The sequence below is a fragment of the Enhydra lutris genome, unplaced genomic scaffold (assembly GCF_002288905.1).
Source record: "Enhydra lutris kenyoni isolate GAN:26980312 unplaced genomic scaffold, ASM228890v2 scaffoldscaffold6, whole genome shotgun sequence".
Classification (NCBI taxonomy): Eukaryota; Metazoa; Chordata; class Mammalia; order Carnivora; family Mustelidae; genus Enhydra; species Enhydra lutris.
Window position 1 is genome coordinate 15,111,070 of NW_019154090.1, and position 121,224 is coordinate 15,232,293.

The 121,224-nt window shown below is 44.2% G+C and overlaps 2 protein-coding genes and 1 long non-coding RNA gene across 3 annotated transcripts; 1 reads left to right on the plus strand and 2 right to left on the minus strand.

Annotated features, from left to right (window-relative positions):
• Nucleotides 1–6,216: 6,216 nt before the first annotated feature.
• Nucleotides 6,217–10,669, plus strand: LOC111141471 (potassium voltage-gated channel modifier subfamily S member 1). Its single transcript, XM_022494049.1, has 3 exons — nt 6,217–6,265; nt 6,689–7,722; nt 10,199–10,669. The coding sequence occupies exons 1-3, from the start codon at nt 6,235–6,237 to the stop codon at nt 10,667–10,669; spliced, it is 1,536 nt and encodes a 511-aa protein (XP_022349757.1). The 5' UTR covers nt 6,217–6,234.
• A 10,885-nt stretch (nt 10,670–21,554) lies between these two features.
• Nucleotides 21,555–115,954, minus strand: LOC111141470 (serine/threonine kinase 4). The gene is made up of 11 exons (XM_022494048.1): nt 115,905–115,954; nt 110,039–110,119; nt 103,438–103,566; nt 100,323–100,437; nt 95,161–95,325; nt 91,226–91,393; nt 89,451–89,588; nt 86,872–87,000; nt 85,509–85,695; nt 64,544–64,701; nt 21,555–25,642 (listed from the first exon to the last, which is right to left on the minus strand). The coding sequence occupies exons 1-11, from the start codon at nt 115,937–115,939 to the stop codon at nt 25,484–25,486; spliced, it is 1,464 nt and encodes a 487-aa protein (XP_022349756.1). The 5' UTR covers nt 115,940–115,954; the 3' UTR covers nt 21,555–25,483.
• LOC111141472 lies at nt 107,546–109,117 on the minus strand. Its single transcript, XR_002640206.1, has 2 exons — nt 108,794–109,117; nt 107,546–108,096 (listed from the first exon to the last, which is right to left on the minus strand). It is a non-coding gene; the product is annotated as an uncharacterized LOC111141472 (long non-coding RNA).
• Nucleotides 115,955–121,224: the final 5,270 nt, after the last annotated feature.

The window sequence follows — 121,224 nt, forward strand, 5'->3', positions numbered from 1 at the left end:
AAAAATTAAGTTAAAAAAAAAAAAGTGTTTCCCTTGCAGCTAGAGATGACCATGAGACCCAGGACTGGCCAGTCAGAAGTTTGGGGAAGTACTGGGAGGGGCTTCCTAGGAAGCCCTTGGTCTTACCAGATGAGACAGATCTGTCTCTTGCCCATCATCCATTTGTACTTTGTCCAGAATTCTGGAACATGGATGCTGCAGCTGGAACAGCTATCTGGTGATCTTAAGGATTGTCTTAGGTGGGGTCCCTGAAAGCAGATCTTTAGATGAAGATTCATAAGATAGTGATGGTTTGGAAATGTTCCGGGAAGAATGGGTCTGGGAGTAGAGAGGTATCCCAGAGGGTGGTAGGGGGAGGGGAGGCTAGCAGGGGTGTGACAACAAGCAGGAAGGGGAGAAGGGAGGGGTTCTAGAGACAAGAGCAGGTGACTCTTTAGAGCTGTCCCGTGGAGCAAAAGAGTTGGAGCATTAATGTCTCTGTACCCATCAGTCATCAGGTAACAACTCTGGGCAGGAGGACGTTGATTCCCAGGCACTTCAGGCTCTCCCTGTGGCAGGCAGAGCGAGCTGCTGCAGGCTCCAGGACCCTTTGACAAAGAAATACGGATACCAGCTATCAGGAGGGAAAGCGTGCCAGGAGCCAGTGTGCACAAAGGTGGCAAAGGGATCCGAGGCTATATGGACAAAACACGGGCCTCCCCTGTTACAGGGATGAGAGCCACACAAGAAGAACAGGGGAGGAAAAGTCAAGGAGCCTGGGTCTTCAGAGCCGTTTCTGGGCGGCTGTACCTGGACTGTGGGAAAAATCACCTCCTCTCCAGAGAGGCCACCGTGGGTCACTTTGTGCTCTTGGAACTACAGTGACTCATAACTGAGATGCTGGGTAAAGGAAGGGGGAAGAGTTTGTTCCTGGAGAGGAAACGGCATGTGCTCCTGCTCAGCACACTCCTGAAAGGTGGTCGTTGTTCCCATTTTACAGATGAGGAAGGTAAGAATCCAAGGGGAGACATCACTTGGCTCGTGATCCCATAGGCATTCAGCGGTAAAGGCAGGCTGCAAACCCAATGTATTCATCATCTTTTCCCGGGTACCGAATTACCACTTCTGCAGCGGCTTAGAACAGCACACATTTGTTATTTCGTAGTTTCTGGCACCACTTAGCTGGGTCCTCAGCTTCAGGGGCTCACAAAGCTGAAATAAAGGTGTGCAGCCAGGGGCTGGAGTTTTAACGGAGTCTTGAAGGATCCACTTTCAAGTTCATATGGTTGCTGGCAGAACTCCAGTTCCATGAGAGCTACAGGATTGGTTTCCTCAGTTTCTAGTTCGTCATTGGCCAGAAGTTGCCCTCTGGTCATTGCCAGAATGGCACCCTGCTCCATTGAAAACAGCAGGAAGTCAACCTTATGTTACCTAATCCTGGAAGCAACATTCCCTCACCTTTGCCATATTCTGCTCATTAGAGGCAAATCAGGAAATCCTGCCCAGGCTCCAGGGGAAGGGATTACACAATGGCGTGAATATCAGGAGGGAGACATCACTGGGACACATTTTAGAAGCTGCTTCTCACAGCTAGTCTACTTAATTACAAAAATTTCTGTACTTTTTGCAACATCAAGCTTACTGTTTAGGGTAAAACCTCATGGATTCAGATGGGCGTTTCCAGCCAGGGACTGAAGGAGAATTTTGGGCATAGCCCATTCATGGCACATAATGGGTATGGCTACCCACTTTAGCCTCAGAGGTCCATAATGTCCCTCTTCCCATTCCTATCACTCATGAATTAATCTAACACTGCATGTACTTCTCACATGATCTGGGGAGGAAACCAGATCCTAGTTGTGATCAGGGGATGAAACCAGATCCCAGTTTCCATGTCTTCTGCCCTTGGGAAAGAGGTCTGTCTTTTCTCTTTTTGGAAACTACTGCTCAACTCCAGGACGGAGGTACCCCCTAAGTTTTGGGGGGCAGTGAAGGCTACTAGTACTGGACCAGGAAATGGGAGATCTGCTTCTCCACAGATCTGCTTCATTTTCTTTGTTGAAAAAACGAGGTAATTAGGCAAGATGATTGCAAACATCCTGCTCTAACTTCTTACTTGGAGGGAGGGACTGAAGTGGAAGAGCCTAGAGGTACATGGTCCAATATGGCGGCCACTAGCCACATGAGGGCAATAAGCATGTGAGATGTGATTAATCCAAATGAGATTCACTGTACGTGGATATAGGAGCCAGAATTCTAAGATGATTCCCAGGGACCCTCTCCTCTCCTTCTCCCCCCCTATATCATCTCCTCCTCTTGAGTGTAAGTGGAATATGTAAAATGTGTTCTCTGAGGAAAGGGAGACTGTCCTGGGTGGGCCTGTCCTAAGCAGGTGAGTCCTTTAAGAGCAGAGCACTTTCTCTGGCTGGTTGAAGAAGAGGAAGTCAACACTCCAGGTTGCCTGAAAGAAAGCAAACATCCATGTTGTGAACTGCCCATGGGCCACGTGGCAAGGAATTGCAGGCAGCCTGTAGAAGCTGCGAGTGATCCCCAGCAGAGAGCCAGCAGGAAAAGGTGACCTCAGTCTTGCAGCAGCAAGGAAATGAATCCCACCAACAATCTGTGAGCTCAGAAGTGAAACTTTGGATGAGAACCACAGCCCTGGCTGACACCTTGACTTTAACGTGTTGAGACTCTGGGTAGAGAATTCAGTCATGGTGTGCTCAGATTTGTGACCTGTAGGAACTGTGAGGTAATAAATCTGTATTGTTTTAAGTTGCTAAGTTTGTGGTAATTTGAATATCCTGGATTTCCCAGACTTAGTACAAAATGAAAAATATTAAATACCTCCTTGGTAATGTCTTTATTTTTTTTTAAGATTTTATTTAGTTATTTGACAGACAGAGATCACAAGTAGGCAGAGAGGCAGGCAGAGAGAGAGAGGAAGGGAAGCAGGCACCCCGCTGAGCAGAGAGCCCGATGTGGGGCTCGATCCCAGGACCCTGAGACCATGACCTGAGCCGAAGGCAGAGGCTTAACCCACTGAGCCACCCAGGCGCCCCGGTAATGTCTTTATTGATCCCATGTCGAAACGGTATGATTTTAAATATACCGGGTTAAATAAAATATATTACCAAAAAATGAATTTCATCTGTTTCTTTTTATTTATTTTATGTTTTAATGTTATCCGGAAATTTAAAATCATATATGTGGCTCAAACTCTATCTAGGGGACAGTTCTGTTCTAGAGGTCTCAAAAGTCAGCTGTATGACCTTGGGCGAGTCACCTCACCCTGGAAGCCTTGCATTTCTTGTCTTTGAGATTGGAATAATAGCACCTATCCACAGAATACTGGCAGCATAAATGAGATGAGGCTTGTGGGATACTAGCCCCAAGGCAAGGTCTCAATAAATGTCGGTTATTGTTATTATTAATAGTAATATCTGTGAAGTGGGAATCCCTGCTTATATCCAGGTCCTAGTCTCCAGCACCTCTCTCCAGCCTGACACAGAGGAGACACTCAATAAATGCTTGTGGATTATATAACCTTTTTTTTTAAATTTTATTTTTAAGTAATCTCTATACCCAACATGGGGCTGGAACTCACAACCCGGAGATTACACGCTCCACCCACTGAGCTAGCCAGGCTCCAGGGATTATGTAACCTTGTCAAAGCTCTTTGGCACAGTTCTCCTTCACCATCCCAACCCACTTGGAAGGCAGAAATGGGGCGGGGGGGGGGCATGGCCGGGCGGGGAGACAGAACTTTGAGGGGAGCAAAATATCTGCTCCAAGCTTCACAGCCCTGGGGACTCTGGGGGAATGTGGCCACCTCCTCCAACTCCCGGATGCAGATTTCCGCCTGCAGTCCTGGGAGACACGAGTTCCAATCCCAAATCCACAAAGCCAAACTAAGTGACCTGCACAGGTGACTGAGCCTCATCTGTCCCTGTCAAGTTTGTGTCAGGAATAACTAGGATAAGTGACCTGAAGCAGAGTACCTGGCACATTGTGAGGACGCAGTTTTACGGAAGGTATTATTACTGCCGTTGTTGTTTTTTTTTTTTCTTTGTCAGCGATGCTCCGCGACTCTCCGGACTGAACTCCCTCCCTCGCGGGATCCCTTTCCTCTAAATGACCCCACCTCCCCTGGTCCCTGACTGGGGAGGATGTCCTGGCTCTTCGGCCCAGTCTCCAGACACCACCCCCACCCAATCGAGTCAGGAATAGAAATCACCGCCTCCGGCAGCCCGCGGTCTCCCTCCCTCTCTCCCCCGGCAGCGATCGATGTGGCCTCCGCTGCGGGGGACAGAGGAAGACAGGGAAGGACGGGGCGGCGGGGCCTCCGGCAGCAGCGACGCTCCGCGGGGCAGCAGGGGCAGAGACGAGCCCGGCCGGCCAGCGGCTCCCCGGCCTCAGCGGCTTTGCTTTCCGGGACAGAAGCGCCCGGCGGGTGCGCCCCGAGGGGCCTCGCAGGTAAGGAACCTCCCTCGGGAGGGGCGTGGCCCGGGAAGGGGCGGGGGCTGCAGAGTGGGCGGAGGGGGCCGCCGGGGTTCCGGTCCCGCGCCCCCTTGGGGAGACCACCCCTACCACACCCAGGGGGACCCCTGTGGGGCGGCCAAACTCTGGGGTCTGTCCTGTTGGTTCATCCGTTAAATGGGATTAGAAAACCTCCCTGGCAGGGTTGGTCTAGGCATTAACCCTAGTAAAGTGTGTATGGAGCCCCGCGAGTGGACCAGCACATAGTAGGTGCTCCAAGGACGTGTGTGGAGAGAGCCTTGAATGGGAAAGCCTAGTTTCCAACCTAAACTGTGCCCTGGACTAGGTGGGTGAGGCTGAGCAGCTCATTTAATCTTTCTTACTGATATTCAGATTCTTATTGGGGAAGGTTTATTGAATTAATTACCCCAATAGAGCAGGAGGGTGAGATCCAGAAAGAGAAAGGGATTTGTCCACAGTCATGCCGCTAATGGGTGATGCAACTGGGTCGGAAGTTTCATCTTTTGACACCAGGTGCAGTGGAGGAGGTGGGAGCGGAGCTACATCCTGTCTGTGTCCCAGGTACTCACTGTGCACGGATTCTGTACCAGGGGCCACTGTCCTGCCCATAAACATCCTACCCTAGTTAATCCTCATGCCCTCTCAAGGAAAGTGTGATGTCCCCCATTTTACAGATGGGGAAACTGAAGCTCAGAATGGATCCCCTCGAGGGTCAACAGTAAGTTGCAGACTCAGAATTTGAACCCAGGTCTGACCAGAAGAAAGTGCAAAGGACTGACATTTATTGAGCACCTACTGTGTTCTAGGGGCTTCACACACACACTCACAGTAACCCAAGTGCTATTCTCCCTGTTCTATAGATAGAAGAGCCAAAGCTCAGAGTGGGAGGAGCCTGGCCGGAGGACACAGAAGTGACAGAGCTGAGGACACTACCCTTATCCTGACCAGCTTAACTCCAAGCCTAGGGTAAGTGAAGGGTACCTCACCTGACTCGCTGTCAGGCACGGGGCCAGCTGCTTGATGTACATCCAATCCCCTGTCCATCCTGGGAAGCAGGCATCACTGACGGGATGGTGCAGATGGGATTACCCAGGATCAGGAAGTGAGTCACTAGCCCTCAGCTCCGCCAGAGCTTGGAGACGTGGGCAGTGGAAGGATCTAACATTTTCTGGTATCAGAAAGGCGGAGCACTTTCCACAAGCTACTTTAGTCCTCCAGCCTGCCTTGGGGGTAGGTGCTTTTGTCTGCAGTGTGCACTGTGTAGGAAACCAAGACCTGGAGAAAAACACCTTTCCTTGAGGCCCTAGGTGCATCAGCGGGTGGAGACAAATCCCGGGTTTGACTGACTCAGGGCAACAGTGAAACAGATGGATAATTTACTGAACCCCTTCAGGCCTCATAAACACAATAGTTCGTTTAATCTTTTAACCACACTTGAAGGTGGCTATATTTATCTCGACTTGACAGAAGATCAGGGAAGTGACATGACTTGCCTTTGGTCACAGAAGAAAGTCAGTGTTACATCTGATTGACTCCACGGATGCCTTAAATGGTCTAAGCCCATGGCTCTCAAATTTGACCATGCATCAGAGTCACCCTCCACACTTGTTAAAACACAGACTGCGGAAATCCATCCTGAGTTTCGGATTCACTAAGTCTAGAGCCAGCTGATAATTTGCAGCTTTGACAAATTCCCAGGTGGCATGATGCTGCCAGTGGAGGGGACACACTTTTAAGAATAACGGGTCTCTACTGATGCTCCCAACCCCCCTTGGGTGGTCCGCATTACTACCCTCATTTTGCAGAGGAGAAAACTGAGGATCAGAGTGCTGGTGTGTCCAAGAGCCCACAGTAAACCCCTGGCATATGACAATCCAAATTTGGGAAAGGGAGAGAATCCTATATGAGCACCGGCCCCGAGGGGGGTGCCGGGATACCCTACCATTCAGTCATTTTCATAATCCCCTCCCCCAAGATAGATCTCAGCATTTTTTCTGTGCATATGAAATGGGGGTGGGAAGACTCCATGATTTGGCCAAAGACCCTCGGTCGGGCAGTACGGGGCAGTCAAACCCAAGCCTGAATTTTGAGAGCAGAGGGTACTTGACACCTCCTGTGCGCCTGCCGCACACCAGAGCGGTGGAGGGGACAGGGGGTTTAGCCCCGGATCCCCGGGGGCCCCCCCCCGCAGCACTCCTGTCCCTGTGTCCTCAGGCCATGGTGAGCGAGTCCCCGGGACCCGGCGCCCGCGTGCCCTGGCGGCGGAGCGACGAGGCGCTGCGCGTGAACGTGGGCGGCGTGCGGCGGCGGCTGAGCGCACGCGCACTGGCGCGCTTCCCGGGCACGCGGCTGGGCCGCCTGCAGGCGGCGGCGTCGGAGGAGCAGGCGCGGCGCCTGTGCGACGACTACGACGCGGCGGCGCGCGAGTTCTACTTCGACCGGCACCCGGGCTTCTTCCTGGGCCTGCTGCACTTCTACCGCACCGGCCGCCTGCACGTGCTCGACGAGCTGTGCGTCTTCGCCTTCGGTCAGGAGGCCGACTACTGGGGCCTGGGCGAGAGCGCGCTGGCCGCCTGCTGTCGCGCGCGCTACCTGGAGCGGCGCGTGGCGCGGCCGCGCGACTGGGACGAGGACAGCGACACGCCGAGCAGCGTGGACCCGTGCCCCGACGAGATCTCCGACGTGCAGCGCGAGCTGGCGCGCTACGGGGCCGCGCGGTGCGGCCGCCTGCGCCGGCGCCTGTGGCTCACCATGGAGAACCCCGGCTACTCCCTGCCCAGCAAGCTCTTCAGCTGCGTCTCCATCGGCGTGGTGCTGGCCTCCATCGCCGCCATGTGCATCCACAGCCTGCCTGAGTACCAGGCCCGCGAGGCGGCGGCCGCGGTGGCCGCGGTGGCCGCGGGTCGCGGCCCGGACGGCGTGCGCGACGACCCAGTGCTGCGGCACCTCGAGTACTTCTGCATCGCCTGGTTCAGCTTCGAGGTGTCGTCGCGGCTGCTGCTGGCGCCCAGCACGCGCAACTTCTTCTGCCACCCGCTCAACCTCATTGACATCGTGTCGGTGCTGCCCTTCTATCTCACGCTGCTGGCCGGCGTGGCACTCGGCAACCGGCGCGGCGCGAGCGGCGAGGACCTCGGTGACCTGGGCAAGGTGGTGCAGGTGTTCCGCCTCATGCGCATCTTCCGCGTGCTCAAGCTGGCGCGCCACTCCACCGGGCTGCGCTCGCTGGGCGCCACGCTCAAGGTAGGGCTCCTGGAGCTGGAGAGCGGGGCGAGGCGGGGCTGCGGGGCAGGGGGATCCGCGGGTGACCAAAGGGCAAGTTAGCCGGTGAACTTCGAGGTGCGCGGTGTCCAGGCACACAGTGAACCCAGGCAACACCCTCTGTGCCAGGCACAGGGCTGGACGCTGGGTGTACATTTCCCATCCCCTCTGCTCTTCCCAACAGCTCTTTCCTGGGGTGAAAACTGAAAGCCAAGGCAGAGCTTTGCTTTTCTTTTTTTAAAAAGAAAAAAAAAAAACCACTAGACAGAGGTCACTTTTGGTCTGTCAAACATCAGATAATACATAGTGCAGAAATTTGCAAAGCAGGATGCTAACTGGCTTCTCTGCTGAGCCTTTCTTCTGGCCTTATCCGGGGGCACAGATATGGTAGGTCACCCTTGACAGGCCAAGTCCAGCAGCAGCCCCAGAACAAACACTGAGTGCTAATTCCGTGCCAGTTTTACATCCACTGTTGGTGTCATTCTCAGGACAACTTCCTCAGGAAGATGTGGTTATTTATTTCCTTCCAGGAGCTGAAGAACCTGAGGTCGGAAAGTTGGCTTTCTAAAACCTGGTTGCAATTTACTGAGCACCCTTCTGGTGCCAGGCCCTGCCCTGGGGGGTGCGTCACTGCTCTGGCCAGCTTAACCTTGAAGGGGTGAACTCAGCCTGGTGTGGGGACAGAGGAAATTTGAACAGTTTGGGCAGAGGCCTGGAGAGCGAAAGGATGATCACCGGGAGGGGACACGGGAGGAGGGGTGTCCATTGATGAGGTTGAAGAGGTGCGTGGGACGGGGTACTGAGGGACCGTGGACTCTTGGTGCAGGATTTTGAACTTTGTCCCAGGGTAATAGGAGGGGTTCCAGCTGGGGCCAGGAGTATTGTCACCACATAGCAGATGTGGAAACTGAGGCTCTGGGAGGTGACAGGACTTGTCAGAGATCCCTCAGTAAGTTGCAGAGCCCAGAGAAGAATCCAGCTGTGCCTGACTCCAGTGCCTCCTGCTCCTTCTCCTACAGCTCTAGGCAGCCCCCCTAAGGATCTCGAGGAAAGCCCCCTCCCCCCTGACTTTGTAAATCCTTTTCCATGCCCTCATGGCAAGGCAGCCAGGATGCTGGTACAGGCAGGCTGATGTGAGGAGAATTTGGGGGGGCAGTGGGCAGGTACAAGGACTTCCATTAGCCACATCCCTGAACTCAGTATCTCTCCGGGGAAGATCCCTTCGCCCCAGAGCTCTGCCTTGCCTCCAGCCATGCAGGGAGCCAGGGCCCGGTGCCACCAGCTTTTTCTGCAAAGAGGGAGAAGAGCATTGATTGAGGCTACCAGGGTCCAGGACTCAGGTGTCAGACTCCTGGCTACTCAAAATGAGGCCCCTGACCAGCAGCAGCTTTCTCAGTACCTGGAAGCTGCTAGAAGTGCAGAATTTCTGACTCTACCCTCAACCCACTCAACTGAGTTCTGCCTTTTAAACAAGATCCCAGCATGATTCCTCCACACGTTACAGTTTGGGACTAGGAGACTACAATTCTAGACCAGGGGTCTCAGCCCCAGCACAACTGACATTTGGGGAGAGAGACTTCTTGGCTGTGTGTCCGGAGGTGGGGGAGACTGTCCTGTGCATTGTAGGATGTTTGGCAGAATCACTGGCCTCCTCCCAGTGGACGCTGGCAGCCCAGCTGTCCCAGTTGTGACATTGCCATATGCTGAGGTGCCTGGGTGGCTCAGTTGGTTGAACATCTGCCTTTGGCTCACGTCATGATCCTGGGGTCCCGGGATCGAGTCCCACTTTAGGCTCCTTTCTCCCTCTGCCCCTCCCCTGCACTTGTACTCTCTTTCCCTCAAATAAATAAATAAAATCTTAAAAAAAAAAAAAAAGGTATTGCCATATGTACCCTGGAGGGCGGATTGCCCTGTTTGAGGATCGCTGCGTGACCTCAGGGGCAGAGCACACGTCTGTGGATATACCCACAGGCAGATGCGTGCAGTGGGTGGTCTGGGGAACATATATCCTGTCAGCTTTCTTGAGAGGCAGAGTGTATTTTTGTACTTGTCAGAAAGGAGGTAGACCAGCCAAAAGCACATGAAACCAACCCTTTGCATCTGCAGAATACAGACTGTGGTTCTCCGTTGGTTCTGTTATGGTGTAGAAATCACAAGCTTGTTATTAACTGGCTGGTGCCACCGTCCCCCCCTTCAGTAGAAGAAACCACTGTGGCTTAGCCAGCATCCTGGACAACAGACATTAGTTCCATGCTCACTCCCAGGGAGCCGGCCGCCTCTTGTGGTTGAAAGAGCTTAGCTTGGAGTCAAGGGACCTGGGTCTTGGCACCAGCTCTACTTTGCTCTTTGATTTTGGACCTGCCCCTTCTCCTCTCTGGGCCTCAGTTTCCCCCATATGCTCCATACCAGGTCTGTGGGCCCACCCACTTCTGACTTGGCTTCCTATACTCTCTTCCAGCACAGCTACCGCGAGGTGGGCATCTTACTGCTGTATCTGGCCGTGGGGGTGTCCGTGTTCTCCGGTGTGGCCTACACAGCTGAGAAGGAGGAGGACGTAGGTTTTGACACCATCCCCGCCTGCTGGTGGTGGGGCACGGTGAGCATGACCACCGTGGGCTACGGGGACGTGGTTCCTGTGACGGTGGCTGGCAAGCTGGCGGCCTCAGGCTGCATCCTGGGGGGCATCTTGGTGGTGGCGCTCCCCATCACCATCATCTTCAACAAGTTCTCTCACTTCTACCGCCGCCAGAGGGCTCTGGAGGCCGCCGTGCGCAACAGCGACCCCCGGGAGTTTGAGGACTTGCAGAGCAGTGTTGACGGGGTGTCCGAGGTGTCTCTGGAGACGTCCCGTGAGACCTCCCAGGAGGGAAGGTCTACAGACCTGGAGGCCCAGGCCCCCCGTGGGCCCCCAGACTCTCAGGTTTGCTAAAGCCAAGGCTTTGTGTCCCCCTTCCCACACCCTACAGTCAGCTGAACCAGCAGTGATCCCTCCCTGCTTACGGCATCCGTGGCGGCCTGATGGCTCAGGGCTGCTCACCCACCGTGAGGAATGAGTCCCAGAAGCCAGCTCCGTTCCTCCCAAAGTCCCGGGCCAGGATAGTGTTGCCCTGTGTTCTTGAGCCTGGAGAACAGCCCAAAGAGCCCCATGCCTGGACCTCCCAGCTCCCCGTGAAGCAGGCATGCGCCAAAGAGAAAGCTGGAAGGCTGCTGACGGTTCCTGAGCATCTACCGCCCGTCGGCCCTAGCCTACTTGGCCCCGTATCAGAGAATGACGAAACTGACGCCCAGCCAGGTGTCAGGACTTGCCCAAGTGTCACCGAACTAGTGGTGGTGGAGCCAGGTTTGGACTCCAGGCTCACTGCTCTGCCAAGACCGATGTTCCTCGCACACCATCTTTCTTCTGCCCTCACGGAGTTCGCATTTCCTTCTCCGGGGTTCACGGATCTCCAGAGTTGATTCGCTGGGCTCAAACCCTCTGTCCAGTCTAGGGGAAGGACCAGACGGGATTCTGGTGGAGGAGTGCTGCCCCTCAGCTGTGGTTCCCTTCCAGGAACTTCCAACGAGAGTCAGTTCTCAAAGATGAGGGCTGGGAGGAAGGGAGAGGAGCGGTCTCCTTAGCTGGTGGGTAAGGTTTGTCCTGCAGGAGTCCTGCAGCTTCCTGCCAGGGCGGGCTTGAGGTGCAGACTCTGAGGGGGTCCTGGCCTGTCCCATCCTAGGACGTGATGTGTGAAGAGGACACCCCCCTGCCCCATCTCCAGACCTTGGCCCATCTGACAGGTGGTCACAGTCTGTGCCCCAGAGGGAAGTGAAAGGCAGTGGGCAGGGAGTCCCTGACTTAAAGCCAGCTCAACTCTGAAGTGTTGGCGGCAAGGGGCTGCTATGCAGGGACACCTGCGACCCCTGGGCACCCCCAGACTGACTTCGGCATCTCTCTTCTTCCTACCGCGCAGGCTGCAGCCCTGCCTTGACTTACCACCCAGGCAGACGCTTGAGACCTCCGCCCCTTTCAGCCAGCTCCAGCCCCCTCATCCCTGCCGGGGGCATCGTATGCTCACCCGCTGAATCCTCGCTACTTGCTGAGAAATTTGGGAGGGAAGGGTTCCCCTAGCCCCGTTCACATCCTGTTCCTAAAACACCTATTTCCGTCCCATCATCGCCTGGCTACGCTTGTCTGTCCCGCCGTGCAGAGCTTCAACATGGAAGACAGTATCTGGTTGAACCCAGGCTCGTGAGGGGAAGGTATTCCCTGAAACGCTACTCACAGATCAGCTGGTTTGTACAGCACACTGTGTGCCGGGCCCTGGGGAGGAAGGGGAAATGGCCAGACAGAGGTCTTGCCCTTGAGAAGGTGTAGACAAGACCGAACAGAATACTCTTCCGGTTCTTTCAACCCCTCTGTCCTTATTTCATTCATCCAGCAAATACCTTTTGGATGATTCACAAGCTGGGGCTTCCCCGTGGCCTACAGACGTGTTTTATTTAGCTGAACAATGTGTCTCTCTATATTTTTTTGTTTGTTTTTTTAAGATTTTATTTTTAAATAATGTCTACACCCAATGTGGGGCTTGAACTCACAACCCTGAGATCAAGAGTCACATGCTCTAATGACAGAGCCAGCCAGGGGCCCCTTAGTATGTATTTTTATTTCAAATGCCTTTGGGTGAGGCACATTCTCTCTATTCCCCATAGTGTGCTCCTGAGATACACACACACACACACACACACACACACACACACACACCACCACCACCACCACCACCACCACCACCACCACCACCACCACCACCACCACCACCATTCTCAGATAGTCTTGACACACACACCTGCCTCTGATTCACAGCTCGCTAAGTTCACAAGATATAGTGGGGAACAAAATACAGACTTCTGTATCCGTGAGGCTTACAGACGAGGAAGGGAGGTGGATTTAAATCCAGTGATCCCATGAATACATAATAGTGAGCTGTACTAGGTACAGGGAGCCAGAAGCACGTCACGTAGCAGGGACCATGAACGGGGGTCAGAGAAGACTTCCTCGAGGGCGGGGCACAGAAGTCTCGGAGACTCTCTCGGAGACTTTCTCGATTTCAGTGGCCGTTACACGGATGAATAGTTAATTAGGCAATAGGGGCTCCAGGAATTGTTTTCAGGCAGAGGGCACGGCATGTGCAGGCCCCATGTGCAGAGGAATCCGGGTCTCCCCAGACTGAGCAGAGGCTGGAGCCAAGGGGCCGCTTGGGACTCCCCGTGTACACACTGGCCCTCCCGCATGCTCCCTGTGTAACGTCCAGGCCCCGCTCTGCCCAGGTCGGGGCACAGAGTGGGGACGGCTGCCCCCCCTACCACCCTTGCTGAACGGCTGAACATATCAAGGAGCCAGATAGCTTCCAGACTTTCTGACCCCACAGACAAGGCCCTGAAGCTAGTGGAGGGCAAGCTCAGGTGAGATTCACCTGGCCTGCATCCCTTACCAGGTCGTGGGCTGTCCTGGCAGAAAAGCGACCACTCGCTCCCACTCCCAGGTGTGGGAGAAAACCGTTATGCAGCTAAAGAGGCCGGGCCCAGGGTCCTGTTTCTGGCTGTACCAGGGCTGGCTGCCGGGCGGGCTTTCCGGGTGAACGGGGAGAGTGAGGGATACGTAGAGTGACTCCGAATCCGCATTCTCTTGGTCCAGCGGTGGGTTTGGCACAGGTTGGGAGGGAGAGGAATCCAGCTGGAACTAACCGGGTCAAAAGGAGTAATTCATTAGATGACTGAAGTGATGAGCAACTGCTACCATGAGGGTCTTCAGTTACAAGCAAGAGAAAAGGACTCTGGGACCCCTGGGGGGCACAGCTATTGGACGTCCTACTCTTGGTTTCAGCTCAGGTCGTGATGTCAGGGTCGTGAGATCAAGCCCTGTGTTGGACTCTGGGCTCAGTGAAGAGTCTCCTGAGGTTTCCATCTCCCTGTCCCTCTCCCCCTTCCCCTGCTTGTGCTCTCACTCTGTCTCTCTAAAGTGAATAAATAAATCTTTTAAAAAAAAATTCTTTTAAAAAAAGAAACTGTCTTATGGAAAAAGAAAGAATTTCCTGGAAGGTGTATGTGTTTCCCGCGGCTGCCATAAGGCAGTGCCATAAGCCTGATGGCTTGGAACAGTAGAAATTTCTTCTCTGACTGTTCTGGAGGCCAGAAATCCAAAATCAAAGCGTCAGGAGGGCCACACTCCCTCCGGAGGTTCCAGGGGTGAATCATCTTGCCTCTTCCAGCTTCCGGTGGCTGCCAGTGTTCTTGGCTTATGGCCATGTCTCTCCATTCTCTGCCTCGGTCATGATGTCCCCTTGTCCTCTGTGTGCACCAGTCTCCCAGGGCTTTTCTCTCAGAAGGACCCGAGTGATGACATGGAGGGCCCACCCAGTGGATCCAAGCTGATCTCATCTCCAGACTCTTAAAGTAATCACATCTGCAACAAAGACCCTTTTTCCAAATAAGGTAACATTTACAGGTCCCAGAGATTAGGGTGTGGACATACCTTTGGGACCACCATTGAGCCCACCACAGAAGCGTATCAGTGGAGTTCACCCGGTCGAAGAAAAAGCTGACTGAGCCGGCCACAGGACATGTAGGAAGGAGAGGAGCTCTGGTGACCTCTGTGTAGGACTCATGAATCCTTTGTTGGGGATACTGCCAGCTAAATGCTCAGCCTTCCGTCACCTTCCTCCCCTGTGTCATTCTGCTCACTGTTCCCAATCCCAGCGGAGAGCTTGATTTGCGTAGCTTGGGGCACGTGCCTCTTCCTCGGTGGAGACAGAGGGCAGGGCCCCTGGATTGACACCTGCAGCAGACCACATGGGAGGGAAGACCGGTAGTGACCCAAAGAGGTCATGTGACATCACCAAAATAAAAGGGAGGGTTGTTAGGCAAACTAGCAGATGTCCCCTGCATTCCCACCCTTGGCCGCCCAGCACACTTCACACTCGCTCCTTCCCAGACACACGGTTGAGAGAAATGTTTCTAACATCAGGAACCTATCATGTACATGACCCAAAGCATCCTTGGTGCGCTCCAGGACCCGTTAATGTGATTGGATCAGTGTAGTGGATCAGGCTTGTGGAAAAGCACCATCGAAGTCTTGACGGGGCAGGTCTGGCAGGCTAAGGTGTTTCTGAGTTGACTAGTAGAGGAAAACTGTTATCCCTTCCAACGAATAGCAAAATGCTTCCAGCGGTTTCTGCTTCTTGGAATGGAACATGAAGCCAACAGATGCCTCTGAACTCCAGGGACTGTACTGAGGGGCGCGTGTCTGTCCCAGCCGCTGAAGTTGGAATTGCCGTTTGATTACAGCAGCCCACTGCCATCCTCCAGGACCAGCCAATTTTGCTCCAGCCAAATGGGGGAAGCAAATGGTGTTTTGATGGGAGTCCTCGCCCTCCAGGGTCTTTGGTTGTCTCTGCAGGCTCCCCAAAGCTGTGGTATTGCTTTGAATTTTCTGTTTCGGAACAGTCGTTCAGTTGGATCTATTGGTCTTTTATGTTATGCCTCCGTGGGTCAGGGAGCCAATGTGGGGATCTTTTCCAACTATCACTCAGAGATGGGAGATCTAGCTCTCTGTGATAGGGACAAAGGCCAAAATACTGTTTTTCACAGGGTTGGTGGACGTAGGGTGGGACTCTCAGACCCAAGAAATTGGTATTAGCTCAAAGTTCTTTATCCAGAGCTCCCTGAAAAGTCTGGATGTTTCTCTCTCTTCAGTACCCAGTTAGCATGGTAAATGGCCACGGGGCCTTTTGGAGAAGGCAAGAAAAATGTTTACATTACACTCGGGGAGTAGCATAGCAGAAACCTTCCCCAAGGGCAAGTCGTGTATCCTTCATTGGAGGGACTTTAGATCAACAAATGAATTCAAGCCTAGGTGTTAGGTGATGATCGATTTTTTTTTGTTTTGCTTTGCTTTGTTTTGCTTTGTTTCTTATGTTTTACTGGTTATACAGTTAAGTCAGAATGGTGGTCAGTTTTACCTTCTCAGGGTCCTACAGTAGAGATCCTGCCTCACTCAGAACCTGCTGAATATTACGATGACCATTTTCACTTAATTTCTGAGGCACCTAAATGCCAACACCTGGTCTCCCACACCTCTGCATTCTTCCTTCCCTTGGAGGTCAGGGAACCCTTCACCAAGCCCACCTGATGACTTTCCTCAAAGCAAAGGTGAAGTTTCTGGGTCCAGTGAGGTACACAGAGGGAAGGAGGCACAAAGTAAATCCAACCCAGCATTCCTATCTTCAGAAATCTCTGAATCCCTTTCTCTCTATGATGTCAAGGGATTGGCCTTTAAATTTCATTTCACACGGGCCAGCATTTGGTCCAAGTTTGCTTTAGCCAACCCAGCAATGGTCAGAACCCAGCCAGCTCCTGGAGCTAGCGCCGAGAATGCAGACTCCCTGATCCACACATCAGTATCAAGATCAGTCTGGTCCAACGTTACATTTCCCCTTCCTTCATCAGGCACCGCAAAAATTCTTTCCCACAAATATTCCCCAGATTTTGGCTGGTATCAACGAACAGTTTCTGTAGCTGTGTATGGGTCCAGGATTCTTCCACTCGGTGTTGGAGATCACCCTGGGTTTCTCCCACATCCCCTGTATGGCCGTCCCACTGCTCAGAAGCCGCACAGCACCCTGCACAGTCAGTTACCAGCTTTGGTTTTTGGAGATCTCAGCCCTGCAGCAAGTCATGAGGTTCTTTCACCGCAGTCACAGACATGCTGTACAGTTCATCCTGTGTCTCCCCTGCGACACATGCACGTGCCGATATTTGGGCTTGTTTTGTTGACTCTGCCTTTACATAACTCTATGCAGTTGAAACAAAACATTCTATCCCACAGCCTGGGCATTCCTCATCTCCTTAAAAGTGAACTGTGGCAGAAGCTGCCCTTTCTTTGAGAGCCTCATTCTCGGTGGTCAGAGGACACCAAGCAATGCGGGCAACAGCCCTCCGCGGCTGCATCCCACGGGCTGCTCTCCAGGGCCGGGGCACAACCTCAAATTCACTGTTTCACCCCAGGAAAGCCCAATTGTTTTTTAATACCCCACACTTCCTGGAGGCTGTGGAGTAGAACTCTATTCTGCTTCCAATTTGTCTATGAGTTAGGAGACTTTGGTTACAAAACAGAGAGTCCAACTCTGGAAAACTTGAGCAAAAAAATGGCTGCATTGGAGAGATACTAGATCAGGTCAAAGTCAAATTAAACAACCAGGTTTGAGAAAGGAATGAAGGCAACATGGGGATGGAGGTGCTCAGAGCCCACAGATCACCTTGTTAGGGGCCCTGCAGCTAAAATGCCTGAGTGACAACACTCTTCTCTAGCTAAAAATTCCCAGAGAACAGAGTCTAACTGGACTAGCTTAGGTCATGTGCCCATTCCAAGGCTGGGGAAAGGATGGAGGAACTCCCACAGATGGTTTCCCCAGGACACAGACAGTGGAGGCGTAGTTTCCTGAAGAAAAAGTGGGGTGCTTTCATTAAAATGAGGGCAAGGGATCCTGGGTGGGCAAAACTGACAAATATCTTTTATAATACTACCCAGTGGGAGTGGGAGCTGGGCAGCTTGGCTTCAGCAGCGACAGAAACCAGGAAAGAGACAGACAGACACTGGCTGACTCTGTCACAGGGCAGACAGCATCTCCTAGCTCCATATCTTGCGGCGCCTCCACCAGAGAACTCCTTCCCAGTTCCAGGCTGAAAAATGCGTCGGAGATGCTGACTGGCCCAGTTCCAGATGAGGTACTGGATCAACCCACTGTAGCAGAGCGTTGGGTCTATGAGAACATGGCAGCCATCATGTGAACTGGCTGATGTGGGAATCGAGCATTTTCTAGACTTCCTGGTAAGTGAGACACGTTCCTCCAATTTAAGATCTTCTCCCTTCCCAGCCCCACATTGTAGATCAAAACACGGAGACCCAGGGAGGTCCAAGGTCATACCTGAGTTTCTCTGTTTAGAGAAGAGCTTTTTAGCTTAAATAAGGGCCAAATAGAGTGCTCATAGTAGAATGGGGGTGGAAGGGAATCTGGTTGCCTCCTGAGGTACTTCTTGAGGCTCCCAAGGGTGAAGATGACCTATCAGCTAATAACCACCCTTCACACGCATGTGGCGCTCAGTTTATAGCGTGATTTCATGCCCATTATCTCATATACTTCTCACAATAGCAACAATGAAATAAAATTATCATTTCTGGACAGCTGAGGACACTGTGGCTCACAGTGGGATGACCAGAAAGTGGCGCATCAGGGATTCGAGCCTCCTGATATGGGGCTATACTCCCCGGGCACCACATCCCACTGTTCCCACTCTATGAGACAAACTGAACTCCCCAGGCATGGCTTTGAAGTGGGGCTCCTATTATGAATTTCTCCTCATGCTCTGGACACGGCCTTCAGGTACTGGCTCCATGGGATGGTCCTTGGTGACTACCGGACCTCCTATTCCAGGCCGGCCGGGACCTGAGCCTGAGCATGGGAAGAATTCTCCAGGAAATTTAATAAGTAAGTTGAGAAGCTAACCTTGTAAGGCAGGAGCTTTTGAGATGAAAGGGACAGTGTCTTCCAGAATCTTTTCTGCTAGAAAAGAAGAGGAGGACAAGGGCGGATGTAGACTGGTGATTAACCTGTCAAAAAGGAGTGGGTTCAGAAGCTTCAGGAAATTCATGAGTTCAAGAACGGGAATAGCACACACCTCAACATTGGCCCTGCTACTTACCCAGTGCCTGATCCTGGGTTGGACCTTTGATCTCCAAGAAGCATGTCTCAAGGTCGACCTCCATCCTCTACTCAGGCTGGTATCCAAAGCCCTCCCCCACCCCCATCTTGTCCTACCTTCTTGGATGGGTAAGGAATCCTTCAGTTACAATTGACAGAAACCCAACACAGTGGACCCAGAGTTCAACGGAGGTCACCAGGAGTAACTCTCAAGCCGGGATTTACTACAGTTACTTGAATCGGATGGGAGAACATGAGTAATATGGCGTGGTGTAGAAGAAAGACTATGGGCCCTGAGGCAGATGGACTTGTGCTCGAATCCAGCTACTTACAAGCTGTGTGGTCTTGGTTGGGTTTCTTTGCGTCTCTGAGCCTGTTTCTTCACTTGTCTTGTCTTCACTTGTCTTGATAGAACGATACCTATACCTCACAGTGTTGATGCCAAGTTCAAGTGAGGTAACGTATGTGAAAATGTCTGGCATCATAAATGCTAGGAAGGACACTGGAAATGCACAGGAAGGAAACAGAAACCAGCAGAGCTCTGGTTCTCTTTGGGAATGGGAAAGCAACTCTGAGCAGAGGGAGGGAAGTGGTCCGCACGTGTGGAGATCGCTAACCTTCACTCTTGGGGTGTTCACTATACTTGGGGCCACAGTTGGGGTCTCGGCATGAATGGCGGGGTCAAGAGGTCTGGGTTTGAGCTCAGACTGGATATATCAGACCTTGGTCCTCGGCTGCATTGTCTGTAAGGCCGCATGCTGGCTGAGAGTGGGCACCCCTTACAGGGCACAGGGTGATGGGGGGTCCCTCTGATGATTCTGTCTCATCAGGAATGACACTCGGACCCCTCCCCACCGACCACAAGTCTCCACACGCTCATCCTCACTTACCCCTCCCTCTCACTGCCACCTGCTGTCTGGTCTGTGCGCTGCATTCCAGGCACGGAAGCCCTCCTTTTTCTTTTTTTTTTTTTTTAATTTTTTATTTCTTCTCAGCGTAACAGTATTCATTGTTTTTGCACCACACCCAGTGCTCCATGCCATCTGTGCCCTCTCTAATACCCCCCACCTGGTTCCCCCAACCTCCCACCCCCGCCCCTACAACAGACCAAACGTCTGTCCTTGCCTCAGGGCCTTTGTTCTTGCTGTGCCTCCAGCCTGGGCTGTACACTGTCCGTGTGTTCCGCCTGTCTGGCTCCTTCATGTCATTCAGGTCCCACCTCCAAAGCCATCCCCTTCAGAGACCTGCCTGCGCGTATGCGCACACACGTGTGCACCTGAACACACACGCGCTCACACACATGGCACACGTGGACATATTGCTCAGTCTCATTCCTGTTTTATTTTCTTCGTGGCCTTTCATCTGCCTCTGAAATGATCGTTTACTCATTACACGTGACAGACTGGCTATGAGTGTGACATGTGACAGACTCGCCGTGTGACACGTGACACAGACTCGCCCTGAGTGTGACACGTGAGACTCGCCGTGTGACACGACAGAGTCATTGTGAGTGTGACATGTGACAGACTCGCCATGTGACACGTGACACAAAATCGCCGTGAGTGTGACACAAGACACAGACTCACCGTGAGTGTGACACAGGACACAGACTCACCGTGAGTGTGACACAGGACACACACTCGCTGTGAGTGTGACACGTGACACAGACTGGCTGTGGGACAGCTATAAATCTAAACGGATCTTGGTGAGTCGTCTTGCATCAGCGGCTTGAATGTCACCAGCGCACCCGCGCATGGCCGGCAGCTCTTGGGAAAGCCCCAAAGCGAACGCCGAGTGTCCCTCCATTCCATAGCATTCATTCTTGGAAAACTAAGAGCAAAACCCGTACAAAGTACTTTGTGTTCAGATGTAAATGAGCTCTGGTTTAGCATCGGGGGTTAATAAACAAGCTTATACCAATGTAACCGTCCCGTGGGATTCGACTGTGGGGCTGAGCAGGGGCGGAGCTGTCCCCGAACGCACCGCAGCACATCGAGCACCCCTGTGTGCTCAGTGCTGAGGGGACCTGGTGATCATGGTCACCAGGAAACTGGCCTGACACGTCTCCAGAACACTCCCAGCGGGCCGTCCTGCGCGCTGTTAGAATCACGATCTCTGGGATGCTTCAGGGTCTGTGGAGCAAAGATGAAACCATCGGAAAGGCTCTGGCATGTGTCTGCCACGCAGGAAGTGCTCAGGCAACGCGCATTTACTTCGTCTCTCCTCCCCTCCTTTGGGCCCCAGGTTCTCAGTCTGAACAACGGGGAACATCTGTCATCTACGCTGGCCACCGGGGAGTAAACTAGGCAACAAAAGCACACATCCCCCACTCCCAGAGAGGCGGACGGAACAGTGTGACAGATACGCAAAGAGACTATTACATCAAGTACGGAAGAGCGATGTGACTCAAGAGACTCGCACTTAATTTTTGGTGTCACTCTATTCCTTCCTGCTCTGGAGCGAACTCTGGGAGAACCCAGGGTCAGGAGAGGGAAATATTTCTGGACAAGGATGGGCCCTACGAAGGCAGCTTCCCTCGGAACGCGGGGCTGCACCGGGCCCAGGCCCAAGCCACAACGGACCCGGAGGAAGGGAGCCCAGACGGCCCTGCGCCCAGACCCTCACACCAGACCCTCGGCAGAGGCCGCTCACTCTCACTTCTTGCCCTTTCTTGTCCTGGCCATCTCTGGCTCATTTTTAAGTTCAGGATGTATTACCTCCTCCAGAAAAGCTTTGGGGGACACCCGGCAGAATTCATTGTCACTCCCCCTCCTGTGTCCACGCTCAGTGCACTTCCGTCTACCGTGGCGTCTCCGTGGGCACCCGTGGGCGCTCATGTGCTGGACCAATGCCCAGTCTGGTCTGCAAGAACTGCGCCTGGCTTGTCTTTACATCCCTGCCAACCAGCTCAGGACCTGGTACACAGCAGGCATCCAACAAAAGTCTTCTCCCTACCCTACCCTCTGCGCCCCCAGCTTCGGATTCTGGAATAAACACACCACAGAGGTGCACAAAGGTTCACAACACCATGATCCAGGCTACAGATGGGGATCTCATTTTTAAAAAGAAGAAAGTCTCGTGTTCCAAAGGACAGTTTATTTAAAACAAAGGTGGCAATGTGTAGGAAGTAGGGAGAACAACAAATTCTAACATAAAAGCACACAGGAAGCACCTCGAATTTAAAAAAAAAAAGGGGGTGGGGTGCAGGGAGGAAGCCATCTCTCAGACATACACGAACTGCTGACCTTGACTGATTATTTACATCCAAACTTTATAAAATAGCATTTCAAGTCAGCACTTCAGCCAGTGTTATTAGTTTTCATTACAAAAAGTTAAAGCTACAAACTTCACATTTTTAAGTTGTACATCAGCAATAGCATTTAAGCTTTTTCCAAGTTGGTTCGAGAGCAAGCTGGTGGAAGAGATTTTTTTTTTCCCCAAACACAAAAAAGAACACAGAATCTAAATACAGTGAATATAATCCTGATGAAAACACACAGTGTGTAAGGAAGGACGGGGTGGGAGGCTGAGGAGCTGCGATCTTTAGAGGCAACGTGGTATCTGCTGGAAAGGGCACTAGAATCAGAATCAGACCTGCCCTGGAATCCAAGCTCCGCCGTATTTTAGCTGCACGACCTTGAGCGACAGACTTTGCCTCTCTGAGCCTCAGTTTCCTTCTCTGTAAAAGGAGGACCATAATACCTAGATTTCCCAGAGCTATTAAGTTTGAACAGAGGGCGATTCAAATTATCTATGGAGTGAGCTTTGGTGTTTTGTATCTTTCAGGGAATTTGTCCATTTTGTTCAAGTTGCTGAATTTATTAGCATAAAGTTGTTCATGACATTGTTCTTAGCCTTTTAATATCTGTAGGAGCTAGAGTGATGTCACTGCTCTCATTTCTGCTATTGGTAAGAGCTATTGAAATTTAATGGTATAATAAGTCTCTGGCATCTGGCAGCTGCTAAATAATTGTTTCCTGGGTCAGAATATACAGTCTCAAGGACTCAAAGCTATAGCTCTTAAATCACTTCAGCGTACTGGTCCTATCTATCCATCTGTCTGTCTAGCCAGCCAGCCAGCCAAACATTCATCCATCCATCCATCCATCTATCTACCTATCTATCTATTTATCCATCCACACAGCTGGTGGTTGGGAGAAAGGACAAAGGAAAAAGAAAAATAGAAATCTGCTTCAGAATTACTGATGAGGAAGCAATCAAGATATCCTTAGAGAATTTGAGATTTTTTTAAAGACACAATTAGGTGTGGGTCATTGTTTCTTAAAAGGAGAGACGAGGTGAGGGCCACAGGGTTCCCCGGGAGCTCAAGTCGCAGATGCTGAAGCTCAAGGCTCAAGGAGAGCTCTCGGACTTATCCGGAAGCTAGTGCTCCTGGGAAAGACAACCAGGACTCACCCCTCTGCCTGTCCATCACCAGGACACAAATACACTGTGTCAGGAAATGGACCTGCGCCAAAGAAATGGACTCCTGGCCAGAGGCTCTGTCCAGTGAGACTGGGGAGCGGTGTTCTGTGCTGGGCCCGCATGGGCGGGTGCACATAGGCCTGGAACAGAATCAAGTCCGGATCAAGATTCATGACCCAAGAATATTTACGGGGAAAAACTGAAACTTTCTTTTACTTGGCTCTAGCTTAGGAAGGAAGAAATGGGCACTTCCCATCCTGTCTGGCCAAGTGCAAAGTCCTTTCTAAAATGGAAGAGGCTGAGGCAGGCCTGCTCGCGAGCACAGCAGATGGTGTGGGGGAATGCACGCTCCGTGCTGAGGTTGGTGGGGCTCACTTGGCTGTCAGACTTGACCACTAACTCAGCCATTTCCCAACCTAAAACTGCCCGTTGGAGTTATCTCTTCTGTGCAAGAAAAGGTAGTCACTTCATTTTAAAGACTTGTTATTTTCCTCTTCCCTGTAAATACTGGTCGCACGTGGTGATGCCATGAATCCTGATTCTGCCACTCACTAGCCGTACAGCCCCGGGAGACACGTTGCCTTTTTCTCTCTGAACTTACTCCTTCACCTATGAGGCGGAGATCAAGTACTTAACTTGGGAGTTGTGGTGAGGTTTGGATCGGACATCTATAAAAAGCCCACCGACCTAGCTCAGTGCCGGGCATATACTAAGTGGTCAGTGAATGCTAGCTGCCATCAATCCTTCTAGTGGGATCCTCTGTTCTCTGTAGCTGCCTAACTGGCCAAACCCTGCAGACCAACCACGGCCTCTCACATTTTTAAAAAACTGGCTTTAATTGCAAAGACCAGAATCTGGCCAGAGAAGAGAGAGGAACATTCCCTGCCATTCCATTGATTCCTAGGTTTGGGAAGCAAAAGCAATTATGGAGTCAAATTACACTATCTTTAGGTGCAGCCCAGTCAGAGCTCCCCACCTGAGGGGAAGAGACATTAAAAAATAAGCAGACATTTGCCTTTCTTTGCTGTCTCCTCTTTGCCGTGTGACTACACGCCATGCGGCCTCGAGCCAGTGCTGCAGAGGGATGGCTCAGTGCGGTTTCTGTGAAGCCCTCTGGATCCGCCCGAGGCCCCAGATCGCCTGCGTGGTGCGGTCCGCTGTCCGGCAGAGGCTGCAGAGTCACGGACTGGTCGAGCCCGAACCGTCTGGCTTTCCCTGGGGGTCCCACCCTAGCCAGTCATCCACTGCTGAAACCAAGTACGAGCAAGCCGCCCTTGGTAGGGCGCCCCGGGACAACTTAACCCAAACTGACACCGGTTTCTCCCCCTGGGAAAGGGAACGCTTGGATTAGTGGCCCAGGAGGAGCGATGGTCTCGTCCCACCTCTTACTTCAATTTGCTTTGTGATTTGGTCACCCTGTCCCTTCCCCTCTCCGAGCCTCAGTCGGGCCAGATGATACCTGGGGTCCCTTCCAGCCCTGGCATTACACGGGCCCAGATAGAGCTCTCCTGGGGAACAGGTCTCAGTCTGATATTCATGTATCCTTTCCAGACCCCTCAGCAGTAAAATAAAAAGGAAAACAGTCACATATTGGAATGTGATCACAAAAACAATGCCCTCTACCCCTGTCTGTAAGGAATGTGGAGCAAGGTGCCCCGTGCGATCTTCACATGAACAATGAGGACTCTGGACACACCTTCCCTTCTGCAGACTGCACACAGCCCCATGTGTGTGGAGAGGTCCTGGCAGGCCCGTCCCTGCACTGGGTCACGTCTCCTCTTAAGGCACTGGGCAGTATCTGTGCTGTGACTCGAGGCGGTCGGGAGAGTGCAGATGGATGAAAGGCATTGAAGCCACAAGGGGCCGTTTGCAAAGAGGATGCCAGGCTTCTCCTGGGACTCAAGAAGTAAACACAGACTCTCAAGGCTGTCCCTCGGACATGGTCCACAGCTCCAGAAGCCAGAGATGACCCACACAAGGCTGAAACCCTGGGGAAGAACTGGCCCAAACCTAAATTTTTAAACGCAGCCCTGCAGAAGGGTGAGCTTGGGTCCTGGGAGCGGAGTGACCCCGACAGCCTCCCGGCGTCACCAGCCCTCCTGTCCCACAGTACCATAATCTTACAGAAAAGAGGCCAACTGTTTAAAACTGTACCTGTACAGAGATGCCACCACACTCGGTGGGGAATCCAGTTATAATTTATATATATATGTGCATATTTATATATTTTTAAAAAGTCTTCCAGAAAGAACAATCAAAAGCTATTGGGAGAAGAAAGTCAAGACAACATGTAACACTTTCCCAGCTATCACATCCTGGAGTCTTTGTTCCTGGGGTTTAAAACTCTGAGTTTAAAAGCGCCAATACAAATCCTGTGAGATACTCTAACTGACCAACTTAAACACATGCGCGAGGCAGCACGCTGACGGGGGCAGCCCTTCCCACCGGCGCACTTCCTGAGTTCACGAAGGTGAAGGTGCTGTGGAGGGACGACGGGGCAGGAGCGTCGGCGGACAAGCCCGAGCAGCGAGCGGCCCGAGGTCACCGAAGCTGGGGTGCGGGCGGGCGTGCCGGGCCTCCCTCCCTCAGAAGTTTTGTTGCCGCCGTTTCTTAGCCTCAATGGCGTCCAGGATTGGCTGCCTCTTGGACTGGTACTTCTGTCGGATCTCTTCAATCTCTTGCTCCATCATGGGGTCGAGGGCCAGGAGCCTCTTCTGAAGGTCCTCCACTGTCCAACTCTTAAGCTAGAAGAAGTGGAAAGTATGGTCACGACAAAGCCCAGGTCAGCACAGAACAGCCGAGAAGCCCAAGCGGTCTGAGCACCCGGAAGGGAAGGGTCTTCCCAGAGTCTGGGGTGGCGGCGGTTGGAAAGTGACAATTCATTCGCGAATGGTACGCCCCAAGCTCTTTGGACACAATTTATCCCTAGACAAGTTCTAAGCGCTAATTTCTCTGATTTACTCTGCCTTGACCAAGAACTTAACCAGTCATATTTTCATCTCTCCTTTCAGTGAATTACGTTATTGATGCATTGTTAGGGCATTAAAGTAAGAGCCACGGGGCACCTGGGTGGCTCAGTGGGTTCGGCCTCTGCCTTCGGCTCAGGTCATGATTTCTGGATCCTGGGATCAAGTTCTGTATCGGGCTCTGCTCCGCAGAGAGCCTGCTTCCTCCTCTCTCTCTCTCTGCCTGCCTCTCTGCCTACTTGTGATCTCTCTCTGTCAAATAAATAAATAAAATATTAAAAAAAAAAAAAAGTAACAGCCTCTTGGTGTATGCAAAATAATGCTTGCCCCTAGTTCTTGTCCTACCCAGGAGACGAGCCTCTGGATGGTGACCGTGTCTCTGTCTGGGTCCCACACCAGGGAGAGTGGATGCTCACTGAGGATCAGATGCTGTCCCCCCACCGCCCCCCAGTGACTTAGGTACGGCCACACTGGTCATCACTAACACTTACTGGGTGCTAACCATACACCAGGCACCCCGGAAGTGCTTTGTACGCATTACCTACACGAGCATCTCGAGAACGAGACATAAGCCTCGGGCGGGGAGTGGGAAGCATAGTTGGAAACCTCTGCAATTAAGTTTCCATCATCCAGGGGGAACAGCAGGACTTGATATATAAACTAATAATAAGAGCCAGCACTTACACAGTGCTTTCTGTGTGCCGGATACTCTATGCTCTACACACATCCGTTCATTTAATCCTGGCAACAACCCTATGATGATTTGCATATATTATTATTCCTGTGTTACAGAGGAACAAGGAAGAGGGCGGGGAAGTAACCTGCCCAGTGTCTCCTGGCTAGAAAGTGGCAGGATCACTGTTCAGATCCAGGTGATGAGGCTCCAGAGTTCTTGCCCCTAACTGGAATCACAGACGAGCAGACTCACAAAGCCCAGGTTTGAGAACCGACTCAATCTGTAATGAAAACATGGCTCTGCCTCTTGCAAATGCTGAGACTCTGGCAAGTCACCCGTCTCTCCAGGCCGTCCTCCCCTATGGAAGTGGGACAGCCATGCCTCATGGTGCTTATCATGAGAATTAAATGAGATCATGGCCGTCGAGATGCTGGCACATGCCCGCTGCAGCGTGTCCTTAAAGACGGCAGCACGTGTCTCAAGCCTCTCTCTTTACCAGAGCCCAGGAGTGTGCTCATGTTCACCCCATGACTGCTGCTGTGGGGCGAGTGGTTTCGCCGCCGTGTATGGAGTGTCACTGAGTCCGAGCAAGGCCTGTCCTGGCTGGCAGGGGTGGGAATGAAAGCCGCCATTGACCACAGCAGGTGGTGATGAACTGTGAGCTTAAACCAGTCTAATAGGTGCAGTGTTCCAAGAACTCAAAGGCCCACTCACATCTTTGGGGAGACATTTATGGAGTCACTGTGTCCCCCAGCCCCTTCCTGAGGCCTCAGCAGGGAAGTGGTGTGGGAAGGGGGTGAAGGAGCCTCTGTCTGCCCTTCCTCTCCAGGGTGGGGTGCGACCGAGGGGGAAGGGCTACTGTGGCCTCCCCAGGAATGGTTTAGTGCCCTGTCGCCACAGGAATTTGCCTTGGCCTGCTTCAGGGAGGTGGTCTGAGAAGCAAGAAAAGCCCAACAGTTCAAGACGAAAGGCTCTTTGTGATGTGGGAACGCAGAGCCGAGGGGGTGGGATGCTGGAAAGCTGCACCCATAAAACCACATCTCCTTTCCAGCCTGTGTTTCAGACCAGCTGGAGGGTGTTCTGGGCTGGGAACTCTCCAAAGAGCAATGCTCGCCTCATTTTTAGCCTTTTCAGTTCCTCCTCCAAAAAGAAATTGCCCCAAACCTAACACCGAGTGTTACTGGGAGTTGAGGTATTAATCTTTAAGATCCCAGATGGTGTGTCTCTAGTGGCTGTGCGACCCTGGATGAGTGACTTCACCTTTGAGCCTCGTGTCCTCCTCTGGAGAAGAGACCCCCGTTCCGCCATTCTCGGCTCTCACGAGGACCAGGTGGGGTAACGGGTGTGATGTTTTCAGCGCAGAACCTCATGGGGTATGCATTTCGCAGACAGTAAGCATTCCATAAGCCGGACTCACCCCCACAGTTACTAATACCTGCTATTGTTGCTGTCATTACTACTGCTGTTATTATTAATATTTTGAAAAGTCTCTAATGAATCTCCCATAAACATACTGTTCTGATCCAAGCCAGAATCACACAAGTAAAAAAGAAAATATTCTACTCTATTTCAGGCTAACAATGTGTAAGGGTCGGCATTTTCCTACAACATCTGTTAACTTATTTATAGTTTAACAAAATGTTTTTCATCCACACACCCATCAAATACGCACTGAACACCTACCATGGGCTAGGCACTGCCTAAGGCACCCAGGATAAGAGAACCAAAACCCAAATATCACTGCCCTTGTGAAGCTTGCATTTTAGGAGGCGAGACAGACACCGGAGAATGAACTCGGTCAATCAGAAGGTTACTCTTACACGAGAGGGTGTCAGGGGAAAGGAAAGAAAACCCTCAGTGAAGGGAGGGGAGCTGGGAATTGGGAGGCCCGCTCGCTCTTCACCTTGAATCAGGACTGAGCGTCACGGCAGGATGAAGACATCAAGGTCAGGGGAGCGGCCCTGGCTCTCGGGCTTGTTCTGCAGCTTCAGACAAACCCCCCCTGCCTGCCAGGCCTCCGCGCCCATCCCCGCACCCCCCCCGGCCCCAGCTGCCACCCTTAGCGGGCTGCCAAGATGACCTCAGGTCTTCTTACACTCAGTGTTTCTCTCTGTAGGACCCATGGATCGTGAGCATCGGAATCACCAGTTAAAGGTTAGAAGTCACGAGCAACTCGCTCACGCTCACTCTCCGGGAGGTGAGGATTTTGCTCGCTAAAGAAGCTACTCGAGTGTTTCTTGTAATTCCTCAAGTCTGATGACCATCATTCCACAACCTCCTCTTTTTCCTCACAGCAAAACTCTCATAAAGTAATTGCTGCCTGTCTCCGGTCGGCTTCGAGGTGTCCAATTTCTTTGCAGCTTCCGCCCTTGATCTAATCTGGAGGCAACGAGCACCCTTGCTGTACCTCCGCCACCTTCAGACTACTTTACTTGCTCTAAGGCTCTGGGCTTATGTTACACGTGGCCCATTAAGACACAGCCAGCCAGTCACCACTAAAGCCTCGGTCACACTCCAGATATGGATTTTTCTGTAAACAAGCTCAGAGAATGGTTCCGTGGCACCAAAAGTAGCATCTCACCTTCCTGGTCCTTGGGAGCATAAATATATTTCAATGCCTTGCCGTGGAGCACCTGTGGTGCTCCGGTTCTGCGAGCCAGCTTTCTGAAGGAGCAAATGTGCAGAGAGCTTGAGCTGCTTACAGTGGCGTCAGGAAGTACCACCTTTCAGGACCTTTCTGCCCCCGGGCATTTACACATCCTCTCTGTACTGCGACTCCCACAGAGTACGGCTCCAGAGCAGCATTCTCCTCTGCACACCAGGCTCATGCATCCAGGGGCAGATCCTACTGCACACGGGGGCCCTGGATCAGCTCATGGAAATCCGGCACCTTAATCCGTTCCCTCACCCCCAAACCAGTTCTCACATCTGGTCTGCCCCATCTCAGAGTGGTACCGCCATTCTACCAGGTGCCCAGAATCATCCCTGCTTCTTCCTTCCCCTCACCACCTTCCTTCCCCTCACCACCCCTGCCCATATCTCTAAAACATGGACATAACTCGAATCCAACCCTTCAATCCAGGCTGCCAGCATCTCACAGCAACAAGCATAATTAAAAATACAGAAACGAACCAGATCACATCCCTCTATGTTTCCTGCTGCACTTAGCATAAAATCCAATAATGCACCAGGGCTACGGAGGCCCTCCATCTCTGGTCCCACTGTCCCCTTGAACTTCATCACCTGCCACTCTCCCCTTTGCTCAGGACCCTCTAGCCACCCTTTACTTCAAATCCTCAAACAAACCACACTCTTTCTGGCCTTAGTGACTACACAGTGACTGATCCTTCTGCCTGGATGGCTCGTCCCCAGTTCCCCCTTCTCCTTTAGGCCTTAGCTCACAGGGCAACTCCTCAGAGAATCTGACCAAGCCCTCCCTGAGCATCTTCTCTAGAAAGGTCGCCTCCCCTCCATGCCTTGTTCTCTCAGCCCCTAGTTTACTTCCTTCAAAATGATCATGGCACCTTGTAATCAATCATTTTGACTTTTATTTTACTTGCTGTGTCTCTTACTAGGACGAAAGTTCTACAAGGGCAGTGACTTTGTCTTGTTCACTACATTATGTGTTAAACTGGTTGAGGGAAAGAACAAACCGCCCTTTGTTCCCGGCCAAATAGTAATGGAAGCCACAGAAACCAAGGAGCAAGCTCCCCGAGCACCACCACGTGCAACAGGCTCCGGGTGAGATGCAGAGGGGAGCCAGGGAGTGAGTCCTGCCCTCAGAGAGCTTCTATTACTCTCAACATTCTCCTGAAATCAAAGGAAGTCTCTGCTCCCTTGATTCCCATTTCTGTCTTTGATACTGACTGGTAAGGAGCAGGTCTCCGATCCCGGCTTAGTCATCCCTCCCAGGCACGTCCACTTTGATTTTTTGTTGCAATGAAAGAGAACTACTACTCTGGAAAGAATGAGGTGATCAAAAGAAGACAATGTGATCCTTCTGGACAAGACAAATGCCCAGCCCAGAGCTACAGGCTCCTAAGAAGGTGCGCTGTGCCGAAGAGAACAGACCAAGCATGGCGATTTTCTGCGCTCTTCCTGAGAGAGGTCACAGAGGGAGGAGAAACTAAAATAAGCCTCTTAACCATGGTTATTTAGAATCCGCTGGCCACTCAGACGCTAATCAACACATCAGTCTGGAGTAAACGGACATGGACAGGCCCGGAATCTGGGCGCGGTCACCAATGTCTAACGAACACCTCGATTCCGCTCACCATCACCCTGCACCCCGTCTGCTGTCTGAGCATGCAAAGGCAACGACGCACGTGCAGGGGAGTGTCCTCTTCAAGGCTGTGCTCTCTGGACACACGCTGTATCCTCAGGTGGGCGCTAGCTTAGTCTGAACCCCAGCCTCACCCTGTTGCGCTGGATACGACGCTGTCCTACTACCGGATTCTACACTTAGACACGGGGCCAAACGTTCATTACCTGAGCGTACGCCATGCGCTCGGCACTGAGTTAAGCAGTAACCCATCTGATACTCCTCCTTTTACAAATGAGGTCAACGAGGATGAGTAGGCAAGCAATCTGCCCAAAGTTGATACAGCAAGGAACTGGAAAAACCGTAAGCATGACCCCCAAGGGTTTCTGGAAACAGGCCCATGTTAGTGAAACACACAGGAAGACCAGAAGAATTACAAATTTGGCTGACATTAAATACATCTGATGGCCCTTGATTTCAAAAGTGCCACCACTAGTGATGATGGGTGACTTCAGGCAAGTCGCCTGACTTCTCTGGGATCAGGTTTTCTCAACCATAAAATGGGAACAACACTGTCTACCTCACTACCTTTCCTCAAGTAAAACTATGCAAGGGCCAACTAGGTGCCAGTCACCGCTGCTGAGGGGCGGTGACCCCATCCGAGGCTGCCGGACAGCATTCAGATTGAATCAACCAACCTTCCCGGCAGCTCTACTGGGCCAGGAACGCAGCTGGGCAACACGAATGTAAAAGGCAGCATGTGCCGGGGAAGCAGTGAGGTTTCGGGGTAAGAGTGCTGGCTCTGGGTCACGTGGCCCCGGGTCCCATGGGAGCTCTGCCCTTGGGAGCTACCACATTAAGTCCTTTTTTGGAAAATGGGGAAAATGCGTAAGTAATGCAGGGGCGCCTGGGTGGCTCAGTCGTTAAGTGTCTGCTTTGGGCTCAGGTCTTGATCCCAGGGTCCTGGGATCGAGCCCTGCATCGGGCTCCCTGCTCAACAGGAAGTGTGCTTCTCCCTCTTCCACTCCCCCTGCTTGTGTTCCCCCTCACTGTGTTTCTCTTTGTCAAATAAATAAAATCTTTAAAAAATAAGTAAATAAACCCTTTTTGGGAAAATGTGCAAGTAATATAAACAGTAGCTCTGTTGCTCTAAGAACTGACCTGATAAGCTCACAATATGGTGCAGGACACACACAGAGGGGCCTCTAGTGAGCTCTGTGGGAGACACCCCAAGTCCGATGCATCTGGCTTGTTTCCTCCAGGCCAGACCACAGCAAAATCCTCAGATTCCCAGCATTATGGATTCCCAGCTCTATAAATACATGGATACATGAACAGAGAAGGCTGATGGAAACTGCTTTCTTCTCAAGTAGCCTTAGCAACTCTGAAACTCTGAATTACCCTGTGTCAACCAGCCTAGAGAACAGCTGAGATCTGGCTTAAGCACGTGATAACTCACGGGAATCAGAGGAATCAGGGAATCAGCCTGTCTTGCACGAGCAGAGTTAAGCTGAACTAAACACATTAAAATGTAGAGCAGAGCTTCATCCCGCCCCAGCAACAAGGCCCATCGTGAACAAATGGGTCTGGCCCGTACCCGGGTACAGGGTTCAAAGTTCGGCTCCTCTGCCGCTGGAAACTCACCTCAGAAGTCTACTATACAAACAGAGTCATGCAGTATCCCCAGAAAACCACCCGAGAGACTTGTCAAAGTGTGTAAGGACAAGCTTCAATTCTGCACACACTACCCTTGCGTACTTATAATTCTGCATCCAGTATCACAACCAGATTTCTCAGACACGTCATCCCTTCTGGACAGGTGAGTCAGGCTGGTGCCCTGTCACAGGTGATGGTTTTACGGTGGCCCAGAACGAGGAAAGCACACACGCCTTTGGAATTTGGCAAGATGACAAGGAAGCTTGATAGTCAAAGGATGCCACCAACATGCCATCCCGTACCTTCGACGCCAGCCACTAGAGGCTAAGCAAAGGTGCAAGAGAAGACGGACCAGGGTCAGTCAGAAGCATCTAGGACACTGATTTGGCTCCATCAGAAATACTTCTCCTTGGGGCGCCTGGGTGGCTCAGTGGGTTAAGCCTCTGCCTTCGGCTCAGATCATGGTCCCAGGGTCCTGGGATCGAGCCCTGCATCAGGCTCTCTGCTCAGTGGGGAGCCTGCTTCCCCCCTCTCTCTCTGCCTCTCTGCCTACTTGTGGTCTCTGTCTGTCAAATAAATAAATAAAATCTTAAAAAAAAAAAAAAAAGGAAGAAATACTTCTCCTTTCTTGATGTGAACCTGTCTCTACCCAGGAGTGGATCCTAGACTGGAGAGGTGACTCAAATCAGATTCTCAGGGGCTGCAGTCATCTCCCAGCGGATGAGTGAGAAGGTAGTCAAGAAGCAAGCGGACAACCACGTGAAGCTGTGCGGGCGAGGTCGGTGTAAGGCCCTTCGATTTCAACACATCCTGCTGCTTAAATGAATCCTGTGAGAAGTTTAACAGGAAATTTCCTCTGATTCAAATTATGGTCATGCCGAATTACGCTTCTATCAGCCCCTCATAAAATCTTCCTGACGCAAAACCTAGTACCAATAATTACTTCAATCCCACTTTGAGCTTATGAGGACTTAAAATCAATCCACGGACCTGTTCTCGGAATTCCAACCAAAGAAAACAGAGCTGCAGATATTAACCAAGAAGACTGGAATGAAACGCAGACCGTAAGCCGGGGTAAGACAAAGAAATTTGGCTCGAGGCAGGCTCCTGATGGAATGACACAAGCTCTGACGTGGGCCGCAAGACTGTCTTCAAACAGCCTGAAGGCCGCACCCAGGGAGCCCCCCGCCCAGAGGCGCAGCGCCCACCACACATGTGTCTGTGTACGAAGGATACCATCTGATAAATGGCACACACAGAAGCCCAAGGAGCAGAAGTGTTTTTTTTTAATGATGGGGTTTCAGTATAATACAAAGTTTATTACTTGCATATTGTTAGTTTTTTGTGATTTATCAAAAATCATCCCTCGATTTACACGACAAAATTAATTTCTGAAGTAGGGCTTTTACATGCCTAGAATTTACTCCAACTCTGTTCTGGCATGAACTTGCACAACTCACTCTGAAAATCACAATGCTCCTGATTTTGTTGTTTTTGTTCTGTGAGTTTTATAACAGTCTTTGGTCAAAGGAAAAAAAGTTTTGACCAGAATCAGATTTTTTTCCCTACCATCATGCCTCTGGCTTTCCACAGCAAGAACCCATAAGGAACTTTCATACTCCTAACACCGAAGTATAATGGATCTTAAGAGGCACCGCATGGCTGCTACCTGGCATCGCATCTTTAGTTACAAAGATGTAGGGAGTACCTGCTCGCTGTCAGACACCGGGCCAGGCCTGGCTGGGGCAGGGGTCGGGTCGGCAGAGGTGGGGGGTGAGTACAGCTGTGGATGGCACAGAAAGTATACAGCAGGATCCCTGTACACTACACGGGGAGCTAAACGAGGCAGGTTAAGTCACGAAACAAGCTAAGCCACAGTGTCACATGACTCATGACTGTGATCGGAGCCACCCTGAGTTGAGTGCTATGTGCTCAGCACTTCACATGCATTATTGTGCGTAATCTGCAGAATGGTCCACAAAATGAGTGGGAGTATATCCCTCTTGAGAGAGGCAGAAACTGAGGCTTAGAGAAATACAGGAATTTGCTCATGGTCCCAAAGCCAGTAAGTATAAGTGCTGGGGTTAGGCTATGAGTCCCAGCACGTCCGACTGCAAAGCGTGAGCCAGCCTCGTGTGGAGGAAGCGTGCACTACAGGAGTTGAGGGAAGGAAGAAACCTTGTGGTCATCTCTGGGAGGAAGATCTTGCCCTTTTTTAATACACATTTACAGTATATTAAAAGAAGGAGCACTCACTCTAATTCAGAACAAAGTCTGAATTGTAGAATTTTTTCTGAATGACCTGCAAATCTTGTTATTTCAAGTATCTAGTGCACCTGAGATACCGGAGACTAATAAAATGAGTACATGAGAGGACTTAGGGGTTCATCTGTCAGCATTACTACTGGCTACTCAAAATCCCTTCAAGCGCCGTATTTTTTCACACCTCTGGGCATCTGCTGAATATAACCCTGTCCTCAGTTTAGGGAACGCCCGTTCAACCTTCTGGTCCAGCACACGCTCTAATTCTTCCTCTCTCCAATTACCTTTTCCTTTCCCTAAAGTGGGAGCTATTTAAGAGCAAGAACTACCTCTAATATCTTTTCAGAGAGTCAGGCCAGCAGAAAAGAGTTCTCAATAAATATTTAATAAAGAAACATATCCCTAATCTTTATTTGAAAATGATACTTTTTTCAGTTCCCTCAAGAAGCTTTGGAAATACGTAATCAATAAATAAACCTAAGAGTATAATGTATGCTTGTTAAATAAGATGACATCAATCACCCCAAACGGACCCATGCACCCCAAAATCAAAAGGAACAGCATATCCAGTGTCGTGACTGCAATAAATCTACAAGGAAAAAAGGACATAAAATGAACTCTACTCTTGGTTGCCTATGATAGCTCTTTAAGAAAAATTCTTTTAAGAGCAGCTCTGTGTTGGTTTACAAATTTCACACTGAAGGAAGCTAAATTGTGGGAGGAAAACTTTCAGGAAGTTAGTGAATACCTAATCTAGAATAATGGAAACTGTCTAAAGAAGGTGGAGTACAAGAATAGAGCAGAGTGTGACGCTCCTGCCACCAGAAAGGAGACATCCAACCTATCATCATTCTTGTGAGGATATTAATCTTTCAAAAGATATGAAAACCTAAAACACGAACTGCGCCAAGTTGCTGTTTTAATGTAGCTTAATAATTCAGGAAAAGAGCTAGCTAGTCACCTAAGAATCCCGGCAAGCTGGGCCTCTGTACGCTTTCATGGCCTGGAAATTTCCAAGATAACAAACAGGCCAGGCCTCCTTCTCTCATCTTGCCAAATGAAAGAAGCCCAAAGAATCCCAAGCAAAATGAAAGCTAAAATACAAATTGATCTCACTTCATTTAATAAAGGCAGTCTTGAGAGGTATCTCAGACTAAAGAAGGTCCAATTTAAATACACCTAAAGAATGAAATGTTTACAGAAAACTAGTCAAGAATGCAGCAAAGCTCTCTGCGTAAGCTACTTTGCAGGCCTGAATTTTTACAATTTGGACTTTCTGATGTGGGAAAACTTGTAAGGGAACAGTGCTTAATTTCTGAAAAGTATATAAAACCTCTGCGAGCCCTACTGCTGGGTACTCCCACGTAATGAAGTGTCAGAGATTTACAACCTAAATACCCACAAAGAAATAGTCTCTCAATATCCTTCAGGGGGGAGAAAAAAAGAATTCTGTAAGAAAAGCAGACTGGTTCTACCTGCAAAGCATGTCCCAATCCTTCTGTAATGACCATCGAGTCTTGGGAACCTGAGCCCCCTGCAGTGTCAGAAACATAAGGTCAGAGCTGTAGGGGTGTGGGGGGGAGGCGGTGCACATAAGACTTCCAATTATGCAAAAACACATTAACTGCTAAATAGGAATTTTTATCATTTTTTCTTTTATTTTTCTGATTTAAGACTATGTACAAAAGATGGCTTTATTCCTTATGCTATAAAAGCATTAGTACGTGTATGTTCTTGGTATTCTGAGTCGGCCCTTTATTCTTTTCAACAAGTGTTTAGTTGGGTATGGATAATCAAATGTGCTTTAATTTATGCCATGATAATATTTTTCACATGTGTGAAAATTTACAAACCAGAAAAAATTCTTTGTAAAGACCACGTGTCCTAGTTTTTTCTTTCAGAAAGGATGAGCACCAAATTCCTAGTATTAGCTCATCTAAGCTCGGAGTTAAAAACACTTAGCTTTAAAAACAACAACAACAAAACAACACTTAGCTTTTCTGGTATGCAACTCTCTTCGAAATTTGTATCCTACATGTTCTCTGTAATGAGCAAGCAGCATGAAGAAAGAAACTGCCTCCACCCTGAGGTCTGACAGAACATCAAGTCTCTCCTGACCGGAAACGGTGGGGACAGCGACGGCAGCATGACGTGTGTGGCAACAGATCATGATGAATGTGAGATTTACATGTGTCTACAAACCTATTCTTTGTAAGTTCTGATTTTCATAAATCCCTGTCCCCTCGTGAAGCGTCTATGGACAGCACGAGCACGCGGGTAGTACCGCTTTTGACCTGAGGGCATTTCTCGGAGAAAGAACGGGGGGGAGGTCATCGGTCCCCGATTTATTGCCTCTCGGCTCTGAATGCACTTTCTCTATGATAAATGCTCTGAGGTGAACGATGGCACTTGAGGCACTTCTTTGAAGTATGTGTGACATTCAATTTTCTCAGCAGAGAGGCTGGAGGGACAGTGCAGGCAGGAAGAGGCTCTCTTGAGTCTCAGGCACAGGGGCTGGTAGTATGGATGTGAGGACGGTTGGTGAAGTGTGGCCCAGTGACAGCCCAGAACCTAGTTTCTCTGAGACTTGAAGCCTTGGCTTGGCCATAACCTTTCAGTAGCCATGTTGACATGAACACCACAGCCCCAACTTGGCTCCCAGGCTCTGAAGGCCTCTTGCCCCCCACCAGCACCCAGACCTCCTTTGCTCACCCATGTTACTGGCTCCAGATCCGCTCCTCCTCACCTGACCTGCAGAGGGAAGTCTACGGCTGGCCCAGAACTCCCGGGCCTGCTCTGGTCTAGCCTCTCTGTTATGCCATGGGCTGAAGTCAGCTTTCTCTACAGAACCCAGAATCTCTGGTAGTTCATCCTCCCTTGGGCATGCTCCCTCAGCCCTAGAGAAGCACACAGAGTTTCCCTAGATCTTACAGTTACCCTTTTATCCTAGGCAGTAATTCCCTGTATTAAACTGCCCTTGTTTAACTTACTTTGTGGTTTCTGTCTCCCGACTGGCCCCAGACTGCTACAGGGAGGAAGGGCAGAAGTAAGTACACATGAGCACATGCTTGCCCACTAATGGAAAAACTTCCAAAATGCCAAACCCCAAATAAAAATTTAAATGTAAAAAATGCCCAGACAACCTCAAATCCAGAATAGTCTAGTGTATTTACAGCCTGAGTGCAGAATGAAAATACTCTGACTGGCTCCCCCTGAAAACCGCATTACTGGTGAACAGAAAGACACAGTGTGGTACAGCCACACAATGACAACCCCGCTGCAATCAGAAGGCACCAGTCCATATACAGCAACAACACGGATGGACCTCACAACAACATGCTAAATGGCAGGGCCAAACACAAAAGGTGAGATTCTGTATGATTCCATTCACATGGCATCGTAGGAAAGGAGACTGCTGGGACAAAAACCGAGGCTTGAGGGAACTTTTCAAGGTGATAGAAATGTTCTAGATCTTCATTATGGTGATGTTTTTACAACTGTATCCATCTGTCCAAACTCATCTAACTGTACACTTAAAAAGGAGCAAACTCTATGGTATGTAAGTGAAACCTCAATAAACTGCCTTTACAAAACAAAAAACTACACATCAAAAACTGTGGAAGGTATTTAAAGTAATACCTAAAGGGGATTTTATAGCCTTATACGCAGATATTAGAAGAGAGAGATCACTGACAATTGACAAACTTAAGTGTCCAACTAAAGAAGAAAAAACACCCAGAATAAACCCACAGAAAGCAGATAAAGGTAAGAACATAAATTCATGAATTCTAAAGCCAATGCGCAACGGCAAGGATCAATAAAACCAAAAGGTGGTTCTTTCAAATGACTAACAACAACAACAACAACAACAACAACAAAATAGAAAACCTCTGATGAGTCTGATTTCTAAAAAAGAAGAAGGAGAAACAAATACTGGGAAGAAAAAGCAAGTTGGGAATTACTGATACTGCAAATTTTAACTTCCAAAACTTTATGCCAAAAAATTTTAAAACTTAGATGAAATGAAGATATCTAGGAGGAAAAAAACAGCAACCAGATTTATCTGGAATAAAACCATAAGGACCATCGACTAAGAAATCTGGACTACGGGGACAGAGTAGGAGGAGCCAGACTGCTCACCATGTGCACGGAAATGGAAGAGCCACCGAAGATGAAACAGTCTTTACAAACAGACCCAACGGTGCCATTCCTGCACCAAGGTGCTTCCCTACATGCAGGACAAACATGCTCATTCCCAGAACTTGTAGTTCTGGCCACAAGGCAACCACAGAGGTTCTTCCCAAGACTTCTCCTAGGAAAGAAGGGGAGCCCTCCAGGGGTCAGAGATATTGTTTATATGCCTACCTCCCTTCCTCAGAATGCTAACACTGCTCTTCCCAGTGAGCCAAGAGAGCATCAGGGAAAGTAGGGCAGGGCAGGGCGTAGGTGGGAGGGAGCAGCAGCAGCAGCAGCAGCAGCAGCAGCAGCAGCCGCCCCGACGGCGCCACCTGGTGGACAGTGTGGGATTTAGGACCTTGCTGTGTAATGACGCCGGTAACAATAACAAACACAACAGTAATTCAAGTTAGCATTTGAAAACATATTTACTAACTGTTATTAGCTGGTCACTACATTAATCACTCTTTCCATATTATAATCTCATTTGATCGTAACTAAGTCTACAGCTATAATTATTAACCCCTTCTACAGATGGGGAATTTGACGCTTGCAGAATTCCATAATTTGGCATTACACAGTCAGCAAGGGGCAGAGACCAAAACTGAATCTGGTTCTGTCGGACCCTAGTCTGTACTCTTAATGGAGCATCACCCAATATCTGCTATTGGGCAGGTCCTTTTCCCATCATAGTCTGGATTAGAGAGAGAACAAAGCACACAGCGATCATCAAAGCAACACAATACAGAGAACACCCAAGATTCCCTCACTTGCCTTGGAAATAATGAGTCAGCATAAGACTGGCAAGGTTTTCTCAAGTCAAGTCACCATAATACTAAGTGGTTAAAAGCAAGAGACTTTCTTACTTTCTCTACCTGTAAGATGGAACAGCCAAGATAATCCCAACTGTCAGTTTCTGTGAGAAACAATCAAAATAAACACATGGGTAGAGGTTCCCTGGGGACAGATCTTGGGCAAAAAAAACAAAAAAAAACAAAAAAAAAAAAACACAGTATCTTCAGGCAGAGCTTTGGAGCAGTCGTCTGGACTACATCCCAACTGTGGAACTCCCCTCCTCTCAGAAACGACCGGACCTGGTCAAGAAAAGGCCGGACAGTGCCTCTTGTTGGCAGGAGCTGGCACACCTGGCCTGGAAGGACCCTCTTGCCTCAGACAACCCATCATTCTCAACTAAGGCTGCATCAGAACAGCTTTTTGAGACGATGGCTCGGAGGCGTAGACCGCTTGTCACCTCGCTTCTAGTGAAGCCACAGGGAAGCGAGCTCAGGGTTGAAGGTGCCAGGAGACTATGTGTGGATCTTAGGATCCATTTCTGATCTCCCGCCACCAAGCTACTTCCGTCTCAAGTCTTTCTTTTCACTGTTCATACTACCACTACCAAAACTCGCAAAAGCCGCGGTCTGCACTCTGGCTCACCATGGGCTGAGATAAAAATCGTCCTATATTTTAACAGCTGAAAAGAAATGGTCATGAAGGACGAGCTTTAAAAGAAGCAAGCTGCCAAGAGGTCACAGATCAAGTAGCCTCAGAGCCAAACAAAGGAAATGAAAAACAGTGTCAAGGTCACACCGGCTGATACCGTTGAAGCAGCCTCCTGGGGTCACAAAACCAACATTTAGGTCTTGTGCTCAGTGCCATTTCAATAACCGAGTTTAAAACTAAGCTCAAATCAGCCGGCGCGAGTCACTAGCAGAACCAGGCTGCTGTGACTTGAGACAAAGACGACATTCATTTGCCATGTGCTTTCTCAGAAAGCATATCTAAACAGCAGGTTTCCCTGGCGATGCTAGATGCATACTTCTTTCTCAGACTGCTGTTCTTGGCTGGTTTTCTGAAAGTAGAAAGTACAAGATCTCATTATATTCCCAAGTACAAATGAATTCAGCCTTAACATACTTTAAACCCAGCTTTACAAGAAAAACGAGAAATTTGAAACAAAAATAGTATACCTTGTCAAGAACGATTTAGGACAGTCTTTTTACTAGAAACTGCTCAGTATGATTACCCAGTAAAGATCCATTAACATGCAACTCGTGTTTATCCTGGCTAGCTCCGGCATAGCCACACGGTAATGTAGAGACAGAGGCCACCATACTAACCATGGTCTCCATTCATCTTCCTTCCCGCACATGATTATTAAAAGAAACTCACCAAAAAAAAGAAAAATTTAAAAAGCAAACAAGTATGGAAATACTCCAGAACAGAAAGGCAAGAGTCTGAGGGCACAAGGTCTCATGTTTCAAATGCTGCCCGAACTCACACAGCCAATAGACAAAACAACAGAAGCAAACACAAAGCCCCAACTCCTAAATCTGTCGCTGACAGCAAGAACCCCAGGCTTCACAAGGTAGAATGGCCTAAATTATAATTCTAACCTAATTCTAACCAAAAAAAGTTGCAAATACCAAATGCCAAATAAACAGAGAATGATTTACTCAACAAAATAATACAATGTAAGGGAATATCATGGAATCATCGAAAGTGATGATTTCAAGGCCACCTGGGTGGCTCAGTGTCCTCAATCTCAGGGTCCTGGGATCGAGCCCCGCACTGGGCTCTCTGCTTAGCGGGGAGCCTGCTTCCTCCCCACCCCCCGCCTGCCTCTTTGCCTACCTGGGATCTCTGTCAAATTAAAAAAAAAAAAAAATCTTTGGGGGGGGGAAAAAGTGATGATTTCATAAATGTTTTAATGATGAGAGAAAAAATAGTTAAGAGAAAAAAAATCAAGATACCATATTACACACAGAGAATGATCTCAGCTATGAAAAACAACATGCAAGTATAAAAGCCCGGGAGCAGTGAGGTTAAAATGTAAACTGATCCTTGCCGGGCATTGTGGAACCAAGGTAGAAACTGTCTTCCCTAAGCCTTTCTTCAATTTCTAAACTCTCTGTAACAGGCATGTATTCTTTTACACTATGGGGGGGGGGGCATTGCAACATCTCAGGAGGGAAAAGCAACACTTGAACAGATGACAAAAAATAACATTTACTGAGTGCTTCCTGTGGGCCTGGTACCGTCCTAAATGCTTTGTATGCATTATCTCACATGATATTCACAACAGTCCCACAACAGAGATAGGTGTGACTTTTACCCATTTTGAAGGTACGGAAATTGAGTTAGCCGGGGGACATAACAGGTGCAAAGATGGGATATGAAGCCTGAATGAATGACTCTGGTGGTTTCAATCACTATGTATACCGCCTGTCAACCACAGTCACAGCCTCTGTCTCCCTGCCTGCAATCTGAACCTAAAAACAAGCATCAACGATAAAATCTTCTCTAAAAGAAATTACAGAGGCACCTGGGTGGCTCAGTTGTTAAGTGTCTGCCTTCGGCTCAGGTCATGATCCCAGAGTCCTGGGATCGAGCCCCGCATCAGGCACCCTGCTCAGCGGGAAGCCTGCTTCTCCCTCTCCCACTTCCCCTGCTTGTGTTCCCTCTCTCACTGTGTCTCTCTCTGTCAAATAAATAAATAAAATATTAAAAAAATAAAAAATAATAAAAAATAAAGAAATTTTAAAAAGAGAAATTACAATAATTTAGGAGAATATGACTACAAAAGAGGAATCTGGCCAGTTACTAAGATACTCAAGTAAATTCTTAAACTACTGAAAGCACCTCTAATGAAAGCCATGAAGAAAATCTATGTGACAGAGCGACCCATCACTGTAGGGGAAAATACACCAGCACAACAAGTCCAACCTACAGCTAAAGCCCACAGTACAAGAGAGAGCTAGGGCTAACTGTCAAAGAAAGACTTCTGATATCTAGTCATCAAACTGCCAAGGAGAAAAAAAGAAAAAAAGCATCTGAAAGATACAATTAGTAGGACTTGAATAAACAGGATCTGAATTTGCCCTTCCCTCCAAAAACCTCCTCAGCAGTAAGAGGCATTGATCAGTGGAGGCTAGAGAATAGAAACTTACGAGAAAAACAAGCATTGCATACTTGATGCCAAATTATATAACCACAACCAGCTCAGGAGGACCCCTGACTCTTTCCTCAGTCCAACACTGAAGGCCTTGTGGGTAGAAATAATCAATTTTGCTTGGCAAAAAAACAACAGGACGCAGAAGTACTCTGGATCAAATTCTGTAGAATCAGCCTATTTCGGATGCATTAAAGTGAATGCCAAAACCAATACGGTGTTCTGTTCACAGCTCCTTCCTAGAGGTTTTCACAGCAGAAAAATACTGAAACTCAGAGTTTTAAAGGGAAAATGTCTATCTATAAAAACAAACACTTTTAGATAGGAGCCATTAAGATTTAGTAATTCCAAATTCACCATGTATATTAAAAATTGTTGGCTGTTAGGAAAACTGGCTAGCAGATTAGAAAAATATGCAGGTGGATTGCTACCCTATGCTTGCAAACAATAAATAGGGAAAAAGAAAAAAGTACACATTCTAAAACAAAGTAAGGGTTACCATTTTAATAAGCCTGGGATGGATGTGAGGAACTTCTAAACATGGCATAAAATTCCAGAAGCCACAAAGGAAAAGCTGCTAAATCAAAACACACCAAATTTTACATATATGTATATATATATATATATATATGTAATATACACACACACAGTGGAATATTACTTAGGCATGAAAAAACTAAAATCTCGCCATTTCCAGCCACATGGATGGAGCCAGACTATACTATGTTAAGAAAATAAGTCAGAGAAAGAAAAATACCATATGCTTTCACTCCTATGTGTAATTTCAGAAAGAAAACAAATGAACATGAAAAAAAAGAAAAGGGAGAAGCAAGCCAAGAAACAGACTCTTAACTATAAGGAACAAACTGAGGGTTACTGCAAGGAAGGTGGCAGGTGGGAGAGGGGAAAATAGGTGACAGGAATTAAAGAGGGCCCCTGTCCTGAGCACTAGCTGCTGTACGGAAGTGATGAATCCCTAAATTCTATACCTGAAGCTAATATTACACTGTATGTTAACTGGAATTTAAATAAAAATCTGGAGAAAGAAAAAAAAAACTAGGAAAGTATCTTTATATATATGTTAAAAGGCCTATAACCTTACTTTGAAATTAATAAGGAAAACAAGAATGCCATTAGTAATTACATAAATAACACAAACTGGCACTTCAGGCACCAAAAACAACAGGGAAATCTAACAATATGTATCAAAACTTCAAATTTATAGAGTTTGGCCCAAGCATTCTACTTGCAGGAATTAATTATACGGCCGTGCATATCATGGGAAGATGTTTACTAAAGCAATTTTTGATATTAAAAAGCTGGAAGCCATCTAACTGTCCATGATTTGGGGATTAGTTAAATCGGAGGTCACAAAAGCAAATGTTTTCAAGGGATGGCAGAGGTGATTAAAAATAAGCTCGACAGGCCAGGTATGAAACAGCAAACAGGAAGTGGTATGTTCTGTGGCAAACCAGAGCTCTCCCGCCCGTGTCACTAACTCCAACGGTAAACACATCTGAGCAGGGCCACACTGGCTCTCCCTCGCCCGGGCCCCCCCACCTGGCCGGAGCTGGCGGTGGAACCACGGCCAGGGGTGAGCACGACTGCCTAGGGCTGCTTTGAGGGCAGCCGGGGAGGCTCCCCTTCCTGGGAAGGCACCTACGGCACCAGAGCAGCTCCGAGAGGTCACGGAGACCATCGTGCCCATCAAAAACCTGACAAGGCCTCTGCTGTCACATTGAGCTTTCCTCGGGGTGACGAGCCACCCAGCCTTGTCCAACAGGCCCGGGCCCAGAGCGCAGAGAAGGGAAGGGGAAGGAAATAAGGGGACGGGGAGGAGGGGGCAGCAGTCAGGAAGTAAAGACGAGGCCTTCTGTGAGGTTTTTATCTTCCATAGGAACAAAACGGAGATGGAAGGAGAGGTGGTGAGCGCACAGGCGGGCACACGCACAGCACGTTCCTTCTTATGTAAGGTACATAAATCCCACCCCGGATCTCTCACAGGAGGAATGAACACTGCTTCCAAAAATGCTCGCACAAAGTGCGGGGTTCAGGGGACCACTGTCAGACACTGCTTCACCAATAAGCCTCGGGGCAGCGGCTGCCTTCATCAGCCAAGCTGGCACAGGGCGCAGTCGCCACGGACAGAGTGACGGGCGGCATATGGGATTTTATCACCAGATCTGGGCTCAGGCCAGGAACCGGTTTAAACAGATCCTAGAATGGCCGCACTTTATCATGACAGCCGCACCTCACAAGTGGAAAACCACCTCGAGGATCTGCAATGGTACATCTCTTCACGGTGTGTGAGGATGACTTTGTGCTTGGTCCTGCCGGATCTGGGAACGAGAGCCCCCGGGAGAGGACGGCCGATTCCCTGACTTCATCTGAAACACCACTCCCTGAAGATTCTTTAAACTCCAAAAGAGACACATCAAATGGAGAAGAGATGAGCAGTTGCCAGAGTCAGGAAAGGTGCTGTGGACAGTGTGACTATCAAAGCCGGCGGGAGTGCGCCTCGTGGTGATGGAAGTGTTCCTTATCCGGATGTGTTAATGTCAACATCCTGGTTGTGGCAGTGCACTAATTCCATAAGACATCACCAGCGCGGAAACGGCAGTGTACAAAGGACCTGGACGTGCTATCTCTTGTAACTGTATGGGAACCTGCAATTATCTCAAAATGAAAAAGTTTAGTGACAAAAAGGAACATAAATAAGATTTTTAAAAAGGCACATCCATGCCTAAAGGCTACAAAATCCTAGAATAGTATTTAATATGTAATAGGATTTTCCTAAATAAAGAGCAAACGGAAGGGACTGGTGGATCTGTGAAGGGGAGGAGGTTGCCCCCCTCCAGCAGCTGGCCCCCTTCTGTGCCTGCATCTGTGCAGTGCAAACCGCGCTCCCAGGTGTGAGCTCCCAGCTGCGGCTCTCTGTGGGTCTCTCTTTTTCTCTGATCCTCTCTTCTTCTCTCTTAGACACACACACACACACACACACACACACACACACACACACAAACACTCAAGCTATTTCATGTTAACAAGGGCACCATCAGGATTGAAACTGTTTTGGAAAAGAGCACCATTGTGGGAACTTTCCAGGTCTTACAGCTTCCAGGCAGGCACAGAAGGGAAGCAATCTGATGAGAGAACACACAAAAGGTCTATCTGAATCAGTGCGTTTGATATTTAAACCCTGTGACTAGGAAAGTCACAACAGAATTAGGCTCATTTTAGGTACGAAATAAACACTACAAGGCGGACAACATTGAACCAGGAAGTGGGAGCCGCTACACCGGGGCCCTCAACAACAAATCCATGAAGTAAATTGGGGGTGTGGCCCCCACCTCTCTGTTTTGGACAGCTCACCTCATTGTCTTTAGCTCTTCCACTGGTGGCTCATCTCTCCCACCTAAGCATTACACATGTAAGTCAGATTTACTGAATGCCTGCTGTATGGCAGGTACTCTGCTAAGCACTTTAAAAGCATTTTTTCTTTTTTTTTTTTTTTTTTAAGATTTTATTTATTTGACAGACAGAGATCACAAGTAGGCAGAGAGGCAGGCAGAGAGGAAGGGAAGCAGGCTTCCTGCTGAGCAGAGAGCCTGATGCGGAGCTTGATCCCAGGACCCTGGGATCATGACCTGAGCCAAAGGCAGAGGCTTTAACCCACTGAGCCACCGAGGCGCCTCTAAAAGCATTTTCTAATTTAATCTTCCCAATAACCCAGACATAAATATGATGAGTATCTTCCTTCTAGGTTAAGTGACTTGCCTAGAGTTACGTAGCTCAGGAACAGCACGGCCGGCCCTGAATCCAGGTCTATTGGCTCTCGGACAGTGTGTCACACTGCCGCCTCTGCCCCCTTCAGTCCCCAGGGCACCCTGGGCACCTCCCTCCCTGCATATGCTGAGCATCTTTTATATGCTTGACACAGGCTTTCTCTTTCAGGCTCAAATAACCCCCACAACAGGTGTGCATTATCTCCATTTTAAAGATTAACAAAGACTAAGAGAGTTTGAGGGCACTTGAAGACTTTCAATCTCACCTTTATTTAGTAGATGAAGAAACAGGAGCCCCAGAAAGATTAGGTGGCTCGCTTAAGGACACAAGGCTAGTTACTGTCAGAGCTGAGATCTGATTCTCAATGCATGGCTCCCTTTAACCACATCGAAGTTGTTGCTCTGAGAAGAACCAACATATAAATAATACAGTAGAATAGGACTGCCAGGCCCTTCGCTAAATGCCTTTCATGCTTTATCCAACTCTGATCTAGGGGATTCCCAACACTGCAGCTCCTACCAATGTTTTCTACCAACATTTTACTGAAGAAGTGGCAAGAAATTGAAATTGCCCATCAATCCAATTTATAAGCTAATTAACATGTTCTCATACACATAGATGAATAGCTATTGCCAAAAAAAAAAAAAGAAAGAAAGAAAGGAAAAAAAGAAAAGATTTGGAAAGCTTTTTAAATAACACACATGGGGGGCACCTGGGTGGCTCGGTGGGTTAGAGCCTCTGCCTTCGGCTCAGGTCATGATCCCAGGGTCCTGGGATCGAGCCCCACATCGGGCTCTCTGCTCAGCGGCGAGCCTGCTTCCCCTACTCTCTCTCTCTCTCTCTGCCTGCCTCTCTGCCTACTTGTGATCTCTGCCTGTCAAATAAGTAAAAATAAAATCTTTAGGAAATAATAAATAAATAAATAAATAACACACATGGTTTCAAACAACATAATCAAAGAACACGTTGAGAGGACCTGTGTGCCATGGCTAGTGCTGGGCACGTAAGAGAAAGAAAATACGGAGCCTCTGAATTAGACAAATGCTTACCACCCGTGCATGCACAACACTGCTCACATAAGTTGCGTTATGCTGAGAAAAACAATGGTCTTGTCAGAAAATCTGGATTTAAGAAACCTAACACCATCACTTATTCACCTAGAGTCTCTGAGTCCCACTGTCCAATGTGTGGGACTAAAATCAACTGCGCGAGGATTCTGTGGGAGACAAAGGGGGGAAAACATTCACAGGGCCTGACCACACACAGCACGCCTTCAATAACTGCTACTTTCATCATCTTCTCCTCAAATTCTACAACCTGAAGAGAGCAAGTGTCCCTGCCAATAAAATTTAAAGTATGACAAGACAAAGGCAAAACAGGAGATATTAGTCAAAGGGCACAAAGCTTCACATAGACAAGATGACAAGAGATCTACTCAAACACATCGTGCCTGTACCGTACACCGAAACACTTGCCAAGAAGGTAGATCTTACGTTAAGTATTCCTGTCACAACAGCAAAAATAATGATAAAGAGGGCAGGAGGAAAAGACAAGATGATAAGCAATCAACATGAAGAGGACTAAAGATCCGAGATGTACCACTAAGGTAAGAAGAGTAAATTTACAGAAAAGCTAATATTGAATAGATGACAGAGTCTGAGAGAGGAGAAAGTGGGGACTGACAGGCACACTGGGACAGAGATATGACCCTAGGAGAGAGGATCGAATGTTTGCCAGGGCCAGCACGACTCCTCCACAAAAGACACCTTTGTTTTCGCAAAGGTGAAAAAGAGGTTATATGTGGTCAAACTGAAAGTGTTCTGAAAATCATAATGCCTTTTTGGTTAGCATGACATTTCCTGAACAACAGCATAATGACTGTGTAACCCATAGTTACAAAGTAAATAGTGACAGCAGAAGAAGGTAAAAATTAAATCGTTACAACGAGGAAAATATTTACATAAATAATTAATGAAATGCAAAGTTTGTCAATCTATAGTATGTTCTGAATAAGCATAAAAAAAAAACCCATCTGAGTCAATTGTAAATACTCCTCTAATATCACAAAATTTCCAGTAATACAAACTAAAGCTGAAACCATTCTTCCTCGTGACTACAGTCCCCAATACATTATCTGAAAGATGATTCTTTACAGCTTTGTAACTTTAACTGAGTACCTAGTATGTACCTGGAGGTCATAGTTTGTCTTGTTTTGGTTTTTTTTCCATGTAAGGAAAGCACCCAGGGATTAACAGAGACAGGAAGGAAACTGGGGATTGGGGTTCTCTGCCTCACTCTGGCATTAAGTGGGAAAGCTGCCTTTTACTATCTCTGGACTTCAGATCCTCAAAGGATGAAAAGCAGAAGAAAACTCACCTTGCCTCCTTCACAGGAACACAGTAAGCATCACCAAAATAAGGAGGAAAGTATGTATGTACTACCCTTAAGTATATAAATAGTAACTATATAAATGCTACCCTGACCCAATGTGGTGACAACATTATTGATGTTATGATAACATTAGCAAACAAAAGCAAACCATTAGTCTGGGCTTACCTATTCCCTTGGCCTTCTCCTATGTTTGAATTATTTGTTACTGTTCAAAGATATCTATCATCTATCTATCTATATTTTACTAAAGCAAACTAAAAAGTGGAGTACTAATAAAATAAGTAATAATATTATGTGAATTATATTGAAACAAAACAAACATATAAACAGTCTTACAATTCTCTGCTAGAATTCTATCACAGTCCTAAAGATAAACTTGGTTCAAACGACTCCAAACTACATTTCATTTGATCCTCCCCTAGCTCTGTGGGAAAAACGGGACAGGTGGTTTTAAGCTTTTCCAGACCACCAATCTGAAAACTCAACAGAAGAGTTTTCATGGTGCCAGAGGAGGCCAGAGTCATCCACCCATCTTCTGGAATGAGTGAACATCCACTCGACTCACTTCACACACCGTCCAACTTTCAGGATGAACTAGTTTTATCACACACGCCCTGAGGGAGTGCCGCGCTCGAGAAGTTGGAGGGTGGCCTCTAGTGGCAGCAAACGTGTGCTGCAACAGAAACTGTGAGCGGCAAAATTGGGAAGTCACCACCAGTGTGTTAACAATTTATGAAATGAGGGTTGGGTACAAAGAAAAACTTTGGGGACTAGAGAGGTAAGGGAAAGCCAGCAAGCTCTGGGAAGCTCTGAAACCGATAGCCCTGACCGCTGTGGGCGATCCATTTCCAACGGGTCAGAGTTAGGGCAGCCTTCCATCATCCATCTCTTTGGGAGCCTGCTTTCTCTGGGAATGTATTTATGATTTTAAATGGAAGTCAGTTTTATTCTTCTATACATAACTGTCCAGTTTTCCCAGCACCATTTATTGAAGAGACTTTTTTCTTTCTTTTTTTTTTTTTTAAAGATTTTATTTATTTATATGACAGACAGAGATCACAAGTAGGCAGAGAGGCAGGCAGAGAGAGAGGGGGAAGCAGGCTCCCTGCTGAGCAGAGAGCCCGAGACTGTCTTTTTTCTACTGGATATTTTTTCCTGCTTTGTCTAAGATTATTTGACCATAGAGTTAGCTATATATAGAAGAATGAAATTCAACCATTTTTTTACACCATACACAAAGATAAAGTCGGAATGGATAACAGACGTCAATGTGAGGCAGGAATCTATCAAAATCCTAGAGCCGAACATAGGCAATAACCTTTTCGACATCGGCCACAGCAACTTCTTTTAAGACATGTCTCCAAAGGCAAAGGAAACAAAAGCGAAAATGAACTTTTGGGACTTTATCAAGATCAAAATCTTCTGCATAGCAAAGGAAATAGTCAACAAAACAAAGAGGCAATCCACGGAATGAGAGAAAATATTCGCCAATGACAGTACAGACAAAGGGCTGATATCCAAGATCTATAAAGAACTCCTCAAACTCAACACTCAAAAAACAGATAATCATGTCAAAAAATGGGCAGAAGACATGAACAGACACTTCTCCAATGAAGACATACAAATGGCTAAGAGACACATGAAAAAATGTTCATCATCATTAGCCATCAGGGAGATTCAAATCAAAACCACATTGAGGGCGCCTGGGTGGCTTAGTGAGTTAAGCCTCTGCCTTCGGCTCAGGTCATGGTCTCAGGGTCCTGGGATTGAGCCCCACATCAGGCTCTCTGCCCAGTAGGGAGCCTACTTCTCCCTCTCCCTCTGCCTGCCTCTCTGTCTACTTGTGATCTCTCTCTCTCCCTCTCTGTCAAATAAATAAATAAAATCTTAAAAAAAAAAAAAACCACCACATTGAGATACCACCTTACACCAGTTAGAATGGCCAAAATTAAGACAGTAATTGGTGGGAATGCAAGTTGGCACAGCCACTTTGGAAAACAGTGTGGAGATTCCTTAAGAAATCAAAAATAGAGCTTCCCTATGACCCTGCAATTGCACTACTGGGTAATTACCCCAAAGATACAGATGTAGTGAAAGTAGTGAAAAGAAGGGCCATCTGTACCCCCTTATAGCAGCAACGGCCACAGCTGCCAAACTGTGGAAATAACCAAGATGCCCTTCAATGGACGAATGGATAAAGAAGATATGGCCCATATATACTATGGAGTACTATGCCTCCATCAGAAAGGATGAATACCCAACTTTTGTAGCAACATGGACGGGACTGGAAGAGATTATGCTGAGTGAAATAAGTCAAGCAGAGAGAGTCAATTATCATACGGTTTCACTTAATTGTGGAGCATAAGGAATAACACGGAGGACATTGGGAGAAGGAAAGGAAAAGTAAGTTGGGGGATGTTGGAGGGGGAGATGAACCATGAGAGACTGTGGACTTTGAGAAACAAACTGAGGGTTTTGCGGGGTGGTGGATGGGTAAGCCTGGTGGTAGGTACTGTGGAGGGCATGTATTGCATGGAACACTAGGTGTGATGCATAAACAATTAATCTTGGAACGCGGAAAAACTAAAATAAAATTTTAAAAATATAAATAAATACATGGAAGTCGGTGTCAAATCACGAGGGAAAGGGGTTTACTGCAGTTTACTCCAAGGGCAATGTTTCAGGAAAGGCGGGGGAGGGGAGGGAAGGAGGCGGAAGTTCACGTCCATCACGAGCTTTATGTCGAAGGCACTTTATATGCACTCCCACACTTAATTCTCCTGCACATACCAAATCCATCCGACAGGGGCTAGCAATACCTCCATGTGGCAGACAAGGAAACTGAGGCACAGAGAGGAAAAGAAACTAGCCCACAATGACACCCAGTAAAGTGCTGCTATCACGACTGTAACTGTAAAGGTTGACCGTGGAGGTGTTACGTACCAGCCGTACTGCCTCAGCCAAAACAGAGGTCACTTAGGTACAGGTACACATGGGCACCACAGACATTCCTACAAATGGACCCAATGCAACCCTGTGAGACCTTCCGAACAAGTGTGAATTATAATATTTTCTGGTCTAAAAACTAGGATGTACAGAATGACCAAAACACCCAATGAGCTGTGTCTTTCTCAGTAGCATGTCAATAAATTACCACCCGCCGTTCTTCCTGTCTGAATACTCTTCTCCACACCTATTGTTCCCTACATCGTCACCTCAAAATCTCAGTCACAACAGCGCTGAATGCCGACAGGAAGAGGAGAAAGGAAGGGAGACACACCTCCCATTCAGAGTTAGTGCTACTGGGGGTAAACATGTCATCAAAGACAAAAGATGCTGGATTCTGTTCTGTTTCATCTGAGTGGCGGAGCATCGGGATTTTTAAGTAAATGTGCTCATGTCGGGAGAGGGACTGATACAAGGAATATATCTCAGGTAATGAAAAAATTCCACATCATGGTTTTTCCTCTAAAGGCATGAGGCTGTATGAGCAAATACTGCTTTCAGAATTCTAAAAGGGATCCTTTTTCAGATGAGGGTGAGAAAACTGGCATAAATCTCCTTGTCTCAACACTGCATGTCCCAGGAATACAGATTACTGAAGCGTCAAGAGTCCATGTCAGAACAAAATGGGAGAGGAAGCTGAGAAGGAAGACTGGGAAAGTATCTCTGAAGCTCAAAGGAAGAAGAGTGAACAAAGATGCATTTGGTGAATGAGATCACAATTTCAAAGTCATAGGTGTGGAGTCAGCAGTAAGAAAAATAATTTACAATTCCCTTGGCTAAGAACTTCAAGCTCTTGCTTTCTAGACTTATAACTAATTTACATTAAAAATACATTATAATACATCAAAATACACTAAAAATACACTTAAAAAGTCTTTGAAACCTTCTAACTGATGAAGAATAAATAATACTAAACTTTTTCTTTTCTAACTTCAAATTTTTAGCAAAATTAAAGGAACTAAACCAAACCTAGCTTTGGTTGTAATGAGATTGATACTTAAGAAATTTCAGGTTCCGATTACAGCGATTAGGAAATCCAGTCCTCCAGGAACCTCTTCAGTTGTCAATACCAACCCAGGAACATTCTGATACCTCCGGCATCTAATAATGCTTGCCAGGAGACCGATTACTCACCTTCCGTTATACAGGGGTTATATCTATATTACAGCCTAATTAGTTTATATAAACAGCACCAGACTGTGGCAGAGAGACACCTCTGAAGAAATCTGCTTGTTACTAATAAAACAGAAAACAAACAAACAAAAACATTAAGTACAAAAAAAAGCTATAAAAAAGGCTCAAAGTATGTGACTTGCTTCTTAACATTGAAAGGCTAAAGCATGACCTTACAAAAGTGACATCTATTAGAATAAGTTTAATTCTCTGCTTATGAATAGGTTTATGAAGTGATCAACTTTAAAATTCCTGCAAACAATGTAAATGTCTATTGACAGAGGACTGGCTGAATAAACTATCGTTCACCCATACAACAGAATATAAGCATCAGAAAAAAAGGAATGAGAACTATCTCTATACAATGCTATGGAGTAATTTCTAGGTTATATAGTTAACTGAAATCAGAAAGGTAGGTGAAACTGTGTAAACTGCTTATCTAAGAATGGGAGTAAATATACATGTATTTGTAAATATATATAATCAAAATGTAACAACAAAAAAGGGAGGAAATAGTAGAAGGTTTAGGGATGGAAGCTAAGTGCAAATAAGTCTGTTTTGTAGATTTACCGTTGGAACTGAATAGTTTATATAATTACAAACTGAAGCAATAAAAAGCAATATTTAAAAATAGAAAACAAAACAACAAATCTATCTGCCTATTGTGTCTGTAGCATAACGGCGTAGACAGAAATTATTGCAGGTGACTTTAACATATAGTGATTTGACTGCATCTCAGCTGGGATATGGCCCAAGGACAAAGAGAACTGCAATACAAATGTTAAATTGTTTTCAGTGATTATTGTTGGTGGAACTGTTGGTATTGTGATTCTGGGGACAGCTTGTGTATTGTGGGACATAAAGCAGATAAACAGTTATGCTCTTGCTGCTGGGAAGTGAGATGTTTAGCATGAGGGAATGAGTTACAGATGTAGGATCAGTGTGGTCATAAGTGCAAGCCCTGTGGTATGGAACCTATACTAGAAACAGCATAAGAACTCATGAGTTTGTAATAAACATACTTTCTGGTTTTATCCACTGAAAAGGCCTAGAAAAAAAATGACCTAACTGCAATGAGCACACCTTGTACCCAGACTCTGGTCTCTAAATACCATTTCCTACTAAAAGGAAGCATAAATATCCCTCAAAAAATGGCTGCTTCCAAGAACTTGAAAAAAAAAAAAAGAAAAAGGGTAGAATGGTGGTTGCTAGGGGCTGCATGGGAGGGGAAAAGGAAAGATGTTGGTCAAAGGGTGCAAAGCTTCCAATAATAAGATGAGTAAGTTCTGGTGATCTATGTATGTATGTATGACATGGTGACTATAATTAACAATACTGTTTCACATACTTGAAAGCTGTTAAGGGAATAGATCTTAAAACTTATCAACACACACACAAACGAAGGTAATTACATGCAGGGATAAGAGTATTAACTAAACTGATTGTGGTAATCATTTCACAATATATACATATGTGTATCAAATCACCATGCTGTACATCTTCAATTTAACATATGTTCTCTGCTCATAATGTCTCAATAAAACATAAAAACTGTGGCTATGAGCTTCATCATACTAGAAAGAAAGGAAGCCATGAGAAAAACTACGGGGGTACAGACATCGTTAAACCGGATTTTTTTTTGTTTTTTGTTTTTTTTTTTAAAGAACAAACTCCTGGGATCACATCAAGATGGAAGAATTTAAACATAAAAAAATAATAGCTTCAAGGATTGAAACACACCAAATATTTTAAATCCATTTTGTTATTTTTCCTATATAAATTATAGCTGAGATTACATAATTAATGATGCACTTCACTACAGAAATATTTCAGTTGGCAAATGGCAAAGGAATGATCAAATGTCACCACTTTGCAACCACAGATGAAATAATGCATCCAGGCAATGGCCCTCCGTGGCTGATACAAGAGAAAAACAGAGATGAGCAGATATCCAGGTATATTCTGAACCTCCTGATGGAAGTACACATGCCATCCATGAACTATCCTTGCCAAAAGGAACTGAGTTTAGTCTGAGCAACGTTCTAGATCAGCAGTTCTCTGAGAGTAGACTGCAGACCCCGGGAAGACCTGCGCACCCTCTTAAGGAACTATGAGATCCAACTATTTTCCTACGAATATTGAGATAGTATTTGCTTTTTCTACTGTGTTGGCATTTGCACTGATGATACAAAGGCAACAGGGAGTGAAACTGCCAGTCGCTCTGTAGGAATCAAGTGGGACCAAAGGGCCCTAACAGCTATTAGATTCTTCAGGACCACAGGCTCCAGCTGAAAAACCAACCACCAACCAACCGACCAAAAAACAATGTCCCTGGCTAAGGAGAAAAAGTATCAATTTTATTTAAGTTCAACCTTTGAGTATATGTATGTCTTTTTAATATTATCCATGATGAAATGGGAAGTTTGCACTGGACTCTGACGGTCATCTTGAAGCAAAGTGCTAGTGCAAGCCATCAAAAGAAATGAAATCTTGCCATTTGCAACGATGTGAATGGAACTAGAGGGTATCATGCTTGGCGAAATAAGTCAATCGGAGAAAGACAACTATCATATGATCTCCCTGATATGAGGGAGAGGAGATGCAACATGGGGGGTTAAGGGGGTAGGAGAAGAGTAAATGAAACAAGATGGGATTGGGAGGGAGACAAACCATAAGTGACTCTTAATCTCACAAAACAAACTGAGGGTTGATGGGGGGAGGGGGGTTGGGAGGGGGGAGTGGGGTTATGGACATTGGGGAGGGTATGTGCTATGGTGAGTGCTGTGAAGTGTGTAAACCGGGCGATTCACAGACCTGTACCCGTGGGGATAAAAATATATGTTTATAAAAAAAAAAAAAAAAAAAAAAAAGTGCTAGTGCAAATAAGCCGTGGTCTAAACTAGCTGCTTTCCTCATGAACCATGTTTACTTGAAAGAATGACAAATTGGTTTTTCGGACTTGGGTGCCTGGAAGCCATTTTCTCAACAATGAGCAAAGTGAGGACTGTCATCAAGAGAAACAACAGAGTGTTTGTTGCCAATGATAAAGTTCAAACTTTTAGACACTGAGGTTTTATCCTGTCAATGGAGGCTGGGAAATTTAAGGATGTGCACTAGTCTTTTAAAACACTTTTCAAAGCAAATGGACAATAAATTCAAAGACAAAGTATTTGGGGAGTCCTTTTGTTTCTATAAAATGGCAAATAAAGTTTGCAGTTCCCAGAAAACATCAAGATCCATTCATTTAAACAGGAGTAAATAAAGCATCTTTGGCACCATACTGATCACGAATTTTTTTTCTTTTTTCTTTTTTTTAAGATTTTCATTCATTTATTTGACAGACAGAGATCACGAGGCAGAGAGGCAAGCAGAGAGAGAGGAGGAAGCAGGCTCCCTGCTGAGCAGACAGTCCCACTCGGGGCTTGATCCCAGGACCCTGAGATAATGACCTGAGCCGAAGGCAGAGGCTTAACCCGCTGAGCCACCCAGGCGCCCCTGATCACGATTTTAAACCACAAATATAGTAATAGTAATTCCCACCTCCCACCAAATCTCTAATTTCTAAAGTGTATAACCCAAAGCAAAAAGTACAACTTCTTAAACAATGAGCGATCGACTATGTCCTGACAGCTTCATAAAGCTTCTTTATAAAAACCCACAGAAATCTCTATTCCACAATCATATTTGGAGCTCTGATCTAGGAAAGAAGGGTTAGGATGAAGTTTCATGAAATCATAAGCTGTTGTCACCCTCCAAGGGAAACCTCTGGGCTAAAATTCATCCTCCCCTCCCACAAAGAGCCATGTGAATGGCTTTAACTACCCGGGGAATCCAGACAATCAATCTCGTTCAGGTTCTGTTACTTTTACCATATTAATTTTGAATTGACAGTTCAATGGTTTTATATTCTTATGGGCCCATTATCACACAACTTCAGAGAGGTATTAATGCTTAGCTCTTTGGGCTGCATTAGGAATCTATTTTTAATTTCTCTGATACACTCAGAAAAAAATCTAAAAGAGTACTAAATACTTTCCAAAAGAAAAGGGCACAGTCGGCATGATTTCCTTCATCGAAGAGCTGGCCTTCAGTCCACGCCTCTCTGCTCACACACCCCCACCCTCTGGGCCTGAAATACAATCTCTCTGTACTTCCTGGTATCCCACATTCCTCAAGGCCTCCACACACACACTGCCCAGTCTAAGGCCCTCTCCCTCCTCTAGCTCAGGAATTCCTATTGTCTTTCAAAAACACATTTCAAATGAGACTTCCTGATGCTTTCCTTCCCTGGGGTTCCTGCTGGGGTTCTTGCTCCCTCTTCTGGGCTCCTACAGCAATTTTTATATGCACTTTATTAAGAGAATTGACCACAATAGCCTAGAGAAGGTGGTTAAGAGGATGGGCTTCAACAGACAAATAGATAAAGAAGATGTGGTCCATCTACACAATGGAATATTACCCAGCCATCAGAAAGGATGAATACCCAACTTTTACACCAACATGGATGGGACTGGAGGAGATGATGCTGAGTGAAATAAGTCAAGGAGAGAAAGTCAATTATCATATGGTTTCACTTATTTGTGGAACATAAGGAATAGCATGGAGGACATTAGGAGAAAGAAGGGAAAAATGAAGGCGGGAGGGAATCGGAGGGGGAGATGAACCATGAGACACTGTGGACTCTGAGAAACAAATTGAGGGTTTTAGCGGGGACAGGGGTGGGGGGACGGGTGACCCTGGTGGTGGTTATTAAGAAGGGTACGTACTGCATGGAGCACTGGGTGTTATACGCAAACAATGAATCATGGAACACTACATCAAAAACTAATGATGTACTGTACGGTGACTAACATAATTTTTAAAAAAAGGAAGACCCAATTGTGCCACTTCCTATCTGCGCAACTGTAGTCCATTACCTTCTCCCTTTGAGCCCCAGTTTGCTTATCTGTAAAATGGCAACAATATTACCTGCCTTCTGGGATGGTTATAAGGACTGAGCTAATACATATAAAGGACTTAGTCCAATGGCCAGTATTAGTATCATAAATTCTCAATAAATGTAAACTATTATTAGCAAAATGTATCAAAGTTATTCGATTATCTGTCTTTTCTGCCACACTACCAACTATCTCAGGGTAGTGACTATTTATTGAATTAATTCAGAGACTAGGTCAGCGTTTAATCAAAAATAGTGTGCTAACTTTAAGCCAGGCAACTGCTAGGTGTTAGGAATACAAAGATGAGTTAAGTCAAGTCCTGGCTGTCAAGGATCTTGCAATCTTGCCTGTTGACACAAAGTATACATGAGGACTTCAATGAATGGACTGAGCTCCTGTGGGGGCCAGCTGCTATCAATTCTGTTTACAGAATGAGTCATAAGAAATCTGGAAATAACTTCATTTGAATAAACAGGAAACTTACTCTGAAAGCTAATATACCCCAAGAGCTAATAATCAATTATACTTGCAAAGTTATTAAGATTGAAAAGTACTAGATCATCTAGCTCTGCAGAAGCTCTGGCTAACTCTATTTAGACAAAAACCAAGAAAATCTGTGTAGAACTTTTAACACATCTCATTGTGCTTTTTAAAAATTTTTAAGCAAGTAATATATTCTCACTGTATAAAGTTAAAACTGAAGTTCTCCTCAAAGGTAATGACTCATCAAATAATTTCATATGCTGTGTTTTATCTCTGCAGTTGCATGTGTACATATATACAGAAATATGTAGTGTGTTTTGTGGTTATTAAAAAATTTACAGAAATGATATTCAGAGTTTGCATTACTTTGCATTTTATTGTTACTACACAGGTTCCTATATATACACAAGTATGTTTCTTGACTGTTCTCTATACCACTAATCTGTGTTCTATCCTTGTGCCAATTATCTGTGTTTTCAGTGTTGTGGTTTTGTACACTTTGACATCTGGTGGTGTATGTCCAACCTCACTGTTTTTGTTCAAAAACATCTTGGATACTTTACATTTCCATATAGGAAGTAACAATGGCATAATGTTTCGATATCTATGTATCTAGGTTTTCAAGCATAGATGCATAGGGATGTCAAATCATAAATAATAATATTCTCTTACGGCTCAAACATTCCTCTATCTTTAGTAACACTCCCTCCCCTTTGCCCTTCAGTTTTTTCGGACTTTCTCTTCAACTTGATCAACTCTGCCAAAAGTCAGGTTCCTTTCCAAGAAGCAATGTTTAGTTTTACTCATCAACTTTGTTGTTTGTTTTCTAATTCACTGAATTCTGTGTTTATCTTTATCCTATTGTGTCTCATCTACAATCTTTCTTGCATCCTAAAAAGAAAATACATTTAAGGCTATAACTCTTCCTCTGAGTACCACTGTTGCTGCATCCCCTAAGTTTAATTTACAGAAATCTGAATTCTGTGGGGTACTTGTAATTCATTTCTAAATAGTTTACAATTTCTATTTTATCTTGTGAACAAATACTTGGAGACATACTCTTACACTTCCAAGTGGAACAAAGTGGTTTTAGCCACTTTATTATTAATTTCTACTTCTCTTGTGTGATAGTCAGTGAATGTGGCCTATGTGATTTCTGTATGAGACTTCTTTCTGAGCATTCTAAAACATAGTCAGATTTTGCAAATATTCCATATATGTTTTAAAAGTGTCATGGATACTTGAAAAATGTTTCTATTTTCTGTTTTATCAATCTTGTTAATTGTGGTAACTTTCTTTTTAAATCTAACTGAAATGTCCATTTTTGAGAGAACACCAAGCCTTCATCTATGACTGCCGTTTTCTCTTTACTGCTTTTATTTCTTGCAGTTTGGGAGAAGTCCACATGCTTACAGAAGTTCACAACTTAGGTCTTCCAGTCAAGTACCCCTTCCAGCAATATAAAATGTATCTTTCCCCATGTAATAGTCCTTTGTTTTGGATTCAATTTTATTGGATATTAATATTGTTTCACCTACTTCCTTTTAGGGAGGATTTTTCCCAGTGTGCATTTCTCCCATCTTCTATTTTAAACTTTTCAGTGATATTTTATTTTAGTTATATCTCTTATAAACAAGATTTAGCTGGATTTTGACTGTAATTTTGGTATCAGGGTGATCTTTTAAAAAAGATTTTATTTATTTATTTGAGAGAGACAGCGCACACACGAGGAGGGAGAAGGAGAAGCAGGCTCCTTGCTTGAAGCCTGACGTGGGGCTCCATGCCAGGACCCTAGGATCATGACCTGAGCTGAAGGCGGACGATCAACCGACTGAACCACCCAGGCACCCCTCAAGGGGATTTTAATTTGCTCACAGGTACTGTGATCACTGAAGTGTTTACATTAGTGCTGCTGTCCTCAGGGTCATTCTGCTCCAGCCACGCCCACCACATCCTGCTTGGGGGCCTTTGTACATGCCGCCCCTCTTCATTCAAGTCTTAGCTGAATGTCTCCTCATGCTGAAAGGCATACTATCTCATATTATCTCTTTACTGTGGCTCTTTTTTTCTTTATATAGCATTATTACCTGAGCACATAAACTACCTGACCTAAAGTCTGTTTCCCTCACCTCCACCCAACCCCCCACCCCACGCCCCATAAGCTCATGGGCAGGGCAGCCGCATCTCTTCCATTCAACACCCCACCCCCACCCCCACCCCCCACTAACTCCCCCCACCAACTCTCCCCCATCCTGGCACTCCACCACCTTAGATTGAAAGATTACAGTGTGTTTCTGGAGGGTTCATGAGCCAAACTGGATTTAAGTTTACAGCCTTTTGTGGCTTTAGGAGTGACAAAGTGGGAGGCTCTGAACTCTCCTAGAATTCACTACGTGCAATCTGTTTATAGACTATCAGATACCAACTTTAGCGAATACTGCATTTTCACACATTTATACTTTTATCACAATACATATTAAACGTTAAAGGAAACCTTTGCTTTTCCAACATGGCAAATAAAGTAATTCAATTTCAAAAATGCAGAAGTACTCAATTTCAGATGAAAATATGAAGGTTTTTGTCAGTATTGAATTCTACCATTCCTGACGAAATTACTTCCTATTTGCCATTTTGGGCAAAAAGTTCATTTCAAAATAGCAATTGCCTTCATAGGAAGAAAATCTTTTTCATAATTAAAATCTGTTAAATGTATTACATTTCATAACTAAATACTGTTAAATGCCTATTGGGAAATCAGAGAGTCTCTAAGAGATTCCTGGGGGAGATGTGTTGGCCAATTTGACACACAACCTTCTACAAACTAGGTGAAATTATTCAGAATACTTTCTTCATTCAACAGTTTGGCTCTTTCTTTGCCAAATGTCACTTACAAAAGGACATTTTCCTTATTTTATTTTTCTTTGATGCCTTCCACAGGAGTACAGAAGACGCAAAGGGAGAGGTAAAAGGAAACTAAAAAACCATGCAATGCTATTAAACACGAATACGTCCTTATCTCTGAGTTTCTATAGTTCCTACTAGTAAAGAAAGAAGAAACTTATATAAAAATATACTACACTCTAAAAACCACTTAGACCAGAATTTAGCAAGGTAGAATCACATATAAGGTAGGTTAGAACACACAGATTACTCAGTGCTGACCTCAGAGACTCTGATGCAGTTGAGTCTGGGGTGGGCCTGAGAGTCTGCATTTCTAACAAGTTTCCAGGTGATGCTGACACTGCTGGTCTGGGGATGACACTTTAAGAAACTGTCTGCAGGGGTGCCTGGGTGGCTCAGTGGGTTAAAGCCTCTGCCTTCAGCTCAGGTCATGATCCCAGGGTCCTGGGATGGAGCCCCACATCGGGCTCTCTGCTCAGCGGGGAGCCTGCTTCCTCCTCTCTCTGCCTGCCTCTCTGCCTACTTACGATCTCTGTCTGTCAAATAAATAAAAAAAAAAATCTTTAAAAAAATAAAAAGAAAGAAACTGTCTGCAGCTGTTATTTCAAATGCTTAATTTCAGGTTAAGGTAAGTGCTATCTAGCAAGAATACCATGGCATTAAAAATCCATTTCAGGGGCTCCTGAGCAGCTCAGTTGGTTAAGCGTCTGCCTTTGGCTCAGGTCACAATCCCAGGGTCCTGGCATGGAGCTCCACATTGGGTCTTCTGCTCAGCAGGGAGTCTGCTTCTCCCTCTCCCTCTGACCCTCCCCCTACCCCGTTTGGGCATGCTTAAGCATGCTCTCTCTCTCTCTCTTTCTCTCTGTCTCAAATAAATAAATAAAATCTTAGAATAAAATAATTTTCACTTGATCTTTGGTATTTTTTGGAATAACAGCTCAGGTACACCCCACCTAAACTTTCTTTCACTGCTTAGTTTGCGATTTTCTTAAAAGAGAAATTATAAATTAATTCTGTTGAAATTTTGACAGTAAAAACAGAATAAAATTTTATATGGGAGGATGGAGTTGGTTCAGGCCCAATGTGGATATATACATAGCCAGAGGGTTTACAGCAAGAATCCCAGTGTCGAATGCCCCTAAATGCCGGACAGGCCAGTTAATACAAATGAAGTAGGCCAGACATCAAGAAGAACCGGACCTAAGGAGGGCAGCTCCTGCTCAGCAACAGACAACGATCCTCCAACCATGCAGGTTTATTATGGGCAGGTCTTCCAAGTTTACAAAATGAGCCAGAGAGCCAACATTTTATTTAAAAGCTCTCAATTTTTATATACAGGCAGGTACTGAAAGATTTGGGAGCCCTGCATAGAGCACACAAGAAGGCCTGTAGGCTGGATGCTGCCAGTTTGTAAGCGCTGGTGTACAGGGTGCCCTCAGGACCTCCTCTCACACCGGCCAGGCGTCACCCAGGCTGGGCAATGTGCTCACCCACTCCTGGTGCTCATGGCCACTCCCTCTAGCAGTCGCCGCCTTCCAGAATGGAAAGCATGCTATGCTCTCGAAAGACCCACCAAAGCCCCTCTGCACAAGCACTTGCACGCAGAAACAAGTTCTGCCAGTGATCCTAGTCGGGAAAACTACAGCAGAGAGAAGTGAGTCTTTAAACACTGGGACTACGGATCTGAAAGCAATGATTAGAATGGCTGGACTTTCAGGATCTCTAACTACTATAATATTAAAAGACAGAGAGAGAAAAAAAGGAAACTATACCTAGGAATACAGATTTGAGGATTCTGAGGCTTTCTGTCACAATGATGGTATCACGGTATCTGCTTTCCAGAAGTTATTTCATCTTTGCCTAGAGACTCACTAAACTGAGTAAATAAGTCCTTACAAATATGCCGAAGATAACTATGTGGGCAACAGAGAACAGCAAAGATGATTCAAATCTCACGACTCGACTAATAACGGAATCAACAAAGAGTTGACAGTTACGGATGATGCGGAACAAGTAAATGAAGGCACACATGGTAAAGCAAATGAAGCTGGGCTCTGCCGTGGCTTCAGTGACCATCAGTATCCCAGCCTCAGGTGACTTACTCTGGTCCTCAAACGCTCTCCATCGCTAGCAGTATCAGCTAGCTGATGGCATTCCTGCTCCTGGACGACACTAGACATTATGTTATGGAAGGAGGACGTCATGACCTTGAGGCCAGGCAGTAGGAGAATGGAAAGCCAGGCCTAGAAAGGCCTCCGAGAATCCGGTGATGATGCCCAATCTGAGTTCTTTTATAAACAACAACAGAACCATGACAGAACTTAAGAGTATAAAAGTTAAAAAACCCTAAAGATTCTTTTCCAAAAATATTCAGAAAAGGAATGCAGACTCCTTAGCTTACTTTTCCCCCCATTTTTTATTGCCTCTACTCATTAAATCTCTGTGAACACTAACAAGTGGCTGTGGTTGAGGGAGAATGTTCCACTGCAAAGAAAGGAAAAACACATCCAGTTTTTCATAAGAAACTGTGGAACAATTTAATATTCATCCTCAGGCAAAATTCAGAGTAATCCTCTCAGAGACCCTAAAATTAGGAAAATGATTACCAGAACAGCCAAAACGCTACAAACCAGCATGAATTGCCCTCCGGTCTAACTCTTAAATAGAAAGTCACAATCCCAAATAAATGATGAAAGACGGTGTGTACACACTCGATGAGTATTTCTTTGACCAATAGCAATCCCAATCTCAACAAAAAGAAAAATGGCAAGTGAATAAAGGATTTTTAAAGCAAAGAAGTTGCCACCAATCAGGAGCTCCAGAAGTGCTCAAGTGTCCGTCAAAATGTCATCTCAAACTCATGACGCCCTCAGGCCAGGGGCTGCTGCCAGCATGGCCAGGGGCCTGCACTGCATTAGAAGATGCTCTGACCCTTTCGGTGAAGTGACAGAAGTGGGTGTGCGATGCGGCAAATAACCCTCCCCAGCAGACACCACTGTCCACTTCCAGCACTACTTACAAATTCATAGTCTCCGTCCTGTGGCACTTTCCAGTCAGAGGAGTTCCTCAGGGGACCAGGTACACTCTGGCCGAAGCTGTTGATCTGATTTTCCTTTTCTTTTTGTTCAAAGTATTCAAGGAAAGATGGTCTGGCAGGCTGCATGGTCTCATCCCTTCCTGAAAACCAAGAACAGTAAAAGGTGAAAAATGGTATCATTGATTTCAGAGAAGTTTAATAAATACGTCTGTCTCCAGATGGGCTTTAGTCTCTGTGTCGGTGGCTTTTTGTTGGATAAGCACGCCTATGAGAATCTAGTGAAAACCGCGGGGAAATGCATAAATGCTCACTCCAAATGCTTCTTGTGGAATTTCAGAGGATTTATGGGCCCCTAAAATGCAAATGCCCCCTTTTTCTGGGTGGAGAGATTTGGGTGATGTAACAGCTCTGAGTAAGCTGCAAATAGTACTTTGTGGGTCTCCTCGAGCAAAAAGTTCCTATGATATTTAGACTGAAAACAGAGAAGCGAGCAAAGATATGGACTTATCATCTACAGACACAACATTTTCCATAGCTAACGGAGTAGGGAAGGGGAATAATACAGTAGGGTGACTTGCCTTGGATATTCCCATGATCCAATTAGACTAATATTTGCATAAAAAAGCAAATATAAGTAAATCATACTGCATCCACTCCAGGACATATTATGTAACTTTTAAAACCCTATTTACAAATGACTTAAATAAGGTTAGAAGTTGAAGATAGGATACAGTATTATATACAGAGTATAATCTCAACTCTGAAAAATCATATACATAGGAGAAAAAAGAGTGGAGGAAAATATACCAAAATGTTAACAGGATTTGTCTCTCACAGTGGATCTCAAGATCTCACGGGGAGATCTTATAAGCTGGGGTGGTCAGGGAAGACTGGTAAGGGGTGCTTAGGTTGGGCCCCAAACCTCCCTGAGGAAAGGATCAGCAGTTCTTAGCAGCAGCTGGAAAACGGAGCAGAATACAGCAGTTACTGGTTGGTAACTGGTGGCGAAAAGAATAATTTTACCTGGCACGCCTTAACAGCCTAGCTAGCTGAACGTACCTACTTCACAGAAGTTCTGCTTCTGATTAGTATCCTAATACTAGAAAGTATGGAAGTTTTTTCCAGGGCTTTCCATGAACATGTTGGTTTATACTGCCCTTTTCCCCAGTAACCAGGAAAAAAGACCAAAAAGGTGCAGAGCTCTAAGAAGTGGATGGGGAGGGGGCTAGAAGATAAAGGCCAGCATGGGCTTCTCTCCAGACATCCTTGTTCCGTGCACTCTTATCTCCCGACGTCTGCCCAGTCCAGCTTCAAGCCGGCACCCTGAATGCCTCTCAGACATTTGTCATCTCACTTTGACCACTGCCAAGTTCAAGAGCAGCCAATCCCAGACTTGCCCACTTCCAAATGCTGCAAAAAGCCTACTTCACTATTGCCTCCTCACTTACTAGTGATGAAACATAATGTTTACTAAGACCAGCCAATGAATATGGCTGAATGTGTATTGTTTTATTTGTTCTAGGTCCAATAATATTAAGTGCTTTTCATGCTCTTTTATTTTTTTAAAGATTTTACTTATTTATTTGACAGAGAGATCACAAGTAGGCAGAGAGGCAGGCAGAGAGAGAGAGGAGGAAGCAGGCTCCCTGCTGAGCAGAGAGCCCAATTCGGGGCTCGATCCCAGGACCCTGGAATCATGACCTGAGCTGAAGGCAGAGGTTTTAACCCACTGAGCCACCCAGGTGCCCATGCTCATTTGTTTTTAAGTTAAATTTAAGGTATTATTTCATAATCTAATTCTGAAGGAACCACACCAAAATAAAACTTGTCCAAGTGAAGGTGTTTTGGATTTACTGTCCAGTCCTTTTGTTCGGTCCCTCCTTTTGTTCGGTCCCCTCCTCTGGGCCCAGAACCAACCCTGCAGCAAGCCTACACACAGGCCTGCATCACAGCGAGAGTACCTAGTGAGCCTCCTGGAAGCACACAACGGAAGCGGTGTGCCGACTCCCCGCTGCAGACAGCACACAATGCTCTTTCGGATGGAATCTCCCGCTAGACAGGCCAACCGGCCAAACAGAACAGAAAGTCCTAAAACAAAACAGAGAGCCCAAATGGCTTTCCAAAAGCTAGTTAGTTAGAAAAAGACTGAATTAGGTCCACACCTCACACCCTAAACCAGAAAAACTCTACATGGGTAAAGGCTCTGATTTTAAGAACAGGAACCATAAACACTGCAAGAAAACTTGTGTGGATGCACTTGAAACCTGGGTGTGGTTTCTGACTATGACAGAAACCCAGATGCAATGAAAAATGGATAAATAAAAACCTTTTGTGTGAAGAAAACACCATACATTTTTAAAAATGAGTAAGCACCCACACAAGCCAAGACAAAAGACAACTGGCGAACTGGATGAAAATATTTGCAACAAGTACCATATTTTTTTTTTAAAAGAATCTTCTTTAAAAAAATTTGAGAGTTCTTGGTATTAGGCAGATAAGTTCCCACACACACACAATTCCTAAAAATCTACCAAAAGAAGACCAAACAAGGTAGAAAAGTGGGCTTTTGAACAAAGTTGACTTTTGAACAAAGCAGGGGTTAGGGCACCTACCCCCACGCAGTTGAAAATCATGTATACCTTCTGACTCCCCCAAAACTTAACTACTAATGGCCTACTGTTGACTGAAGCCTTACTGAGAACACCAACTGTCGATGAGCTTACATTCTGTGTGTTTTAAGTGTTACACACTGTATTTTTATAACAAAGGAAGCTAAAGAAAAAGTTATTAAGAAAATCATAAGGAAAAGAAAATACATTTACAGTACTATATTGTATTTATAAAAAAAAAAAAACTGCATAAGTGGACCCATAGAGTTCAAACTCTTGTTGTTCAACTGTATATATACAAAGTAATCCAATTAGTCCTTACACATGAAACAAAATGCTTAGGGTCACACACAGTAAGAGAAACCCAAATCAAAATTATTTAGAGATGTGATTTCTTACACTTCAAAAGGACACTGAAAAGCCTGACAACAGCTGACCTGCTGGGAAGGCTAGGGGGACACAGGCACACTCATCCATTGCAGAAGTGGCATGCAAAATAGTACAGGCTCTACAAAGGGGATGTGGCAAAAGCTGAACATCAAAGTATGAAACAGGGGAATGTGCAAAGAATCTGGGTGTACTGTATTTGAACTGCACGTATGAACATGAGTTCATAACTTAAAAAAAAATTCCAAGCATCTTTCATTAAGAAGCCTTAAAACAGTAACACCCCATTATCAATGAGCACACCTGGTGCTCAGATCTTGGTTTGCAAATACCATCTCCCACTCAAAGGAACCAAGGCTTCTTACGGAAAACAGCTGACTCCTGGTCTAGGGCAGGAAAAGTACCAAGTGGGCCTGGAACATCTTTTGTGTCATAAAAAGCAAACAATTACTCAAAAACTAACGGGTACATACCAACAGGAAACAGAAGCCACCTTGAGGGGCTCCCACTGGTAAGTTCTGGGACACTTTCAGCACCAGAAAGATCTCACTAAAAAGGAATCTAAGAGCTCAGAGTAATAATCGAACAGTAAAGAGGTTTGGGAGAGAAAGGTGTTGTCAAGAGATTATACCACTTGACAACTGTATTATCAGAATAAAATATCCTCTTTTTTAAGAAATACACACAGATTATCTCCTTAGAAAATAGACTGTTTGAGAGTAAGCTGCATATACCACACACTAACCCCTCATTACTTCTGTCATTTCATATCTGTTTACCCATTCATCTTTATATATGCAAAGAAATGACTGAATTGAGTTCATTAATAAAAATGGCAACTCCGGATAGAAATAACAGGTAATTTAAAATATGTTCTCCTGTGGAATTGTTACAAAACCCACAAAGGCATTATTTTCTTAAAGCAGCATATCCAACAGTAAAAACTGTATAACTGGTACTCTATATTTCTATGATTCTTCATTTGTTCCTTTCAGTTGCAATACAGGTGGATCTTAGAAATTTAGGTCTCTAAATCAGAGATGAAACATTGAAGATAACCTTTCTGGGGTCTAATTCTAAACCGTATCATAAAAATCAAAGGAATGTTTGTTAAGTCAGAGTATAATCATTTGTCTAATTTCTATCACTGTTTATTTTTTTTTAAAGATTTTATTTATCCATTTGACAGACAGAGATCACAAGTAGGCAGAGAGGCAGACAGAGAGAGAGGAGGAAGCAGGTTCCCTGCAGAGCAGAGAGCCCGATGTGGGGCTCGATCCCAGGACCCTGGGATCATGACCTAAGCCGAAGGCAGAGGCTTTAACCCACTGAGCCACCCAGGCGCCCCTCTATCACTGTTTAAATGAGAAAACGAAATACTTGCTTTCTTTGTATTTCAGTTTTTTCTCTTATTTGATGAAGACAGCCCTTCCCAGGTCAGCTGAAACTTTCTAGTACTTTTTTTTTAAAGATTTTATTTATTTATTTGACAGGAGAGAGAGATCACAAGTAGTGAGAGAGGCAGGCAGAGAGAGGAGGAAGCAGGCTCCCCACTGAGCAGAGAGCCCGATGCGGGGCTCGATCCCAGGACCCTGGGATCCTGTCCTGAGCTGAAGGCAGAGGCTTTAACCCACTGAGCCACCCAGGCGCCCCCTTTCTAGTATTTTTGACGGTAAATCACCAACTATTATTTGTCACTTTCAACAACTAAAGGGTCAGAAGTAAAAACTATCTAAAACATCTTTGCTTTCACCTTTTGATACTGATAACCAGGGACTTGATTATACCCGATATTTACTAGAGACCAAAGTTCCAAAAACTAGACAGGATTTTGCAATAAGAGAGTTTTGTTCTAATCGCACATTCAGACATGAGCTGGAAGTAAAATTCACATGTAAATTCACAAAATGTAATTATAGTCAAATAATTAAGTGCTCACATGTATCAGATTACAAAAAAGCTTAAGTTGATTTTGGAGACAGCACTAAAAAATCCCTATCCTGGGGTTCAAACATCTAGATTTTGGTCTCACTGTAAGATCTGGGAAAACCACAGGTTCCAAGTTACAAAAAGAGGTCACTGGACCATTACTTCTTATGTCCCTTTGCAGCTCTGAAAATGTCATAATTCTAGGAGTTGGCAAGTAGCTCATGAAAATGTATTTATGCTCAGTTACCAATAACCACGGAAAAACAGTTCTTATCTCCAGAGGGATCATGACACTTGATAACCTCTATCTAAAATGTGCCCAGGAGCACCTGGGTGGCTCAGTCAGTTAAGCGTCTGACTTGAGTTTCAGCTCAGGTCATGATCTTAGGGTCCTGGGTTCAAGTCCCATGTCAAGCCCCACGTTAGGCTTCCATGCTCAGCACAGAGTCTGCCTGTCCCTCTTTCTCTGCTCCTCCTCTCGCTCACACATGCTCTCTCTCTCTCTCTCAGGTAAGAAAATAAAACCTTTAGTAAATAAAATATGCCACAACTGAGATGTGTATGGGCATAAACCAAAGATGAGACCAAAGCAAAAAGTTAGGACTTAACAAAATACTTGTGACAAGACTGTCTCTGACTCTGAATTTTGTTGTTGTTGTTAATGGGCTTATTCTGGAGGGAGGGAAGGAGCAGGGAAGTCTTTCTTAAAACAGATGGAAGAGGTGACCACATTTTTCTTGGCCCAAATTGTAAAAAAGATATCACCTAGAGATGCTGGTCATAAAAATGTTTTCTATAACTAAAGCTGAAGAAATGAATGAATCGACCAGTAAGGGAAGCCAACTCAACTGGCAAGAATCAGCATGCATTCCAAAAAAAAAAAAAAAAAAAGGTGTATTTGTGATTCCTGTATCTAGTCATTCCAGAAATTAACTGCCTGCACCACAATATTGTATGTTAGAGTGCTTCTCGGATTAAGTTCATATGGAGCAGTCAGAGCTCCTGCTGTGACCAACATCTTCTCACTAACACTGTAATTAAGTTATAGCACTTGTTCTCACTCTGAGTTTATAGACTGAAAAGAATTTTCAATAACAATATCTGCTTTACTGTAATAATGAACATCTTAGATAGGATGTTTGCAAAAAATGACCATGATCATTTCCGCCCAGTATCCTCACCTGTTGCCCTCCCACAGGGACTGTGGGTCTGGCCATGTGACACACTTTGGCCATTGAAACAAAGCAAAAACCTTGTAAACAGGGACTTGAGAAGTGCTTCCCCATCCTACTACCACATAAATAAAAATGAGTGAGTCTGCTGGATGGCAAAATACCATGTGGCGTGAGGCCTCAGTCAACAGACTATCTTAGGTCTTCATGTGTCAGCCAGCCCCGGCCGCCATCACAGCAGCTGGCACTAAGCCTGGGAAGGCAGCTGCGTTCCTCACTATAGCACCAGTGCTGCAAAGAAAGACCACTAGGTTTGAAATGGTTTGTTACACAGTAAAAACTAACTGAGATGCTGTCTCTCTCTCTCTGTCCCTCACACATACATATACACATACACACGGCTCTATATCTACAAAAGGAGTTCTAGTCTTTGAGAACGCAAGTTCAAAGTCAACTAAAGTTTACTGAATACTTTCTAAGTTCCAGGCTTTTGATGAGGTACTTTTGCATGATATTCCCATCCAAACTTCATGAATACCATGTCAATGAAGGAGGGAGGGAGGAGGACCTGCCCTTATTAGGCACACAAGTACTAGACGATGTACCATTTCACGTAGTCCTCAAATCTTTAGAGGTATGTATTATTACTTCCACCTTACAGATGAGAAATCTGCCTACGATTATGCAGCTAGTTACCAACAAGGACAGGACGTGAACCCTGATCATCAGATTTTAAGACTCAGGAGCTGCATCTCATACTGCAAATTCTCCAAAATTAAAATGAAAACTCTCCTGACATGTCAGAACTGCCACTAAATTGAGTGTAGAAAGAGTGGGGGAACGGAATTTTCCCAGGAACCTTATCTTTGAACTTTTCTTTTAGCACTGCTGAGCTCGATGATCAAGTGTGCTGAACAACAGCCTGTCCGTGCTGAAAAGCCTAAGAGAATCAGTCCAAGCTGATTAAAGGCAACACTGTCCCTGGGGCTTCGACTGGCTGGTGGGCTTTTGTTTCAATGTGAGCTAGGGTATATTTTCAGATGTATCCCAGGAAAAGAAGACGTTCAGCTGAAAGATAATGCCAGAAACCTGAAGCCCAGGAGAGAATGGACTGAGCAGAAAAGTCAAACTTCCCAAACTGCCATCTCTTGCTCTGATTCTTTTATCTAACGCAGGAAATGCATGGATTCCTGTACTATGAATGACCCGTTTTTCTTTGCAAGCAGCATTCGGCAAGCTCAATGGACAATCTGTCTAAGCTCACAGACCGGGGTTGAAGTCATAAGCAAATGTATTCCATATTCACTTTTCTCTGAAAAATGCTATATAAAAACAGAAGGACCCAACCACCCAATGTCCATCAGCTGAAGAATAGATAAATAAAATGCAGTACAGACACACAATGGAGTATTATTCCACGATGAAAAGGAATGAAGTGCTCACACACACTCACACGGGCTACAACACGGATGAACCCTAAAAGTATTATGCTAAGTGCAAAGAGCCAGTCACAAAACACCGTATATTCTATGTTCAGAATAGGCAAATCTGTAGAAACAAAAAGTAAGTTAGGACAGAAAACTGGAGATGGCAAGTCACTGCTAATGCATATGGAGTTTCTTCTGGTGGTGACCAGAATTCTCTAAAATTAGAGTGTCAGCAAAATAGGGTATTATCCATACAGTGGAATTATTCAGCCACTACATGGATAAACCTTGAAAACATTAAGTGGAAGAAGCCAAACACAAAGGCCACGTTCTGTATGATTCGAGAACAGGCAAATCCACAGAGACAGAAAGCAGATGAATGGTCGCCTGGTGAGAGGGACATGGGGGTAACAAGAAGTGACTGCTACCAGGACTACGGGTTTCTTGGGGGTGTGAAGAAAATGTCTGGAATTTGACAGTGGCTATGGCTGCACAACCTTGTTAATACACTAAAACCCCCCAGAACTATATTACTTTAAAATGGTGAATTTTATGACAGGTGAATTATAGCTCTCTTTTTTGTGAATTATATCTCAATTAAAAAATACATTTATAAAAATCAGATTGCGGTGATGGTTGCACAACTCTGTAAACATACTAAAATGCATTGAATTGTATATTTAAAAAAATTTTTAAAAATTTTTTTATAAACATATAATGTATTATTAGCCCCAGGGGTGAACTGTATACTTTAAATGAGTCAATTACATGGTATGTGAGTTACAGATCAATAATTCAATTTTTTTAAAAAAGAGGAAGGACCCCTTTCCTCTACAATCTACTTCGGTTTCTGGATTCATATATGCTATGGCACAACGCCAGCGTAGTCAGAACTGGGAAAGAGCTTGACCAAAGACTGAAGCCCGTCTTTTCCTTTGGAGTGACCACCTGCTGGGTGTTCAACTTCATGCCCTTTCATGTTTACGTTCATTTTTATAAGACTGTCACTAAGTAAACCATAATGGTCACTACTCTGACCTTAATGGCCACAATAATAACTCTTTTCTACCTTAGTTTTGTTTGAAATTAGAACAGTAGGCAAAGCCTACATTTTCTTCTGTTTCATCTATGAGTATCTGCAAGAAAAAACTCGAGTAATCCCTCAAATGTCTCCTTCTGGCCTGGAATACTGTGCCTTATCAGAGGGTTGTTTGTCTTGATTTTTAATCTAACCTTTATTAAACTTTGTTTTTTTTGTGTGTTTTTTGTTTTTGTTTTTGTTGCTGGGCACCTAAGTGCTTTCTGCATAGTAACTCATTTCATTACACAAGTGACTATCCAAGTTTCTATGTCTGGTCATAAATATTCCTTTGAATGTTCTTTGAAACCACTAAGAACTGCTGGAATCGTAAGTTATAGGATTCCCTGGAGGCCAACTAGAATAACTCTTCCAGCTAACCAATTTTGACAATTGCGTCTATGTAAATCGACGGGACTTCTGGGCTGTGGCGCTCACTTCTTTAAGTTTGGTGAGCTGCCACGTATCGATTCAAAGGGATCTAAATCCAAATTTCAAAGGGTTACTAACTAGAGCAATAGAGGCAGCATATCTAAAAAGATACAGAAGGTTGACAAGTGAAAATGAAAAGGGAAGACCAATTAGGAAATGTACTGCAAACATTTCCTAATTGGTCTTCCCTTTTCCGGCCTTTTCGAACTCCACATCATCCCACTGACTCTCCTAAAAAACCACCTTGTTCTATCACCTTTCTGATCAAAATGTCTTTATATTACCCTATGACCAAGAGAATCAAGTTCAAACTTAGTGTGGCATTCGAGGTCCTTCCATAGCCGGTAAAAAGCCACTTCAGCCAAATTGAATATTTAATATATATGTTTACATTCCTGACTTTACACCTGCTAAAACCTCCCCCAGCCTTTCTGCACATCTAGGTCCTTGCTTTCCTTCTCACAAAACCTTTAATACTTGTCTGTACCACTTACCCAGCATTTAGCCTAGAATTATATTACCTCCATATACAGAGATCCTATATTCCCAACTAAGTTATCATCATCAAATACGACTAAGCATCCAGAGTAATGTCCCAGACATATAAGGAATTACAATGAATAGTTACAGTGTAACAGACACTCCATAAATACTAGATAATGATGACAAATATCATCTTCCCCTTTAAACCTATTTTAACCTATTTTAAACCCCTTTAAACCTAACTCCTGGTCAGCAGCAAATGCCTCATTTGGTTTTTGTACACTATACAGTAATGATGCAAGTGATTACCTAATAAATACTTTTTGTTTGGCATTAGATATTTATTGTTAACAAATACAGATTCCAACTTGCTACTTTTTACAGCATAAACACTTGAGAATCATCTTTTTCTATGTAGAGCCATTTAAGTTGAACAAAATGCATCTCCAGGGGCGCCTGGGTGGCTCAGTGGGTTAAAGCCTCTGTCTTCGGCTCAGGTCATGATCCCGGGGTCCTGGGATGGAGCCCCACATCGGGCTCTCTGCTCAGCGGGGAGCCCGCTTCCCCCTCTCTCTCTGCCTGCCTCTCTGCCTACTTGTGATCTCTGTCTTTCAAATAAATAAATACAATCTTTAAAAATAAAAAATGGATCTCCATTCCTTTGCTGAACAAGAAAAGGCAGGTCAGAACAGCTTAGAGCACCAAAGAAATATATTCCCTTAACCAGTCACAACTGATTTGTCTGCCTCTTAGGCATAAGAGCCAAAGCATATCTTTTAGGACTCATTTTCCCTTGTTCTTCATTACTTTTGTGCTACTGCTCTCTGTCTTGGAAAATACATTTCCCCCATGGCTATTCTTGGCTCTCTTTTCACCAACTTAACTATAATGTAGTACCTTATCTTCCCAAAAATATAGGCCTTGAGCCCTTCGCCCAAGTCACACTGAGATTTGCTACTTTCATATCCTAATATGTGGTCTGGCAGGGTGTTTCCAATGAATTTTCAGGCACCACGTGTCTGTGCTTTTTGGCTCATCCCAAAAGAATCAAGAATGTTAATGGTTTCCAAAGATAAAATTGAGCCCAGCATCTGGACACAATTAGGAAAACTGCACAAACAATTAGGATTTAGTCTCCACTCTGGCAAGATGACCTTGAACTATCTGTGCAATTGTGAGAAAAGTCTAAGGGCCAAGAGCCCACTCTTCTCCTGTAAATCCCACCCAGCAGAAAGCTGCTGATAAATGCACGGTGAACCGCAGCGATTATCTTTCAGGGAGAGAAAAAATTCCAGGCAGTAAGAAATGCCACAGTATTAAGATAACAGTTTGAAACTTAACAAAAGAAGGCTCAGGTGGATCCAAAGTCTAGCATTCTTTAAAATCTGACATCTTGTATTTTGAGCTATTTAACAGATTCTCAAAACACCTATATCTTATTGCCAAGGAATGTGAAACACACGCGCACACACAAACACCTACTCACTTGCTCATCACAGCACATTTCTAAAACATTACTGAAACTGACAGGTAACCTTCCTTTAGTTCGACCATTTTATTTTTCTTTTATTTTTTTAAAGATTTTATTTATTTATTTGCCAGAGAGAAAGAGGGAGAGAGAGGGTTCGTACAAGCAGGGGGAGTGGCAGGCAGAGGGAGAAGCAGGCTCCCCACTGAGCAAGGAGCCTGATGTGGGACTTGATCCCAGGGCCCCAGGATCATCCCCAAGCTGAAGGCAGACACTTAACCAACTGAGCCACCCAGGCATCCCAGTTCAACCATTTTCATGCCAGTTGCACAGGCAAAGAGGCAGCACTTACAAAACACCATTAGAACGAAGTATGAAAACATAAAAATACATAAAACATAACTAGCAAGAGAAAACGAATTAGGATGAGAAAAGCAGCTTTGGTTGAAGGAACATGTAGGCCCAATTAAAAAGCCACTGTCAGTCGTTAAAAGACCCATGAACTTACATTACTTACCATTTTCAAGCATTTACAGGCTCAGTATTTTACATACATTAATTCATATCATCTTAACAGCATTACAAAGTAGGAACTTTTACGGCCCATTTTTTTAGGCAAGGAAACTGAGGCTCAAAGAAAAGGAAGTAACTTGCCAAGGCAGAACAAAGTTGTTTATAAGATTCTGAGCAAGTTTCTTTTTTTTTTTTTTTTTTAAGATTTTATTTATTTATTTGACAGAGACAGAGCAAGACACAGTGAGAGAGGGAACACAAGGAGGAGGAGTGGCAAAGGGAGAAGCAGGCTTCCCACTGAGCAGGGATCCCGATGCAGGGCTCAATCCCAGGAGCCTGCAATCATGACTTGACCCGAAGGCAGACGCTTAACGACTGAGCCACCCAGGAGCCCCAAGATGCTGAGCAAGTTTCAGAGCAAAGATTCTGACTCCAAAAATCAATGTTCTTTCCATGATCCCTTTTTCTTTCTCCTACCCTTATTAAGAGATACATTTCTAACAAAATGAACTGTTTTACGTTTTAGCTTTGATATGTGTAACTATACCAATGCATGTGAAACTCTCAGACACTGCTGTGAGTGGCAAAGACACACACGGACACTTAATATTCTCCGGTGACAGTTTTAAACATCCTGAGGAAATCAGAAATTGGGACACTAAGGCTACTGTGGTAAAAGAAGGTTTAAAATACCTGCAGTACTTATGTCCTATTTACCATCCTTGCAAAATGCTATCACTGGAGTCAGGGAGAAAGACTGAGAACACACAAGGGACACAGCGTTTTAACGATCCTCTCCAAACAACTGCAGGTGTCAAGAAAATAGGCTTTGAGTCAAGAATTTCCATCTTCTGCAGCTCTGAAAGTAGTATCTGATGGATGGTGTTGAAATAAAATCATTTCAACAGGAGCCTGGGCTTTGGTTTTGACATGAGGAAACTTATGGCTACAATAGGGGCCTTCATCAGACTTGGGAATTTCTGGAGAACTGCAAACACACAGTGTTTTCACCACGTAATACTATCACAGGAATTTGCCCAAACTGTGCTCCTGAGTTGTCCTAACATAAGTATGCCACTCGCTTTAATATTCTATTTCCAAGAGATTAATTTGGCCATTGCTCTAGAATAAAAATTGGAAATTTCTCAATGGTGTGCAAGTTTTAAATACAAATCACCCACTTACTCCCTTTCACAGAATCTAATTTGAAAGGCTTAAGTCAGAACTTGGACACTGGAAGATGGAAGTTTCTTTTTTTAAGATTTTATTTATTTATTTTGACTAAGAAAGAGCCGCATGCACATGTGCATGCGCAGGCTGGGGGAGGGGCAGAGGGAGAGGGAGAAGCAGGCTCCCTACTGAGCAAGGAGCCCAATGTGGGACTGGATCCCAGGACCCTGGGATCATGACCAAAGCTGAAGACAGATGCTTAACCGAATGATTCACCCAGGTATCCCTGGAAGACGGAAAGATTGATACCACGGATTCAATCCTTTTAAACTAGAATGCCCACTACCACCTTTACTATTCAACACTGAACTGAAGGTCTTGGTAAGAAAGAAAAATATATAAGGATCAAAAGAAAGAAGTAAGATTGACTTCTGTATATTCAGTATGGAATAGATTAGGTGAAAACTAAAGAGGCAACAAAACTATAAGTTGCCATTATTAATATACTTTGATACACAAGTAACGTTCTCCAAGTCAGCTCTGTACCAGAATTTTAAGTTTTATTTAAAATTTTTATTTAATTCCTTGGTTAGCCATTTTAGCCGATGATGATTACAAAACTATATCCACGGCACTGTGTTGCAGAAAGAAAGCGTCAGTTCTGGTGAAGGTCTACTGAGAAATCCGGGAAGAGAGAGGAAAAGTTTAAACTATTTTGAGACGTTTTGGCAGACTTCAGTTTTATTTGAACTTCACCAAGTATGAGGTATCCAATTTCCTACCTAAATAAAATAAAGACACTGTCCTAGTGTTGCTGCACTTACTTAAAATAGATTTTAAAATAAATAAACGACAGTCTTGAGGGAGAATAAAGCCTACTACAGAAAGGGGATTTGTGAACAGAACGTAGGTGGGGGCGGGGGGGGGCGGTGGACAGGGGGAACACACCATTCTAACCATGACCTGTTACAGAGCTCCCTCTGCTGGTCCAGAGAAAGAACAACAATCCTAACACTGACCTACAACCTCTCCTCTGAGTTCAAATCTTTGGGGAAAAGTTCTTGTCTTCAGATCTTTGGGGCAAAGTTCCTGTATAGCTCTTACCAAAAAAAAAAAAAAAAACCAAAAAAACAAAAAACAAAAAAACCCCACACTTAAGTACACAAATAGAAGACATCTTCCCAAATCCCCAAACTGATATTTTATCCAGACACAAGTTTTCAAAGTACGGCAGACCACGTTCCACGGTTCTTAGAAGTTCCCGAGGTCTCTTGTTAAGACGGCCGGGTCTCACCCAACTCTGATCCCCTCCCTCTAGCCGCAAATGGATTCTTTCTTGTAGATTCAGATATACACAACCACAACTTGCTCCCTGACACAGAATCCACTGTTAAGCCTACCATCACAGGCAGGCTCCCTTGGAGAACCACCTGTCCTTCGCTACTGGAACCGCTGGGGAAACTTGTAGAGTGGCCAGTTATTCACACAACCAGCAAAGCAGAGGTACATTCCTGCAGGCTGGAGCTCACCAACATATAATCTGTAACATGAGCCTCAACCACTTAATAAAAAGGCTCTGCCAAAGTGGGAATATAACATAATAAGCTTTGAAATCAAACATTATCTGGCTTGAAGCCTCCGCTTTTCTGTTACTCACTGTGTGATCACGAGCAAGTTACTTAATCTCTTCGCAATTTCATTTCTGCTGCTATAAAATGTGAGGTGGCTATATTTACCGCACAGCATGATACTAATGATTAATACGGGAAACGCTTGCAAAGGATTAAGCACAATGCCTGATACATATTAAGGGCTTAATCATTAATGGCTATTAACGGTTATAATGCTTATCTTCCTGAGTAGAGTAAACAAAGAATTTATATATAATACATAATTGGTTCTAGGAAAAAGAAAAAGATTATCTCTGGAATCTCCTCAGAAGCCAGCCCCCGTCTGAATCATGAATTTTGATGAGCTTTGTATTAGCTCTAATGCCCACTCATGTAAGAGTGGGCTTCCATACAAGCTGGAAGTTCAGTAGAAGGAAAGGAGCACAGACTCTGGACTTCGGATTACCAGCACTGGCACTTACTTGCTATGTGACCACGAGCAAATAACAATCTCTCTATCAAGTCTTCCCTGGTGGAGAAAGTAGAGACCTAGCCTCACTATAGACAGTCCAAGACGACTGAATGGGCGGAAGTACTAGAGGCCCCCTCCGTCTCTAAACACACGAAAATTCAAGGCTTAACAAAACAGAAACATTGTAGTGCTCAAAACGAGAACAGGAAACTGCAAATGGCAAAAGCAACAGAGGAACCCAAAGCACTGAAGTGAATGGCCCACCGGGAAAACCAAACCACAGAGACTAGTTTTAAGCCTGATGTGGGAGCAGGAACCGGGATAAAGACAGAAGCCAACACGCGTCTATAAAAAGGAAGCTAGAACTCAATTCCCAGCACAAAGAAAGAAGCCAGGACAAACTATTCACAAGCTCAAGGACATGGCTTAGGAATGGCTTCTGCCCGTGTGAGGGGTGGAACGAGTCAACCTCTAGAAATGTAATTCCCTTGGCTGTACCACAAGCACACTACAGAAACAAGAAATAATCTAAGACTCCTGGAATGAAATACCCCTTAGGGCCCCAAAGGGACACCCATGCAACTCAAGGACACCCATGCAACTCAAGGAACATAAGAGACTCCGAAGAAGATACTTCCCAATGAAGATAAGCCCACAAACAAAAATCACAAAGTGTAAGAAGAAATCTAACAGCATGAGAAATAGCAGACACAATAAACAGCAGAAATTAGACCCAAGAAACTCAAGATAATAGACTGATCTAAGAAATACCTTATGAGCACCTGGGTGGCTTAGTCAGTTAAGTGTCCAACTCTGGTTCCAGCTCGGGTCATGATCTCGAGGTTGTGGATCAAGCCCCACATGGGTGGGGGGAGTTAAAAGGGCTCGCTGAGCTGAGCATCGAGTCTGCTTGGGATTCTCTCTCATCTTTCCCTCTGCACCCCCCACCCCATTCTCTGTTCTCTCTCTCTCTCAAAAAATATTAATTAATTTAAAAAAAAACCTTAAAATAATATTCAAAGAGATAAAGGAATAATATTTGTAATATAAGACTAGAACACTACAAAAGAAAACCAGATCTAAAAATAACTAATTAGGGGCACCTGGGTGGCTCAGTGGGTTAAAGCCTCTGCCTTCGGCTCAGGTCATGATCCCGGGGTCCTAGGATCGAGCCCCGCATCGGGCTCTCTGCTCAGTGGGGAGCCTGCTTCCTCTTCTCTCTCTGCCTGCTTCTCTATTTGTGATCTCTGTCTGTCAAATAAATGAATAAAATCTTTTAAAAAAATTAAAAAATAAAAATAAAAATAACTAATTAAAACTTCTAGGAAGCAGGGCACCCTGGGTCGCTCAGTCAGTTAAGCATCTGCCTTTGGCTTAGGTCATGATCCCAGGGTTCTGGGGTCAGACCCCGACATCGGGCTCGCTGCTCAGCAGGGAGCCTGCTTCTCCCTCTGCCCCTCCCCTGCTTGTGCTTGTTCTCTCTCTCTCAAATAAATAAATAAAATATTAAAGAAAAAAAAAACTTCTAGGAAGCAAAAAATTTTTCTACTAAATAAACTCCATGTCTGGGTCAAATTGTTGATTTGACATGGCTAAAAAAGGAATGATAGAATTAGAAATAAATCCAGAGAAAACACCCAGAAAGTGGCACAGAGACTTAAAACATGGGAAATAAAAAGAAGAACTAGATACAAAGGGAGAAACCAAGCCCTCTGATAGCTATTATCCTGACAGAATGTCAAGTGGTACAAACTTCAGAGGGCAGTACAGCAGCACCACAATGTGACAATAACACATGAAACTATTCAAATACTTCTGAAAACTTTGTCAGGAAAAGCAACATTTATATGTAAGAAGTTCCCCCTGGTGAAAAATTATGAACAACCAAAATGTCTAGCAACAGATAAGTGATTTAAAAACCTTGTTAAGTGTGATAAATATAAAAAAAGAGTTTTGCAGCACCTTGGAAAATGCATACACTTACTGAGTGGAAAATAATCAGAAAACAGAGTATCTAGGCAAATTATTACCATATAGGAATCATATAGGTGCATAGTCAAAAACAGGCATTCTTTATTGGAGTGAGAGGGTAAACTAACAGTCGATTCATATTGCTGTAATAATGTTGGTATAATAATTTTTAATATAGTAAATGAGAATAGGAGCAAATGAAATTAACTTTTCAAAGACAAGGAATAAACTTTTAGAAAGATCTGTAAAATATAGGCAATTGTCAAAAAGTGTACCAAAAATTTCAGAAAAGTGTCTGACCCAGATGTCTTACACAAATTATGTATGTGAGCCTTCCAATTTTCTTGTTACTGTTTCTTTAAAACTAGAAAAGAAAATGAGGTTCTCTGAAACTAATGCAAACAGCTATAGGGATAGGTCTTTTTTTGTTGTTGAGTTTATCAAGGGTAATAGTTATAATTTTCGAGAATTAAACATTTCACAGGTCAAAGAAGACACTAGATGAAAGCCTATTTATTTTCACAAATTTCAACTTCTAGAAACTTCAGTTCTATATTAGTCATGAGTTATACAATCCTTATAAATGTGTGGACTATTTGCGCTCTAAGGAAAAAGAAAAGTACATAAATTTAATAATTCTTTAATTTTACTGATTAAGGCACGGAGGCCTGTACAAGGAAAGTGACTTCTCCAAAACAACACAGAGAGCTAGCCTCTGAGCCAACCTTGGTCAGACAGTCTTTACATGTTTAAAACTAATCCTGAAGAAATGGTATGATCTCTGAGATTTGCATTAAATTAATTGAGTTTATTTTCTTTGGGGGAGCCTGAGGTATGATGGGCAGTGAGTTAATCAGGTTTGAAACTGGATGACAGGTCCACTGGGGTCAGTCATGGTATTATTCTGTGCAATTATGCACATTTTAATTTCTCATGATGAAAAAGTGTAAATAATATCTAAAATAGTAAGTGGTTGAGATCTCAAAATATGTGGCAAATCTGTCAAACCTATGGCCCAAAAACAGAATTACCAGACGTGTAGCAGATGACTGGTGACCTGAGTTTATTTAATGTCACTCAGCTGTGACTGCTGAGGTTTTTAAACGGTTTTCCATCATGACTGTAATAAAAGATGCATGTTTCTCATTAGACACGCGAAACTACCCAAGCTCAGAAATTGAACAAACAACCCACTGAATGAATTAGCACTTTAAATACATTTGGAAAATTACATTTGGAACAAAATTAATTCTTTAAATAAAAAAAAGGGCAGATTTTCCATAACATGCACATACACAACAGATGTTAATGAACCCGCCTTGCTACACTACACGGTGATTATAATCTGTATGATTAAAGCCCTTAAAACAAGTAGAAGATAAAGCACTCAGAGTCAATGAAAAGACTATAGATCAGCACCTCTCCTTACTGCAAAACCTTCCTAACAAATCACACTGGCTACTTAAAAACAAAACAAAAAACACTAAATTTAGTAAATAGCATTCACTTGATTATTTACGTAACAGACAACACATTTCTCGGGTGCTTCGATCTGGAGAGTAGGGAATGAAACATATCCAAGAACTCTGAATGAGGTAAGAATTTAAAGGGACTAGCAGGATGACAATGCTTTTATAAACTCTTATAAATATCCATTTTTTTAAGGTTCCCCTCATGCTCATGCCCCCTCTCTCTGTGAAGTTAATCAATAAAATCTAAAAAATAAAATAAGGGGCATCTGGGTGACTCAGTCAGTTAAGTGGCTGCCTTCGGCTCAGGTCATGATCCCAGGGTCCTGGGATGGAGCCCTGCATCAGGCTCCCTGCTCGGTGGGGAGCCTGCTTCTCCCTCTCCCTCTGCCTGACACTCTGCCTACTTGTACTCTCTCTCTGTCAAATAAATAAATAAATTTTTTTAAAATAAATAAATAGTAAAAAATAAAATAAAATATATATAATCCTACTACCAATAACTACTTTTAATAACTGATTTATTTACCTCCAACCTTTCTGGGTTTTCTTTCAGTCTTTTTTCTATGTATACATTTTATGTATATGTAATTTATCTTCTTACTTTTATAAAACTGGTATTTTTTAAAATATCTTCTTACTTTTATAAAACTTTTATAAAACTGCTATAATTTTGCTTCTTTCTTTCCTCACTTAATAATATATCATAAGTACTTCCCTAACTCACTAAATACTCCCCCCCAGGGGGAACCTGGGTGGCTCAGTGGGTTAAAGCCTCTGCCTTCACCTCAGGTCATGATCTCAGGGTCCTGGGATCGAGCCCCGCATCAGGATCTCTGCTCAGCGGGGAGCCTGCTTCCTCCTCTCTCTCTGCCTGCCTCTCTGCCTACTTGTGATCTCTGTCTCTCAAATAAATAAATAAAATCTCTTAAAAAAAAAATTCCCCCCAAAACAGGGTTTTTATTATTTCTGTATGGTATAATAGTCCCTCTTAAGGATGTACCATAAATTTATTTGACCAACCATCTGCTACGAAACATTTAAATTAATCCAGATTTTTCTTTTTTTACAATTATAAGTAACATGTTTGGAAAAATTCTTGAATATAATTTGTCTCAATCTTCGATTATTTTCTTGGACCCGATTCCCAGAAGTGGAATGTACCGGGTCCAAGGTCTGAACCTTTTAAACTCTTGATGCATACCGCGTTCCAGAAAAGTTATACCAATTTACACATCCATCACCACTCCTACTACTCTCCCACCACCTGTATTCTTCTGACCAGAATCCAAACACAGATGATGAGCCATGGCCCCTAAAGAGAAAAAGGAAAAAAAGAAAACCCTTTCTCTTCATAAACAAAGGGCTGATTATAAATACACAGACCTGAAAGGTGAAAAGCAGAGGGTGTTGCCTGGGGCCCAGAGCGTAGATCTGCTCGCTCTGGTCCCAAGAAAGCAGCTGCAGGCCCCTTGCACTGGTCCACCCTCCTCTCGCCCTCTGCAACTCAGGGTACACCGCTCCCTCTGCTGGAACACCTCCGTCTGCGCTACTCACTGCCAACCCTCCTACTTTTCCTCCAGAATTCTTCAGTAATCCCCAATGCAGACTGAATACTTTTCCACTCTGCTTTGACAAGCGCCTAGATTACCTCTATTTTAGAACTTGTTTCACACGCTAAAGTGTAATTAACTAATGGTCTGCCCACTACACGAGACAATGAGTTAAAGGACTGTCTCTTCAGCACCTGGCAAAGTCCCTGGGACACAGCACTGAAGAAAAATTCATAAATGAATTCATCACAAAGCAGGGAGTCTAGAGCAGGGGTTAGAGAACTTTTTCTGTAAAGAACCAGAGAACAAACATTTCAGGCTTTGCGGGCCACACAGTCTCTGTCACAACCACTCACTCTGCTTCTGTGGCAGAAAAGCAGTCACAGACAATATGTAAATGAATGGACACGGCTATGTTCTGATAAATGTTTACTGCCAAAACCAGGTGGTGGGCTGGATTTGGCCTGTGAACCATAGGTTGCTGCTCCCTGGTTTAAAGGAAGGACCTTTAAACTTTAAAAAGTCGGGGAGGAAAGATAATGAAAAGATCATAAAGACTTAAGGCTATGAAAGGCTCAGGCTAAAATGTGCATCCAGAACTCAATTATTACCATTTGTATTCCAAATTCCTTTCCTCTGTGAGTTGGTCTGTGATGCAGAGAAAGGAACGGGAAACAACAGAAGATCAGAGAAGATGACAGGCAGCCTGAGATGGGAGCCAAGCCCTAGTGTCAGGCCGCGGCCACAGGCCAAAAAGAATGAGCAGGGTAAGAAGTGCAGCAGAGATCCAACTAGAAGGGACGCGACTGGACTTTCAAACCTGGACAGTCATCCTAACTATTGGCTATCAGAAAACAGAAAATAGACTGAAGACATTTATAGTAAATAGTTCAGAGTCTCAACACACTTTGAATTATGCATCAAAACAATACACGGGCTTGCCTCCGCGGAGCAAAGGAGGAGAAAAGGACAACATTCAATGAGAGCTGGCCGTTCTGGTTCCGAAGAAGGTCCTTCCTCACTGCTGATGCGTTCTTGCCTCTGCTGTCTCAGGCCAACTCTCCTCTCCTGCACCCCGCCCTACCCTCACCCTGCACAACCAGAAAACGACTCCAGCCCGAGCCCGTGTGGACCACAAGGGCCTATTTTCTCTGCAGTGCGCAGGGGCTGTCCGAGGAGAGAGTACATTTAAGCAGAGCCTTACTTTTCATGGTCCCTTCCTCTTCCTCATCCTCTGCGTTGATCACCATGGTGCCCAGCTGCGATGGCAATGTGTCCCCGTGCTCGATCATAGTGCTGGCTCCGTCACTCGCGGCGCTGGCTACCCGGACAGTACCCATCTCATCACCTGCTGCTCGAACCATCGTGCCGGAGTCCATCTCATCCTCCTCCTGCAAGAGGGCAAAACCTCAAATCAGGCCCGACTGGATCAAAAGGCCTGAGTCTTTGGAATTACTATTATTGATCTCAGTGCAAGCATTTCAGGATTTGATGCCAACTGGGGTGCTAGACCCATACCCCTGAGAACTGAGAGCACTCTTACTTAACCAAAGAAGAACATAAAATCAGCCAGGCAAGAGTGGCATATCTAACCCGGGAGGACCCTCTCCCTCTCCCCTTCCTCTCTCTTTCATAAGGGTTTCACAACAGAGGGGTGCCTGGCTGGCTCAGTCAGAGGAGCCCACGGCTCTTGATCTCAGGGTCATGAGTGTGAGCCCCTGTGAGTACAGCCATTTTTTTTAAAGATTTTACCCATTAATTTGATAGAGAGAAAGAAGGCACAAGCAGGGGGAGTAGCAGAGGGAGAGGGAGAAGCAGTCTCCCCGCCAAGCAGGGAGCCCGACGCAGAACTCGATCCCAAAACCCCGGGATCACGACCCGAGCCGAAGGTAGAAGCCCAACCATCTGAGCCACCCAGGCACCCCTGGGTTTGTTTGTTTTTTAAATAGTTTTACAACAGGGGCGCCTGGGTGGCTCAGTGGGTTAAAGCCTCCGCCTTCGGCTCAGGTCATGATCCCAGGGTCCTGGGATCGAGCCCCACATCAGGCTCTCTGCTCAGTGGGAAGCCTGCCTCCTCCTCTCTCTCTCTCTGCCTACTTGTGATCTCTGTCTGTCAAATAAATAAATAAAATCTTTAAAAAAAAATAGTTTATAACATAGAGGTGAACACCCTTGGAATCTCAGGCTTATGAGGGAGTCTGCGGGTATAAAATGTACATTTTAGTACTGATCCTTGATCCCCCAAAGGGCATAAAAAACCAAGTTTCATACCTGAACATTTGCTTTTCCAAATAAAAAAAAAAAAAAGAGAGAAAAAAAAAAGGTAAATGGAAGAAATGATAAGGGGGCCAGAGAGTAAAATTTGGAAGTGTCTTAGGAAGCACTGTGAGAAGAATGAGCACGACCTCAGCAAGCCCTTAGCAGTGTCCCGGGCAGGCCATAATTCATGCAAGGGGCATCCCCAGCCCCAGGCTGACCTGTTACCCCCCCACTCATCTCACCTGACCCGGCAATCAGGAAATAATACGCACAAATGCCCGAGGCCCACGGCGGGGCCTGCCACTCACGGAGTTCTCATCGTCGTCCTGGTCCACCTCCCGCTGCTGGGCTTCCTGGCGTTTCAGCTTCACATCCATGGCCTCGTTAATTAGGTCCCGCAGGATCGACACCCCCTTGGCGCTCTTGACAAACGGGTGCTTCAATGAGAAAGAGGACAACACTGGAGATGGTATCGAGGGCACCAGTGCCCGCCCACCCAGCGCCTGGCACACTGGAGGGACTGGATACCATCTGCTCAGTCCACGAATCTCTTCTTTCTCTTTCTGTTTTGGGTGAGCGCCATGAAACCACACTCAATTTATAACTCTGACCACACGCGCATTCGGGCTTTGCCCATCTTTTTCAGCCTGGCTGCCAAAGTCTCCTCTGTTTCTCGCTGCCGAATCTAGAGATTCTCAACAGGGTGGTATCGCCCCCTAGAGGAAGTTTGCTAAACATGCTGGGAGCTGGGAGCGGTCACAGTGTTTGGAGAACACGGAGGGCAAGTCAGGGGAGCCAGGGACACCAGCAAGCCTTCAAGGTGTGGAACGGTCCCACACGACAGTGAACTGTGGCACATTCTGCGCATCTTTCAAATATCGCAGAGTATAGATACGCTTCAGTACATAAAACTCCAAATTTTTTTCAAGAGATAAGCGAAAAGTCCAGTAATTTAAGAGATGATTTTAGAGGGTAAGACTTAAGTGTCATAAAGATATTGTTTAAATAGCACCGAATAATTTACTCACCCTGCTTATTCTTCCTATACAATGTGCTACCTAGCATTGCCAACTACAAATTTAGGTAAAAAAAAAAAGGGTTTTAGTACAAAATTGTAGTTACCGCAGAAATACTAAAACTGGTCACAAATACATAAGAGATGTAGACCCGAATATCATTCAGCAAAGACACTTGAAACACAGGGATAGTGTGGAATGATGAAATAAATAATAAATATATAAATAATAAAATAATGGAATGTAAATGAATACCAAAAATGCTTGAATTTTTTAATATTAATACCACTGTACATTTTTGTTATTTGTGTTGGTAGTACAATAAGAAATTCACACAGTTGGGAAGTTACGTCTGGAATTTCTTTTGGGGTCTTCCCAACTGATTCGGACACTGTCCCCCCAGTGTTTCTCTTTGCAACCTGTTCTCTATTCCCCAGCACCCACCAGAGGATATATGGTCTCTAAGGCCTCTGTAAGTACTCAGGAGATTAGAAGTATGCCTCAGCACATGGTGGGATTGCAAAAGAGATTTATTTTCCATAAAACTTCATCAGTAACCCCTCCCGGCAGGAAAGGACTCTGTCAATACACTTAGAAATAAGACCAACCCAGGCTCATTTTCAAGAATATCGTATTTCCTTGTTCTCTCTTCTCTCCGCTTTGAAAATCTATAAGATCATTTCCCTCCTCTTATCACATACAAATAAGCCTGGTCTGTTATCATTTAACATCACTTCTATGCCAGTGTCCATCCATTTGCTGTCCTGTATTGCTTGAATGGAATGGTTTCTGTTCTTACTGCTTTTAACTCTAAACTCATTTATGGTTCTAGGTAGAGGTATATAACTACCTCATTATGTCTGCAAGTTGAGTCAAGCTAGAGCCCCTCTCTCTATACTGACACACACTTTATTATAAATCTTTATGCCTTCATTATGTCATCCACATTATACTCTTTTTAAATTATGGCCATAAACAGATTTTATTGTCTAAGAATTTCAATCCAGAACAGCAGTGAAAGTATTACAAATATACATACTATTAAAAAGGGGGGCACTGGGTCTGACATGGCTGAAAACCATTGGCCTAGCCCAGTAACAAACCACAGATGCTTGTCAAATCCACAACATATTACTTTTAATATGTGTGAAACATTATGTAAAGTTACACTATTATATCATTTAATCTTCACGACATATGAGGGTATTTGGTCTCTAATTATAGATAAGAAAACTAAAACAACAGAGAGGTTGTGTTATTTGCCCAAGGTCACAAAGTTAGTAAACAGGAGGCCAGGATTCAAACCTGGGCAGTGTGACTGCTGAATCCAACCTCCTAACCACTGAGCAGACCGCCTACAAACCCCTCCCATTCTTCCAGGCCCACGCACGGAGGTTCCCTGCTCCAGGACAGCGGTGAGCACCTACCACTAATCTCAATTCCTCATCAGAAGTGGATAGACTTGTGGGTGCTCCTGCTTTGGAACCAAGAAGACCTAAGTTCTAGTCTTTGCTCTGCTGTTTCTCAGCTGATTGACTCTAAATGAGTTAACCTTTCTAAGCTTCCATTTTTTCACCTATAAAACTGCAGTAATAGCCATCCCTCCCAGGGTGTCTGTGATGACTAAATGGCACGCAGCACACAGCAGGTGCTCACTAAATGTCAGTTCCCAATCTCTGATCCCACAGAGCCCTCCATTTTCTTGCATTATTGTCTTGTTCAATGATTTAACATTCTTTTCTACTCAGAGTCAAAGCTCCCTAGAGGCAGGAAATGTCTTCTACTTCTTTACCATCTCCCTACAGGTGGGTTGCCAGCATCTTTTGGCCAGTATGTGAATGAAACAGGCAGCATCCTGGGGAGATTCATACCTGTAGGAGTTGAGTGGCCGTGGCTCTCTGCTCAGGACTCTTTACAAGACACTGCTTCACAAAATCCATGAAGTTATCAGACCACAGTTCTGGCTTTCGAAACGTGGGGGGAGGGTTGGTGGGAATCATGAAGATCGCCTAGTTAAAAAAAAATTTGTGGGGGGGTAAAATAAAAGTGATGCACCAATGAAAATACAACCAGAGATACCTTTGAAGTTTAAAAAAATTATTTTCCTCTTATCCACTGATCAGCCCACCCAAATGCCAACAAAAGTCTGTGTCTCACAGTAGAAAGTATGACAATTAGAGAAGTTGTTATAGTTCTCTTTCTCCTTCTTTCATATGTATTTTTGTTCCCTCAACCTCACAGTATCTAGCAAGTTTATTTTGGTTTTTGCTAACCACAGTACACTGCCTTCAAAGTGAAAAGGCAAGACCTGAGAGCACTGGTAGCCTGAAGATCATCTCAGCCCCACAGTGGTCAAATTTCCCTCCCCATAAAAGTCACCATCACCACTAGATGTGAGCAGTGAATATGAGGAGATCATAAACAGGAAAGTCCCTCAAATCACAACAGATTCATTAACGTCCAGGCCGAGGCAATTTAACATATTTGAAAAAAAAACAAAAACAAAAACCAGAATACCACAATGCAGTTAAATTCTTCTATTTCAAAAAATTAAAACTATTATTTACTGTCCAATAAAAGAAGAGGCAAATTAAAAAAAAAAAAACAACTCTGTAATAAGCAGCTTAACTTATATTCTTAAATCTACTAATAAATCCTCCCACCCTTCCCCATTTCTGCCCCCCAAAAAGAGGGGACCTTATCTTTGAGCACATAAATACTTTTTTAAAAGTGTTAAGCCTTTTAATGGAAGAACTAATTAACAAAAGCGGAGGAGCTGGGCTGGGAGGTATGGAGGACTATGCAGGCACCAAGGAAGGCAGGGCCGAGGCTTTTTAACAGTGCTGTGATGAGAGGTCTGGGGTGGGTACAGCTTACAAACCCCTTAGGGTGTCACGGTGATAGCTTCAGTGGAGACTGGACCGAAGGGCCCTTACTATTCTGGAAATCCATGGAGGCTGCAAAGTACAGAGCCTCCAGACGAGAGGAGTCGAGGGAATCTATGAAGCAGAACTTACCCATGTAAATACCTCTGAGGGCAAGGCAGGAAAAAGATAACAAACAAAATGGGCTGGGTGTTAGTGACATGAGTTCAAAAAAATAGTTTGCTTTCCTCCTAACACTAGTATGAGTATAACAGTACAGAAAACACTGTGATAAGTGACAAGGGATACTTGGTGGTTAGGGAATCTTGGAGACTGATAAAATGGAAAGCCAGTGCCCTGTATAAAGGAGGGGACCACTGCCCAGCTCCAGTTAATGTTATGTTAAAATGTGAGCACCTAAATTTTTAAAAATATATAGATTGCACAAGCCAAACCAAACATTTCTGTGCCCTGTGTCCTGTCAGATGGCTATCAACACACAACCCCTGACATGGAGGTGGTAGATCACACTTGAATTGATCAGTGACGACAACTAGGAGTCTAGACTGACACTTACCAATCATATACAATTAATTCATTTGCTGTTTGGTACCTAAATCGAGTAAGTCACCAGCTTTCTCCCATCCAAGTACTAACCAGGCCCGACACTGCTTAGCTTCCGAGATCAGACGAGATCGGGCGCGTTCAGGGTGGTATGGCCGTAGACAGTCACCAGCTTTCTAATGACAATCAAGAGCTAACCACCCTACTGGTTTCCTTACCCTCATTGGATGGATATCAGCATATGGCGGCTTTCCCTCAGCCATTTCTATGGCAGTTATTCCCAATGACCAGATGTCCGCTACACAGTTGTATCCAATTTCCTGAATCACTTCTGGAGCCATCCAAAATGGTGTTCCTATCACTGTGTTTCTTTTGGCCATGGTATCCTAAAACAGAGAAAAGTAGAGATCAACACTAAGCATTAAAACTAGTGAGGAAAAGAGACTTTTCCAACAATAAGAAGCATCTTATACTTGGGATACATATAAAAACCACACTCAATGCACAACTGAGCAGGTCACAAAAGAAATTCAAATGACCTGGAAACATAAAAGATTCTCAATTCTTAAAACACACACATTAAAAAACCTGCAAAAAATAACAAACACTAAAATGAGGTTGACAAAAACTTAAAAGGTTAATAATAACGAGTGCTGATAACAGCACAGAAAGTCAGGCACTGGAATAACGTTACTAGAGTATAAATTGGTACAATTTTTGTGGGCAATTTGGCAATATTTATAAACTTTAAGTGTGCATATCCTTTGATCCAAATCTTTTTCTAGAAATGGATCTTATGTGCAGGTGCCCGAATACACATGCACAGGTATTGGAGAAATATCTGTAGTAGAGACAAGAAAAAGAAAAAAGGAAACAACTCAAATGACCATCTAAAGGGGTAAATTAAATATCCACTGTAATTTTTTTAAAGATTTATTTAGGGCTGCCTAGGTGGCTTAGTCAGTTGAGCATCTAGCTCTTGATTTTTGGCTCAGGTCATGATCTCAGGCCCTGGGGATCAAGCCCCAAGTCCGGCTCCCCGCTAGGCAGAGAGTCTGTTTCTCTCCCTCTCCCTCTGCCCCCCCATCCCCCCAACCCCTACTCACACACATGCTCTCACTCAAATTTTTTTTTTAAAGATTTATTTATATTCGAGGGGCGCCTGGGTGGCTCAGTGGGTTAAAGCCTCTGCCTTCGGCTCAGGTCATGATTGGGATCGAGCCCCATATCGGGCTCTCTGCTCAGCAGGGAGCCTGCTTCCTCCTCTCTCTCTCTGCCTGCCTCTCTGCCTACTTGTGATCTCTATCTGTCAAATAAATAAATAATCTTAAAAAAAAAAAGATTTATTTATATTCGAGAGAGAGGGTACATGCAAGTGGGGGGAGGGGCAGGGGGAGATAGAGGGAGAGAGAGAATCTCAAGCAGACTCCCTGCTAAGCATGAGACCTGATGTGGGGCTTGATCCCACAGCCCTGATCTCATGACCTGACCTGAAATCAGGAATCAGACCAACTGAAACACCCAAGTGCCCCATCCACCATATATTTTTTTAAAAAGGAGATAGATTCATTTTCCTGGCATGGAAAAATGTACAAGGCATATTATAAAGAGAAAATCAGGTTGCAAAGTTATATATAATTATATTGTCGTATATATTATGTATATATGACAAAACAGCAACCAATAATAACAAGTATTGTTGTTACATGGATAGCAAAAGAAAAATCTCCATACACACTGAACTATTAACAACAGTTGTATCTAGAAGGTGGAATCACGAAGGACTTTCACTTTCCATCCCATATACTCCTATAACACTCTGATGAGTTACATGAATATACAGTAAATGTGCTATTCAAAATTTAAAAAAGAAAAATCATATTTGTATACATCTATGTACACACATAATTTTTCTTTTTATCATAGAATATATTCTATAAAATAGAATGTATACATAGAGAAAGTCTTAGTTTGGGTCTTAGAGAAAAATGTATGAGTCTAGCTCACATAGGCAAATAACTATTATTTGCCTACTTCCCCAGAACAGTATGGCCTTAATGAAAGAGAACCTTTCTAGAGCTCTTGTATTTTGGGAAGAGGATTTTAAACAGAACTAAATATGCAACAGGACTTGCCGTCACTCCTGTTCCTTCTGAAATGCCTATGGCTTCAGTTAGACTAGGCCAGTCAGGAGCAAATGATAGGTAATATTTTTAAATCGATCTTACTTAGTTGGTCCTATGTAAAAACTAACACAGGAACTAACATCGCTTAGTCATTTCCTTTGCTCCGAAACTTAAATTTGCAGTTTCCAAATGGGGCTACGCAAAGTTGTTTTCAAAAATTTTATCCTTGAAATACTCATTATTTCAAAAGGAGTATTTAGATATCTAGAAATTTTTTGAAAACTGAGAATAATGAGTAGATACTAACCCACCTTGATCTGTATGACAAAGTTATATTGGTACAGGAGCATAACATGGGAAAATATTAAATCCAGAAAAAGACAATGGCATTGTATGTGTATTTATATGTGCGTATACACACACACACACACACACACACACATAGCTTGAAGATATGATTAAAATGTAATTCCAAATTACAAGCAAAGGACAAAAAAAGTGCTGGGCATCTGGCTAGTCATTTGCAAAATTCTATACTTAATTTCCTAACTTACATTTCTACCAAAGGAAGTTCAAATAGGTTGAAAATTTAAATACAAAGAACGAATCCACAAAGTACTAAAGGAAGTATAGATGAACAGTTATACAATGTTGGAGCAGAAAAGGACTTTTATAGGTGACAGTGAAGGCAGAAACCATAATATAAAAGGGATATATAGAATTTGGAACCTTCGGCATTTAAAGAAAAACCATAATCAAAGTAAAAAGATAACTAGCAAAATACAAAATGATGTTTCAACATAAATAACAAAGGAGTAACAATTTTAACATATCATTTTTTTAAGCTTTGGTTTATCTTTTTCAGCAAGTAATTTTTTTTAAAAAGTCCAACACAATTAGCAAAATTAAGATGAACAGTTAAGTTACAAAAGAAGAATTATAAATGGCCAATAATCAAATGTAAAAATATTGTTTCAAAATGATTTAAAAAATACAATTTATTGCTCACTTGGTATTGGCAAATATAAGGGAAAATGGGTACATTCTTTTTTTTAATTAATTATTTGATTTATTCATTTTAAGTAGGCTGCACCCAATGTGGGGCTTGAACTCACAACCTTAGGATCAAAGGTCACACTCTCTACTAAGCCAGACAGGCACCCCAAAAATGGATTTATATACATTTATATACTATAGTTGGAAGCATAAATTTTTCCCTCAAAGCACTTTATATGTTAATAACAAAATCTTTTGAAAGACCCGGTAATCACAAAATGGAATAAATTTCTGACTTTCTTTTTTAAACATCAAAGCAATTTTTGTGCCATTGCAATACTTTATTAATAAACTCCCTAACATAATCCAGGCAGATTTAAAAACAAAAACCAAAAAACAAACAAAAAATTCTACCTAATACCAGCCCTAAACAAACAAAAAGTATTTTTACTACCACCCAAGAAAACGGATACATATCGCTGTTGTGAATTTTAGTATGTATCTGTCCAGAACTGTTTCTATGTTTCTACGTATATGTCATACATACTTAGGTATTCTTCAAAATCAGGTAATTCTGTATTTCCTGTTTTGAAAACGTGGTTTTTGTCTTTGCCATACACTGGTGAGGTAGGAGGAGAGTCAAAAGACTGTATCCGGGAACCGGATGAGGAGTGTTTTCAGTAAAGTAACTGCCAACTGCTACCCAGTTGAGATGGTGTTAGGTCTTATTCAAGAAAAGCAGTTGGGACTGAATTTTTCTTCCTTTTGCAAATACGATGAATAGAATTTCAACTTCTACCCTGTCATTCTTGTTTTAGCTTTTATTTTTATCCAAAGTTAAACCATGGGACCTAAACCCCAGGAAAAGATCTAAAATAACCCAGGAGCTCTTTCGTAACTTAGTGGTACCTTCCATTACCTTTTTACAAATATAATGAAATTGAGTATTTTATTGAAAAAAAAAAAGACTAAATGAAAGGAATTCCTTCTCTAGATAGAAAGTTATCAAGAAAAGTAACATTTTTACTTACTGTAAGTTGACCTGCTACCCCAAAATCTGCAAGTTTTGCATGTCCTTCTGTATTTAGCAAAATATTTCCTGCCTTGATATCTCGGTGTATTTTTCTCATAAAATGAAGGTATTCCAGTCCCTTAAGCGTTGATTGTAATATCGTAGCTATCTCATCTTCTGTTAACTAAAAAAAGAATGAAAGATTAAAATTCCATCAGCTTATAGCATTTTACATTCAATAAAGGGAAAAAAATCAGATCCAAGCTCCCTTCCTAGAATGTAAGGTCTTCAACCTGTGGCAGCATTTGACAGCTTATACCACCACTCCATTAACCCCTTCCAAAGTTACATGTCCTGTCCCATCTCTCCCCAAACATTAGATTCACGTACCTGCCTACACAGCATCTCCAGCTGCAAACCTAACAAGCATCATCAGCAGAAGACGTCAAAATCAAATTCTGTACTTCTACCGCCACCCCACCCCACCAACTCTGTTCTTCCCACAGTCTTCTCCCTCAGGGCAAGGCAGTTTCAGTTGCCCTGGCCAAACACCTTGAAGTCATCCCTGGCTCTTCCCTAACTTCAAAATATATCCAAATACGTCCTCTGTAATCATTATTCACCCTAGTTCAAGCCACCAGCATGTCCTGCCTGAACTATTCTAATAAATTCCTAATTGGTCTCGCTGCTTTTGCCCTTGACCCTGGGCAGTGTATTTCCCACGTGGCAGCCTGCCATAATCAACCTTTGAAAATGCAAGCCAGAGCTGCTCAAAACCCTCCAATCAACGGCTTCCTAAGCCACTCAAAATGAAAACCAGTCCTCAACAGAGTCTTACATGATCTGGTCCCCAGCTACCTTCATCCTCTACACTTTCTACCTTGCTCATTCTGTTTCAGCCTCATAGCCCTCCTTACTGTTTCTCGAACACTCAAAGCACACTTGCACTTCTGGGCCTTTTCACCTCATGTACTCTCTGTCTACAATGGTCTTCATCCAGAAAGTCAGAGAGGCCTTCCCCAGTTCCTTCCATTCCTAGATCATTCTCTACCCTTTATCCTATCTTATTGGTACATGCAGTATTATCCCCATCTGACATATTATATGATATTTGTACACCTATTATGTGTTACCTTCCCTATTATGAACATAAGCCCCATTTTAAAAATGTCTTTGGGGGCATCTGGGTGGCTAAGTTGGGTAAGGACATCCAACTCTTGGTTTCAGCTTGGGTCATGATCTCAGGATCATTAGATCAAGCTCCATGTCAGGCTCCACGGTCGGGGGGGGGGGTCTGCTTGAAGATTCTCTCCCTCTGCCCCTCCCCACACAGGCGCACAAGCATGCCCGCATTCTCTTTCTCTCTCGGATAAATACATAAATCTTCAAACTTATTAAAAATAAATAAAAAATAAAATGTCTTCGACTTGTTTACTATTGTATCCCTGGCCCCCAAAAAGCCACCTGACACGTAGCAGGTCCCAAAAAAATGTTTGTTGAATGATGATGAATAAGTGAAAACAAGACTGCTGATCGACAGAATACGTGCTCAGCCCGTGCTGATTTCCTGCACACACGACTCCAGTGAGAAAACAAATGCAATCCATCAACTAACTCTCAGCCTCCCTTCTGACAAACAATTCACATTTAGAAGAGAGCATGCTGTGGTGCAAAAAACAAGGGAACGGGGATTAGAAAGACCTAGTTTTACCCTTGGCTCTATGTTCTAGCTGTGGGACCTACGTTGAACTTCTCTTGGTCTCAGTTTCTCAATAAATAGGACCAATAAAACAGGACTACCAGCTTTCTTCAAGAATGTCATGAAAATCAAATGAATAAGGAGTATAAGAATGCACATGGCTTAATAACTACCATGCTAACAATCAATAAATAGTTAATAAGCATCAATTATGAGCCAGACACTCTGCTAATAAAATTAAAGAGAGCTAATTATTAAGCATTTATTCTATGGTAGGCACTATTTTTGTTATCTCATTAAATCCTTACAAAAATCACATGAAATAAATACTAATATCATCACCATTTTACAGAAAATGAAGCTGAAGCACAACAAGTAATTTGTGCTTACAAATGACAGCACTCTCACTGCAGGCCAAGCAAACACTACTGGCAAGGTTGCAAGCTGGAGTGTGGGTACCTTCTGTGGCCTAAGAGAACAACATTCATGTGACTGACTTACTGACGCCTTATTCTAACCAGTTAAGCTAATCAGTTAAGGGAGCACTGCCCATAGAAATATAATGTGAGCCACAAACAGAACTTTCAATTTTCTAGGAGCCACATTTTTTAAAAAAAGCAAAATTTATTTACGTTTACTTTTTTTTTTAGTAATCTCCATACCCAACGTGGGGCTCGAACTCATGATCCCAAGATCAAGAGTTATACACTCCTCCAACTGAGCCAGCCAGGCACCCCCAAATTAATTTTGATAATATATTTTAACCATATTTATCCAATATATTATCATTTCAACATGTGATCAATATATAAAAAATGTAAAGTTTTTTTTCTTCTTGTAATAATTCTTCAAAATCTGGTATTTTATACTTATAGCACAACTCAATTCAGACTAGCCATATTTAAAGTCCTCAGTAACCACATGTAGCTAGTGACTATCATGCTGGATGAGATAGAATTAAGACATTTTACAAAATAATGTGTAATAATTAAAGACCAGCACTTGATAGCTAAAAACTAGATAAATACAATAAACTAATATTAAAACATGAAATGCACCATTAAAATTAGTTTTGGATTGCTTCAAGATACCTGAAACAAAGTAACTTAATGCTGCACATAAGAAGGCCTGAACCCAATTTTTTTTTGTTTTGTTTTGTTTTTTTAAGTGGGCTCCATGCCTAACACAGAGCACGATGCGGGACTTGAACTCACTGGGGCCTGAGAGCAAGACCTGAGCTGAGATTAAGAGTTGGACTCAACCAACTGAGCCACCCAGATGCCCCTGGAACCCAATTTTTAATTCAATAAATTATTCAAGCTTTGGGACTTCTTTAAATATAACTTATGGTAAGATATAATTCCTAGCTAAAGAACTTGCTATTTGATTAGAAAAGCATACTAACTCTGAATAATGTAAATTAAGAAAAGGATATAGTCATATAAATAACCCAAAAGTTACAACTGAGTTTTCTTATTTTTAAATTATTATTATTTTAATTCCAGTATAGTTAACATAGAGCATTCTATTAGTTTCAGGTGTATAATACAGTGACTCAACAATTGGGTATATTACTCAGTGCTCACCATAAGCGTACTCTGAAACCCTAGCCCCTATTTCACCCATCCCCCAACCATCTCCCCTCTGGTAACCATCTGTTTGCTCCCCACAGTTAAGAGTCTGTTTTTTTGGTTTGTCTCTTTTTTTTCCCTTTGTTCATTTGCTTTGTTTCTCAAACTCCACATGCGAATGAAATCGTATGATATTTGTCTTTCTCTGGCTTATTTTGCTTAGCATTATACTCTTTAGATTCATTCGTATTGTTGCAAATGACAAGATTTCATTCTTTTTTATGGCTGAATAATATTTATAAACACACACACACACACACACACACACACACACACACACACCCTACATGTTCTTTATCCATCCATCTACCAATAGACACTTGGGCTGCTTCCAGAATCTGGCTACTGTGAATAATGCTACAATAAACACGGGCATGCATATATCCCTTAGAATCAGCTTTTGTATTCTTTGGGAAAATACCCAGTAGTGTGATTACTAGATCCTAGGGTAGTTCTATTTTTAATTTTTTGAGGATAGAACTGAGTTTTAAAATATTCTCACCTTAAATTCCTAGAGTGCCTCATAAAGTACAAAGTACTTTCCCATATTTAAATTAATTTTCACAATTCTACAAATATTTAACATAGGTATTATTCCTGTTTTTCTCATTAAAACAACAAAAAAAAAAAAACAAAAAAACTAAAGGCTAAGATGTCTCTAGCTTCTACTTTTATCCATTCACAGTCCACACAGAAGCCACAGTTTATCACAGAAACCACAGTTTATCTTCTAAATTGTACATCATCAAATGTCTCCTGACATGCTTAGAACGTGGCAGTGGCTTCCTATTATAGTCAGAATAAAAGGCAAACTCATTACCATGGCCAACAATACCAACAGAATCCAGGCCTGCTCCCCTGTCTCACCTTATCTCCTATAGGTCCTCTCACCTCTCCCCTCTACTCACAGTGGCCTTCTTTGTGCCAAACTGTTCTAGCCTCAGGATCCTTGCACTGCTTATTGCCCTACCTAGAATGTCTTTTAGAAGTCATAGCTCCATCTTTAAATGTTACCTCCCTGAGTGGCCTTTCTCAGCCATCCACTCTCAAGTAGCTCACTGAGCACTCTGCCAGTCCGTTCCTTCAAAGAAATAATCACTATCTGGTATTTCTTTTCTCGTTACCAACAGTTGGCTTTGTGGTTGCCCTACTAGAAAATGTACAAGCACAAGAGCAGGGTTGTTGTCTTCTTTACTATCCCTAGGGCTTAGAACCGTATTCTAGAAATATTTCCTGAATAAGCAACTGAACCTGAATTAAAACGCTTGACTCTTAGCTTTTATCCCAGTGATCACAGTAAGGGCAAATAATCTTACACAGAGGTTATTCTCTGATTGAAAGAAAGTAGAAGGGCACCTGGGTGGCTCAGTTGCTTAAGTGTCTGCCTTTGGCTCAAGTCATGATCCCGGAGTCCCAGGATCGAGTCCCCGCAGCAGGCTGCTAGGGAGCCTGCTTCTCCCTCTGCCCCTCACCCCACTCTCATGGTCCCCCTCTCACTCTCTCTCTCTCTCAAATAAAAAAAAATAAAAAATAAAAATAGAATGTAGAGGAAATTAATCTGTGAACATGCTGGGTAGGGGGAGAAAACCAAATCTAAATTTAAACATTTAAAATTCATTGCTTCACCAAGATTTGATAGTCATTGTTTTCTCTCCCAAAACATGCTAAATATCATTGGCTTGGGCTGGTGTCAAAAACACCACTTTCAGGAGGCATCAGAAAGCAGAGGGGGAAAGAATCATGGGAAAGGGAAATCTGACAGTCACCTCTCTGGATATGGCAGTAGAAGAGTACCCACAAATACAAGGCCAGGGCCCAGCCCAAGCCCATTGTTCTAGAAGGTAAACTTACCGTCTTATTGCGTAATCGGATGATATCAGACACAGAACCAGCCCCGCAGTACTCCATAACAATCCACAAGTCCGTGTTCTTAAAATAACTGCCATAATATTTGACTACATGAGGGCTAAAGAGAAAGTAATAATACAAATTAGTGGAACAACCTTCAATACATGAAAACTTCTCTGCTCAAAAGACCAATTATTCATATTTAAGGTTAAAATAGACACCCTCGGGGCGCCTGGGTGGCTCAGTGGATTAAAGCCTCTGCCTTCAGCTCAGGTCATGATCCCAGAGTGCTGGGATCGAGCCCCCGCATCGGGCCCTCTGCTCAGCAGGGAGCCTGCTTCCTCCTCTCTCCTCTCTCTCTGCCTGCCTCTCTGCCTACTTGTGATCTCTCTCTGTCAAATAAATAAATAAAATCTTTAAAAAAATAAAAAAATAAAAATAAATAAATAAAATAAAATAGACACCCTCTTGATAAAAATGTAAGTAATAAATAATACTTTTCTAAATAATAAATAACCAAAGTGAGAAAATGTATGGGTCCTTTAAGTTGCACTTCTAGATATACAGTTCATCCAAGGAAAAGAACTACAGCTATTCAAAAAGAAATAGTTTAGCACCACAGTACTATTTTAACAATGAAAACTTAGATACCATCTAAGTGTCCAACATGAGGGAGTTCAATTAAGAAATAATGATACAGACATATAATGGATTAACCATGAATCCAAGAAACATATTATAGAAGAATATTTGATAACATGAGAAGAGATCCTGCTTACAAGAAAGAAAGAAAGAGTGAGTATAGGTTACATAATTGTAAGCATGGTGAAACTCCAAAAAGAGATATGGAAGGAAATGTATACCAAAGAGCATTTAACAATGATTATCTCTCCAAAGGGGAAAATGATTTTATTTTCTTTTTATTTGCATTTTTCCAAGAAGTCACATGTACTTTGTAATAAGAAAAAAAATCACACCACAATCTATTATAAAAAGAAAATATTCAGGGTGCGCCTGGGTGGCTCCGTCAGTTGACTGCCCAGCTCTTGATTTCAGCTCAGGTCATGATCTCAGAGTCCTGGGATCAAGCCCTTTGTCTGGCTTTCCGCTCAGCAAGAAGTCTGCTTGTCTCCCTGTCCTTCTGCTCCTCCCCACTGCTCGTGTGCACCTGTGCTCTCTCCCTCCCTCTCTCTAAAATAATCTTTTTAAAAAAATTTATAAAAGAAAAATATTCAGTTTCAGACCTGGAATTTTGGGTCTCAAGCTTAAAGAGAGATACCAAAAGGGATTTCAGAGAAAAGTCAAACATCCTATTAAAATGAAATAATCTGCCCACTGAGAGCTACCAGCTTTAACGGGTTAGATTGTTATCAGGGCTAAATAACGTTGCATAACAATCGGAGATGCTAAAACCTACTCAGCTTCAGTAATGCTCAGAATTTCAAATGCCCCTTCACCCTTGGGAAACATGCCAATGACAAGGATAGCAGGAAACACATACACACACAATTAATGAAGACATGGATGAGTAACTCTCTGCTCTCCCTTCCTTAAATTCCCGCAGTTACTTACTGCCTTTACAAGGCAGTAATCTCAGCTACTTACTGCTGGAACATGTTCTGTATAATCCTGTATCGTTGGCTAGATTTTCTTGTACACATATATGCCTGGCCTGTCCAATTTGTCTATGAACTCCCAGAGGATAACAACTCTGCCTGGTATTTCTCTGTACTCTTCACCATGCTTAGCACAGAGTAGGCTCTTGGAAATAACTCTTCTTTCATTAGAGATATTTGCATACTCTGTTTGAAACACAGCTCTTATGTAGCATATCAGAAGTGGCGAAGTCCCTTGGGGTGCCTGGGTGGCTCAGTCAGTTAAGCATCCACTCTTGAGGGGCGCCTGGGTGGCTCAGTGGGTTGAGCCGCTGCCTTTGGCTCAGGTCATGATCTCAGGTCCGTGGGATCGAGTCCCGCATCGGGCTCTCTGTTCGGCAGGGAGCCTGCTTCCCTCTCTCTCTCTCTCTCTCTGCCTGCCTCTCCGTCTACTTGTGATCTCTTTCTGTCAAATAAATAAATAAAATCTAAAAAAAAAAAAAAAAAAAAAGCAGTGACACAGTCCCAGTGTGCCTACGGGAAGAGCTTCCATACTATAACTCATAGCAGAGAAAAAGGAAACCTTCTACCTAACTCTGGGCAATCTGGTAAAGAAATACGAGGGTTTTGTCTAACAAAGAGTAACCACAAGAGTGTAAAGAATAAAATAAAGGGAGGGAGGGAAAAGAGAAAGAACTACATTCCCAAGCCTGTGAGATCTAAGGGCTCCCAAGCAAAATTTCCCAGTAGGCAGCCCCACCTGCTCCAATGCTAAAGTTTTACAAAGCTCTTTCTGCTGACCAGAAGAGCTTCAGGAGAAAGGATGCGGCCTCAGATGCAAGACGTTCCCATTCTCCTTTCAGCTCCCTAGAGCTGGCGTTGCCCCTGATTTTGTGTCTCTCTCAATTTTAAACAGTAGTGGGGAAGCCTGCTCCACCAAGGCGACCAGCTCATGTTGTGACGGAATTTCAGAGCAAACCACGTGCTTTTCTGCGGTCGCCTGGTGGCCTGACTTCCTGCTTACACATTTGACAAATCTTAGTTCCTCAAAATATAAAATTCTTAACTACTGTGAGCTTGAAGAATTCTTTTTTAAATGTAGGAAGGAACAGTAATACATAAAAAAGTGTTCTCTTTTTTAGATCTAGCTGATATTCTAAAGTTTCTAGAGCTAAAAGTATTTGGATTATCTCTTCTTAGCTATCTCTGCAGAAATGTTTTCACAATAGGAAGTAAAAGAGATCACTATCAGGAGGGGAAAAAAAAAAAAGTCAGCACCACCACCTTCTGCCTCTCTGCCTCCTCTTCTTCCTGGTTTTGAAAGGGGCTTACTGAAAAAAAAGAAAAAAATCTATGCAGAATAGAAACTATAAAAGTCTAGCTATTAAAACACACATTTTTTGCATCAGATTTTTTCCACCTGAACTCTCTCTTCCACAAAACCTCTAAGTAAATGCATCCGTACATGTTAAACTCTAGAGTCACAGCTAATTCAGAACTATGTTCTCCCCACATGCCTTTACCTGTCACATTGCTGCATGATAGAGATTTCTTTGATTATCTCCTGCAGGTCGGATTCCACAGGAACTTGCTTAATCGCAACAATCTGACCGGTCTCTTTGTGAATAGCTTTGTACACACTGCCATAGGACCTGTAAGTGGGGGAAAGAGAACATTCACAAAGGCAGAGCAAGTCCAGAGATAAAAAATGGTAAAAAAGGGACGCCTGGGTGGCTCAGTTGGTTAAGCAGCTGCCTTCGGCTCAGGTCATGATCCCAGCGTCCTGGGATCGAGTCCCGCATGGGGCTCCTTGTTCTGTGGGGAGCCTGCTTCTCCCTCTGCCTCTGCCTGCCACTCTGTCTGCCTGTGCTCGCTCGCTCTCTCTCTCTCTAATAAAAAAAAAAAAAAAAAAAAAAAAAAAAAGGCAACTCACTGTTCTAATTGATATCCCTGAAGGCCTAATACACTTATACTTATCTACAGCTCCAAAACTGAAAGAGCTAAATGAAGTACTTTGGAAAAAACCTGTTAACTTCACATTGAACCTTTACAGATGGATTCATACAAAATAATCACTATTATAGTAGCAACCGTGCATTGCGTGCCTGAGGTCTGCTAGAAACTGCATCATCCCAATTCATCTTTACCAAAAAAAAAAAAAAAAAACCCACCCAAAAAAGAAAGAGGTCATGATCCCCATTTTATAGGAAAATGTGTGAAGGCTCAGAGGGTACAGGACTTGCCCAATGTCACAGAGATGAAAAGTTAATGGTCAGGCTGGGATGTGAATCCAGGTGTGTCTGAACACAAGGCTTATGTGCTCCCCACATCTCCCTGAGCTGGAATGCAAACAATGGAGGTCTATGTGTTCTTGTGTTCACTCCAGTACGAGGTCCTTCCATCCCTGCTCCTCTTACTTGCAATAATACTTAAAACATTATGGCAACTAATCAAAAATCTAAGCCCCTTTAAATGCTAGTATCAGGTGAACATAGCACATAGAAAGCCTTTTACCCCATCCTCCCATCTAAGCTTATTATCAAAATAAATTTAAAAACTTATGTGTCCATTCAATTTGGGCCTAAAAGAGCATGAGATTTAGAATCAAGAGACTAGGGCGCCTGGGTGGCTCAGTGAGTTAAGCCGCTGCCTTCGGCTCAGGTCATGATCTCAGGGTCCTGGGATTGAGTCCCGTGTCGGGCTCTCTGCTCAGCAGGGAGCCTGCTTCCCTTCCTCTCTCTCTGCCTGCCTCTCTGCCTACTTGTGATCTCTGTCTGTCAAATAAATAAATAAAATCTTAAAAAAAAAAAAAGAATCAAGAGACTAATGATTTGAGTCCTACCCTCATGACATAAGTCATCATTTACATACATATTAGCCTTCTTGTGCCTCAATTTTCTCACCTGTAAAACGACAATACAAACTACAAGACAGTTGTGATGGTCAAATGAGATACCATCATCACCCTACACTGATTACATTTTCAGTGGAAACCATGACAGCTGTCGGTAAAAACACAGTGAGTAAGCCATTTTTCTTATTTCCCAAACCCACGTTATTTCTTCATACTGTCCTGGCAAAAAATACATTAACAGAACAGTGCCCCCTGATACGTCAAAGTAGATGAGTGCTCTAGTTGCCAAAATGATGCTCCAGACCATTTCAATGTGAAAGTAACATAAAACTAAAAAAATTATGCAAAACACATAAAAAAAATTTTCATCCCATCAGAATCTCTTATATTGGCAAAACTAGTATAACAATCCTTAAAAGTTACGTAATTTTTTTTTTAACCCAGAGAAAGCCAATCGCTGGCCATGTGTGGAAGGCCTGCCTGTTGCCCCTTCCACCTTATGAAGATAAGCCTCTGATTCGTTGGGGTAGCGAAGGTTGGTTCTAGGGGATAAAGCATGGCGGTCCGGGAAGTCAGCCTTCCTATTCCTTCTGCCAGTGACTGAACTAGTAGTAAGCATAGGACCTAGATCTGGCCAATGAAATTTGAGGGGAATTCTACTGAAGGGATTCTGAGAGAGGCTTTCTTTTCTGATGAGAGAGAAACACACAAGAAGGCCCACTTTTATCTGCCATTTCCTTTCCTACTTTGGTTACTGTTACGTAAGGCATGATGCATGAAACTAAGGCAGCCATCTTCAGAAGAGAAATATACAAATACTAAACCATTATCAAGCCAACTAACCATTCTGGAATCTTCCACCCCAACTCTATTATTACTTAGTTATTAAATGCCCTTATTGGTTAGCCATTGCTAGTTGGGTATTCTGTTACTTTTCAAAGTTATTCTTGATACACTAGGTCCCATATGTGTGAAGATGTCTGTATTTCACATTCTCGTTGGAATCGGTTGTGCTGGATAGAGAGTTCTTGGACAAAAGCTTTCCCTCAGCACCTTTTCTGCAGTTTTCCAGCTTCTATTGCTGCTGAGAAATCAGCTATCATCGGATTATCATCTTTCACAGGTTCTTCTTTACCCTTAACGTTCCACAATTTTACTGTAATGTAATTAGGAGTTGATTCATTTGGCATTTCATAAGCTTCTTCCTTCTGAAGGCATGTTTTTCTTCAAGTCCGGAAATTCTCAGCATTATCTTTTTCTTCTCTATCTCTTCTACTATCTCCTTGTAGAATTCCTACTGGACCCATATTGCATACCTCCTCAATCCATGCCATCCTCCTGATTTCTAACACTGTACTTCTCTGTCCTGCACTCATGATCAGTCTCATTTCTTTAAATTCACAAATTCTTTCAGCTTGTCTAGTTCACTGTTTTTACAACTTATTGGGCTTCTAGAAGTTCAACCGTTGTCAAGATTCCCAACTTCAATTTTTCCTGGAGTCCATCTGTTCGTGTTCATAACCTCATGTTCATAACCTGGTTATTTCCTCCTTTCATCTTTTTGAAAATAATAAACAAACATGTTAAATACCCTTTGAGATTCCTCCATTGTTTCTATGTCCTTGGATGTGATTTCTCCCATTTGTTCTGCTCATTATCCCATGGCAGTAGATTCCTTGTATGGGTTTCCTTTTATCTTGAATGATTTCCCCCTACACAATCCTAACTGTCACAAGCATTTCATGTCATGATGGTTCCATGGTTCTCTCAGCCTGTCATCTAGACTATACAACTTAAACTTGGTCTTGTGTTAGGAGTTGGGGGTTTCTGCCTCTCAAGATCCCATACCTGAATGTAGTCCAGGCTCACTTATCATCAAACCAGTATCTCCATTTTTTCCCCAGGCCACAGGCAAATGATACTTTCTAACAGTGATCAGGCAAATGTATTTCACCTTTAGTTCATAGATGGGGGGGCCTCATCTTTCCCGCAACTTCATGTAGAAGCTCACCTGCCATCTCCTCACAAGGATAGGGCAAGCCTTACTCTCCTCTTACTATTACATATCTTTTCCATCCCTGCTCCATAGCTGGCCATGTGTTCTTTTATTTAAAAATTTAATTTCCGCAGCGCTTGGGTGGCTCACTCAGTTAAGTGTCTGCCCTCGGCTCAGATCATGATCCCAGGGTCCTGGAATCTGGGATCAGGCCCCATGTTGAACTCTCTGCTCAGCAGGGAGCCTGCTTCTGTCTCTCCCTCCTCTTTGCCTGTCACTCCCCCTGCCTGTGTGTACTCTCTCTCTGTCAAGTAAATAAAATCTTAAACAAAATAAATAAAAATTCCATTTTCACTCATCAGTTTTATCTATTAAAATGTAAAGAGAGGTCTCTGCACATACTCCCTCAGCAATCTTAACCAGAACACTCTCCATGCTTCTCTATGCCATCTTGAGAGCAAGGAATGCTCCAACATTTAGTTGTATGAAAAACTAAAATACATGATTCCACATACTGCACTTACAGTAATCTGAAGAGAATTTAGAAGGCTTCAGCAACTGTGCTCACTTTTAGGCAAATCCCATTAAGACCTGATTCCCTATAACAAAAACTACAGTGACTCGATGAATTCTGATTGGCAGAGAATAAAAATGGTGGGAAGTTAGGGGTTTCACACAAGCCAACAAGGTAAGGATCAATTTGGGAAAACAGAAATAATACAGTATCTGGAGTCAAATCAACTAGATATAAGTCTTAACAATACCACTTACTACCTATGAAACCAGGGGCAAGATGTTTTTATTATCCTATGATACAAACTTTAGTGAGTCAAGGTGTAAAACTTCTAAGTATAATGGAAAGAAAAAAGTGCTAGGCTCTCATGCAAAACACTTTCCAAGCATGAGCCACTCGTCGAGGTCTGGTGTGCTGGCTCTACTCTGTCACAGATCCACAGGATTTCCTCCAGACACAGAACAACTTGGCTTCCAGAGAATCCAACATGGTCCATCGGCCAGAGCTCATTTCATAAGACACAAGGTAGTGAGTGGTCACAAGCCACTCATTTTCCAGAACAATTTCAGGATGGCATGGCAGTTTCTGTTTAGATAGCAAGGTGGAGTTAAGGTCTTCCTTCAGGATTCTGTTAGTTAAATGAAACTCATTCGGGATCATTCAGCCATGATGACAGAAATCCAAACATCTGTGGTATCACTTAAAAGAGCACTATGGTGATAACACAAGGAGAGAGAGCGGAAGCTTTACTCCGATTTTTTGCTGGTTTTATCTTTGTAAGGAAATTTCTAACTTCCTCGATGAAGATATGCATAGATCTAAAAGACAATTAAAAACAATCATAATTAGCTTAGTTTCCCCTTCCCATATGATCAGAATATATCAGGAATATATTTTGTTTGTAGTTTTCTTTTGGTGTTCCCCAAACCCAATGAATGCAAACAGCGCTCCCTTCAGGAATGCCTAAATATACTGAAGATTTAAGATCTAACTTTGATTTGACATGATAAGGTCTGAAGAATGCTTCAGTTGGTAGGCTTAAAAATAAAAGGATCATGGCTGCCACTCACTGAGCACACACTATGTGACGGGCACTGTACTCGGTACCATACCCCTATTACCCCAGGTAAGACTTGGTATAACCCAGATGAGGGAGATAAGAATATCTATGCTTCATAGTGGAGGTTTATGAAGCTTCAAAATATTAAGTAATCTGCTCAAGCCCACTTGTTTATTGTGACTAATACAACAGTAGAGCAAGGGCTTTAACATAGGTCTAACTTCAGAGTCTACGCCCGTACTACCGTAACACACAGTTCTCTTAAAAATGAAAGAAACAAGTTAGTTACATATTCAATTATGCCCACCACGCTTTATCTTAGTCAAAGGAGGACCTGTGAGCACTGTTAGATGAAGGGCGTTAGACTCACTGCCTTGAGGGAAAACAGCAAGGAGGCCAAGCTAAAGCTGAAAAGGACAGGCGAGAGATGTGGAGGGACTGTCGTTTTCCCATACCTTTAAGGATGCCAAGTCAACTTGCAGTCTTCAGAATCATCTTGTACTTTTCTTCTAACAGCACAGCTGGTGTCCTCTTTTATTTCCCTTCTCTGCTTGATGTCTTGCTTGGTTCCAGAGAGTATTTTTCCAACTTAGAAAAAGATGACTAATGTTTTTTACAAGGAGGCAATCCATGAAAACCTATGCCATGTAACCCAGGATCGGGTTTAACATTATTCCTGACCTACATTAGACATAAATAACATTAAAACCCAAAATAATCTAATGACATGTAAGACTTGATTTCAGGGGCACCTGGGTGGCTCAGTCGGTTAAGCATCTGCCTTTGGCTCAGGTCATGATCCCAGTGTTATGAGATCGAGCCCCACATTGGACTCCCTGCCAGCGGAGAGCCTGCTTCTTCCTCTCCCTCTGCCTGCTGCTCTGCCTACTTGTGATCTCTCTCTCTCTGTCCAATAAATAAATAAAATCTTTTTTTAAAAAAAGACTTAATTTCAAGGAGCACACAGCACTTACATAATACAAGTTTTTAAAAGTTAATATTTCAGGTCTTCTCTTGAATGAGAAGTACTCTTGAGAGACTAAACACATATACACACACACACACACCTGCTTATTAATGCAGAAACTATCACTGAATGATACACAAAAAACCACTATTACTAAATACCATCTCAGCAGTATTTTATACACTCATTCACAAATCTGGGTTTCAAGAAGTACCCTGGTTCCCGACCTGGGATTTTCAATCTCTTGGAAGTTGTAAAGGTAGTGACAGTCCTTGAGGTATTTACTGTATCTCACAAAGCTGCACTAACTAAAATGCTGAATTCCATTTTATGGAAACAATAGTTACTGCATATTGATCAGTAACCATGAACAGCAAATAAAAACATATGACTAATAAAAATTGTTAAATGAAGTATAGGCTAGTTAGTGCTGTTACATATATAAAATCATGTAAACTATGGATTCTATGAGACAGAAAACAGATACCCTTGGTGTTGAAGAGACCAGGCATCACTAAATCTGTCTATAATGGTGACTGGGGGAAAGAGCGAAAGGGCATCTCAAGCTGTACATCTCCTGCCCAGCCCACTCGGAGCAGTGCCATGTGCAACATTCCTCTTCCTTCTCCTTAGGTTTGTGAGTTATTGACATAAGAAAGGTTCAGCTCCTTCTGGTGTTGGGGAAGAAAAAGACTGGGACCTACTGGTCTACCTGTACTTTCTGTACACTCACCCTTCTCCAAGTTTCTCTAAGACATCAAACACTTCTTCGGGTTGTTTAGTCAAACTATCTTCATCTAACTTTTTCAGCTGCCTGTGAATGAAGAAATAAAAACATAAAATACATTCTACTTGCTAGCAACTAGACCACAAAATACATTATTTATATTACAATTAGCATCTTGGGAATTGCTCTACAAAGTCTTTACTAATAAACAACAGAGGCAAGGTAAGAGACTTTTTTTTTAGTATTATGTTTACAATTATGTTATGTTAGTCCTATACTTATACTTACATACACCAAACTTACATTAGTTTTTAATGTAGTGTTCCATCATTCGTTGTTTGCATGTAACACCCAGTGCTCCACGCAGTTCGCGCCCTCCTTAATACCCATCACCGGCCTACCTCATGCCCCACCCCCCTCCCTTCTGAAACCCTCAAGTTGTTTCCCGGAGTCCATTGTCTCTCATGACTCATAAGAGACATTTTTATCTATTTAAGTTTTTAATTTATATTGTTTTTTAAATTTGAGCATTATTTCTTTATTATTAATTTATTTATTTAATTAAGTATTTTTATTTATTTGTTTGTTTGTTTTTTATTAAATAATCTCTACACCCACTGTAGAAGCTTGAACTCATGACCCTGATATCAAGAGTTGCACATATTTCTGACTGAACCACGCAGGCACCCCAACCTAAGAGACTTAAGAGCTGTCTGTGGCAGTATTACATGTGTCCTGGGTCCCTCTGGTGAGCATAATCAGGACCAGAGGATAGAGAACTACCAAGAGTCGGACTTCAGTTCAACAGGTCTAAGAAATTTTCCAAGCTACCTGGGTGGCTCAGTCAGTTAAGTGTCTACCTTTGGCTCAGGTCATGATCTCCGAGTTCTGGGATTGAGCCCCTCCCTCCCCAGCACTGGGCTCCCTGCTCAGCCGGGAGTCTGCTTCTACCTCTCCCTCTGTCCCTCCCCCTGCTTATGCTCTCACATGCACGCTCTCTCTTTCTCTCAAATAAAATTTAAAAAAAGAAAAAAAAATTTCTAACTACAAAAGTTGCTCTGAAATGGTTTAGACTGCCTTAAGAAGTCCCTAGTTCCCCATCACTGGAGAACTTAAACAGAAAATGAATCATCATTTGGCTGAAATGCTACAGAGTGGATTTAAGCTTTGATAGAACCTTTAAAAACCATGTAAAGCTTGAGATTTCGCAAATTAAAATGGCATAACTATCTCTTCAGAAGAGATGTTTAATGTAAGGTTAACTATAAATTGAAACATGGTCTCAGACTGGAGGCCAAGGAAGATATAGAGACTCTTACTCTCCCTTAGCAAGATTTTGGTAATTCGGCCAAAACACAGGGATTCTATAGGTATCACAGAAACAGAAAGTAGAAGGTATACACTTATACATGATCAAAAGTGAAAAATAACTATGCAGCTAGGAATTTCAAACAGACTCAGAGAGACTCTTCCGTGAGCAGCTGTGTACCTCCAGAAAGTCCCCAAAATCAAAGATTCATGGCAGCTTATGATTTCCTGATAATTCAGATTTTTCTGAGTATGCTAGATGTAGTAAATAACAAACATGGAGGTTATAAATTAACAATATTTTTTTAAAACTGAAAGGTCTAAAAATTATTAATGGGCTTAAGGAAGAAGCTTGCCAAAGAATATTTGTGTGTGTGTGTGTGTGTGTGTATCTTCTACACAATAGTTTCCTGAAACTACAAAGAACAACAAAAAAAGAGAGCTCAGGAAATGGTGAAATTATGGAAGTAGTAACACTGAAGACTTATTTGTAGAGAAAAGGTTTAAACTAGCTGGACAATACCAATTTTTACAAGAGAAGACCAGAATTACATGGAGAAGACTTGAATTGCATACACACACACCCCTTCCTGGAGCAAATAGTCAAATCATAAGAAAAGACAGAAAGAAACTTGAGAACACATCGAGTGTATCCACCCCTGAACACGGATCTCTAAAAGACAATCTCACATAATTCTGTAAATGTCAAAGACTACACACTAAAGAAATGGAGAAATGCTCCAAGTCAATAATTGCGACAACTTGAAAATTAACAAAATGACCGCAGTGACCTTTGAAACTCAAAAGGTCCTAAAAAATTAAATTCCAGTGACATCATAAAAACTAGCTTCAAAACAAAAAGGGGTGAAGTGAAACTCCTCTTAAACTTCAGAAGTGAAATGTCTATGAACTCAGATGTTAGAAAGAAAATCATACAAACTGGGGTGAGGGCGTGGGTTTTTGTGAAGTGCTGAATTCATAACTGTATAAACAATGGACAATACCTCATTTCTCAAGTATAATCAAACAGCTTATATAAAGGAAGATCAAATGTGTTCCTTTGAAGTGTCGACTTTGTGGTTTACAAAAAGCAAAACTCACTATTTCAACTACCCTGAGACCACAACATAACAAAGGAAACTGCGCCTGGCATGAGAGAAACAGCTGCGAGTCCCTGATAATCCTCTGACAAATTGTGTACCTGCTCAGAGACTTCTCTCCAACAATCTACTTGGCTTGTGTATATGTGTGTGTGTGTGTGTGTGTGTGTGTGTGTGTGTGTGTTTTGAGATTATTTATTTATTTATTTATTTGAGAGAGCCAAAGGCAGACGTTCAACTGACTTAGCCACCCAGGTGCCCCAGTTTTTTGTTTGCTTTTGATCCAGGCTTAACAGATCTTTCTCTCTCTGCTGCCTGATAACCCAGAGGGGGTCAACAAACATTTCCTATATGGATTAATGAATGTAATGATGGGAATCCTAAACTTTTATCAGCAATCCTTGTGAGTTTCCAAAAGAATAGAATTGCACCCTAAAAAGGATTACCAGATTCTCAACAAATAAGATTCCTACGGAAAATCCTCTACTAAGGGACTCTCAGGGATACTTTATACCGTAAGTCTTCATGGAAGAAGCACAGAACAGCCCGACTGATGATTCAGCTCTCAGCTGGGACATCCCCCAGGCCTTAGGTAGTTTCATTGCTTGCTCATAAAAGAAGAGGCCTGACCAACACAGCCTCCTTGGACCAAACACCAGCAGATGCTCCTCTCCTAAGTCAGACGGCCACATGGACAGCCAAGCATTCCAGAAATGCCCTCTACATCCTCCAGCACACTACTATTATCTAACACCAGCTCACTTTTAAAAATCATAATCACCTACATAAGCCATCAACCTGAATCACTCAGTCACACACAAATGTCAAGCTCATGAACGCAAAGAGCATTTCCTGCATTGAGATTGTCATCCCTTGCTGGAAACACATGCCAACTGCATCTCTAAAAAGACAAGTTTATCTCTCCAAACACAAATGAGGGTATTTATGAAGCAGTTACTCATAGATTTGGCTAATTCTCAAGCCTCTTTCTCCCATCTCAGAACTCTTGTTTTATCTCATTTTATTTATGTATACCTACCCCTCTTTCCATTCAGAATTTGATATGGTTGCAACAAACATATAAATTGGTGACTTTTTTAATGATAATAAAATGAATATCTTGCCTCTCCCCAAATTCCTATGTTGAAGTCCTAAGCCCCAGGACCTCAGAATGTGACTTTATTTGGAGATAGTGCCTTTAAAGAGGTAATTAAGGTAAAATAAGGTCATAGAGGTGAGTCCTAAATCAATATGACTGGTGTCCTTATAGAAGATAAGGACAGACATCTACAGAGGGAAGACCATGTGAAGACAGAGGAAGGAGAGAGCCATCTACAAGTCAAGGAGAGAGGCCTCAAAGAAACAATCCTGCTGATACCCTGATCTTAGACTTCTAGCCTCCTGAAAACTAGAAGAAAATACATCTCTGTTGTTAAAATCACCGTTTGTGAAACTGACATGAAAGTCCTAATAAATGCAAGTAACAAAGTTAATCTGATGCAGATTAGGTACTTCACTAGTTATGATGAGCAGGAAAGCACCAGTCATTCAAGAATTCAGCCCTGCAACGCTCTTCTCTTGCACCCTCAATAAAGTTCTTAAAATCCAAAAGGTGCAGGAATGAGTGTGTCAAAAAAACAAAAAGGTTTACGCTTTTGGCCAAGATTATAGAACACATGACAAAGGTAGAAACAAAACTCAGATTCCTAATCCCCTTTTCAATTAAACCAAGGCCTCAGAGAAACAACAAATATATTTCAGAAAGAAATATAACCAATGTACATTTATAACTGGATCATTATGGTGCTGTAGCAAATACCTGCTAACATTCAGTCCCTGTGAAACCCGGGTGCTTCCAGAGGGCATCAGAGGAAACGGTTAAAAGCATGGACTTTGGACCAGACCGCCTGGTTTAAACTCCCAGCTCTGCCACTTACTGACTATGGAACCTCCCGCAAATCACTTGAAACTCTTTGTGCCTCAGTTTTATCACCAGTAAAATAGAGCTATAGAGATAACCACCTCGTATCATAAGATTGTTGTGAGGATCGAAAGAGTCATAATAAGCTGAACCACACGAAATTACCATTTTTATAGGTCATTTACATGTGGTTCACCAGGAGACAGGGAAAGCACTGAGAACGGTTCCAGGCACCCAGAAAGTGCCATATGTGTAAGAATCATTATCATTTCCTCTCAGCACACTACACTAGGGTGAATTATGAGTCCATCCCAAACAGCTATTTGCCTTCTGCCATGTTTGTGTACTTCAAACAAACCCCGAGTGTGCAGCCCAGGCTGCCGATCCCTTCCCTTCACCTCTCCTTTGCCCCACACTCCCACACACTGAACACTTCCTACTTTAGTGCTCATTCTGCTGCAGGAAGTCAGAGGTCTCTGTGAAATAGAAGCTAATTACACTGCACCCCATAGAAGCTGGACTCAGTTGATCTCTGTTATTTTTTCTCCAGATGTGGAAGAGCGACACAAGACCCTGGTGTCCACAGCGTGAATCAATGATCTAACTCAAACCAACACCAGAGTTCAGACTTTCTAGGATCAGCCACCACCCTGATCTTGACTTAAAAACAATTCCAGGTAGCAGCAGGATCTGGAGCTGATACAAAACAATAGAGGCCAGAAAAGGGCCCAGACTGGTCAGGTCGTGACCAAGACCTACAGCAAAGAAGGAAATACACAGGACTGTGTCTCAACTCTTCTGGGCCTCAATTTGCCCTTCTTGAAAATATCCTCTTATCTCCTTATCCACCTCCCAATGTCAGGTTTGAAAAACTGAGGAGGACGTAAGGAAAAGTAGGAAAGCAGGGGGCATCAGGAATGAAAGATGTCATCCTCATCCAAGAGTGGGGACACTACCCGGAAATTTTTCCTAAATGCTATCCTGCACGAAGCCCTCCCTTGTCGGACCTTCAACCTTTCTCGGCACACCTTCACCCTTAGGTGTAAAGCTTTTGCCCTCGACAGATCTTCCCCATTGCACCCCTCAAGTGGGACCCCATCCCTCAGAAAGTCCACCCAGTCTTCCTCTGCTTGTTCCTGACCCATATCTTAGACCCCTCTGGGTTCTCATCCTGCTCCAGCATCCCCCACCTCAATGAATCGATCCTAGCATGGCCTCCCCCCAGGCGCCCCCGCCATCAGCAGGTGCTCTCCCTAACTTGTCCCCACGTCCCTCAGCAGCTGCTCCCTTCAGCAATGCCCCCTTCCGCCAGGATATCCCCCCCACAGCAAGTGCTCTCCCCAACCAGTCCCACGTTTATGACCCTGGGCGCGTGCTCCCCTCTGCCGGACCCCCTCCTGGCGGAGAGTCCCCCACTCAGCAGGTGCCAGGATCGCTTGGCCCCGCAGGTCCATCCCTCCGGGGGCTCACCCGGTGCCTCTCCTCCGCCAGTTCCCGCCTTTCCCTCTCCCCACCCCCTGCCTCTCAGCCAGCGGCCCCTCACCGGCGCGGCGGGTTCCTCAGCTGCACCGTCTCCATGGCGCTGCCAGCAGCCGCCCAGACCCGCTCACTGCTCCATCCTCCCCCGGGACCTCCCCGAGCCCGCCCCGCAGACCCTCCCACACTTCCGCTTTCCGCCCCCACCGGAAGCGGCGCGCCGCGCGCGAGCAGGGCGGGGCTGCGAGGATCTGGACCACGTGATGCGGAGCCTGAGTCACGTGGCGCGCGGGGCGCGGCCTCAGAAGGCAGAACCCCCTGCGTCGGGCTCTGGTCCGTCCGCAGCGCGGTTTCGGTGCAGCGCGGTGCTCTTGGCGGGTCTCGGGCCGGGAGCCCGTCTCCGCTGCGGCCCGGCCCTTGTTCCTCCGACCGAGATACTGAGGCTTCTTGGGAAGCGGCCAGGTTCTCGGCGATTTCTGGGAAGCGTTGCGCCGGGGACTCCTGGAGGTATTCGTGGGTTCCTACCGCTCCGTGCCGGTTGGATTCTTGTTCCAGAAGGAGGCCGAACCGCCCTCGGATGTCTCAGAGCATCAGGCTGTATATTGCTCACCCGCCTTTCTTAAGGGCTTCTCACCTTTGAGTCGGCTGCCCGGCATGAAGATAGCTAATCATGATTAAGCGCTTGCCCTGTGCTTACTTACCTGTATTCTCGTTTAATCCTCTTAGGAAGCCTGTAACGTTATCCCCAATTTTATGTATTATTTGATGCTCAGTGCTTTACTAGAACTAATTCATTTAATACTCCTAATAACCCTACAAGGTAAGTACTATTATTACTCTCCTTTTATAAGGCCAGAGAGGTGAAGATCACATAGTTAAGAATAGAGATTTGGAGATTTAGATACAGATCACTCTGCCCGCAGCCTGCACCACCAAACCGGACAACCTCTGATTTATACCCTCTGTTTGGCGTGGGAGTCAGGCTCCCTCTTCCCTAAGAGCTTCAGTTCCAGCTATGGCGGTCTGTAAACCTTCATTTGCCCCCACCATCAATGAGTGTTGAGAAAAGCATATTCCACCCAGTTTACCCGTGGGGTAGGTTCCATGAGAAAACTTCAGTTTTTAATTGTCCTGCTTTTCCCAAAGGTATGCCATCCATGAAGTTAACAGCTAAGCAGCCGCCTTTCAGGGCCACCCAGGTATGGCACCCCATATGGTAAAATAGGGATAACGGATCCATTCCCCTTACAGGGGTGGACCACATTTGCAGAGAATATATGTGGCAGGCACAATCCTATGCTGTCTCTTAATCCTCAAACAACCCTATGAAGTAGAAGTTACTATCCACATTTTACTGGTGAGGAAGCTGAGACTCATAAACACAGCTAGTGAGAGAAAAGTTTTTTAACCCAAGACGGGCTGGCCTCCATAGAATCCATGTTTTATTTGCTACTTTGTCCTACTAGAAATCTGTACAAATGGTAGTAGGAGCCCTGAGGTAGTAAAGATAAAAAGTTTGTACAAAGTTCAGGAAGCCATCACAGGTCCCTATTGCAAAAAGGCAGTCCTCTATCCTCTGAAATCCCCTGGTACTTTTCCTGTACTTCTCCTAAAGCACACTCTTCGTTTGACCTCATGTTCAGGCCCCACTGCCCACACACGCATGCCTATAAATGAGTAGGTACTCAGAAAACCTTTTTTAAAAATAAATGTCAGTTTACCAGCACATAGTGTCAAACATCCCTCCTTTATCCCCTTTCTGGGATTTTTCCAAAAGGTAGACTGACATCAGGATTGCCCTCTCTTTAAACAATTTCCAGTCCAGCACTGCCCCATAGAAATTTCTGGGATGGTGGAAATGTTCTATTTATATGCTGTCCAAAACCAGTGCCAGTAGACACGTGTAGCTGTTGAGCACTTTAAATGTGGGTAATATAACTGACAAACTGAATTTTAAATTATATTTAATATAACATTTAAACAACAAACCTCGGGTGCTTGGGTGGCTCAGTGGGTTAAGTGTCTGCCTTTGGCTCAGGCCATAATCCTAGGATTATGGGATTGAGTCCCAATCCGACTCCCTGGTCAGCAGGGATTCTGCTTCTCCCTCTCCCTCTGCCTCTCCCCCCAACTCATTCTTGTTCTTTCTCTCAAATAAATAAATAAAAATTTTTAAAAATAAATAAGTAAAAAACCTCAGCCTGAACCATAATATGATAATAGCTTAAGAGAAAGAACCAGTGGGGCACCCGGGTGGCTCAGTCCGTTGAGCATCTGACTTGTGATTTTTTTTTTTAAGATTTTATTTATTTATTTGACAGACGGAGATCACAAGTAGGCAGAGAGGCAGGCAGAGAGAGAGAGAGGAGGAAGCAGGCTCCCCACCGAGCAGAGAGCCCGATGCGGGGCTCAATCCCAGGACCCTGGGACCATGACCCAAGCCGAAGGCAGAGTCCTCAACCCCTGAGCCACCCAGGTGCCCCTGACTTGTGATTTTTGACTCGGGTCATGATCTCAGGGTTGTGAGATCCTGTATCTGGCTCTGTGCCCAGTGGGGAGTCTGCTTGAGATTCTTTCTCCCTTTCCCTCTGTGCCTCTCCCCATGTGTGCACACACTTTCTCTTTCTCTCACTCTAAAATAAAATCCTGTGGCGCCTGGGTGGCTCAGTGGGTTAGGCCTCTGCCTTCAGCTCAGGTCATGATCTCAGGGTCCTGGGATCGAGGCCCACATTGGACTCTCTGCTTGGTGGGGAGCCTGCTTCCCCCCCCTCTCTCTGCCTGCCTCTCTGCCTACTTAGGATCTCTCTCTCTCTGTCAGATAAATAAATAAAACCTTAAAAAATAATAAAATAAATAAAATCTTAAAAAAAGAGAGAACCAATGAGCAGGTTACTCATACTTCATTCCATGCTTACTGAGCTCCATATGCCTGTTACTGTAGTCGGCTCTGGCCAGGTTACAGTACTCAAGACAGATGAGCTCTAGCTTTTTTGCAGTTTACAGTGTAGAAGATACAGTTGCTAGGCAGGTAATTAACGTGGTGATAAATTACATAAAACTATAATATGAGAACCTAACCAAGGCTGGTAGGATCAGGAGAACTCTGAGAAGGCCAGAACAGTCATTCATTCATTCATTCAGCAAATACATATCTAGTATCTGCTCTGGGCCAAGCACAGCACTACCTGCAAGGCAGTGAGGAAAATAAAGTTTCTTCCCTCGTGGATCTTCCATTCAAGTGGGAAAGGCAATAAAACAACAAAACCAAATAGACAAAGAAACAATATGTGACTGAAATGAGAGACTAAGTCACATTAATATATATAAATATATATATATATATTTTTTTTTTTTTTTAAGATTTTATTTACTTATTTGACAGGCAGAGAGGCAGGCAGAGAGAGAAGAGGAAGCAGACTCCCTGCGGAGCAGAGAGCCCGATGCGGGACTCGATCCCAAGACCCTGAGATCATGACCTGAGCCGAAGGCAGAGGCTTTAGCCCACTGAGCCACCCAGGTGCCCCCACACTAATATTTTTTTAAAGAGTATTTAAGGCAGAGGGAACAGCAAGGGCAAAGGCAAAGGCTTGTGTTGGAAGAGCAGCCAGAAGTTAGCATGTTTGGAGCAGAATGAAGAAGGAAAGGTAGGAGATGAGGTAGGAGCTGTGGCCGGAGTCACATTCAATATGGGCAATGTAAAGATGCAAAAGGGTTGCAAGTTAGTTCAATGTACTAGTTAACTATCACTATGTAAAAAACCACCCCAAAACCTAATGGTCTCAAAGTAATCATTTTCCAGTTTTTGGTTATTACAAATAAAACTTAAAATCATTTATGTAGATGCTTGTATGGACATACATTTCATTTCTCTTGAGTAAACAAATAGGTGAGAAATATCTGGGTTAATGTATTAAGAAACTTTTTTTTCTTTTTTTTAATTATTTTTTAATTTTTTTTATTAACATATAATGTATTATTAGCCCCAGGGTTACAAGTCTGTGAATCACCAGGTTTACACACTTCACAGCACTCAACCATAGCACATACCCTCCCCAATGTCCATAACCCCACCACCCTCTCCCTACCCCCAGCAACCCTCAGTTTGTTTTAAGAAACTGTTTTTCAAGGTGATTATACTGTTCTATATTTCCACCAACAGTGTATGGGAATTTCAATATCTCTATATCATCTATACTTGGTATGATCGATCTTTGCAATTTTAGCCAATCTAATAGGTGTGTAGGGGTATCTCACTGTGTTTCATTTTGTTTCGTTTTAAGATTTTACTTATTTATTTGAGAGAGAGAGAGAGAGGGCACAAGCAGGAGTGGGGAGGGGCAGAGGGAAAGGGAGAAGCAGACTCCCTGATAAGCACGAAGCCTAGTGGGGGCTCCATCACAACCTGAGCTGAAGACAGATGCTTAACCCGCTGAGCCACCCAGGCGCCCCCTCACTGTGTTTCTAATTGGTGTTTCTCTAATGACTAATGATGTTGAGCATCTTTTCAAGTACTTGTCATCTGTGTATTTTCCAAGTCTTTTGTCCTTCTTAAAATTGCTTTCTCTCATTATTGAGTTTTTAGTGTTTTTGTTAATATTCTGGAGGCATGTCCTTTATCAGATATGTGATTTACAAACATTTTCTGGAGCTTGTATTTTCATTCTCTCAACAGCCTCATTTTTAAAGAACAGAAACTTTAATTTTTAAGTATCGTTTATCCACTTTTTTCTTTTATGACTCATACTTTTGATGTCATATCTAAGAAGTCCTAGGGGAAAAGACCAGTCCTGTAAGCTCACTTCTCAAGTTCCCATGTCAGCTGACTTCTGGCTGGGTTCACTGTCAGGAGACCAAAAACAGAAAACTAAGAGAGAAGCCAGTCTTTCTCTCTCTTCTTTGCTTCTGATCAAGTATCCAACAGTAATTTTGTCTTCAGCTCCTCCTAGAGCATCCTGACTTGGCTCCAGCTCCTACTCTGCTGCAGCTTCTGAAAGAGCAGAGGCAAACTGAGGGCAAAGCACAAGCTAACACTCCACAGCTCCCCCCCCCACCCCTCACCCCGTGGGTTATGTGTGACATTCCTCAGGCATCCCGGCTGCCCTAAAACAAAGGAAAGGAAGAAAAATGGTTAACTGATGGAGATCACAGTCATGCAGGATACAAGACACAGTCTCCTTCATTTTGCACCTGTCAATGGTTTATAAGAAAAAAGCAATTTCTGGGGTGCATGGGTGGCTCAGCTGTTAAGTGTTGCCTTCAGCTCAGGTCATGATCCCATTGGGCTGCCTGCCCAGCGGGAAGCCTGCTTCTCCCTCTCTCTCCCCCTGCTTGTGTTCCCTCTCTCCTCTCTCTCTCTGTCAAATAAATACATAAAATCTTTTAAAAAG

Coding starts and splice junctions, on each gene's coding strand:
- LOC111141470 (XM_022494048.1), bottom strand. CDS start 115,939: ATGGAGACGGTGCAGCTGAGGAACCCGCCGCGCCG. Junction 85,696..86,871: donor AGGACGACGATGAGAACTCC/GTGAGTGGCAGG, acceptor GCCCTCTTGCAG/GAGGAGGATGAGATGGACTC. Junction 64,702..85,508: donor AGAGGAAGGGACCATGAAAA/GTAAGGCTCTGC, acceptor CTTGGTTTTCAG/GAAGGGATGAGACCATGCAG.
- LOC111141471 (XM_022494049.1), top strand. CDS start 6,235: ATGCTCCCAACCCCCCTTGGGTGGTCCGCAT. Junction 6,266..6,688: donor CCCCCTTGGGTGGTCCGCAT/TACTACCCTCAT, acceptor TGTCCCTGTGTC/CTCAGGCCATGGTGAGCGAG. Junction 7,723..10,198: donor CGCTGGGCGCCACGCTCAAG/GTAGGGCTCCTG, acceptor ACTCTCTTCCAG/CACAGCTACCGCGAGGTGGG.